Genomic DNA, 144,179 nt, shown 5'->3' with positions numbered 1-144,179 from the left:
ACCAGCCAACTTATCCCACCTTCCTACACCTGCTTTGTTCTAGCTGTGGTGGCAGCCAATTGTATGGTCCCCACCCACATTGAGGGTGGGTCTTCCTTTCCCAGTCCACTGACTCAAATGTCAATCTCCTTCGACAATACCCTCACAAACACACCCCAGAAAGAATACTTCACCAGCCATCTAGTCATCCTTCAACCAAGTTCACACCCAATATTAACCGTCACAGTGCATATAAGTTCCAATCTCTCCACATCATTGTCACCATTTGTTATTTTCTGTTATTTTCTATAGTAACCATCCTATCAGATATGAAGTAATATTTCATTGTGGTTTTCATTTGCATTTTTTAATGAATAGTGATGTTGAGCATCTTTTCATATGTTTGTTATAAATTTGCATATCATCTTTAGGGCAATATATTCAAGTCCTTTGCCCATTTTTAAATTTAGTTATTAGAATTTTGTTGTTGAGTTGTAGAGTGTATTCATTGGGGTTCTCTAGAAGGAAAGAGCGTGTGTATGTATATATATATATACACACACACATACACACATACACACACACACATATATATATATATACACACACACATACACACATATATACACATACATAGCGAGAGAGTTTATTAAGTATTAACTTACATGATTACAAGGTCCCACAATAAGCTGCCTGCAAGCTGAGGGGCAAGGAGAGCTAGTCCAAGTCCCAAAACTGAAAAATTTGAAGCACAATGTTCGAGGGCAAGAAGCATCCATCATGGGAGAAAGATGTAGGCTGGGAGGCTAGGCCAGTGTCTCCTTTTCACATTTTTCTGTCTGCTTTATATTCGCTGGCAGCTGATTAGATTATGCCCACTAGATTCAGGGTGGATCTGCCTTCCCCAGGCCACTGACTCAAATATTAATCTCTTTTGACAACACCCTCGCAGACACACCCAGGATCAATACTTTGCATCCTTCAATCCAATAAAGTTAACACTCAGTATTAACCATCATAACTCCACCCGTTGTCAACTTGAATCCATACACACCTGAGATTATACATAATCTTCAAATAAAGACAATAATAAGGTCATAATTTTGCCTAACATAATACAGTTATCCTTCATACAACCAGAAACACACCAATCCCCAACTCAAATGCTATTACATTAACAATACTTAAATGCTGATATGAAGTCACTAAATCTTATGTCACATGAAGGAGGAAAAGGAAATACAATGAAGATATTTTCTTAGTACAAGTGTATACATGCATAAACATGTTTTTAGCAAAAGAAAGAAGAAATACTAATGACAATTACAACCCACGTTTTTGCAGCTGGTCACGTGATCATAGCTGGTATTGATAACTACCTTCTTCTACTACCCATTCTGTATTCCCTTTGCTTTCCGCAAGCACCTCAGCAGGTTGTGTTTTACTTTTTCCTGGTGGAGTGACCCAAATCTTCATTCCTGAGGGGTCTGGGTCATTTGTAGTCCTGCCTGGATTGGGCTGTTGTAGTTTCCCATTGACCTTAATCATAGGGCATGGTGACACTAAAAGACGCACAAATGTATCTTCTGTATTCCATGCATTTCTTACCTCCATTGTGGAGTGGTAGACTGATTTCATCTTGATAGTCCAGGTCATCACCCTAGCCAACAGTGTAACTCCCTTCGTAGTCTGTTGCCTTAAAGGTAAGAGGAGCCCAGAGTGTCCAGGTGGCAATCCTATCTTCCAGTTTAATGGAATCTTTGTTGTGTCTCTTAATGGAAGCATTCCTCCCTCTGGAACTAAGACCTCTAGACCAGTAGAATGTAATGTCACAGAAACAGGAAGCAAAAATTTTACTAATGGATCACTAGGGGTGATGATGACTGTTGCCACATCCACTTCCACACCTTGATTCCTGGACCTGTAAATTCTGGCTATGAGAGAAAGAATACCAATTATTGGATGCTGATTCAGAGCATACATGGCCTTCTGGAGAACTCTTCCCCAGCCCTGCAAAGTATTGTCGCCTAGTTGGCATTGTAATTGTGACTTCAAAAGGCCATTCTATCAATTCAGCTGCTTCAGGATGATGGGAACATGGTAAGACCAGTGAATTCCATGAGCACGAGTTCACGGCCACACTTCTTTAGCTGTAAAGTGAGTGTTTCGGTCAGAGGCAATGCTGTGTGGAATACTATGATGGTGGATAAGGCATTCCGTGGGTCCACAGATGGTAGTCTTGGCAGAAGCATTGTGTGCAGAATAGGCAAACCCATATCTCCAGTAAGTATCTATTCCAGTGAGGACAAACGTCTGCCCTTTCCATGATGGAAGAGGTCCAATATAATCAACCTGCCATGAGGTAGTTGACTGATCACCCTGAGGAATCATGCCATATCGAGGGCTCAGTGCTGGTCTCTGCTGATGGCAAATTGGGCACTCAGCTGTGGCCATAGCCAGGTCAGCCTTGGTGAGTGGAAGTCCATATTGCTGAGTCCATGCCTAACCTCCATCCCTGACACCATGGCCACTTTGTTCACAGGACCATTGGACAATGATGGGGGTGGCTGGGAAAAGAGGCTGATTCTGCTTCCATGCAGAGTGCACAACCAGGTGTACTGCTCACAACTCCGCCCACTGGGAAGATTTCCCTTCACCACTGTCCTTCAGGAATGTCCTAGAAAGGGGCTGCAGTGATGCAGTTGTCCACTTTTGGGTAGTGCCTGCATATTGTGCAGAACCATCTGTGAACCAAGCCCTAGTCTTCTCCTTCTGTCAAGTGATAATAGGGAACTCCCTGAGGCCATCAGTGCAGGCTGCGGGAGAGAATGCAGGATGGTAGAATTGGAGAGCATGGGAATTCAAGACACTTCTTTATTTAACTTACTTATGCCTTCAGGACCTGCTCGTGCCCGATCACGTATATACCACTTCAACTTGATGACGGAATGCTGCTGTGCATGACCCACTTTATGGCTAGGTGGGTCAGAAAGTACCCAGTTTATAACAGGAAGTTCAGGTTGCATGGTGACTTGATAACCTATAGTCAAACGTTCAGTTTCTACCAAAGCCAAGTAACAGGCCAAGATCTGTCTCTCAAAAGAAGAGTGGTTACCTGCAGAAGATAGCAGGGCCTTGCTCCAAAATCCTAGAGGCCTCCTCTGTGATTTACCAATGGGAGCCTGCCAAACGCTCAAAACTGTATCCCTATCTGCCACTGACACCTCAAGCACCATTGGATCTGCTGGTCCATATGACTCAAGTGGCAGAGCAGCTTGCACAGCAACCTGAACCTGTTGCAGAGCCTTCTCCTGTTATGGACCCCACTCAAAACTGGCAGCCTTTCAGGTTATTCAATAAATAGGCTAAAGTAATACAGCCAAATGAGGAATGTGTTGCCTCCCAAATCCAAATAGGCCCACTAGGCATTGTGCCTCTTACTTGGCTGTAGGAGAGGCCAAATGCAGCAACTTATTCTTCACCTTAGAAGAAATATCTCGACAGGCCAAACACTACTGGGCCCCTAGAAATTTTACCGAGGTAGAAGGTCTTTGAATTTTAGTCGGATTTATTTCCCATCTTCTGGCATGCAAAGGTCTCATCAATAAGTCCAGTGTGTTTTCTACTTTTTGCTTGCTGTATCCAATCAGCATAATGTCATCAATGTAATGGACCAGTGTGATATCTTGCAGAAGTGAAAAGTGATGAAGGTCTCTCCGAATAAGATTATAACACAAAGCTGGTGAGTTGATATACTCCTGAGGTAGGACAGTAAAGGTATATTTCTGGCTTTGACAACTGAAGGCAAAACACTTCTGTTGGGCATTATGGACAGGAATGGAGAAAAAAGGCATTTGCCAAGTCAATGGCTCCATACCAGGTACCAGGAGGTGTGCTAATTTGCTCAAGCAATGAAACCACATCTGGTACAGCAACTGCAATTGGAGTTACCACTCTCTTAAGCTTATGAAAATCCACTGTCATTCTCTAAGGTCTATCTGTCTTCTGCATAGGCCAAATGGGAGAGTTGAATGAGGATGTGGTGGAAATCACCACCCCTGTATCTTTCAAGTCCTTAATGGTGGCACTAATCTCCGCAGTCCCTCCAGGGATGTGATATTGTTTTTGACTTACAATTTTTCTAGGTAGAGACATGTCTAATGGCTTTCATTTGGCCTTTCCCACCATAATAGCACTCACCCTACCAGACGGGGAGCCAACGTGGGGGTTCTTCCAGCTGCTAAGTATGTCTATGCCAATTATGCATTCTGGCACTGGGGAAATGACCACAGGATGAGTCATCTGGGGACCCACTGGACCCACTGTAAGTCTAACCTGAGCTAAAACACCATTAATTACCTGAACTCCGTAAGCCTCTACTGTAACTGGAGGACCACAATGATGTTTTGGGTCCCCTGGAATCAACAACAACTCAGAGGCAGTATCCAGTAGTCCCTAAAATGTCTGATCATTTCCCTTTCCCCAGTGCACAGTTATCCTGGTAAAAGGCCGGAGGTCTCCTTGGGGAAGGATGGGAGAAAGATTCACTGCATAAATTGTTGGTAATGTAGTGGGGTCCTTCCTCAAGGGGACCCAGCCTCCCCTTCATTCAAGGGATTCTGGGTCCGGAAACTGGCTCAATTCTGGAAATTGATTGAGGGGCCATGATTCTCTGTTTTTATAATTCAAATTAGTATTTTGTCCATTCAACCTAGAAGTGTTCTGCTTGTATAAATTAAGAATGCAGTAGGCTTCTTATCAATTTCACTTCACACCGTGATTAATTAGCCAATGCCAGCGATTCTACAAGAGTCTGACTATTCTGATTGTGGCTTTGTCTTTGCTGTCCATTATGGGAGCTATGCTCACATTGCCTTTGATGATTGAGTTCCACCACTTGACCCCTGCCACCTCGGGATCTAATTATTCTCATTGTATTTACATTTTGTCATTGAATGACTACAGTTCCGCCTTTAGATCTGATGTACAGAGGAGAGCAATTATAGGACTCTTCAGAGATGCAGGTACTGCCCTCACAAATCTCTTTTGCAAGACATTGTTTAAGCATATATCTTCTGAACCGTCCCAGATGGGATGTATAGGTCTAAAGTGACTAATCCATTCCACCATCCCCATCTCACTAAGCCTTTAGATCCCTTTGTCTACATTAAACCAAGGGAGATCAGGCGTTTCCAGTTCACTCACAGTGGGCCATCTTTTAATCCGTTTTTCACCTAACCAAGCAAATAAACCATTTTTTAAATTCCCTAGCTGCAACATTAAAAGCAGAGTCCCTATTTAGTGGGACCAAATCAACAAATTCATCCTGATCCAACTGTATGTTCCTTCCACCATTATCCCATACACTTAATATCCATTCCCATGCCTGTTCTCCAGATTTCTGTTTATATAAATTAGAAAACTGTTCTCTTCGAGTGGAGCACACCTCCTCATGGGTCACACTCTCAACCTCAATTCCAGGGGCCCACTAGGACTTTAGTCTAGTTATAGGTCTAGAAGCGAACATGGGTGTTGAAGGTGGTTCCTGAGTAGAATCAACATTACTTAGCCTGGCAACTGCCTCAGGGGAGTGTATGACTGTTGCTTCAGGCAACACACGGTTTACCTCCTCAGACAAAGTTGGAAAGGCTGATGGCAGCATGGATCAGGGAGAGGATGTGGCCACTACTGGGGACGGGGAAGCTACTCCTCTGGCAAAAAATATTCATCAGAGTTTACAAACTCAATGCCCCCAGCTTCATCAGGGTCCTCCCACATGTGTCCATTCCAAGTTGCAGGGTCCCATTCTTTTCCAATCAGTGCCCTTGCTTTAACAGTAGACACCTAGTGAGGCTGTGCATGCATCTTTTGTTGCAGGTCAGCCACTTCCATGATAAGAACTTGTGTCTGTTTTTTCACAGTTTTAGCTTTTTCCCTACAGGAGGTAAGACTCACTCAGGGCAATCTTAGCAGATTTGAGGCTCAGTATCTGTTTCTGATGCCAGGAGACAGAATCCTTGAGTTTATCATTTTCTTTCATCACTTTGTCCACTGAACTTAGGACCAACCAACCAGCTTCATCATGTTCCTTGGTTCTCCACATATGGTCAAAGGTAATGTGTATAATGTCACTAGACTCCTTGTCTCTCACAAGTGGTGACTCAGGAGTGCCAAATGCATTTATTTTGCATAACTCTCTAAATAGTTCACATCAAGGACTATCAGTGTTCTCTATGCTATTAAAAGTAGATTCCTTAGCATTTTTGGGTCTAATCTTATTAAGCAGCCAACTCCAGAAATCCCAAAACCAACAAAAGAACTCTATCCTTAATATTCTGTTCCTCTAAAACCACTCCTGGTACTGAAATAAATATTTGTCAGGGTTCTCTAGAGGGACAGAACTAATAGGAGGTCTATCTATCTATCTATCTATCTATCTATCTATCTATCTATCTATCTATCTATCAAGGGATATAGATATGTGTGTGTGTGTGTGTGTGTGTGTGTGTGTATATATATCTCAAGGGAAATTTATTAAGTACTAACTTACATGATCACAAGGTCCCACGATAAGCTGTCTGCAATTTGAGGAGCAAGGAGAGCCAGTCTGGGTCCCAAAACTGAAGAATTTGGTGTTCAATGTCCAAGGGTGAGAACCATCCATCATGGGAAAAAGATACAGGCCGGGGGGCTAGGCCAGTCTCTCCTTTCCACATTTTTCTGCCTGCTTTATATTCGCTAGCAGCTGATTATATAGTATCCACCAGATTAAGGGTGGATCTGCCTTCCCCAGCTCGCTGACTCAAATGATAATCTCTTTTGGCAACTCCTTCACAGATACAACTAGGATCAATACTTTGTATATTTCAATCCAATCAAGTTGACACTCATTATTAACTACCGCATACATTTTAAAAAACATATTCTGGATGTTATCCCCTGATCAGGTATGTGGTTTCCAAATGTTTTCTCTCATTCCTTCAGTTGCCTTTTCGTTCTGTTGATTATGTCCTTTGATGCACAGCAGATTTTTAAATTTGTTGTAGTCCCACTTACCTAGTTTTCTTTTGTTGCCCGTTCCTTGGTATCGGGAAGATTCAAGAAGTCATTGCCAAATCTAATGTTATAAAGCATTTTCTCCATGTTTTCTTCCAAAAGTTTTACAGTTTCAGGTCTTACATTTAGGTTTTTGATCAATTTTGAGTTATGTTATATATACAATGTAAGGTAAGAATCCAACTTGATTCTTTGGCACATGGATATTTCATTTTCCAGAACCATTTTTTGAAGAGACTGTTCTTGCTCTATTGAATGATCTTGACATCCTCATCAAACATAAAATTATCATATATGTGAGGGTTTATTTGGGGGCTCATCTTCTATTCAATTGGTTTATATGTCTATTTTTAAATCATTACCATACTGTTTTAATAACTCACTTTGTAATAAGTTTCAAAATCAGGAAGTGTGGGACCTCCAAATTTATATTTCTGTTTTGAGATTGTTTTCACTATTTGGGATCCCTTAAGATTCCATGAATTTTCCAATAGATTTTTGTATTTCTGCCAAAAATCCCATTGAAATTTTAATAGGGGTTGCACTGAATCTGTAGATTGCTTTAACCGGTGTTGACATTTTAACAATATTAAGTCTTCCAATCCATGAACACAGGATACCTTTCCATTTATTTGTGTCTCCTTTAATTTTTTCGCAATGTTTAGTATCTTTAAACGTACAAGTGTTTTGCCTGCTTGGCTATGTCTGTTTTTAAGTAGTTCATGTTTTTGGATGCTATTATAAATGAAATTGGTTTTTTTCCCCAACTGTTCATTGTTAATGTATAGAAAAGCAACTGTTTCTTGAATGTTGACTTTGTATCTTGCAACTTTGCCGAGTTCTTTTATTAGTTTAGAAATTTTAAGTGGAATTTGTTAGCTGTGGGCTTTTCATATGTGGCCTTTATTATACTGAAATAATGCTCTTTTATTTGAAGTTGTTAAATTTTTTCATTATGAAAAGGTGTTAAATTGTCTAAAATCTTCTTTTTTGCAACAATAGTATACTTATTTTAATTGCCAACTCATATTTTATTATATGCATATAACATGTTTCATTTAGCTGTTCTCCTCTGGAGGGATACCTGGTTTGTTTCTGGCATTTAGTCTTCATGAATAAGTGAGCATATTTTAAACAAGCCAAATTCAAACCAACTAGCCCCATTTGCTTTTGATTTCCAGTGCAATTCATAATTGTATTTGTTGGGTTTCTTACCTGCTTGTCCATGTCATTTGGCTGACAGTGGCCTACGTTCTCTCTAAATAGCATTTAAAGCTTTCTAAAATTGGAACCTACCTAACTTTGTGTTTTGTTCACCTATATTAACAACATTCTACCTACTCCCTTGTTATCCCTTAAATATGATTAATCCATTTTCTCCCTCCATCTATACTAACAAAAACAATAACGCTTTCTTTCTGTATTTCTTTCAAAAGAGCCATGCTTCCTGGTGAACTTAATGGAAGTTTGTATATGCCTCCCATCTATCTAAAGGGTTATTAATTTATAACTCAGTAGATAACAGGACACAGCACCTATGGGCTCCTTTTGAGTGTCAGTATCTGTTTTTCATTCATTTATTCTTCTCGTTCATCCCCTTACATATACCCATTAAGCAGTTACTATCTGTCTTTGGGCATAAGACGGTGACTACAACAGAACACATGCGCTGAGCTTATATTCTAGTGATAGAGATAGTTATCAAAATAATCGCACAAATACATAATTAAAAACTGGACTAATAACAAGAAAAAAACAGAGAGCTTTTATAATATACATCAAGGGGACATGATGTTTTCTTGGGGCAAATTCAAGAAAAATTTCTCAAAAGAATTGACATTTCAGAAGAAATTTAAGTGCTTAGTAGAAATTAAGCAGGTGAAGCAAGGGAAGTGTGGAAGTGCAATCTATGCAGAAGAAACAGCTCATGCAAAAGTCCTGATATACAGGGGAGTCTAGGGAGTTTGAGAGCTGACAGAAGCCCTGTGTGGCTGGAGCACAGAGAACTATGGGGAGAGTAAGGAGGTTAGGCTGGAGAGAGCTAGGCAGAGTCTTTCAGGGCCTTCATAAGCCAGATTAAGAATTTTGGTCTTCATCCTAAGAACAACTGGAAATCATTAAAACTATTTGTGTTTCTAAAAATCACTCTACTTACAATATGGGATATAGGATGTAATAGACAAATGTGGACGCAGGGAGAAGTTTAGGGAGCTGAGGCTGTGTTGTAGTCTGATGATGGATGGTTATTTGGACTATAGTACTGGAAGTGGACAGAATCAAAATTTAATTGGAAGGTAAAATTGATAGGAATTTGTAGTGAAAGGTAGCTGCGGATCTTAGGGGATTTTAAGGATGATTTATAGGGTTTTGACTTGCATGACTATGTGGTGATAATACCATGTACTTCCACACACAGTAATCCCCACTCACATGGTCTTGTACATACACCCAATCTCTGATGCCAACACACTTTTTCTGAGATATGCTTTTTATCCCTTAAAGTTATGGGTTAAATTGTGCAAAGGTATGGTAAGGTTGTTGTACTTCTGATTATGTGAGTTGGGACACTGCCGTAAGGGAACACCCACTCTGTACTAACTTAACCAAAGACACTTTAGAAAGAATCGGAAAAAGAAGATTGATACCTACCTTATGGAGTTCAGGGGAGTGTCATGGGCATAAAGTTCTACTGTGGCTCTAGAGGGTCTTGAGTAATTCTGTAAAAGAGTACTTCCTTGTGATATCTGAGCAGTTTGGTAGCTGTTCTACGGATCAGCAGGGACTTAGTTATGCATGAGCTGCCTTCTAGTGGCCTCTCTTGGAAATTGCCCGACTGTTCATGGGGAAGGGAATTTTATGAAATGGAAGAGTTCAGTCATTCAAAAATAGCTAGACCAGAGACTGCATTTGGAAGTTGTGAAAGAAGGTGGTGAATCTCAAATCAAAAGGATTGTAGGGAACTACTAGATATGTTATTAGGCGAAGAAAGTCCTTTACTCCCTGTAGGCCTAAGTCTTGCTCTATCACAGCAGGGATTACCTTCAGGGAAAGAAGAGATGTATCAACCAAGGAAAGCAAGTTAGATTGAATTATCAGAGTCCAAATCACGATCTACATTACACAATACATTGTCAATCCATGTACTTGCAGAGACGTTATTGGCAATTCATCAGTTTCATAAAGATACACTATTTCTAACTGGAAATAAGATGTTTTATTTTACTATGACCCTTGCTTTCTTCTGCATGACTTTTTATCCTTTGTCTCAAGGGGAAACTTCATGAGACGAAAGAACGTGAGGTTTCTGAAAAGCCTGTCTGCTTTCTACTTTTTTTTTTTCACTAGACAACCTGGTTGCTTTCAAACTCATATTGAAGCGGGATAGTCATCCAGTTTTACCTAATCCCAGCCAGCTTCACCATTGTTAACGCAAGTCATAAAGTTATGAGTTACAACAGGAAATTTATTCATCTGTTTAAAATTAAACATAGCAGGCTGGGCATGGTGGCTCATGCCTGTAATCCCAGCACTTTGGGAGGCCGGGGTGGGTGGATCACCTGAGGTCAGGAGTTCAAGACCAGCCTGACCAATATGATGAAACCCCGTCTCTATTAAAAATATAAAAATTAGCCAGGCGTGGTGGCATGCACCTGTAATCCCAGCTTTTCAGGAGGCTGAGACAGGAGAATCACTTGAACCAGGGAGGCGGAGGTTGCAGTGAGCCGAGATTGTGCCATTGCACTCCAGCCTGGGCAACAAGAGCAAAGCCCCGTTTCAAAACAACAAAAACAATAACAAAAAACAAAGAATGTACCTAAAATTCATATCAAGGCTAGAAATTCAAGTTTAAGAGCAATATTTGAAATTATTATTATTCAAAATCAGAAGAAGTAATAATAATCAGCTAGATACATTTTGATAGCACCCACAAGGTGTTCAGGTAGTTAAGGTAAAGGCCAATTTAAGGACCTTGTTGTGCTGACTGAATCCAGATAATGACACAGGAATAAAAAATATCTTACAATCATACACTCATTAGTTTACTGAAAGAGTTGCTTCCTTAAGCATGTAACTTGCTACCAGGAAGGGTATAGGGCGTGGGATAGCTCATGGAAATAAAAACTCTTAATGAGAGACATAATCCCACTGCACAATTAATAGTTCCTTCCAGAACTGTTTTCCTTATAAATTCTTGGCAGGAAATGTCCCCATCACCTTGAACAACTCTCAGGAGAATTTGTTTGAGAATTATAATTTTGGACTTGATTGGTGTTTTCCTTTTTTCATTTTAACTTCGTTCTGTATGGGAAAGAGTCACCTTTAAAATTGAATGTTTAATGTTCTTTAAACACAGAAATATATCAGTATATTTAAAAGTTGCTTTCTATGTAAAAATATGGTTAAAAGGCATTTTCAAAGTATTGCAACTTTACTACCTAGTCAGAAAATTTATGTAAGCAGTGGGTGAAAAACATTCCTTGGGGCCCGTTCCAAATGAGGCAGATTCAGCATTCCTGCAAGGGATATTGAGGTTATTTCAGCCAGCAGTGTGCCTCTTCTCACATTGTCCTCAGAACTAGTCTTCCAAGTGCCTCTTGCAAAGACACCTGCATTTTCCCCACACATAGAGCTATAACGAGTTTTAAAGCTCAGGGCGTAAATGTCTATCTCTGTTTTATGAGTCACATTTTGCCCATCTTAATTAGCTAAGTTTTATTTTCACAAGTAAAGACTTCTTAGGATTGAAGGCTCCCTAGTCATATGGATACTCCCTCCACAGGAACCACAGAACAAAGGTGACAAGTGAAATGCACTTAGTTTTATATAGGATTTCTTTTTGTTACTGTTGGATTTTTGCCTGCAGCTTGCCCTGTAAAGTGTTGGGAGTAGGCTGGTAGATATCTGTTTACCTTTAAATCAAATTCTTTTCTTCAAATGGACAGAACCGTTTAAAATAGAAAAAAAAAAAAAAAAAAAAAAAAAACCTTAGGTAATAAATTTGATTTTATGAATCACACTGTTTTCAATGGAAATAGTGTACGTGTAATGTGTGGTGATTGCAGAACTGAAGAAGTGCTTTTGTGTAATATAGATGTAACTTTATTCTCTGCAATCCAGCTCCTTCTCTTCACTGTTTATGATAATTAAAAACGATGGTCCCTGATACTGATGAGATACTATTTACTATGGTCAAAAGCAACAAAATAATTTTGTCACCCACTATCTGTCTTATTTCTCAATTTAAATTTCTTTGCATCCTATGGGAAAATTACTGGGTAATGCACAAGTATCACCTCAATACATTTCATCATTTTCTCTTCTAGAATCTAATCACACATAGTAAACCTTGAGTTACAATGCAGACAGGTTGAGAGTTGCTAGGTGACAGGAGAGATTGAAGTCTTCTTGGCAGAGGAATTTCAAGGCATAAAGCATTGGCATCTATTGCTTGAGAAACAGCATCATTGAGTAATAATAATATATTTTTTTCTTTTTTAAAAGCCTCATAGAAATCCACCAAAATCTTGCAACTAAACAAAGTGAGACTGGACCCACATCATGAAAAGAAAGGATTACCTACTTAGAATACATTGAAAAAAAAGTTTGAGATGGTGACAAATCCATTGGACATTTGAGATGGTTTATATATTTGTCTGTGGTTCTGATGTGCCTTGTTTGATAAACTCAGGGTGCAGTGTCTTCCCATGGGAGATATCGAGGATAGGACAAGTGGTGTTTCTATTGAACAATGGTTTGCCCTTGCCCAGTAGACATTGTGAATCGTGTAACTGTGTATCCCTCTTCATGGTGCATGCCAGAAGGTCAACAGTCCACACTGTAGCCTAGCTTTTCCTGTTCTATAAGGCCTTCATGGAATGTTCTTCTTGGCTAATCCCACTTATTTAGTTCTCCTCTACATTATTGCTTTCATTTCTCCTTTGCCTCATACTCTCACTTATTTTCAATCTATGTTCTCTTATTGTATTGCATGCATCTTTACAGACTGCTAAGCTGCCTTGCCTTATGACATTTTTGGAACAAGGCAAGATAGACAGAGTGAGTGAGAAAAAGAGGAAGAAGAAGGATAGGGAAGGGAGAGAGTCGGGAGAGGGGGTTGAGAGAGAGAGAAAGAAAAAGATTGAGTGAAAGCAGCATGGTTGATAAAATTTGCATTATCTCCGTGGTGAATTCGAATTGCTGACAAGAACACATGATGATAATTACAGTAAAAAAATAAATAAATAAAAAGAACCATATACACACACCACAGCTGAATCAGACCCACTACTGTCCAACCTGGCACCACAGTCAGTTGCATGTTCTTTAAATAAAAACAAAATCTTGGACCGTATTTCATGTAGTATAGTTATATTTACCCCTTCATCTCCCCTGCTATTTCATTGTTGTTTTTGAAACCTTTAATTATTCAGAGCCCTCAATTAACTGGCATTATTCTTCATTTGACTTTTAGTGAAAACGGCAGGTAAGAAAACAAATTAATTATTATGATTTCTTTCTTAAATCTCGTTTCCACCACAACACGATCTTGTGTTTGTCACCTTCAAACAATTGTTCATGCCATCCCTGAGCTCTGCAGTTGCTATTTCCTTTGCTTCTAATGCACTACTGCCTCGCCCAGCAGATTAGCAAACTAATAATCTTTCAAGTCTTAGCTCAAATTATCCTGTTTTAAGAAATCTTTATGGCCGGGTGCGGTGGCTCATGCCTGTAATCCCAGCACTCTGGGAGGCCGAGGCGGGCGATCACAAGGTCAGGAGTTTGAGACCAGCCTGATCAACATGGTGAAACCTCGTCTCTACTAAAAATATAAAAATTAGCTGGGTGTGGTGGCACACACCTGTAATCCCAGCTACTTAGGAGGCTGAGGCAGGAGAATTGCTTGAACCCGGGAGACAGAGATTGCAGTGAGCCGAGATTGCGCCATGGTACTCCAGCCTGGGCAATAGAGTGAGATTCTGTCTCAAAAAAAAAAAAAAAAAAAAAAAAGAAAGAAAGAAATCTTTATGAACCACTCCCAAACTGAATTGGATGTCTCCCTACATATGCACTGCCATAAGATCTTGTACCTCCATCTATTGGCACACACTCTATTGAATCTATCTGTATGTTTTTCATCCTACTAGATTCTAAGCGACTTGGGGAAAGAAGTGTGTATTACTTATTCATTGTTGTGTCCCAAGTTCCTTTCATAGTATCTCTTTGTAAGAGGTAATTGAGTGAATTAATGAAAGAATTGTCTGTATACATTGTTTAGCAGTCTAAATGGTTAGAGCTTCAGATGATCTAAACAAGTTGAGAAAATGATTATCTCTTTGACCATTTTATGATTTGGCTAATTGTAAAATGGAAAACCTCAGAATTTCACCTCAGTAAATATATCTGTCTATATGTCCCATTTAGTGGTTATGCAACTGGAAAAATTCTGTGATAGCCCCTTGTTGTTAAGTAAGCTTAAAAGGGCATTCTTCTGTGGATGATAGGTGTCCCACAGAGCACTTGCCTTTGCCCTATCTTCACGAAGCCCCAAATAACTGGGTAATTTTCCCTTCAGTGTCTATCTATATCTAAAAACACTCAGTAATTGTTTTCAACCCCGTGGAGGCAGTTAAACTCTTCAGTTGGTGAAGACACAACCCAATGATAGAACTACTGAATCCTACAGATAAAATCAGTAACACAGAGACAATCACTGCATGCTTGGATTTTGCACCATACTCAAGATGGATTTCTCATTATTCTCAATATAGTGTTGTCAGATCCATTTCTAAAATGCAAATGTCATGAGATGCCCTGATGTACAAAGTCCTGAAGTATCACTACCTTTTTAATGGAAATCTAAAATTCTAAGTTTCTCATACAAATGAACAAAAAGAACCCCCCATTATTTTCAAGCTAGCTTAAATAGGACAGGTGTCAGAGTTTATCTCCTTGGCAAATTTCAGAAAACACATGTCATTTACCATGGTCACAAAATTGTGCAGCTAGAAAATGTTTTCCCTGAGCATGTGAAAGAGAAAATTATTACACAGGAGGAGGTTAATGAAATTGTCTGTCAGTGAGGTAAATAATGAGGAAAGGAGAGCTGAGTATTACGTTGATTAGAGACTTAGTTCCCTAAACTATGTCTTGTTAGAGGTGGGGAATATATTCAATATGTTTAAGTGAAAACAGATGAATTGGGTTTAAGCAACACTGCACACCTAATATTTTGATGACTGTGAGATAGTTTGTGTTTTTTTCTCTTAAATTTTATGATTAAGGGTGTAGACTGTAGTAACATTAAAACACGTTTTACTGTTTGTGTCATAATCTACCCACTGTGAAATAAATAAAAAATTTTAGAGCCATTTATAAAAGCATGGCATATATTCTGCTGAAATTCATATCTTCCAGTTATATATTCCATAATTTTAAAAATCAGAGTGAAAGAATTGTGTAATTATTCGACTCAGGAAGTAGACAGTTATGTATTCAGAGCTTAAATGAATTTTAGAATTCCTCTAGAATACTTTCCCTCCCCCGACTTTATAAGTAAGAAAATGGAAAGTAAAGGAAATTGTGTTTCGCCATGCCATATAGCTCACTGGTCCCACACAGACACAGAAAAACTTCTCTGTTTTGGAATTTTTAATTTTTCTTAAATGAGAGATTCAGAGTGTAGGTTAGTTACATGGATATGTTGTACAATAGTGAGGTTTGGGTTTCCAGCATACCTGTTCCCTGAATAGTGAATATTTTAAATGATATTCACTAGATAATATTTCAAGCCTCATCTCCTTCCCACCCTCCCCCATTTTGGAGTCCAAGCTGTTTATTATTTTTCTTTCCATGTCCATGTATACCCATTGTTTAGATCGCACTTATGAGTGAGAACACGCAGTATATGATTTTCTGTTTTTGAGTTATTTCACTTGGGTGTATGATCTTGAACTCCATCCATGTTGCTGCAAAACACATTATTTTATTATTTTTTATTGCTGTGTGATATTCCAAGTTGTATACATACCATTTTTACTTTATCCAGTCATCCATTGATGAAACACTCTGGTTGATTCCATGACTTTGCTACTGTGAATAGTGTTGTGATAAACATACAAGTGTAGGTGTCTTTTTGATACAATTATTTCTTTTTCTTTGGGTAAATATCCAGTAGTGGGATTGCTGGGTCAAAAATAGCTCTATTTTTAGTTCACTGAGAAACTACTCTACTGTTTTCCATAGAGGTTGTACTAATTTACATTCCTACCAACAGTGTATAAGCGTTCACTTTTCTCAGTATCCTCAACACCTGACATTTTTGACTTTTTTAGTAATAGCCATTCTGACTAGTGTGAGATGGTATCTCATTACGGTTTTGACTTGCATTTCTCTTATGATTAGTGATGTTGAGCATTTTTTATGCTTGTTGGCTGCTTGTCTGTCTTCTTTTGAAAAATGTCTGCCCATGTCCTCTGCCCAATTTTTAATGAGGCTATTTGCTTTTTTCTTGTTGATTTATTTGAGTTCCTTATAGATCTGTTTGATGTAGGCATTTAACACTATAAACTTTCCTCTTAGCACTGCTTTGGGTGTATCCCAGAGATTTTGTATATTATGGTTCTATTTTAATTTGTCTCAAAATTGTTTTTTATTTCTGCCTTAATTTAGTTGTTTTTCTCAAAGTCTTTTGGGAGCAAGTTGTTTAGTTTTCATGTACTTGTGTGGTTTTGAGAGTTCCTCTTGCTATTAATTTCTAATTGCATCCCACTGTGATGTGAGAAGGTGCTTGATATGATTCCATTTTTTGAATTTATTAATACTTGATCTATGGCCAAACGTGGTCAATTGTGGAGAATATCCCATGTGCAGATGAGAAAAAAATGTATATTCTGCAATTGGTTGATAAGATGTTCTGTAAATGTCTATTAGGTCCATTTTGTCAATATTCCAGTTTAAGTCCAGAGTTTCCTTGTTAATTTTCTGCATTGATGATCTATCTAGTGCTGTCAGTGGGGTTTTGAAATCCCCCAGTATTATTGTACCAAAGTCATTCTCATTTTTCAGGTATAGTAGTGCTTGCTTTATATATCTGGGTGCTCCAGTGTTGGGTGCATACATATTTAGGATAATGAAATCTTCTTGATTAATTGAACTCTTTATAATTATGTAATGTTCTTTTTATCATTTTTTTTACTGTTGTTGGTTTCAAGTCTGTTATATCTGATACAAGAATAGCAACTCCTGCTGTATTTTGTTTTCCATTTGCATAATATATCTTTTTCCACCCTTTTACTTTGAGTCTGTATGTATCTTTTCATGTGAGGTGGCTCTCTTTTAGTCAGCAAATGGTTGGGCTTTGTTTTTAAATCTAATTTGCCAATCTATATCTTTTAATTGGAGCATTTTAGCCATTTGCATTAAAGTTAATATTGATATGTGAGGTTTTGTTCTTTTCATACTGTTGTTAGCTAGTTGCTTTGCAGTTTCAATTATGTAGTTGCCTTATTGGATTTGTGACCTTTGTAGTTACATGTGTTTTTATGGTGGTAAGTATTGTCCTTTCTTTTCCACGTTTAGAACTTCTTTGAGCATTTTTTGTAGGGTTGGTCTAGTGGTGATGAATTCTGGCTTATAAAGTTTCTTCTGAGATGTTCACTGTTAATATGATGGGTTTTCCTTAATGGGTGATATGACATTTCTCTCTAGCTGCTTTTAAGATTTTTTTTGTTTTGTTTTGTATTTCATGTTGACCTTAGATAGTCTGAGGAGTATATGCCCTGGTGATCGTTGTCTAGTGTGGTATCTTATAGTTGCTCTCTGAATTTATTGTGTCTGGATGTTTACCTCTCTTGCAAGATCAAGAAAATTTTCCTGAATTATTCTCTCAAATATGTTTTACAAATTGCTTACTTTTTCTTGTCTCTCAGAATGCCTTTAAGTTGTAGGCTTGGTTACTTTACATAATCTTATGTTTCTCAAAGTCTTTGTCCATTTGTTTAAACCCTTTTTTTCTTTATTTTTTTTTTTTTTCTTACTGGGTTTATTAAAAAGACCGGTCTTCCAGTGCTGAAATTATTTCTTTTGCTTTGTCTAGTCTATTGCTTAAGCTTTCAACTGTATTTTGAAATTCCTTCAGTGAAGTTTTCATTTCCAGTAGTTTTTTTTTTTTGTTTGTTTGTTTGCTTTTATTATATCTATCTTGTCTTTCATATCCTAAATTGTTTTTCCGGTTTCTTTGTATTGGTTTTCAACTAACTCTTAGATCTCCTTAAGTTCCCTTACAATCTGTATTTTGAAATCTTTATCTGTCATTTCTAACTTTTCATTTTGGTTAGGATCCATTTCTAGAGATCTAGTACAATCTTTTGTGAGTGTCAAAGCACTCAGTGTTTTTATACTGTCAGAGTTCTTGTGCTGATTACTTCCCACCTGAAGAAGCTGTCTCTTTTTATTTTTTAATTTACTATTGTTTGAATGGGACGTTTTAATTTTCTATTATTTTTCCCCTTGAGGGTTTGACTGTCGTATATATTGTGTATGATCATTTGGCTTGCTTACTGGGTACTTTCAGGGTGTTAAGGATCTGGGGTTCCTTGGTTATGGATAGCTTTTGTGCAGTGGTTTTCGTAAATGTTGCTTGTTGTAGTGGTGTATTGGGCATAAGGTCCAACAAATTATCTTCTATGGGGCTAGCAGTGCAGAGGTTTCAGGAAGCTTATCTCATACACTAGCAATATGCCTTCTGACAGCAGAATGTTTTAGTTGGTGGTGCAGTTCAGTCATTGGGTGGCAATGAAAAGTAAGAGCTGGCTTATTCTTCAGTAACCTGATGACGAGTGGAAGAACCTGCATGGACTACGGTGATGGAGAGAATTCATTGGGGCACACTGAGGTCTCAGGGAGAGGGGCATGAGGTGCTACACTAGCTTCTTGTCCTGGTCACCAGGAACGTGGTCTGCTTCTCTATCATGCCCCTCTCACAGGGCTTGCTGCCTTCAGCTCATATAGACACTGTCCTTTGTCTCCCAGCAGTCATGTGACTGAGGTCTGCAAAAATACCCCTCTGGTGGCTATCACTGAAATGGTCTCGGAGGAGAGCCTCTTCCCACACTTCAGAGCAGACAGCTCTGTGGCTTGTCTGTACTATGTTGCTGGGACACTGCTGCTCTGGGTCCGCTTTATCATGAAGGGGAGATAAACCCTGCCCTTCATGCAACGTATGTGTTCACATTGTCTATGTTCACCTTATGCCCTGTGTGGCAGGGGCACACTTCCAGCACAGGTCTAGCCACCATAAATAGTCCTGGAAAGGTTGTTTCCAGGTGCACCCACAACAGTACCCAGTGGGGAAGGCCTCTGCTGCATCCACAACAGTAGACAGGGGGAGCGGAAGCTTACCCCTTCTCCGCATCCATTTCTGGCCACTGGTGCTGGTCCCTTTGGAGAACGGCACCTCACCACATTTCCCTTTTTCCAAAGGGCACTTTGGCTAGCTGCACTCTCCCTTCCCATAGGGGCAGCCCATGCTGAGTGCTAGATCTCCAGGGGATCCCACAGCTTTCCAGGGTTCTGCCAGTATCCTGTGGTTGCCAATGTCAGAGCAGTTTCTACTCTATAGGTAGCTACTCTATGTTAACCTTATCTTATGTAAAGTGCCAATTTACTGAGCAGGAGATGAATATATAATTGACTATTCTCCCACCTCCTCCTTTTCTCTTGCAACATGTGAATTACCATACCCTCCCTTTTTCTCCTCCAGCCCATTTTTCCCCCTTAAATATTGAAACCCTCAAATTCATCTTTGGAGAAAGGCACAGACCACAGACTATTTCTGTGATTCTGTGTTTGTTTGTTTGTTTGTTTCCTTCTGGGCATGTCCTAAGCCTTGACAAAATAAACTTTTGAATTGATTGAGACCTGTCTCAGATATCTTTTGGTTTACAAGAGTATAATGTTGAAATCATGATTCCCACACACTGAAAGCACTTCATACTGCCTTTCTCTTCATGCTGTGCTGTTGTGGGAAATGAATCTTTGAAAAATTGAAACTTGTATTTTATTTGCATTTTATAACTTCTAGTCTGGCTATGCCCCTTAGATTGTTCAAAAGAATATGCATGAGAAAACTAGATGTTTTATCCATGTAGCAATCTCTCATCACCACATACATACAGGTAATATTGATTTCAGTATGAGAGAGTAGGAGACAGGTAAAATAAATCAGACCTGTTAAGGGCTTACTCTCAATGTGGCCTTTAAAAGAGTAACTTGGATTTGTGATGTTGTTAGAAAAAGATGGACTATACAAATAGAACTGTAATTTTGAAACTAAAATCCATCACTTTGATGAAAGGATTAGGTATGAGGGACAAAAAGTGTCAGGGGACTGGGTAATATGACTATTTTATATCAACTGAAGTCTTGATTATTAAAGTTGGAGTGTAAGGGTTGAAATGGAGGTCTCATCAATTTTTCCACCCAGTATACTGACCTATTTTTATTTTTAGGTAAAGCTGTTTAAACACTACATAAGAAGATGGGAGAAATCTATTTTCCAACAAAACCTGAAGAAAAAAAATGTAACATAGTCAACAAATAAGGCACTTAGTTAATAAGATAGAGGGAGAGGTGCAATATCTTCAGGAGAGTTTTCAGTTTTGACTGATGGAGCAAATTAGGGAAATTGTACTCTAACATATATTTACTGTATTCTCTATATAAAACTTTTTATGCCTATTATTCTGCAGTCTATTGTTATTAAAATTTTATTTGGCTATCTACTATGAAACACCTGGCCTTTTTATTGAGCTTCACTACAGACTAGAAAAGGACAGGATAAATCTAGTATGACAAAAAGGAAAGCTTTTACAGACGATACACACCTAGGGTAAACCAGAAAGATTATGAGATTCAGCAGTTATAAAACAACAATTAAAACCTTTTAAAGCATTATCACCACTCCTTGAAACCCCCACCCCTTTCCATCAGCTTAGTCCACCTCTGGAATTTATAATGGTTAATATTTATTTCTGCTCTTGGTCATTTCTTAAGACCTTTTAGAATTACCAAATTATTAAACAATAAAGACCTTATATCAAAACATCTCCATCTTCGAGGGAGACCTCGGAGTCCCCCCACCCAACCCACTTTAAATTGTTCCGCCTTTCTGGACCACCTTAGGGCTCTGTCACAAGCCAGGTTCACCCATATTTGGCTCAGAATGAATCTCTTCAAATATTTTACAGAGTTTAATGATTTTTGTCGACATTATGAACAAAAATGCCTTGCTTTATTACAATGATATACAAGTGTATTTGTGCTATATTCACAGTTCTGCAAAAACTACAGTGTATCATGTGGGTTTCTGTTGTTAAAGTTTTAAATATGTAAGAAAAGAAATGGGGAGGTGGAATGATTCCGTTGCTACCTTCTGAAACTTGCATTAAACTTGAACAAAGGACAAACCACAGTTCTTGATTTCAGGCAGAATACACTGACTCCCAGCCCACAACCAAAGGGGCGCTTCGGCATTCTGACTCTACCTAACATCCAAAATTGAGAAAATAAACTTCTGTTGTTGAAGCCACTGAGTCTGTAGCACTTTCTTATGGTAGCCCAGCAAACTAATATAGATTTGACCCTTGGGAGTTTTAATTTTTAGACTAAATAAGGACAGCAAAGCACCTGGCTCACACTAGGCACTCAATGAATGCTTAGTGTTCTGTTCTTTTGTCACTATGTATCACAGACGGGCAGACACTATGCTTTTTCTTTTCTTCTTTTCTGTTCAAAATGGATGGTGTGCTTATTGTTTATAAACTTGTCAGATTGTTCTTTGAAAATCAAAAAGGAAACTACAACTCAAAATCCTTCCGCTGAAGTTGGGTTGTCAGAACCAAATAACTTTTACCTCTTCTGTTGCACCAGAATTCAATGGAGCAAACTCTCAATTGGTATAGAAAACTGTTTCATAAGTTAGCAAATTGTAGTAGAGAAAACAAGCTCTTGAGACTTGAAATGTAGGCGATTAGAACACAAACAGACCAAGAACCAAGAACCATTCCATATCCTTCATTATAATTTGGCACAGTCTGAGGAAATAAGGAAAAAAAAAAAAAAAAAAAAAAAAAAAAAAAAAAAAAAGCTCTCCTTTTTCCACTCTCCATTTAGCCAGAAGTAATCACTACTTTTGCCATCATATTAAGAGAAATGAGCTTTTGGTACTCAGTTAGCTAAGTAGGAGACCAAATATTGAATCGAGTAAACTTCATTAATTTTCTACAGTATAAGAGAAAGTACAGAAACCTTAGCAGGCTAGAACAGATGCTCTGGAAAGAGTCTCATATCAGTTGTACCACAATCCTGAGATATGATATTGCCGGGATATTCAATATGATATAATGCTTTGAAGCTCTCTTAGTCCTAATTGAACTTTATAAAATTGGTCATAAGTAATTTCTTGTGGAAGTTGGTTCATATATCTGATTTATCTTCACTTTAGTTAAATGAAGAGTCCCTAACAGTACCCAGTACAGTGTTCTGTACTAAGTGGACTCTCAATAAACATTTACGTAAAGAAAAAGGAGGAAAAGGGTGAAGGGAGGGAAGGTAATTGGTTGTAGATCCTGTGCTCTTAATTGGAGGGACTCAATTGTTATTACACTTAAAAAATACACCATTGTCAATGCTGGTGTTGCCCCAACAGTGTCTAGTTCTGCATTACAGTTAGTTGTCAGGAAATGTTTGTTGATAGTGTAAAGATTGATTTAGAAAATATTATTACCTTAAAGATCAACATAAATGACAAACGTGCTCCATAATCAATGTTTGGTTGATTTTATAAAATGAAGAAACACAGCTTTCACATCTACACAAACTCTGAATATGTGGAGAAGTATAAATATAGCACATAATTTTTCTGAAAAAAAAAAACATTGTGATTATCTGCTCTGAGTATTTGTGTAGCATTACATTTATGTATTTTTTAAAAATATGGCTAGAGACCTCCCTAATACTAAATATCATGGGCTTTCTACAACACAGGGTAACTGTCCTCCTCTCCTAGATAGTGTGATTGCTCTTTTCTTTTCACATTATTTGGGTAAAAGTAGATTGTATTCAATTGAATTGAAGTACGTGATGCTGACAGGTCCTGATATTTTGAACCAAACTTTTCTATTCTATCATGCTTGGATTTGTTTTAGTTTTAGTTTTTTTAAATTTGCTTTTATGTGGCTACTTTTTTTTCCTTTCACAGTACTTCAAGACTCAGCTACTGCTTTCTTATGTTTAATTCATCTTCTTCTTCTTCTTCTTTTTTTTTTTTTTTTAAATTGAGATGGAGTCTCACTCTAGGGCCTAGGCCGGAGTACAGTGGTGCGACTTCTGTTCACTGTAACCTCCACCTCCCAGGTTCAAGTGATTCTCTTGCCTCAGCCTCCTGGGTAGCTGGGATTACAGGTGCCTGCCACCATGCCCGGCTAATTTTTGTATTTTTAATAGAGACAGAGTTTCACCATGTTGGCCAGGCTGGTCTTGAAACCCTGACCTCAAGTGATCTGCCTGCCTTGGCCTCCCAAAGTGCTGGGTTACAGGCATGAGCCACTGCACCCGGCTTAATTCATATTCTTTATCAATATGATCTCTCCTATATAAAAGAATCAGGTATGTGTCGTGGGCTATAGAATATAAATTATAATTTTCAATCAAGAAAATGCATAAATTCAAATAACTTTGGGGGTTATATTTTTGGTAGGTGTTTTATTGAGGAAAATATAAATATTTTCAATTTATCTCAAAAATAGAAACGTAATATTTCTCCTCCTTTAATGGATAATGCTGTTTTGGAATGGAGGGGATATCTTCTTTCAGCTTGAAATATCTTTATTGTAAAAATAAATTTAAAAGATAATGTTAGTTGGTTTGAAGTATATCTTTGAAACATAGCTTTATTTTTCTCCAAGGTGCTTTTTACATTTTTCCATTTCAGTTTTTAATTTCTACAACCTATAGAAAAGAAAGTATCCTCATGATAATTATTTAACATTGATTTCATAATTTGACATTGTAATTGGTGTTTTTGAAGACATGGATTATAGTGGTGACACATGAGAAGACAAATGACTCAGGTTGTAACTCTATACACAAACAATACCAGTTGAAGGCTAAAGGCAGCCAAACACTCCCATTCAACGAAATTATCATTCCAACTCAGTTTTTTTTTTGTTTTTTTTTTACAAAATTGCCTGATTTCTTTAACCTTATTGAAATCACCAAATCGATCATGCCTTGGCACCATGTAGACACAGTCATAAAATATTTTCCTGGAGAAATAAGACCATTTTAATAGCCTCATCTTTCTTCTTCAGTAAAAAACATTTATTTGGACCATGAAAGAGACATTTTCATCTTACAAATCCTTAAGAATTCAAAAAATTGGAAGGCTCAACTGTCACAATGTCATTTCCATTCACACTTTTTATTACTGTGGTGATTCTCATTGCTAAGGAAAGATTAGCACTAGCTACTATGCAGAATTATTGTCTTTCCTGATATTTTGTGAATGTAAAGAGACATTTTTAAGGGTATTTTTCCAGAAATACATTGAAATAAGACCTAAGAGAAATCTAGTAATTGTCTTCAAGAATTTGGTTTATATTATCACGAAGGGCCAGGCAAAAAGATACTGTTATCATTTTGAGATGGTTGAAACCCAAGACCCATCACCTTAACTCTGAAAATAAACAGTTCTGCATATTAAGTAGAATTGTTAAATGTTAATTATAAATATATAAAGCTATTGAAACACCTTTTAAGATCATTTCATCAGAACAAGAAATTACTTTTAAAATCATAAATAAAAGATTATCAAGACAACTGTTATAAAAGTAGAAGCCTCTAGTGCAGTGAAAGCTTGAAAGAGTGACTCCTTTTTGAAATTTTGGAATAATAAAAAAATCAGTAAAATTATTATTCTTAGTAGGTCCAAAAGCAAATGCTATTTACCTGTAGCAAACCCAAAGTGCTTGTAAATTATAAATACACAACAGAGCCACATAGAGGGCTCAATAAATATTTATTAATTGATCAATTGCCCTGAGCACAAATATACAAACTTCTAATGATGTCTTCGTGGCTTCAGTACATTAAAGTGTTAGGTATGTGAACATCTACCCATATTTGGTTTGGACAGGCTGCAGTATACAGACAGCTCTTGCAGCACTGCTTGTGGAAGGCCAGCAAGATATATAGGTTCCCCATGTCCACTCCAGCACTGTTCTGAATTATTTTCAGATGAATATGATGTTGGATAACTCTAGTTTCTGTTATTTTCTGAATGTAGTTTGGCTCTGTGTTCCCACTCAAATCTCACGTCAAATTGCAATCCTCAGTGTTGGTGAAGAGGTCTGGTAGAAGATTGCATCATAGGGGTGGATCTCCTCCTTGCTCTTCTGCTGTTAGTGACTGAGTTCTCATGAGATCTGGTTGTTTAAAAGTGTGTAGCACTTCCCCCTTCCCTCTCTCTCCCCTGCTCTGCCCTGTGAAGATACGCCTGCTTCCCCTTTGCCTTCTGCCATGAGTGTAAGTTTCCTGAGGCCTCCCAAGCCATGTTTTCTGTACAGCTTGCAGAACTGTGAGTCAATTAAAACTGTTTTCTACATCAATTACCCAGGTAATTCTTTATAGCAATGCAAGAAAGGACTAATACAGAAAATTGGTATTGGAGAAGTAGGGCATTGCTATAAAGATACCTAAAAATGTGAAAGCAACTTTGGAACTGGGTAATGGGCAGAAGTTGGAACAATGTAGAGGATTCAGAAAAAGACATGAAGATGAGGGAAAGTTTGGAACTTCTTAGAGGTTTGTTAAATTGTTGTGACCAAAATGAAATAGTGATATGGACGATGAAGTGCAGGCTGAGGTGGTCTCAGATGGAGATAAGAAACTTATTGGGAACTGGAGTATAGGTCATTCTTGCTATGAATTAGCAAAAAAACTGGGGATGTTGTATCTCCATCTAGAGGCCTGTGGAACTTTGTACTTGAGAGTGATGATTTAGGTTATCTGGCAGGAGAAATTTCAGCATATGGTCATATATGTGAGCAAAGAGATGATCTGAAACTATAACTTATATTCAAAAGGGAAGCAGAGCATAAAAGTTTAGAAAATTTGCAGCCTGATGATTGGTAGAAAATAAAATTTCATTTTCTGGGGAGGAATTCAAGCTGGCTGCAGAAATTTGCGTAAGTAAATAGGAGCTGAATGTTAATAGCTAGGACAATGGGGAAAATGCCTCGAAGGCATTTCAGAGACTTGTGGTAGCCCCTCCATCACAGGCCCAGAGGCTTTGAAAGGAAGAATGGTTTTGTGGGCCAAGAGCCCTGCTGCCCTGTGTAACCTCGGGACATGGTTCCCTGCATCCCAACAGCTCCAGCTCCAGCTGTGGCTAAAAGGGCCTCCAATACATCTCAGACTGCTGTTTCAGAGGAAGTAAGCCACAAACCTTGGTGGCTTCCACATAGTGTTAAGCCTGTGGGTCGACAGAGGGCAAAAGTTGAGGCTTAGGAGCCTTCATCAAGATTTTAGAGGATGTGTGGAAACACCTGGATGTTCAAGTAGAAGTCTGGTGCAGGGGCAGAGCCCTCATGAAGAACCTCTACTAGTGCAATGCAAAGGGTAAATATGGAGTTGGAGTCCCCACACAGAGTCTCCACTGGAGCACTGCCCAATGAAGCTGCAAGAAGAGGGCCACCATCCTTCAGACCCCAAAATGGTAGATCCACCAACAGCTTGCACCATGTGCCTGGACAATCCACAGGCACTCTACTCCAGCCAGTGAAAGCAACCAACGGGGCTGTACCCTGCAGAGCCACAGAAGCAGAGATGCCTAAGGCCTTGGGATTCCACCCCTTGCATTGATGTGCCCTGGATGTGAGACATGGAGTCAAAGGAGATTATTTTGGAACTTTAAGATATAATGACTGCCCTCCTGTTTTGAACCACATGGGGCCTATAGCCCCTTTGTTTCAGCCAATTTCTCTTTTTTGGAACAGGAGCATTTACCCAATACCTATATACCCATTGTGTCTTGGAAGTAAATAGCTTGTTTGTGATTTTACAGGCTCATAGGCAAAAGGGACTTGCCTTGTCTCAGATGAGAGTTTGGACTTGGGCTTTTGAGTGAATGCTAAAATGAATTAAGACTTTGAGAGACTGTTGAGAAGGCATGATTATATTTTGCAATGTGAGAAAGACATGAGATCTGGGAGGGGCCAAAAGTGGAATGATATGGTTTGGGTCTGTGTTCCCATCCAAATCTCATGTGTAATTGTAATCCTCAATGTTGGAGGAGGGGTCTGGTGAGAGGTGATCACATCATAGGGGCGGACTTCCCCCTTGCTGTTCTCAAGATAGTGAGTTCTCACGACATTTGGTTGTTTAAGAGTGTGTAGCACTTCCCACTTCTCTCTGCCTCCTCCTCTTCCATATGAAGATGTGTCTGCCTCCCCTTTACCTTCCACCATGATTGCAAGTTTCCTGAGGCCTCCCAAGTCATGCTTCCTGTACAGCCTGCAGAACTGTGAATCAATTAAACCTCTTTTCTTCATAAATTACCCAGTCTTAGGTAGTCTGTAGCAATGCGAGACAGACAAATACATTTCCCAAGATGAAACCTTGTTTCAGAGATGCCATTCTCCTTTTCTGTTCCCCCAAAACACCATGCTCACTCAAAGTAAAAGACAAGACAAAATCGTTTCTTATATTTATTTCTTCTACCTGGTGAATAAGCATAAGAGTTGTCATGTGTATTGGCATAGCAGAACACTTACGATATAGAATTCTGGAGCCAGAATCCCTGGGGTTTGTATTCTAATTATACCATTTACTAGGCATTTGACATTGGACAAGTTATTTAACCTCACCATGTGTGTTTCTGTGTCTATAAAACAGGGCTGATAATAGAGTCTGACTCATTTTTTTGGTAAGGGTTAAATAAATTAATATGTACAAAAGACTTAGTACTTGGCATGTAGCATTGTATATATTACAACTGTTCACTAATATTGGATTCTTTTCTATTTTGGGGCATACAGAAGGATCACTGTTCTCTGCTGTTGTCCACACCACCAAAACTTCAAAGTTAACCTCCTGACTTTCTCTTCCTGGGAAAGAGAAAGAAATGGGGAAGAGAAACTAGCTGGAAAGAGAAAGTACCCTAAGAAAGTCATTGTCAAATTCTAGCCATCTTATTGAGAACATGTGTTCTGAAGAGATTACTACACATACAATAGGCCTTTGTTAATTTGCATCACAGCATCAACTATCCTATCTAGACTAATACAGGCTGAGTAGCCCTTATCTGTAATGCTTGGGATGAGAAGGGTTTCAGATTTTGGATTTCTCAGATTTGGGGAAATTTCCATATACCTAATGAAGTATATTGGGGATAGTACCCAAGTCTAAACAAATAATTCATTAATGTTTCATATACATCTTTATTTATTTATTTATTATTATTATACTTTAAGTTGTAGGGTACATGTGCATAACGTGCAGGTTTGTTACATGTGTGTACTTGTGCCATGTTGGTGTGCTGCACCCATCAACTTGTCATTTACATCAGGTATAACTCCCAATGCAATCCCTCCCCCCTCCCCCCTCCCCATGACAGGCCCCTGTGTGTGATGTTCCCCTTCCTGAGTCCAAGTGATCTCATTGTTCAGTTCCCACCTATGAGTGAGAACATGCAGTGTTTGGTTTTCTGTTCTTGTGATAGATTGCTAAGAATGATGGTTTCCAGCTGCATCCATGTCCCTACAAAGGACACGAACTCATCCTTTTTGATGGCTGCATAGTATTCCATGGTGTATATGTGCCACATTTTCTTAATCCAATCTGTCACTGATAGACATTTGGGTTGATTCCAAGTCTTTGCTATTGTGAATAGTGCTGCAATAAACATACGAGTGCATGTGTCTTTATAGCAGCATGATTTATAATCCTTTGGGTATATACCCAGTAATGGGATGGCTGGGTCATATGGTACATCTAGTTCTAGATCCTTGAGGAATCGCCATACTGTTTTCCATAATGGTTGAACTAGTTTACAATCCCACCAACAGTGTAAAAGTGTTCCTATTTCTCCACATCCTCTCCAGCACCTGTTGTTTCCTGACTTTTTAATGATCGCCATTCTAACTGGTGTGAGATGGTATCTCATTGTGGTTTTGATTTGCATTTCTCTGATGGCCAGTGATGATGAGCATTTTTTCATGTGTCTGTTGGCTGTATGCATGTCTTCTTTTGAGAAATGTCTGTTCATATCCTTTGCCCACTTTTTGATGGGGTTGTTTGTTTTTTTCTTGTAAATTTATTTGAGTTCTTTGTAGGTTCTGGATATTAGCCCTTTGTCAGATGAGTAGATTGCAAACATTTTCTCCCATTCTGTAGGTTGCCTGTTCACTCTGATGGTAGTTTCTTTTGCTGTGCAGAAGCTCTTTAGTTTAATGAGATCCCATTTGTCAATTTTGGCTTTTGCTGCCGTTGCTTTTGGTGTTTTAGACATGAAGTCTTTGCCCATGCCTATGTCCTGAATGGTACTACCTAGGTTTTCCTCTAGGATTTTTATGGTATTAGGTCTAACATTTAAGTCTCTAATCCATCTTGAATTAATTTTCGTATAAGGAGTAAGGAAAGGATCCAGTTTCAGCTTTCTACTTATGGCTAGCCAATTTTCCCAGCACCATTTATTAAATAGGGAATCCTTTCCCCATTTCTTGTTTCTCTCAGGTTTGTCAAAGATCAGATGGCTGTAGATGTGTGGTATTATTTCTGAGGACTCTGTTCTGTTCCATTGGTCTATATGTCTGTTTTGGTACCAGTACCAAGCTGTTTTGGTTACTGTAGCCTTGTAGTATAGTTTGAAGTCAGGTAGCGTGATGCCTCCAGCTTTGTTCTTTTGACTTAGGATTGTCTTGGAGATGTGGGCTCTTTTTTGGTTCCATATGAACTTTAAAGCAGTTTTTTCCAATTCTGTGAAGAAACTCATTGGTAGCTCGATGGGGATGGCATTGAATCTATAAATTACCTTGGGCAGTATGGCCATTTTCACGATATTGATTCTTCCTATCCATGAGCATGGTATGTTCTTCCATTTGTTTGTGTCCTCTTTGATTTCACTGGGCAGTGGTTTGTAGTTCTCCTTGAAGAGGTCCTTTACATCCCTTGTAAGTTGGATTCCTAGGTATTTTATTCTCTTTGAAGCAATTGTGAATGGAAGTTCATTCCTGATTTGGCTCTCTGTTTGTCTGTTACTGGTGTATAAGAATGCTTGTGATTTTTGCACATTAATTTTGTATCCTGAGACTTTGCTGAAGTTGCTTATCAGCTTAAGGAGATTTTGGGCTGAGACAATGGGGTTTTCTAAATATACAATCATGTCATCTGCAAACAGGGACAGTTTGACTTCTTCTTTTCCTAACTGAATACCCTTGATTTCTTTCTCTTGCCTAATTGCCCTAGCCAGAACTTCCAACCCTATGTTGAATAGGAGTGGTGAGAGAGGGCATCCCTGTCTTGTGCCAGTTTTCAAAGGGAATTTTTCCAGTTTTTGCCCATTCAGTATGATATTGGCTGTGGGTTTGTCATAAATAGCTCTTATTATTTTGAGGTACGTTCCATCAATACCGAATTTATTGAGCGTTTTTAGCATGAAGGGCTGTTGAATTTTGTCAAAAGCCTTTTCTGCATCTATTGAGATAATCATGTGGTTCTTGTCTTTGGTTCTGTTTATATGCTGGATTATGTTTATTGATTTGTGAATGTTGAACCAGCCTTGCATCCCAGGGATGAAGCCCACTTGATCATGGTGGATAAGCTTTTTGATGTGTTGCTGAATCCAGTTTGCCAGTATTTTATTGAGGATTTTTGCATCGATGTTCATCAGGGATATTGGTCTAAAATTCTCTTTTTTTGTTGTGTCTCTGCCAGGCTTTGGTATCAGGATGATGTTGGCCTCATCAAATGAGTTAGGGAGGATTCCCTCTTTTTCTATTGATTGGAATAGTTTCAGAAGGAATGGTACCAACTCCTCCTTGTACCTCTGGTAGAATTCAGCTGTGAATCCATCTGGTCCTGGACTTTTTTTGGTTGGTAGGCTATTAATTATTGCCTCAATTTCAGAGCCTGCTATTGGTCTATTCAGGGATTCAACTTCTTCCTGGTTTAGTCTTGGAAGAGTGAAAGTGTCCAGGAAATTATCCATTTCTTCTAGATTTTCCAGTTTATTTGCGTAGAGGTGTTTATAGTATTCTCTGATGGTAGTTTGTATTTCATATACATCTTAAACACATAGCCTGAGGGTTATTTTATACATTATTTAAAAAAAAAAAACTTTTGTACATGAAACAGAGTTTTGATCGTGATTAATCACATGAGGGCAGGTGTGGAATATCTCACTTAGGACATCATATTGCCACTCAAAGAGTTTTAAATTTTGGATTTTGGGTTTTTGGACTAGGGATGCTCGACTTGTACATGTACTAATGTATTACTATACTATAACATTGTTAGCTGATTTTGCTATATCTTCACCTATTCTGGCAGTCACTTCCGTACTGTCATGTATTTTTAGGTTTGTATGTTTTGTCTTCACCGTTAGAGGGGAGACGCCATAACTTATACTTCTTTTTGTCATCCTTCCCCAGTGCCTAACACCATACTGACACAATGCACCCTGTGAATACTAATCAAATGAAGAAGATATTTCAATATTCTAGCTCTATAGGAGACTTTTGAGTTTTCCCTTGGAATCTTTTAAAAAGGCTAACAATTCATCGGAGGGGATTACCGCAGGCATGTATAAATCCATAAGCTCTAAAATCTTTCTCTCAGTCTCAATTTTTGTATCCACCAGGGGTCTGAGCCAGAAACCTAAAAGTCATACTTGAATCCTCTCTGTTCTTCGCTGACAACATTCAATCTTTAAGTCTTGTCATTTCTATGTCCCAAATACCTCTCAACTTGGTTCCTCTCTCTCCATCTCCTCGGCAACTCTTTTTAGTTCAGGCCATTCTAATTTCTTTCATGGATCATTGAAACAGTCTCCTAACTATTCTTATTTCTAGTCTTGCTTCTGTCCAATGTATTTTGTACTCTTGATCCAGAGTTGATTTGTTTTTTTCAAAAACATAAATCTGATCATGGCACTCCTCTTCTTAAAATGGGTCTTTCAATGCCTCTTGATGAATTTCAAATTCTCTCACTTGTCATGTAAGGTTTTCCATGATCTTCTAATCTTTTCATGATGATTTCTCCTTACTACTCCTTTCGCACAGTATGCTTCGGTCACATTTAATTATTTACAGTTCTTGAAACTTATGCCGCCTTATACTTTTTATTTAGCCTAAAACATTCTTATTTCTGCTTTGCTTGACTAATTTCTGTTTCTCCTTTAGGCTTCATCTTGGATGATCATATCTTCTGGGAAGTCTTGCAGATCTCTCCAAAACTGTTCATCCATAGGACCTTCTGCTTGCCTTTATATGATGAGGTAGTATGGCATATTGACTTGTCAGAATGGCCTAGGTTTTAGTATCTGCTCTGCTACTTATTAGAGGAGTGACCTTGGGCGAGTTACATAAGAATAATAGTACTTTTCCTGTGCTATTAGGATCAAAATCTTTTAGCATAACCCTTAGAATATAGTATGTGCTTAATAAATGCTAGCTACCATTGATACTGCTTCACTTAATAGAGACCACCTCCCAGGGTCTAAAGTAAACCATTCAACTGTAAGGTCTGAGAAACAAGTTTCTTCTCCTTTGTAGCGTACACCATTTAAAAATGAATGAAAGGAATCTTATCTTTTGAGTGACAAATAGAGTTAAATGAGTCTTAATACCACTGGAATTTTCATTTAGGTTATTTTTGAAAATGTTCAGTGAAACTGAGTGAGAATACATTTGAATAACATTTTCTGAAGGTATAATTATTATATTTAACTCATATTTTGAGGGACTCTCATCATCATATCTCCCATTATGGAGACATTTAAATAAGAAGGGAATTCTTTTTTTCTTATGCAGGGGTACTAGAATACTTCACTGAGTTGATTGCCTTGGTGCATTTCCTGGCTTGTCTGTTCCTTAAAACATGATTTTCCTGCCCTTAAGTAAATCCACAGAGGGTCTGTCGACTGAGTCTTTAGAGTCCATTTGGTTGATCAATATTCAGAGAATGCCTGTACCTGAGTCGAGGATGTTTGTCTTACTTTAAGAGATCTAAAACGGAAGGGATTTTTTTTTTTTTAAAGGATGCGCTCTGATTGCTAAAAGTTAAGGACATATTCCCAGTGTGCTAGTTATTTTCAATATCCAGGTAAAAAGTAACTTTAATGGTGACACTGAATTGCTAAAATTATCTTATGCTTTCAGCCTTCTGAAGACCACATCATTATAAGTCTTTTGATTGTTTATCATCCAACATTTCTTTTCTAAGTATAATTATGTGGTTTGATGCTAGAGAATAGGAGGCCTATTGGCACACACACGTAGCATTGTTACCTTTCTAAAGTAATTAATAGATTCTTATTATTTTACAATAGTTCATTATTAATCCATCATCAATAATGGGATTAGTAATATTGGAATAGGACAAACTTGCTAATCAGTGGAATATTCCTAGAGTTCTTGTACTCAGGAATTTCTCCTATATTCATCCTCTTTCCCAGTTTATTTTCAATTTGAACATAATATTTGGCACAGATATGAAGAGTCCTGATGCAGATTTTTTTTTCTCTCTCTGTTGCTCTTTCTCACTGGTTTAGAACAGGCAATTTAGGTTTTATTCACGGTTTTGAAATCAGCAAGGGGCAAGCAGTGAGCCCCTTATCACCATGGTGAGGGTATAGTTCTTTGAAGTTATTCCTATTCAAGCCCATGTCTTACAATCCTAGTGAAGGGGAGCAAACCTCCAGAGATCCGCATTCAAATTATCCAGATGCCAGGGTTCAGGCCCAGTCCTGCACTCAGGTGCAAGGTAAAAGACTTCCCCCTACAGAGATGAGGGTTATAGAGAGTTCTGGAATAAAATCTCTGGAATAACCACCTGATAGCCCCTTCATCCACTTCTTCAGCTTCACCACAGGCTATATATAAAACTTATCAAATGTAGCTCTTTAAAAATATGTGCTAATTTGCTATGTCCTTGAGAAGGACATGGTTGCCTTGTAGAAGCTTTCTTTTCATGCACAAAGAAGAAAGAAGTCTTACCTCATTTCCTAAAACATCAAGCTCTAATATAGAAGCCCAAATCATCCAGTTTTATTTTGACTGTGGCTCGCCAGATCTAGGGAAATGGATTTACTAAATAACTGCTAACAAGATCACCTAGATCAAATATTCTGGAGGAAAGAATAGTGAAAAAGGTTGAATATTGATTTTTCCCTAGGAGCAAATAATTATAAGGGCAAAAGCATGGATTCCGCTCCTCTATCAGAACTTGACTACTGAAGCGAAGTGAGCTTTATTCAGGCACATTTCTACGCTTGTCCATTTTTAAATCTGCACTATCTCTGATATGCCAATAGGTGGCACTATAAGATAAGGAAGATGAATTAGCAGTCAAAGAACAACAAAATTATTATGGAAAATAACCCAAGCAAAGAAAATACAGAAATTTAAAAAAAAGAATGGTGCATTGTAATCTTATTTTTTTAGCAATACAAGGGAAAAATATTTTTTCCAGGGAAAAAGTCCAACATATGAGGGCATGTACGTTTTCCTTCAAAAATTAACGTAGTACTAGTCAGTACTGAAATCCTCTGTACTGTGTCGTTTAACTTTATAACCAGGATTATTGTATTTACAGCTCTGTTTGGAATTTTAGCAACTTGAAACACGTTGAGCTTTCAAGATGTGTAACTATCAAATGAATATACGTGCACATGTGCACGTGCACACACACACACACACACACACACACACACACACACGAGTCAAAGATGACCTTGGCAGCTTTGATATCGAAAGAAATGACTTAGAAGCTAAAAGATACAGGTAGGAAATTGTTTAACTTATTCATCCATTTCAGTAGGATATCTTTACTTTTCTTTATAATTCTCGATATAAGTTTTTCTACAGTCAGATGTGTCCCCATTTGTTAGGTTCATGAAAAAGTGCATGCAGTTTTTGCCATTATTTTCAATATATTTTACATCATCTTTCCTTCTCCATGAATTTCTTATTCACTTGTAATCCTCCTTTAACCAGTCAGCTTTATGGAGGAGATTCAGGCTAATTCACAGAAATATGTAATCAATAAGATGGAATGGGATACATAGTCTTGAAATTTGTTTCTTGCTCATATTCTTAGTAGTAATGCCATTTAATTGAAAAGAATCCGAACAAAACATAGTTCATGCTGCAGATGCATACAACTGGCTATTAACACTAAAAAAACCAAAAAACGAAAAAAACCTCTTTCATAAGGAATACTGATGGAAATGTAGCCTTAGCTTAAAAACCACTTTGCAATTATTTTGGTTCTATAATCTTGAGGCTATAACAGAGTCCCCCTTTTTTGCTATGACTTTTGAAATAGCTCCTGTTCTTTTTTTTCTGCTGTGTCTGGAAAAATTGGCATGAGAGGAAAAAAAGTTAAAACAACTTAAATAATTAACTGTTCAACCTTCTTAAATGTCTAAAGATACACTCATTCTATTTCTTTATATGAAGGCATTGTTAAAAGGGAACATTCCATTCAGTTTTGAAATGACACATCAGAATGTTAAGACTCCCTATGTTTTTATATTCTCTATCTTTTTCTTTTCCTTCTTTTTTTTTTCTTCTTTTTCTTTTTATTTTTTGAGACGGAGTCTCGCTCTATTGCCCAGGCTGGAGTGCTGTGGTGTGATCTTGGCTCACCACAACCTCTGCCTCCCGGGTTCAAGTGATTCTCCTATTCTCCTGCCTCAGTCTCCCGAGTAGCTGGGACTACAGGAGCATGCCACCATGGCTGGCTAATTTTTGTATTTTTAGTAGAGATGGGGTTTCACTATGTTGGCCAGGCTGGTCTCGAACTCCTGACCTCGTGATCCACCCGCCTCGGCCTCCCAAAGTGCTGGGTATATTCCCCATCTTACAGGCCATAAATATTGGGAAATTAAAAGCAGAATTGAGATAGGTTGGAGTAACTATTTTTGTTGGTTTCCTTCATCTTCTGGTACCAATTCCCAGGGATAAGATTCAATTTTGGGAGCCAGAAAGAACAAAAGAAGTATCTAGTGTATAAATGGCTTCCCTTTAACAACTCCTTCCACATATGTGCTAATGCAAGTAGCTCTTTGAGGGCAGGTGCTATTTTTGATTTTGTTTTGTTTTGTGTTTAGTGTTTGGGTTTTTTTTTTTTTTCATTTCTTTCTTTTCTTTTCTAAAGTTCTGTATTCTCAGCATCTAACACAATGCCTGGAGCATAAAAGTAGCTCAGTAAATGCCTGATGAATTAATGGGTAAATACATGAAAAAATAGTCCACTCCGCCATCAAATCTATTTTTCTCTTGAGAAGAGAAAATGTACAAGTGGTCCATTGCTAGTTGAGGCAGAACAAAATAAACTTACTTTGTGCACAATAGACATTTATGGAACACATGTCACCCCCAAACATACTCAAAAATAGAAATGGGGAATTTGGTCAAATTGATCTTTGCCACTCCACCTTTCCTATCAATACTCATTTCTCTTCACCTGGAAAACAAATTAGCATAGTGGGAAGGTGCATGGGCTTTGTGACCAAATGGGCCTTGGTTGGATTCTAATCCTGGATTGGCCACTTACTACCTTATACGCTTGAGTAAGTCACTTATCTCTGACTTTTAGTTTCTTAATTGGTAAAATAGAATTTTGATACTTAGAGCTTTTCCAAAAGGACTCAATGAACCTAAATACCTACTATAGTACCTGGCATACAGACGTTCAATAAATGATGTTTCTTTCCTGCACTTGCTGTTACTTTCCTTTCAAATAGCTTCATGAAGGAAGTATTATTATTATTACATTATATCTGGGGAAGTGGAGGCTCAACCAGGTTAAGTGACTTGGTCAGCTATATAAAGGTAAAAGATGGAAGAAACTGGATTCCAGCCTTGTCAATCCAGACTCTAGGCTTCTAACTACTACACTATATGAACTAGGGATTTTATTTTGCCTTAGCATTAGGGGAAAAAAAGCATGGCTTATTTGTTGCCATGGTATCTTTTAAATTTCACGCACATGTGCACACATGCATGCAATAAAGGAAACAATGGTTAAAGGTGCAAGTGGTAGAGTCTCGTATCACACTATGTTTAAATAGTGGATGTTATTTATTAGCTGTGGACTTAGCTAAGTTACTGCACCTCTATACCCTTAGCTATAAAATAGAGGACATTAACTCTTCTCATATGAAGGGCAGATTTCAGGATTCTATAAAACTTATGCAAGGCGATGTTCCTTGTACATAGTATTTAATAGATGTTTTAAGTATCATGATTATTATTGGGAACAAAAATGTGAATAACAGCAGGTAGATAGCCAGAAAAAAAAAATCTCAGTTATTTTCTAAAGAAAGCATATGTTTTTAAATGAATAATATAACATAATTTAATACATTTAACTTCACAAATTATTCTTAAAAAGCCCTCCAACAGGCCGGGTGCGGTGGCTCACGCCTGTAATCCCAACACTTTGGGAGGCCGAGGTGGGCAGATCACGAGGTCAGGAGATTGAGACCATCCCGGATAACATGGTGAAACCCTGTCTCTACTAAATAAAAATACAAAAAAATTTAGCCGGGCGTGGTGGTGGGCGCCTGTAGTCCCAGCTACTTGGGAGGCTGAGGCAGGAGAATGGCATGAACCCAGGAGGTGGAGTCTGCAGTGAGCCGAGATCGTGCCGCTGCACTCCAGCCTAGGTGACAGAAAGAGTGAAACTCTATCTCAAAAAAAAAAGCCCTCCAACAATTTTCTCCCCACTCTGTTAAGCAACTACCAACCTAGTCTGAGTTATTGGAAATTCAGACTAAGTTAGAATATCATTAATGTTTTCTAGTTTGATTCTATTGCAAACATCTTTTAACCCAGTAACTTAATGCACATTTCTTGCATAAATTTAATGGAGACAGACTTATGTAAACTAAAATTACATCACATTTGTTTACTGGAGTGTAAGGTAGCCATTAGGCAAACCAGTCTAATTTAGAGAAGGTTGAAAAATCCAAAGTTTACAACTAGGAATACATGTGAGTCAGCAAATGTAGAGGCTGCCTACTAAAGGGAAGATGCTTTAGAAATAACTTTCAATATTGATCTTAAACATCATGAAAGATCTGTTTAAGAATACTTAAGCTTCTGGCTGATTATTAGAAAAAAAAGTAACAGAACATTAAAAAATAAACACAATCATTTAGTGAATATCATTTTGGGCTATGAATATTTATATTAATGGTTATCTGAAAGACAACACTAGTAAGCTCCAAAAGAATAAATATATAGGGCAAACTTTTGGGCTGTCCAAATGATTTTATATTGTAATTTCATTATAATATTATACGCTTCCAGAAATTACAGTTCTAGTCAGAAAGCCTAGAGGTAGGCATCTAGAAGCATCTTTATCAATAATAAATTAGTGAGTTAAAAGAACAATTTTTGTACACTTAATAGGGCAATTGTGAGGATTATTATAATATCTAAGTTAAAACAGCATATGTGTAAACTAAGTGGGTTAGAGTTAAATGTTCAAGACAGAGAAGGAGTGTTTGATGGGAGACTCACTTCTCTTGGCCAAGTTCTATATTAAATAACTGACTGTTTTATTTATAAGGCAGAAGGTGAAAGATTTAAAACTCCAAGAAACAGATGTAAGTGAAATGATTTTTTTCAAAGAAGGCACTTGAGCTTTCTACTCAAGATAATAATAAATATTAATCAGGTTATCTCTGTTTGAGTTTCTCAGTTTTCTCCTAGTAATTTATCTTTATTTGAATTGCTTCACAAGTTCAAACACTGAAGATACCCCCACTGTACTCCACCCTCTCATTTTAGGTTGGAATATCATCTGTGGACACAACCTAGCACTGCTTTCCAGAGAGTAAGGTCATCTGCTTTCCTTTTTTTTTTTTTTTTTTTTGCTTGAGTGAATTGGCAATGATATTAGGTACTAATAGCACCCTCTTTCTCACTTGGTGTACAGAACTGTGGGCTTCCTATTGTCTCTAAAGAACATTACAAAGTAGAAAGTAGGCAGAGTTCTCAGAACCTAGAACAAGTTATTAAGATTTTGAATACCATGTTATGTTTATTGCTTTCATGGTTGTAATATTAAATTATCAATTGTGAGTGAAATAGCCTATGTACCAAGCCCCCTTAACTGACATTTTATCAAGTCCATCTACTTTCCCAGATAAAGAAAGGATTACCACATGGCAAATTACCATAAAACCATGGTATATAAGGTAATATTTCCCAAATGTCCCTTGGCACAGAAGGGCTATTGACAGATGTTTGCTGCCTTATGACAGAAGAATAGAGCTGTGAAAAGTTGAACAACTGTTTTGTTTTTTATCTCCCTGCATCTTTATCTTAAATTAGACATTTTACTCACATCAATAAAGCACCAATACTATGAACCAGCTTCAGAAACTGCAAAGCTTTTGTAACATAGAAGCTTTCTTAGTAATGACAGTTGTCAAAAATAAGATTTTTAGCTTGGCATGGAGCCTTGTGCATGTAATCCTAGCTTCTTGGGAGGCTGAGGTGGGAGGATTGCTTGAAGCCAGTAGTTCAAGACCAGACCAGGCAACATGGAAAGACTCTCTCTTTAAAAAATAAAATAAAATAAAATAAAATAAAATAAAATAAACATTTTACCTCTGAAGTAGCATGTTTATGAACCCAATGGAGATATTTATAGTCAACTTATTATATTCCTTTTACTTATATATAGTCAATTTATTATATTCCTTTTATTTACATATACACAATGAGAATTATTTTTACCCATGTAAATAATATGTCTTTTAGCCAAAGTTGGTTTGTTGATGGTATAGCTGTTCTTGTCTAGGAGAATCTCCAATTTTTATTGGCCACATGGTGTAACTAATTTCATGGGAGACAAATAATGACTAGGAAAAAGTCAAGATATTTTTTTACATATGTAAAAATGCTAGAATTGTGTCTGGAGTTGGTTCCTTCCAGCGGGTTCGTGGTCTTGCTGACTTCAAGAATGGGACCACAGAACTTCGTGGTGTTACAGTTCTTAAAGATGGCAACCTAAAGAGTGAGCAGCAGCAAGATTTATTGTGAAGAGCGAAAGAACAAAGCTTCCATAGCATGGAAGGAGACCTGAGCAGGCTGCCGCTGCTGGCTGGGGTGGCCAGCTTTTATTCCCTTACTTGTCCCTACCCACATCCTGCTGATTGGTCCATTTTACAGAGTACTGATTGGTCCATTTTACAGAGCACTAATTGGTCCATTTTACAGAGTGTTGATTGGTCCTCTAGCTAGCCACAGAGTGCTGATTGGTGTGTTTTTACAGAGCACTGATTGCTGCATTTTAAAAACCTCTAGCTAGTCACAGAGTGCTGATTGGTGTGTTTTACAATTCTAGCTACAGAGTGCTGATTGGTGAATTTTACAATCCTCTTGTAAGACAGAAAAGTTCTTCAAGTCCCCACCTGACCCAGAAGTCCAGCTGGCTTCCCCTCTCAGAATTAGAGAACGTTAGTGCTACTATCAGGACTTACCCATGTGTCCTAGCTCCCACTGGATGTACCTCTTTCTGTCCCTCACTAAAATATATTTCTTACCATGAATATGTATTTGTACCATGAACTTCTCCATCCAATTCTATGACTGTTTTTGTTAAAGAATGGGGAGCCAGCTTCTATCAATTCATCTATTCGAGAACTCCATTATGCCATCCATCATGTTATACACCTGAACCAGAAAAAGGCCAATCCCTATTTGCCTTAGTGGTAAATGGCTAGGGAACATGGGTGTATTAGTCCGTATTCACACTGCTGATAAAGACATACCAGAGACTGGGAAGATAAAGAGATTTAGTTGGACTTACAGTTGCACATGTCTGGGGAGGCCTCAGAATCATGGCAGAGGGTGAAAGGCACTTATTACATGGTGACAGCAAGAGAGAATGAGGAAAGGGCAAAAACAGAAACCCCTGATATACCCATCTGAACTTGTGAGACTTATTCACTATCATGAGAATAGCACAGAAAGATCGGCCCCCATGATTCAATAACCTTCCCCTGGGTCCCTCCCACAACACGTGGAAATTCTGGGAGATATAATTCAAGTTGAGATTTGAATGGGGACACAGCCAAACCATATCAATAGGGGAAGTGGTAAAAGAGCAGAAGAAAGTGATGACAGTGTGACATGTAGAGGGAGACAAAGAATTGTTAATAAGACTTGGGTCAAATTTTACATAGTTTATGTTAAAGGGGAATGATACATTTTCTAAACTTCTATGGATTCCATGAGGAGAGAATGTTTCCAGCACATCCCTGGAAGCTCTACACTCTTTTAATCACTCTGTCCCAGGAAAGGTGGAATTACTTATGTGATTGATAAACAACTGACAGGCTTGGCTCAGCCCCATTTTTGTCCATTTTGAGAATAGGGCTGCCTATAGGGAGACATATTGTTCTCTGCCTCCAACAGGGAAGGAGGCCTGTCTTGGTTCAGTGCTTCTATGAATCAGTGAGTTATAGTGTCTGATTCCAGAATTTGGTTTTAACAAGTTCACCTGATTAACAGAAATAAAGCTACTCCCTTCAGCTTATACTTCATCAATAATGAAGGTTATATTTTTGGTTCTCTACCTCCCGCTCCTTTGTTTTATTTTTTAATCATTCAGAACCTGGGTAGGGAACCCACCCAGAGACCTCAAGACTATGCTAGAAAATAGGATGAAAAATTTGAGTGAGGAACAAATTTTATAGTTGCCTTTACAATCACTACTCAAAAATGATCTATTTATATATTTCAAAATAGCTTGAAGAGAGGATTTTAAATATTCTTGCCATAAAGAAACAATGAATGTTTTAGATGATGGAAGTACTAAATATACTGATTTGACCACTACACATTGTATATATGTATCAAAACATGGAGAAAGTAAAACTATTATGCACTGCTGAGGGACATATAAAATGCTACAATCACTTGAGAAACAGTTTGGTAGTTTCTTGAAAAGTTAAACATGTACTTAAAATATGACATGGCCCTTCCATCCTGAAATAGTTACCCAGAAGGAATTGAAGCACATGCCCAAACCAATAATTGTACACAAATGTTAATGAGAGCTTTATTCTGAAACATCCCACTGAGACAAAGAGGCATGAAGAAACCCAGAAGGGTGTTGACAATGTCCAATATCTTGTCTATGGGGTGGTGAAAACAAGGGTGGACATCTATCAAAACTCATCAGATCACACACACTTACATATATGCAGTTTCTGGTAGATAAAATATGTTACAATGAAATTGTTAAAGTAGATATTTCAGCATAAAATTTTCTATGATAAAAATTATCTATTGAGTGCAATGTCCACTATTAGGGTGATAGGTACCCAAAAAGCCCAGAATTCACCACTATACAATTTATCCTTATAACAAAACACCAGTTGTACCCCTAAATCTATTGAAATAAAAATTCTAAAAGAACAAATTCCAAATTTAGCCTTACTATTTAGAAAAATATCTGAAAAATACAGTCTCCTATAGATAAAATACTCAGACCATTCAAATAAATGTTGATACTGGAATTCTGGTCACTATGAAATTATAATTTGAACTTTGACTTGTGTAGAAATTTTACATATTTTCACAGGTAAATAACATACAATAAGGATACATTTGGTTGAAAAACATCATGCCATTGATCACTGATATTCTCAGGCTTCGTTATGTAAAAGATTAAATCATTCTAATATTGAAGGGATATTTAATGTTTAATGGAGATAATTTTGAATAATAATGTTTGCAACACTGCAGTTTATAAACAAATACAGTCTTCCAAATTCTGTAAAAATAAACATATGTTATAGAATATATTTGAGGGAGTGATATTTAGAAATGAAATAATTTCATAGATGTACTTAAATTTCTGAAGGATTGAAACTCATTTTTAATTGTGATAATAATTGAGAAAACATTTTTCTTCTATGTGACAAGATGTGAGCAACACAATTTGATACTCTTAGAAACTGTCAACAAAGTGATGTTAAGTCATTCAGTGGTGACCATTGTAGAAATGGACTGATAGGCAGAGAAATCAGATAAAGAGAAATTTTACCACATTAATCATCAACTAAAATGGGGAAATGTTTTCATTAAAACTTAAGTCAATATCCATTTCTACCCATTCATCAGTTACCCCTGTTAAGGCTCTTCAAATTAATAGATGATTCAAGAAAATAGTCTCATGCCTAAAATGTTACCTACAGTGGCTCACATAGGGATTTAAAAATCCTTGTGAAATACTTTACAAATATCCATATTTGTAGTATAAGAATACACTACAAATAATATAGTGCTAGGCTTAGTTGCCTTTTGGGTGGTGCCTGATGAACAATGGCAATATTCTAATGGTACTATCCAAGGAATAGCTTTGACACACAGCATGTCTATTTCACCATCTCATCTCTATAATTATCTTCTCAAACTTAGCTGACATATATTAATTCATGATATAGAGAGCAGTGAACAAGAAATCAAGAGAACTTGATTTTAGTCTTGGTTATGTTATTATTGAGTTCTATAATCTCAGGCCAACTACTTAAGATCTTTGAAATTGTTTCCATATATATATATAAAATATGGGAGCTGAGTTCTTTAAGATTCTTTTCCATTTTGAGCATGCTAATCTATGATTTTGCTCACTGTGAGACACAGTGAATATAAACATGGAGACAAAATTATACGATTTAATTATTGATAAAAGTGGCCCATGGGAATTTGGAGACACATATCTTCTACTTGTGTCAGATTAATTTCATGTCATTAAAACTGGGTCTGCACAAAAGATGCAATATCTCTATATGGCTGTATTTCTATCCAGGCCATTTTACAAGCATAGCATTTGGGGAATGCCCAGTAACTCCTAAAATGAGTCATTATTTATTTTAAATTTTATCCATAGCATTTCACTTATATCTTGTTCAAATGGCAATTAAAATACCCTGTTGGTGGCAGCAATAGTTTAATTTTCCCTTTCAGAAAAAGAAAGTAAGCAAAATATTTATAGGTAATTAGTTGGAAAAACCTATTAACCACATAGTAAAAAAGTTTTCCTTCTCCAACATGTTGAAACACATTTTAAACTGTGAGCTTTAGCAAGTAATAAAATAAATTCCATTTTGTACATGCTGCAAACAATAGTATAACCATTTACATATCTCTTCTAGCTCCAGAGTGTAAACATACTGGTGAACCTTTCAAAGATGCAGAGTTGCTAAAGTTCTTTCTTTCCTGGTTAGCTCTTTTGTTCTGGTCTCTAAATAGTTGGGTACTTTTAAATAAGGTAGGTTTAAAAATGGAGACCACATACTGCTTTGAACAGTACTGGGAAGCCAGCTTAAGGGGCAAATGTTTGAATTCAGCAACTCTCACATTTCCTTTGATCTTTTCCTCTTGCGTTTGTTTACACTGACTATGGTTCTTTAGCTCTTGAGTAGCCTAAATATCCTTACTTATGGACAGAGCTACCTGATGATAACCTGCATCCCTTTTGGCAATGCACACATAGTTTACATATTCTTCTATGTATGTAATTCTGGTTTATGTCTTATCTTTAGGTATTGGATATTGGTAATGAAATTGTGGGTCTGAGGCAAAGACATGCAATGAATGTGCCACTGGTGTTTAGGAAAATGGGTCACAGATGAGCCAGGACATCATTTCCCTTGATCCTGGTCATGGGGTAAGTGGGTAGTGCCTGAGGCAGTCAGAGCCATAGAAGTCCGCGGAACAACCAGAGCCCCTGTTCCTTGTTAAGAGCAGTCTTATATACAGACTTAAGTGTGCTTTACTAATATTATCACTTTCTATAAATGGAAAAGCAATGATCTTGGCTCTTGCTACCCAAAGTGTAGCACTCAACAACCAGCATCATCATCATTTGGGGGCATGTGAAAAATGCAGAACTTAATTTCCCATATAATGAATCAGAATCTGTATTTTCACAGTTTTCCCCAGTTGATTCATATGCACATTACAGTTTGAGAATCTCTGGATTAAGCAATATCCTTGGTGCCCAGATGGTTTCCAACCTTATCTGCACTTCAGAAACAACTAGAGTGATTTAAAAAAATCTTGATGTCCAGAATACACCATAAACTAGAATCTCTAAGACTCGGTCTGAGACACGGTGCTTGTAAGACTTCACCCAGTGATTCCCATGTACAACCAATGTTGAACACCGCTGATCTAGCAGCTTGTCCATTTCTAATAGGTAGGTACTGCATGTCACAAGATACCAAGAATCCGAAAAGAGGTATAAAATTATAATCAGCTGCTCAAGGTTGCTTGTACAATTCTAATACGCGTGGGTCAGTGTTTGATGAGGCCGATGAATTTGGAAGAAATTGTGTACTGTGGAGATAGACATAACTCATATAAGCCTTTGTAAATGTTTACAACTTTTACTTGGGTTTTAAGTGTCATTGTCAATAAAATAATTCAAGGTTCTAACCCTAGACAAGAAACTGTGTCTCTTTTTTCTAATTATATCACCCTTGGGACCATGGCTACTGGTGCCCTGGTGTGAGTTCCAGAGTAACATCCTTAACCAATGTTAGGTCTAAATACTTTATGTTTCTCTCAATCAACTTAGGTTACCCCTTGCTTTTTTGCTTTACTTTGTGTCTACCATTAAATTTTTAAAAGCTGTAACCCATTTTTTTCTTGGAAAACTGTCACAAAAAAAATGTTATTTTTATAGCCACAACTGAGAGATTTTATTAAACTATTTATGTATGTAAAAGACTGTCAGAAAGAAAAACCATAACAAAGTAAAATAAAAAATACTGAAAGCCATGGAAATGGGAAGAATAGGGATATTTTTTTTCATTCTGGTTTTAGGATGCTTTTATGAAAATTTTATAATAACTCTTGGGAACTATACCAAAAGTTCGTGGCATCCTGGTTTCTTCTGTTACCACCACCAGAGATTTAAGGAGGTGTTGTTTTAGAGTTATGACTTTAGGGACTCAGCTTTGGCTCCTTTTTGTTTGTATCTCACAGTAGTGACTTAGCACTCATACCAGCTGCTGATCATGTAAAGTATTTGTATAAAGTTTCCAGTGCTGCTGTAACAAATTATCACAAACTCCATGGCTTAAAATAAAGGGAATTTATTCTCTCATAGTTCTGGAGACCAAAAGTCCAAACTCAGTATCACTGGGCCGAAAGTAAGGTGTGAGCAGGTGAGGGCCACACTCTTTCTACAGGATCTAGAGGGGTTATATGTTCCTTGCCCCTTCTAGCTTCTGGTGGCTCCTGGTATTCCTTGGTTTGTGGCTGTATCACTCCAATCTCTGCCTCTGTCTTCATGTTACTCTCTCCTGTGTGTGTGTTTCTTATCTCCTCTGTCTCTTTCTTATGAGTACACATGTGATTGTATTTAGAACCCATTCAGATAATCTGGGATACTGTCTTCTTCTTAAGATCTTTAACTTAATCACATCTGCAAAAACCCTTTTTCCATGTAAGGCAACATTTATAGGTTGAGTGATTTATTTAAGTAGTGCAAAGGACCTCTGAATGAGTGATAAATCACAGGTATATATTATATTACAGTGCATACATAAGAAGGTTTCTTACAGAAATTGTGTTTCTGGACACCTTTGTTTATCATCCATGGCTATCCTTTCCAGCCCAAATTTTTTTGTCTGGATCCTCATCATATCAAATTTCATTTGCTAATTTCACCCTGGCTGTATCAGTATTCCAAGTCAGTATCTTTTCCTTCTCAATGTTCCCTGTCCATTTCATAAAGTGGTCTTTCATAAAGTGGTCTTATGTAATGTGGGTGTCACTGAAATAGAGTTGACCTAGCAGAAGTTTGCAGCTAGTGGATTAGCTTGCACATTCAAGTAGATACTTCTAGACAGGACCTATGGATCTAATGTCTACAAATGAAGAGTTTAATGCCTCATATATGAAATAATTTTTAATACACAATTTCATTAAGAGGTAAACAAAACATAATGCAAAATGTACATAAATCACATTATAAGGCACAGAATTCTAGGTACAGCTCGTGACTTTAAAAAAATGAACATCACATGAAACTACTTTTTAACTCTAGAAACTATCTGGTATTTTCCTTGTTTCAGCTGATTTCTTTACTCTATTAACACTCTTAGGAATCAAATGAATATGGTAGCCATGTTTCTTTAACTGGAATGAGCCTTTGAACACCCAGGTTATGTTTCTCAGATGCCTCTTCTCTTCTGCTTTGTTCATGACTGTGATCCCAGTGCTTAGCCAAATGTCAGTCACATAATAGATGCTTAAACGTTACTTGACAAATTAATGAAAATAAAGACTATCTTCTGATTTTAGGGCAATACCCCAAACTGGATGATTTCTGATTAAAGCAAACTGGTAGCATCTAGTAATAATCATAAACAGTGTCTGTGCCTAAATTATTAATGGAAATACCACTTAAAGGTTCTGCACTTTCTTTGAGAACATTCCAAATATTTTTGACATAGTAAGTTTTAAGAATGTTTGTAGTGTATTTTCTACATTCATTATCTAGTCTTGGCTCTATGGAGTGGCCAATACTTATTTAAAATAGTGTCATAGAAGCTGTGGAGCAAACCATTCTTCTCATTCTGACTCAGTGCTTATTTTTTCAATTTTCTCACTGGTTTTTTCACAAATGTGTGTATCTATATGTTTTTGTCTGTTATTGAATGACCACTAGAAATTGACATAAGTAGAAAAGTTCATTTACACAGTCTTACTTAAGATCTGTACCTGAAAACATAGATTACATACATATGTATGCATTAGAAAATATTAATCATATACCCAACATGGAGAAAATGTACTTATTGGAATGACAAACTAGTGGCAAGTGTCATAGAATAATATTTTAAAAATTGTAGCTATGGTAAATAAAAATGTGTTTCAATTACTATAAAGTCAGTTTGCATTTCCTAGCATAAGTCCAGACTCACTAGTTAGTTAATGGTCTGAAACTTGTAATCATGGCACAAAATTAAATTTAAAAAGTTATGGTAATAAGAAAAGACCAAGAATAGCCAAAGCTATCCTGAACAAAAAGATTAAAACTAGAGAAATCACATTACCTGACTTCAAATTATACTACAGAGCTATATTAAACAAAAAAGCGTGATATTGGCATAAAAACAGACACATAGACCAGTGGAAGAGAACAGAGAACCCAGAAACAAATCCACACACTTACAGTAAACTCATTTTTGAGAAGGTATCAAGAACATACACTGAGGAAAAGGCAATCTCTTCAATAAATGGTGCTAGGAAAACTGGATATTGATATGTAGAAGAAGAAAGCTAGCCCATCATCTCTCACCATATACAAAAATCAAATCAAAATGGATTAACGACTTAAATCTAAGACTTCAAACTATGAAACTACTATGAAAACATTGCGGAATTTCTACAAGACATTTGCCTGGGTAAGCATTTCTTGAGTAATACCCCACAAGTACCGGAAACCAAAGCAAAAATGGACCAAGGGATCACATCAAGTTAAAAACTTCTGCACAGCAAAGGATACCAAGTGAAGAGACAACCCACACAATGGGAAAAAGTATTTGCAAACTACCCGTCTCACAAGGGATTAATAACCAGAATACATAAAGAGTTCAAACAGTTCTGTAGGAACAAATGTAATAGCTCAATCACAAATGGGTAAAATATTTGAAAAAAATTACTCAAAAACATACAAGTGGCAAACAGACATATGAAAAGGTACACAACATCATTGATTATCAGAGAAATGCAAATCAAAACTACAATGAAATATTATTTCACCCCAGTTAAAATAGCTTTTATCCCAAAATCAGGCAGTATCATATGTTGGCAAGGATGTACGGAAAAGGGAACTCTTGTACACTGTTGGTGAGAATGTAAATTAGTATAACCCCTATGGAGAACGGTTTGGAAGCTCCTCACAAAACTAAATATTGAGCTACCATATGATCCAGCAATATCACTGGTGGTTATATTCCAAAAGAAAGACATACTGAGGGTGTATGCTGGTTCTATTTCCAGTATATCAAAAAGATAGATGCACTCCTGTGTTGGTTGCAGCACTTTTTACAATAGCTAAGATTTAGAAGCAACCTAAGTGTTCATCAACAGATGAATGGATAAAGAAAATGTGGTGCATATGCACAATGGAATATAATTCAGCCTGTCAAAGAATGAGACTGTCATTTGCAACAACGTGGATGGAACTGAACGTCATTATATTGAGTGAAATATTCAGGCACAGAAAGACAAACATCACATGCTCTCAATTATTTGTGGGATCCAAAAATTAAAATAATTGAACACATGGAGCCAGAGTAGAAGGATGGTTACCAGAGGCTGGGAAGGGTAGTTGAGGGGGTGGTGGGTGGGGAGGTGGCGATGGTTAATGGGTATAAAAAAAATAGAAAGAATGAATAAGATCTAGTATTTGATAGCACAACAGGGCAACTATAGGCAAAATAACTTATTTGCACATTGGAAAATATCTAAAAAAGTGTAACTGGAATATTTATAACACAAAGGATAAATGCTTGAGGGGATGTATACCCCATTTTCTCTGTTGTGATTGTTATGCATTGCATACCTGTGTCAAAATATCTCGTGTACTCCATAAATATATACACCTAGCATGTACCCACAAAGCTTAAAAATGAGAAAAGCTGCAGTAATAGAAATCTAATTATTGCAAACTTGTTCTTTGTTCTTGTGACAATTCCCAGATGCAGTTATACAGATCTCAAACATGTGGGGAGAATGTTAATATCTTTATATGCTGCTTAACTCTTTAGTATATTAATGAGTTTAAAGAATTGGTTTCTTAGGACACATTAATGTAGCCAAATTCAGCAGAGAGAATGATTGCTTGGTAATAGGAAGGACAGTTAATCTCAGTATGTTCTCATCACACAGTTTGTGGAATTTTTACCCACAGAACTAAGGACAAGGCATTTTGCATAGCATAGGTATCCCTGTAGCAGTAGTTCTCTGGCTCAATGCCAGAACTTATTTAACTGATTTCATTTTGTAGAAGTTCCCTAAAATGTGATATGTTCTTTTCCCACTTTATAAAGTATGTTATCCTGTCATCTAATCTTTCATTAATGGCTCAGAATCACTGTTTCAGACCTGAAAATGTAGTTTTGGTTAAAATTTAGGTGTTATAATGACCCAGCGATTCTGTAGGACTCCTTTTTTTTTTTTTTTTTTTTTTTTTTTTTTTTTTTTTTTGAGGACTCTGATGTGAGTTTTTAGGTACAACAAACGAATGTCTTGAGCAATATGATATGGCTATCTTTATGCACAATTAATGGATTGAATGCTAAAACCAAGAAGTATTTTTTTATTCTCTATAAAATCATCTTCACTGTTTCTATCATTTCTTTTTGACTTGCAGGATTCAGAACACTGTATCTTACTTCTCTATCCTTTACAGCACAGATCATGGACTTCATCAGCTCATGTGTAATTCTCTTACTTGCATTATTTACTATCAGCATGTTAGGAAAATAGCCATTATCATTTCATGAAATTGTTCTTTGATAGAGGGTATAAGGTATATCTCAAGGGTGACAAATTCTTTGTCATTATAACCAGGTGACAGCAGTCCTGCTGATGAAATGCTGTGCTTCAATGTTTTCCAAGCCTTCCATAATATTTGACTTCTAATAGAATTCTAAGCAAAGTAATATTCAAGTGTCTCACTTCTCTGTGAAGATCAGAATGAAAGCCTTGCATTATCCTTACATAATGGATCAACTTTCCCAAGACATTTAATCTGTCATAATATATCACATTATGAAGAGGACTTAGTTTCATAGGATCAATGAGGTAACATCCTGGAAACAGAGATGTGATAAATATATATATATGCCCTGGAGAACTAACCTTGCCTTTTCATAGTGAACTGTGCAAATATCCAAAAAAGTGGTTTTCAGTGAGCAAATCTATTCCTTGAAAACTTGCTAAAAATGTTCCACCCTCAAAATCCTGATTTAGTAAGTGTGGGTTTGGATCCAGGATTTTGCATTTTTAATAAATACTCCAGATGATTCTGATAGAGGTGGTCCAGAGACAACATATTGAGAAGCAATGTCTAGCCTGGCAGTTTTCAGCCTTGAATGCACATTAGATCACCTGAGGAGATTAAGAAAATCATGTTTGGTCCCTATCCCAGACCGATGATATAGAATCTATAGGAGTGAGGCACAGGCATTATTATTTTATAAAGCCTTCCAGGTGATTTCATAGTTTAGCTCTGATTGAGAACCATGGGTATAAATATAGATAGTTTCTTTACCTTCTGGTTCTGAAGAACATGAAAGATAATGAAGCAAAAGAAAAATAAAATGTTTCTGTCTACCCATACACTGACTTATGCTTTGTTAGCAAGAGGCAAAGTGTGATGATTTTTAAACCTCTGCAATGATTACATTTTCCAAATTTTCTTTCTTGGAGGGTTACAGAAATAAGCTTAAAGGTTTATGTCCCAACTGGTCCTAGTTTATTCAGACTGTTGTGTTGTGCGGCTGCATAATACTTCCCCCTAATCTACTGTAATAACGAGCTTGTTTCCCAGCCCATGCAGCCTTCTTAGCTTTACAGGGCCACTTCTGAACATATACGTTCAGCATCTTAGATGGTAAACCTGTCAGTAGGCAGGAGGACTATACAAAATCTTATACTAGTGGTATTACCTGCTCAGCACTGAATTAACTATGCTGCTGGTTCTTTTTTGACTTTACACTATGGGTTTGTCAACTGAGTTCTTAGCTTATGCCTTGCCGAGTAGTCTTTATTTTATACCCTGTTGCCAAAAACTTGGTTTCTTTATTATCCACTGCATGCCTCAGCCCCTACCTAAATTCTAGATTCAATGTCTTCATACACTGGATACTGAAAACTATTCAAACCCCCAAGACGGAATCCCAAGGATCTTTCATGAGGTATTTTTTTTGCTTGTTTTAAACATTTGTTTTGTTGGAAATTAATCTTTACAGAAAACTTGCAAGCATGGTATAAGAAACTCTCATATATCCTTTACCCAGATTCACCAATTATTTATATTATGCTTCTTTCTCTCTCTCCACAGCCACACACACGCGCGCGCGCGCACACACACACACACACACACACACACACACACACACTTGGCCGTTTATATCCATGGTTTCCCCATCTGTGGATTCAACCAGCTGCAGATAAAACAAAAATATTCAAAAAAAGAAAGGATGGTTGCGTCTGTACTGAACGTGTAGACTTTTCCTTCTCATTCTTCCCTAAACAATACAGTATAACAACTATTCACATAACATTTACATAGCATCGTATTAGGTATTATAACTAATCTGGAGATTATTTAAAGTGTATGGGGTGATGCGCATAGGTTATATGCAAATACTATGCCATTTTATTTATTTATTTATTTATTTTGAGACGGAGTCTCGCTCTGTCGCCCAGGCTGGAGTTCAGTGGTGCGATCTCCACTCGCTGCAAGCTCCGCCTCCCGGGTTTACGCCATTCAGCCTCCGGTGTAGCTGGGACTACAGGCACCCGCCACCACGCCCGGCTTATGCCACTTTATATCAGACACTAGGACATACATGGATTTTGGTGTCTGAAACCCATGTTCTGTGGTTACCGAGGCATGATATGTCAGAAGTGTTCGAACCAGAGGAACTCCATTTTGAGTGAGGGCTAGAAAAATGAGGCCGAGACTTGCTGGACTGCATTCCCAGAACATTAGGCATTCCTCACCTCTAGATGTTTATGATTAAGGGAAAAAATTAATGATGTTTACTGAAACAGACCCAGACTTGGGAGTGTTCAGATATCCCAAAATCTGGAAAACAAGGACATTCCTAATTTTGCTTTAAAGATAATAATATCGATTCTTGCAAAATATGGTAATTAATTAAAAAATTAATCCTTTATCACCAACCCTTATAGCAGAGCACATCTCACCAAGATCTATTTTTATCCTATATATATACAAGCATTTTACCTAGGGTGGACACCTTTCTCCTCTTACTGTCCGGAACGTCCTACTCTGTCTATGGAGGAGCTGTTCTTTCACCACTTTACTTTCTTAATAAACTTGCTTTTTCTTTGCACTGCTGTCTCGCCCTGAACTCTTTCTTGCTCGAGATTCAAGAACCCTCTCTTGGGGCCTGAATCAGGGCGCCTTTTCTGTAGCAAATACACACACACACACACACACACACACACACACACACACACACACACAGACATTATATATAACTTCTAAATCTACCCCATATTAATTCATACTTATACTCCCAATTCTAATTCAGCTCCACAGGGTATATTTTTGTATCCACTGTTTCTATATTTGTAAGTTCCCCAATAGTGAGAAATTTAGCTCCCATCATCCTCAATATATTTATTTATTTTCACAAGCCTGGAATATACAGAAGATAGTTTCAAAATTGCTCACCCAAGCCATTGTAAAAACCTTGCCTGGGTTTCAAGTTGATGTTTTAAGCCTCTAAAAGTGGGATCCTGGGGAACAACACCCCAGCTTGCTCTCTTAGAATCCTTCCTGAGATTGGAAGCTTTGTCTTAAGTGCACTTTTCAAATCCTAACCCCTATCAGTTGTTTATAGACTTGTCTGACTGAAGTTAAAGGTTTGTTTTGTTGAATCTTTGACTATTGCCTATTTTAATAGTACTTTATTTCCCCTAGGATTATATTACAGATTATTTTTGCTAGGACCTCTCCGTGTTTTCAATAAGACTGTGTTATCCCTGACTCAGTTCACTTCCAGCCAAGCTCTGGTTTAGACCCGTACAGGAAGAATTGCCTGTCCATCCTTATGTGACTAAAAGTTAAATTGTGTGTGTGCATCTCCCTCTCTCTCTGTGTGTGTGTGTGTGGGGGGGGGGTGGGTATTTCTGCGTGTAACTGGGATCGTGAGCATTTGTGTAGATTATTTATTGAGAGGTACTTACAAAATTTAGAGTTAGCAACTATTGTCATATCTGTTCATTTTTCTCAGCATTTCAAATATGTAATCTATTCAGGTGATTTTCAGAGAATGAGGCTTTTCTTCCTGGGAAAAAAAATTCTGTTCTTTTGCAGCATCATAAATTGCTTTCTTTTTTTACAGCAAATATATGTAGCCTTCTAATGCTCCATCTCACTTTGAAATGTCAAAGTCATCCTTCTGAAAAGTCACACAGTTAGGTCAAATATATTGCCTAATAAAAATCTTTCACCTTCTCAATAAGCACTGGGACAAAAATAAGAGGCCCTTATTAGAACCACTCTCACAGGATATGGCCTGGGTCTTCTAATTTAAATATTCAGAGTTTTAATGATTCAAAATCTATTTTAAAAATCAAACATTACTCCTGGGGATGACACTGAGAAGCGACTACGTAATATTTAAGATTGTAAACTCTAGAGTCAGGCAGAGCTAGGCGTAAGTTACTTAACTTCACTAAAATTCAGTTTCTTCTTCTTTAAAATGTGCATAATAATATTAATATGATTTCACTTTCAGGATTGCTGCATCAAAAAATATTTTGTAATAAAACATTTAATGGTGTGTTTAGCACCTAGGAAATAATACATGTTGGCTCTTCTTATGAATATTATTCAGGTCCATAATTATTTTATGTGCTTTCTTAGTTGCTTTTCCTTTCTCCTCAGAACCTTTTCATAGTTCTGCCCCTTGACTTTCATTGAAGAGATATTGTTTGGCGATTTCTGTGCTGCACCTTTTTTTGTTGTGTTGCTTGTGCAGAAGATATTGGTTAAAGTTTATTCTTTATTCTAATTTAGCTCAGTGGTGCCCACAGAGATGCGAAGTTTTCTGAGGCATTGTATTTAGGCCCTACTATGCATTTACCTGCTTCTCATAGCTATGGTGATATTAATGAGGTGCAGAAGGTCCAACGATTGCTCCACCCCTAACCAGTGCCAAGCAGATTTGTCCTTATCTCTATTGTTGGCTATCTTCTTTTTGATATTTGCTGCTTCTGCTATTACGAGTTTCCAACAGTGATACACTGTTTTCCCACCTCATAAAGCATGCTATCCTGTCATCTAATATTTTATTAATGGCTCATAATCATTGTTTTAGACCTGAAAATATAGTTTTGGTTACAGTCTAGATGGTGTAATGACCCCAGTAATGCTGTATGACTTATTTTTTTTATTTAAAAAAAGACTGTGATGTGAGCTCTTATTTTAATTTATCTATCCATAGGGAGGTACAACAAATGAATGCCACTATAATTTCCATTTGCTTCTTTACTTGATTCTCTAATATTTCCTTCTTTCTTTACTTTGCATGTAAAAGTCTTAGGCAGATGTTTTATATAAATCAGCAGCCAATAGAATACTATTTATACAGTGTAGTACATTGATTAATCATGTATTAGTTGGTATCTTTGAGTCTCTGGCACTTCTTGCTTTTGTCCATTTGATGATGATTATTCAGAGGCTACTCCTTTGATCTTAAATATGATTTTGTTCTATTTGCATAACTTTAAATATGCGTGCTTATTACAGTAGAGCAAGGCTTACATACAACTCGTCTTTGGAGAACTGAGATCTTACCACCCTTTGAAAACAGAAAATTCTTTCCTATAACATATTTTAAAAATCAGGAGCTATTCTTTCTGGAAATAAACCAGGAAACGACAATATGGCATTTAGGAGTGTGGCCTCTGGAGTCGGACAGAGCCATCCTTGGTAAGACACAGATACCAACTTTTAAAATGTTTCTCCTTTTCCTAAATTTTATCTCTGAAGACATTACCCATGTGGAGCCAAAGACCTCTGAAATCATGTAGAGCCACAATATGTTTACTTTCATTTTCCTGAAAGAGCATAAAAAAGTTCTGGAGAAGGGACATCGTATTGCCTACAGGCACTGGATTCTGCACCACTTCAGAGCTGGACTATTTACCTGGGTTTGCACAAGGCATCAGGCATGTGCTTGAGTAATGGATGGGGGGGCATGAGAACCTACAGAGGGCATATTCTAAAATAATGTTTTGATGATGATGTGGTGACAAAAATTAATACATATTCCTATGAAAGCAGCATTTATTGAGAGTTGACCAGGTACCAGACATTCAGAAGCACTTTTAGGTTTGCAAAAATGTTGAGTTAATATTATTATCCTTATTTTAACAAATAAGGGAACTGAAGCCAAGACGAGTTTGTCCTAATTCAAAAGGGTAGAAAGTTGCAGAGCAGGATTGAAATTTGGCTCTGTCTTCCTCTAAAGCCCATGCTCTTCATCACACCAGCTACTTCCCTCTGCATCTTATGTGAATGTTGCAAACTTTGTCCTACACATGGAGAAGAAATCAGACTGAGTCTCACTTGAAGAAGAAAGGTTCCAGATGTCTAGCTGAAACAAAAAAAAACACATATTATTCACCAATTAAATAATAAACATCATGGTCAGAATATCAAGTCATGACATTTATCACTAAGTTATACTTGAGGCAGTGGCTTACTTTTCTCCACTCCCCCACAATCTTGGAACTGTGCACCCGAGGGTAAATTTGAGTCTTCACAGCATACAAGTTACCCAGAGTTGCTGCCTCACACTAGTTCAATGTGAAGAAGGAAGGAGAATGCTTACTGATTTAGATTATTTTCCCACGAACATAATTTTAGTCCAATGGCTAAAACCCATCCACCCGGTAACTCACTGTACCCAATGGGAGAGGAGTAAGTGATGGGGCAAGAGGCCTAGAGATATAATCCCTCCTCAGGGAAATTAAAAAATTGTGGAATAATATTCTTCCTAATATCTCTGATATTTTGTGATTTTACCCAATAACTGATGCATTTAAAATGACAAATTGAAGCTATAGTCAATCCGTAGCTTTGTTTGAAAAGAAAAATAATGGCTATGTGAAAAGAGGCCAAATAATTTATTCTTGTTAGAAATATAATACTTTCTGTGGCCCATGCAGACATGGCTTTGGGATCCATTTTCTATTCAAATCAATGAAACTTACATACATGAGTCTCAGCTGTATCTTTTACATGTTGATATTTCACGATTAATCCATTTCCTCAGAGAGTTACAGGAACGCATTCTGCTGTTTTCCCCAAAGCATATATGTTCAGGCCCAAGAAAGCAAACAGGGCAAATAATAGCAAAATAATCATGTGAATATGTATAAAGCTTTTATATTCATCATCACAGAAGCAAAAGGATATATCTGTACAAATGAATGGCAATTGGACTTAATGAGTTTCCATGAATGGCGGTTTATATAAAGTAGAAAAGGAATGGCTATTTTAATCTCATCTGTACAGTTTTTGAAAGGAATTTCATGACTTTGGCACCTGTATCCTAAATCATATGTTGGCACTACAAATCAATAGTAATAATGATAATATTGAATAATAATGCCAACAGTTTCTGTATCAGGCACTATGCCGAGAAGTTTACATATAGTATCTTACTTAATCCTGTCAGTAACCTGGTAATGCATATACTCCTGTTATTCCCACTGTATGTAGAAAACAAAGGGTCAGAGAGTTGAAGTGGCTTCCCTAAGGTTACTAGTTTAAGTGACTTGCTGTAACATCGTTCAAGTCTTTTCTACTTCAAAGCCTGCACTCTGAACCACTATGCTCTAAGTCTTCCTATGTTAAGATACACAATTCTAACGTTTCTGTGCTTTAAAAACCTGGGGAGTTTAGGTATAATTTCTTCTTGTATTTATTTTTCTGAAGCTTTATTCCAATTATCTAGAACTTGCAATGCTAGGCTCTAGCAAAATCGGCAAAATTAGTACAGTTTCTTCCTTCATGTACCTTATAGTCTAGAGCACTGCAATACTCATCTGATTTTGCTTGGACAGTTTTGTTATCCTGGTCTGGTTTTAGGCTATGGGGATGAAGAGGCTTTGTAAAATACTATAAACAAACTAATTTTTAAGCGATATATTTTCCCTATTGTTTGCCCAAATTTATATAAATTAGCCAGATTTTGCGACTTGAAAGCAAGTGATTCTTCACAGAAACATCATACCTAGGTGATGTCACAGGTGGGAGTTGGATGGATAATGCAGAGAGAAATGTCTGCCGATTCTGGTTTAGCAATGGACCTAGGAGCACAGTGCGTGGTGACTTGGTGGTGAGTTTCGCCAGGGGTACAGCGAAATGACGGCCATCATCCCCAAGAATTTCCTTAGGAGCAGGCTGGCAGCAGTCACACAGTCATGGCACTCCTCAGTGCTGTCTTGGCAAAACATCTGGGACAGTCTCAATCACTGAAGAGAGTGGTGGACCAAGGGAGATTTTGGCCATTGGGTGCAGGATTTCAGTCTCAGAAGTGCGGAGGGCAAAGGCAACATAATAGATAGATAAGGAGGTCATGTATTAACATAGCCCAACTTTCATTTAAGTGGACTGTAGCTTCCATTTTACCTTTGTACTTTACTGTGTCAAAATTACACTGATATTTCTGCTTTCTACCCTCTGCTTTTCCTTATTATAAACATTATCTTATGGCTGGTACTACTGATCTTCTTTTCAACACTGTAATTTCAAAATGAGATCTAAAATTTTAATTTTGGATGATACTTGGAGAGTAATGTAGGCTCAAGTGATTGTCTGTTACTGCATAGACTTTAAGATTAAATAATTTAATCTTTTGGTAGATATTAATAGATCTGTTACCATGGAACATTTATTCCTTTAATTTCCTGTAAATTTAATTTTTATGATGTTTGCTTCTCCAGGATTATATAATCCTTCTTTGTTATTGAAAAGAATCAAGTTATGCAAATGATTATATCCAAAGAGACAAGTAGCAATTAACTGTGAGAGACAGGATGTTACTGTAAGACTTGTATTCATATGGAATGGAATTTGACTTTTTCTTAAAATAAAATTTAGTAGGAAAATTCAGTTGGTACAGATTTTAAAGGCAAGCGGTTCATAGAGAAAAGTTTGTACTGTTGCCATAATAGTTTTGCATTTTAATATTTATAGTTTTCGTTTAGTATGCTTTTAGCTACTGCCTTATAAAATTTGACTGCTTCAGCAAGTAAGAAATGTGTACAGAAAAAATCTTATTCAGGTTTAAATAACTTTAATCTCACTACTCGGTCTCATTATTAAGAAAACTGGGCAATAATAACCATTTTAAAGATTTTTAAAAACCTCACTGTGGTTCAATTTTATTTATAGATATTCAAAATTAAAACTAGTTTTTATTATGATTTTTCAATGTGTATTAAGTGGGAATTTCCCTTAGGCCTACTTTTTGGTAGTAAATTGGGCATAGAGGAAAGAGCGTTTATGGCTTTAAGTGGTAATTTTCCATTAACTGTATTTCTTTGATCCTGTCGCTGTTCACAAAAGTCCACCAAGACTTTAAAGTGGTGTAGCATACTGCTTAAAAGTACAGATTACTATTTTAGAAGCTGACAAACCTGGGTGCAAATCTTGATACTTCCACTTATTAATTACGTGGCCTTGGGCAACGTTCTTAATTTTGGGGGGTCTCAATGTCCCCATTTCCATAGAGGTTTTAATAGTAGAACCTTCTTTATGGAAATTAACTGAGTTAATCCAGGTTTAACACAGTGTCAGGCACATGGTAAGTACTCCTTGTGATAACTGCTATTATTATTATGACCTACCTTACTGAATAGTGTGTATTCTGGAGAACTGATCCTCAAAAGGCACATTCTAGGAGCTTTCCTTGGTGAAAAGAAGAGATTGGATGAAGAGCCAAAGTTTGCATTCAGACTGAATTTCTTAATTGATCTATTTGCTTACAATCAGACAGTTATTTCTCAGATTTGCAATGGAGGGAAAGAGAAAGGAAAAGGCATGATAAATGCATCTGTCATCCCAAGTATCAAGTCACTTGTAGCAAGTCACCCCAAGAAAAGCAAGGTGACTGTGTATGTTTATGTTGATTAGGACAAGCACATCATACAGCATGGATGAGCATACTTGAACTGGCATTTAAGTTCTCATTGGGTCTTGGTAGTTTAACAGAAAGGAATTGCAGAGGTAGACACATATGTTGCTAACTTGTCCTAGAGGCCTTATTTAAAACTGAGAGCTCTCAGATTTTTACGGACACATAGACTGGAAGGAACCAGTTAAGAAAATTCAACCTTACTTATTAGCCTGGGATCCGTGGGTTTGGATTCTATTTTGAAACATCAGAAAGAAATAGATTTGAGGACCAAGTGATTTAAAAGGCAGCATCAACAATTTCAAACTGCCAGTACCACTGCCACCACCAACACAGTCAATTCCTAGTTATGCATACTGAATTCTAGTAAACACCACAGATCTTGGGGACAGAGCAAATAATGGGGCAGAGGCAGAGGCATGATCACTGTAGGGGCCAGCAAAAGACTTTTGAATGAAGTACATCAGGAGAAAAGCCACTGTATGTTCTTTTCTTTCTTACTCCTCATATTCATACCTTGCTACCTGGATTCTAGGCCTGGCTCTGCCACTAACTAACTCTGTGCCCATGGGCAAGTCCCTCATGACCCTGCTCTCTTGGTTTCCTCTTCTATAAACTGAGAGAGTCAGATCTCTAAGGTACTTTCTAATCCTGACAGCTTATGATTTCTGGATTAAGAAGCAAAAAAGGAACATGAGTCCAGAAAACAGGAGTGAGTCCAGAAAGCAAGAGTGAGTAGGTGACTATGAGAGCATGAATAGCTCTCTGAGTTAGTTTCCAGAGGAACGATGGTGGGCGACTCTTCTTCTCCCAAGAGGGTTATACCCACTTGCCAACTCTGATCAGTAGTGGTAATGGTAGTAGCGGTAGCCATGGTTGTGTGTGTGTGTGTGTGTGTGTGTGTGTGTGTGTGTCAAGAGAAAAAGATACAGAGATAGTCAGAGAGACAGAAACAAATGAGTGAACAGAATGAGAATACAAGAGAAGAGAGAGAGAGAGAGCATGTAAGTGCGCATATTAGAGGGAAAGTGGGGCTGGGGAAATTCAGGCTCAGGATCTTTTGAAGTGTTTCCACTTGTACTTATATTCCATCAGGTCCCTGTAGCTGTGCTAACTTTAGAATTATACACAAATTTAATTAGACTTTTCCCAAATTATTAATAAATTATTCAAATCAAACCAGATCGTCAAGCCTAGTGAACTTCCCCAGACAACTGCAACTGCAAAAAGCATCCTCCAGCCTGATCAAAGAGAAATAACAGAAGTACTCCTGACTTCTGACCTTCATTCACAAACAGACCTAGCTATGTGCCTTTTAACAAGACCAACTTATTAATAGAGAAACTGTTAATAACACTGGATCATAGCTGAGAGACCATCTGTACCTCTTATACTGAGGCAACTGAGAATGACTGGATTTGGAGGGCCTGTATCCTTTTTATACAGGTCAGAATGAGGACCTGAGGGAGTTCAATATTTGAGACTGCTCTTCCTCTTAGTATTTACTTAAGATTACCTTTTGTGTCTCTCAAGTCAGCCGTCTTAAAGTCACATGCTCTTTCAGAGTATTTGTTTTCAGAGCTGTGGACTGGACTCTCATAAATTGTGACATGGCTATAAGAGATGGTATGTTTATTTGCAGGAATGTCTTAGAATAGTCATCACAATAGGAGATAATTACTAGAGACATCCCAGTGAATTGCTGCTTACTGTATTAATTTATTCACAAGGGTAATTACAGTAAGATTATATTATGCTTTAGGTGACTCCAACTTTCTTTGCTATCAGGTCTCAGAAGCCTATAATATCAAACTCACCTTCATTCTATGTTGGGAAGTACTTTAGTATACTGGCTATATACAGTACTTGAAGTGTTTAAGCCTTGGAATCATACAGACTTGGGTTCAAATATATCTTAGCCACTAAATCTATAGCCTGTTATCTGTAAAATATGATAGTAATAGTATCAATCTCACTGGCATTAAGATGTAAGAATTCAATTCAATAACATGATATTCATAAAGTGCTTAACAATGTTTTAGTCATAATAACAATAAATCTTAGCTTTTGTTATTGATGCCTTAAATTACCTGTAGTAAAACTATGATTTCAAAAATATGTTGGAAGGTTTTAAACCAAAAACATAAGGTTGTTGAATATAAAATGGCAGCTCCTTCAAATGAGCTTTTAAAATATTTTATTTTCTAAATGCACAACCTCACTAATGATTAGAGAAATGCAACTCAAAAACACAGTGATGTACCATCTCACACAAGTCAGAAAGACTATTATAAAAAATTCACAAAATAACAGATGCTGGCGAGATTGTGGAGAAAAGGGGATGCTTGTGTGCTGCTTGTGGGAATGTGAATGAGTTAAGCCACTGTGGAAAGCAGTTTGGCGATTTCTCAAAGAACTTAAAAAAGAATTATGATTCGACCCAACAATCCCATTATTGGGTGTATACCCAAAGGAATACAAATCATTCTACCCTAAAGACACATGCATGCAAATGTTCATTACAGCACTATTCATAATAGCAAAGATGTGGAATCAACCTAAATGCCCATCAGTGGTGGACTGAATGAAAAAAAAAAATGTGGTACACATACACCATTGCATACTACATAGCCAGAAAAAAAGAATAAGATCATGTTCTTTGCTGCAACATAGACAGGTCTGGAGGCCATTATCCTAAACAAACTAATGCAGGAATAGAAAAACAAATACCACGTGTTCTCACTTGTAAGTGGAAGCTAATCATTGAGTACATATGGACACAAGGAAGGGAAAAACAGAAACCAAGGCCTACTTGAGGATGGAGGGTGGGAGGAAGGTTAGGATCAAAATACTACCTATTGAGTACTATGCCTATAAGCTAGGTGATAAAATTATCTGTATACCAGGCCCCTGTGACTCACAATTTACCTATATAACAAACTTGCACGTGTACCCCTGACCCTAAAAGTTAAAAAATAAATACTTTACTTTATTGTTTACAAACTTTTGCTTTTTAAATTAAGATTTTAATTTTCAGATAATTGGAGATTTACATCCACTGGTAAAAAACAATCCAGGGAGATCCTGTGTTAGCCTATACCTGGTACCCTTCAGTGGCAAAATCCTATTAAACCATATTACAATATCCTAACCAATATACGGACATGATGCCATTCACAAGATACAATTACTCAGATTTTTCAGTTTTATTTCTACTTATTTGTGTATATATGCATACTTGATCCAATGCAACTTATCATATCTTTAGGTTTATGCACCTATAACCATAGTCAAGATATGGAACACTTTCATTCCCATAAGGATCCCTCATGTTGGCCTTTTATAGCCTTGCCAATATCCCTATATATTCTATGTCCTTAACCTCTCACAACCAAAAATCTGTTCACCATTTCTATAATTTCGTCAATTTGAAAATTCTATGCAAATTAAATCACACAGTAGGGTAACCTTTCAGCATTTGATTTTACGCTTAACACAATTCCCTAAAGATCATCCAATTGTTGAATGTATCAAATTTGTTCTTTTGTGTTGCTCAGTGGTATTTCATGATATAGATATACAACAATTGTTTAACCATTCCCCATTTGAAGGACACCTGAGCTGTTCTAGTTTTTGCCTATTATAAATAATTAATTTGCCTATTATTTAATTGATTAAATAAATAATTTGCCCATTATAAATAAGTTGCTTGAACTTTTTTTTTTTTTTTTTTGAGACAGAGTTTCAGTCTTGTTGCCCAGACTGGAGTGCAATGCCATGATCTCGGCTCACCATAACCTCCACCTCCCGGTTTCAAGCTGTTCTCCTGCCTCAGCCTCCCGAGTAGCTGGGATTACAGGTGAGTGCTACCATGCCCGGCTAATTTTGTATTTTTAGTGGAGATGGGGTTTTGACATGTTGGTCAGGCTGGTCTCGAACTCCAGACCTCAGGTGATCTGCCCACCTTGGCCTCCCAAAGTCCTAGGATTATAGGTGTGAGCCTCCACACCCAGCCACATATGTAGTTTTATAAGAAATTGCCAAATTATTTTCCAGAGTGGCTGTACCATGTTACTTCCCCACCAACAATGTATCACTGAACCAGTATACCTGCATGCTAGTTAGCATTTGTTGTTTTCATTATTTTTAATTTTAGCTATTCTGATAGATGTTTAATGATTTCTCATTGTGGTTTTAATTTGCATTTCCCTAATGGCTATTGATGTTGAACGTCTTGTTCTGTGTTTATTTGCCATCTGTATATCTTCTTTGGTGAACTCTCTATGCATATCTTTAGCCCATTTTCAAATTACATTGCTTTCTTGTTGAATTTTTAAAATTCTTTATATATTCTAGATACAAATCCTGTTGTTGGATATGTAAATGTTTCTCCCACTCTGTACAGTGTCTTTGCATTCTATAAAGAGGATCTTTCACAGAGCGAGAGTTTTAAGTTAAAGTCCAATTTATAATTATTTTATGAATATTGTTTTTGTTTATGGTGTCAACATAAGAGCTCTTTGCCTAATTGTAAGTAATGACAGTTTATCCTATTTATTTCCTAAATGTTTTATAGTTTAATGCTTTACATTTAAGCTCGTGATCTATTTTAAGTTAATTTGTTCATTTCTGTATAAGATATGAGGTTTAGGGGAATCTTCTTCTGCTCCTTCTTCTCCCTTCTCCTTCCTCCTCCTTGTTCCTCCTATTACTCCGCAATGATTCTCCTCTCTCCTACTCCATTCACCTTCTCCTCTCTATTTACTCTTTCACCTGCCTCTTCCTTCCTCCTCCTCTTTCTTCTTTTTCTTGTCCAATTACTCCAGAAACATATGTTGAAAAGGCTATATCTTTCCTGCATTAAATTTCTTTTGTCTCTTTTTCAAAACTCAGTTCGGCATATTTGTGTGGGTCTATTTCTGGGTCCTCTATTCGATTCAGTCGATCTATGTGTCAATTTCTCTGCCAATATCACACTGCTTTTAATATTACTGATATATAATAGGCCTTAATATCCCACTTGATTCTTCTTTTTTAATACTGTTATAACTATTCTAGGGCCTGTGAATTTTTATATACATTTAAGAAAAACCTTGTTTATATCTCCAAAATCCTTGCTGGGATTTGGAAAGGGATTACATTAAAATCTTATCGGTCAATTTTGGGGGAATTGACAATGGTGTTGAGCCTTCCAATCGATGAATATAGTAAGCCTCTTTATTTCTTTAGATATTCAAATTATTTCATCAGCATTTTGCAATTTGTAGCATACAGATCATATGCAGTTTCTTAAGTTTATACCTAAGTATGCTATTTTATTTGGATTGATTACAAAGGGTGTTATATTTTAATTTTAGTTTTAATATGTTTATGTTAGTACATAGTTCTTCAAATGAGTTTTTTCGTGCATCAATATTTTATACTGTGATATATAGCTGAACTCACTTTTTGGTTTTCAGAAGGGGTGTGTGCGTGTGTGTGCATATGTGTGTGTTTAGATTCCTTAAGATTTTCTTGTCATCGTCAAATAGGGAAAGGTTTATTTAATCCTTTCCAATTTCTATATTTTTTGATGACATAGGATCTCTCGCTATGTTGCCCAGGCTGGGCATGAGCTCCTGGGCTTAAGGGATCCTCCTGCCCTAGTCTCACAAGAAGTTGGGATTACATGCTCATGCCACCATGTTCAGTTCTGATCTGTGTACCTGTTATTTCACTTTCTTACTTTATTTCAAGGACAAAACTTTCAATAGTCTGATGAATAAGAAGGACATCCTTGTCTTGATTCTGATCTCAGAGGAAAAGCAGCCGGTATTTAACTATTAAGTATGATGTTGTTGCCTATAGGGATTTGGTAAATACTCTTTATCAGGTTGAGGAAGTTCCCCTCTATTTCTAGTTTGATGAGGACTTTTTATCATGAAAGGGTAATGGATTTTGATAAAAGTATTTTTTCTGAATCTATTGAAATGATCATGTAGTTTTTGCTTTATATTCTATTGATATGATGCATTACATTAATTGATTTTCTGAAGTTGACCTATCCTTGCAAAACTGGAATAAATGGCACTTGGTTATGGTGTATCATCATTTTTATATGATGCAGCATTCAGTTTGCTAGTATTTTGTTGAAGGAATTTTACATCTAAGTTCATGAGAAATATTGCTCTTTAGTTTTCTTCTCCTGTGCCATCTTTGTGCGGTTTTGGTATCAGGGTAACACTGGTCTTGTAGAAAGAGTTGAGAAGTGTTCCTGTCTCATCTGTTTCCTTGAAGAGACTTTGTACAATTGGTGTCAATGTTTATTTAAATGTTTAGTAGAATTCTTCAGTGAAGCTATCTGGGCCTTGAGATTTCTTTTTGGAGGATCTTCTAATTATGAGTTTAATTTTTTTTAAGGTATAGGACTATTCAGATTGTCTATTTCATCTTAATCACCTTGGGGTAGTTTGTGGTTTTCAAAGAATTTGTCCTTCCATTTTGTTTATTAATTTTTTAATTTTTTCAATTATAAAACTAATATATATAGCTCATATAATAGTCATAGATTGGATTTGAATGTGTTAAATATCAATGTGACAACCTTTAATAGTATCATGCATCTATTCACTTGCTAGCTCTAGGTTTTCATTTATGGACCTGGTACAAGGAAGAGAAACCATCTGGTGGAATACAGGACTAGGTTAAACCTTTTATTTCTTATTGAATTTTACAGTTGATAACCATACTTCATTGGATATGGGAAGGAGAAAATATCCAACATTTACAAAGGAGCTTTAAAGACAGGTTCACATGAGAAGCCCCAAAGAGTCTTTATTATCCCAGTTTAGAATCCCAATTCTATCACTTACTCTGTGTGACTCTGGGTAAATTACTTAACCTCTCTCAGCCTCTTTTTCCTCCTCTGTAAAATAGGAATGATAATAGTGCCTATCTTATAATGTTGTGAGGAGTAAATTAATCAGACATATAGATTCTCTCGATATATAGTGTATACATATGTTAATTGTCACTTTAAGTGAGTATGCCTGAATAATAACACTAAAATGGCTTACTTTTTTACTTAAAATTCTCCCCTACCACATTATAACAGGAATAACTATGGCGTCTGCCTTACAGTCCCAATGTCTTGTGAGTAAACAAATCAACATAATCTTCAAGGAATGAAGGTATGCTGAAGGCTACCCATATTCTCTTGGCCATAATTTTTTCTTTCTTTAGTAATTCTTATTTCAAAGTCTACCCTTTTCAGGATTTTTTTCTGGAATGAATTCCCATCATTCTCAGGCCATCTGCAGAATCCATAATCCTCTCTCTTTTTATGTATCTGGTAGTCATTTTTTGAGCATGTATTACATATGAGACATGTTTTCCCTCAAAGATTCTTTACCTCCTCAAATTCAGTAACCTTCCCCTCTATTCTACTTTGGCTGATGACTATCTGTAAAGTCTTTACATTTCAATATCTGGTAGGTATCTAGGGACCCAGGCATACCACTGTGACAATGAGCAGAATGGCAGAAGTGCAATGATCCCTCTCTCAGCAGAATGGAGACCAAATTCTCTAAGGTTTCAAGGGTTCCTGCTACTAAGAATAGTTCTTAGATCACAAATGTTTTTCTTTCTCACTCAAATATTGTTAAACCTTTATTGTGAGTCAGGACATATGCTTGGTATTGGGGATACTAAGAGGTAAATGACAATAGTCTTAACCTCAAATCATCTTTCAGTATGGCTTTCCTCAATACCTTGATGCTACCTGTGTTTCTCCATTTGTACAGTGATTAAAATGGAAATAAAATATTGACATAATTCTAAATTGATTAATTCTATGAGATGAGAAGAACAGATGTGTTTTAGACAAAAATAGCTGGGTGGTATAATTGATATTCTTTTAATTTTTATAGGTATAATTCTTCATTGTTCATATATCCAAGAAGTAGTGTGGTACAATGAAAAGTCCCTGAGGTTTACAGTTAGATAGACTTGGGTTTGAATGATTCTTTGGTACTTGCTGGATCTGTAATATTGGGTCAGAAACCTCTATGAACTTTATTTTTTAAACTCCAAAATGTGAATGATATCTGTCTCTAGGGCACTTTTGAAGGGTAAATGAGATGATACATATAAAGTGCTTGGGACATAATAAAGACTCAATATTTGTTAGTCCCTAAACCCAAAGTTCACCAAGCTTATTACCACTCTCTCCAAGCAGTTCAGTTCTATAACAAGATTATTTTCTTAAAGCCTAAAATGCTTCAGTAAAATATCACAGGCCTGGGTTGATCTTTGCAGCAAACCACCATGGCAAATGTTTACCTATGTAGCAAACTTGCATATCCTGCACATGTACCCCAGAACTTAAAATAAAAGTTGAAGAAAAAAAAAATAACAGGTCTAGGAAAAAAAATAACTTAAAAATAGCAAGCCTTAAAAATGGAAAACATCAACCTTTCTGTGAGAAAGCAAAACCTTTTTGCAAGCACAAATCCGGGCAGGGGTGGTACATGCCCCACCCTCACATGTCATCGTTAAGTGACTGAATGTGCGATAACTGTGCCAGGAAGTTCCACTGTGTGCTTGCGGCTCAGGGAGAGAAGGCTGTCAATAAGAACTCATTGATGGCTATTTACTTTGGCTTAAGAAAAGATATCACCTGTGTAAACATATTCAGTATACTTTCCCCCAACTATATATGTCCATTTCAAAGATGGAAGGCAGCACGCTTGTCAGTCTTGACAGTTTATAAGCCTCAGAAGAGAAAAGTGAAGCTATTTAGCTGACAGTTTTATGAAAACACATTTTGAAACCTTCAACTCTCAGGCTTTAACATCTGTATTGTCTGCTCAGTTGAAATAGATTCACAAATGAAAAGATGACACCTTGTGAGATGGTAGCCCATCTAGAGGCTCAGTCAATCAGGGCAGGCTGGTGGCCATGGCCTGGTGGGACAGAGGCCTAGCTTGTATTGTATCTGGCTTCTACTGCCCCATTTGTCACCTTTTCCTCCTCCTCTCAGTCACCTATGTTTCTGGTGCACTCTCCTCACCCATTCAAATGTATTTTCAGGAGAGAATAAATGCCAGTTATTCAGATCTTTGTGTCAACTTAAATGAAGTTGTTTATGCCTTCTAGGAGTATTTTTAAATTAAGTCTTACATCTACATTCATATATTTATTCAATATTGAATAACAGAATTGCATCAGGCACTCTGCTAGGAGTTGGGAATATGGAAACAGTTTCTGCCATTATGGAGTTCATCGTTCGAAGGGGAAAACAGACAGACAGACATGAACCTTACAAAATATACATCCTGTGGTTTCAATGTATCTCCCAAAGTTCATGTGTTGGAAATTTAATCCCCAATGTAATGACATTGAGCAGTGGGACATTTAACAGATGATTAGGTAATGAGGACTTTGCCCTCATAAATGGATTGATTGTCCTATTGCGAAAGGGGGTTGGTTATCATTGAAGTAGGTTTCTAATAAAGGATGAGACTGCCCTCCCCAACCCTATTCTCATATGTGCACCTTTAACTTTGTGGCTTCCAACAAGGGATGATGGATCAAGAAGGCCCTTGCTAGATTCAGGTCCCTCAACCTTAAACTTCCCAGCATCCAAGACTGTATGAAATAAATTTCTGTTCTTTATGATTACTCAATTTCAGGTTTTCTGACATAGAGGCACAAAATGAAATAAAACAATACATAATAATATACTTTGATAAATTCAATGAAGAAAAACACACAAACTACTATGAGAGAATTCAATAGAATGAACATTATGTTATGTGAAAGAAGCAAGATGGAGAAAGACAGATACTGTATGATCTCGCTTATATGTGGAATCTAAACAAGTCAAACTCATAGCAGCAGAGAATAGAATGATGTTCACCAGGGGATGAGGAGAGGAGGAAATGAGATGTTGGCCAAAGGGGTAGAAGCTTGAAAAAAAAAAAAAAAACCCAAAAACGATTATTTTAGGTTCCGGGGTACATGTGGAGGTTTGCTATATAGATAAACTCATGTCATTGGTCTGTGTTGCACAGATTAAGTTATCACCCAGGTGCTAAGCCAAATATAAATAGTTATTTCTTATGATCCTCTTCCTCTTCCCACCCTCCACTCTCAAGTAGGCCCCAATGTCTGTTTTTCCCTTCTTTGTGTCCTTGAGTTCTCATCATTTCACTTATAAGTTTCCACTTATAAGTGAGAACATGTGGTATTTGGTTTTCTGTTCCTGTGTTAGTTTGCTAAGGATAATGGCCTCCAGCTCCATCCATGTTCCCACACAATTCATGTTCTTGTTCTTTTTGCATGCCTGCACAGTATTCCAATCTGTCATTAATGGGCATTTAGGTGGATTTCACATCTTTGCTATTGTGAAGAGTGCTGCAATGAACATTTGTGTGCATGGGGTTTTATGGTAGAATGGTTTCTATTCCTATTCTTGATCTATATTAATATGCTTCTTGGCTATGTGTATGACTTATTTTGAGACGTGACTGTTTATGCCCTTTTCTTTTTTAAATAAATTTGTTTAAGTTCATTATACATGCTAGATCTTAGACCTTTGTCGGACATATTGTTTGCAAATATTTTCTCCCATTCCAAAGGTTGTCTGTTTACTCTGTTGATACTTTCTTTTGTTGTGCAGAAGTTCTTTAGTATAATTAGATGCCATTTGTCATTTTTGCTTTCGTTGCAATTGTTTTTGACATTTTTGTCATGAAATCTTTGCCCATTCCTATGTCCAGAATGGTATTGCCTATATTGTCTTCCAGGATTTTTATAGTTTGGGGATTTACATTTCAGTCTTTAATCTATCTTTAGTTGATTTTCATATATGATGTAAGAAAGGGGTCCAGTTTCAATATTCTGCATTTGGCTAACCAGTTATCCGAGCCCCATTTATTGAATAGGGAGTCCTTCCCTGTTGTTCATTTTTGTCAGCTTTGTTGATTATCAGATGACTGTAGGTGTGCAGGCTTATTTCTGGGCTGTTTTGTTTCACTCGTCTATGTGTCTGTTTTTGTACAAGTACCATGCTGTTTGGGTTACGGAAGCTGTGTAATATAGTTTGAAATTGGGTAATGTGAAGTCTTGAGCTTTGTTCTTTTTGCTTAAGATTGTCTTAGCTATTCAGGCTCTTTTTTGGTTCCATATGAATTTTAAAATATTTTTTCTAGTTCTGTGAAGAATGCCATTTGTAGTTTGATAGAAATAACATTGAATCTGTAAATTGTTTGGGACAGTATGGCCATTTGAATAATATTGATTCTTCTTATCCATGAGCATGGAATTTCTTTTTCATTTATTTGCGTCATGTCTAATTTATTTGAGCAGTGTTTTGTAATTCTCATTTTAGAGCTCTTTTACCTCCCTGGATAGCTGTATTTCTAAGTATTTTATTCATTTTGTGGCAATTGTGAGTGGGACTGCATTCCTGATTTTGCTTTCAGCTTGGTTGTTGTTATTGTATAGAAATGTTAGTGATTTCTGTATGTTGACTTTGTATCCTAACATTTTGCTGAAGTTTATCAGCTGAAGGAGCATTTTTACTAAGACTATGGGGTTTTCTAGATATAGAATTAAGTTATCTGCAAACAGGGATAGTCTGACCTCCTCTCTTCACATTCGGATGCATTTTATTTCTTTCTCTTGCCTGACTCCTCTCGCTAAGACTTCCAATGCTATGTCAAATAGAAGTGTTAAGAGAGGGCATCCTTTTCTTGTGATTCTTTTCAAGGGTAATAATTCCAGCTTTTGTCCATTCAGTATGATGTTGGCTATGGGTTTGTGATAGATGGCTCTTATGGTTTTGAGGAATGTTCCTTCAGCACCTAGTTTTTTGAGAGTTTTTAACATGAAAGGATGTTGAATTGTGTTGAAATCATGATGTTCTGCATCTATTGAGATAATCATGTGGTTTCTGTCTTTAGTTTTGTTTATGTGATGAATCACATTCATTGATTTGTGCATGATGAACCAATCTTGCATCCTAGGAATGAAGCCTATTTGATTTTGGTGGATTAGCTTTTTGATGTGCTGCTGGGTTCAGTTTACAATAATTTTGTTGAGGATTTTTGCACCAATGTTCATCAAGCATGTAGGCCTGGAGGTTTTCATTGTTATTGTTGTATCTTGGCTAAGTTTTGGTATCAGGATGATGCTGGCCTCATAGAATGAGTTGGGGAGAAGTCCCTACTCCTAATTTTTTTGTGAATAGTTTTAGTAAGAATGGTATCAGCTCTTCTTTGTACATCTGGTTGAATTCTGCTGTGAATCCATTTGGTCCTGGGCTTTATTTATTTATTTATTTAGGTTGGTAGGTTATTTATTACTGATTCAGTTTTGGAGCTCATTTTGGTCTGTTCAAGGATTCAATTTCTTCCTGCTTCAGTCTTTGAGGATATACACGTCCAGGAATTTGTCTATCCTAAGTTTTCTAGTTTGCTTGTATAGAGGTGTTCATGGTAGTTTCTGATGTTTGCTTTTATTTTTTAATTAATTTTTATTTTTATTTTAAGTTCTGAGGTACATGTGCAGGGTGTACATGTTATATAGGTAAATATGTGTCATTGTGGTTTGTTGCACCTATCAATCTGCCACCTAGCTAGTAAGCCCAGCATGCATTAGCTATTTTTCCTAATGCTCTCCCTCCTCCCACCCCACCCCCAAGAGGCCCCAGTGTGAGTTGTTTCCCTTCCTGTGTCCATGTGACCTCATTGTTCAGCTCCCACTTATAAGCAAGAATATGTGGTGTTTGGTTTTCTGTTTCTGTGTTAGTTTACTAAGGATAATGTTTTCCAGCTCCATCCATGTCCCTGCAAAGGACATGATCTCGTTCCTTTTTATGGCTGCATAGTATTCCATGGTGTATATGTACCATGTTTTCTTTACCCAGTCTATCATTGATGGGCATTTGGGTTGATTTCAAGTCTTTGCTATTGTAAATAGTGCTATAATGAATGTATTTGTGCATGTATCTTTATAATAGAATGATTTATATTTCTTTGGGTATATACCCAGTAATAGGATTGTTGGGTCAAGTGGTATTTCTGACTCTAGATCTTTGAGAAATCACTGCACTGTCTTCTACAATGGTTGAACTAATTATATTTCTGCCAACAGTGTAAAGTGTTCATATTTATCTGCAACCTCACAAGCATCTGTTGTTTCTTGACTTTTTAATAATCACCATTCTGACTGGCATGCAATGGTATCTTATTGTGGTTTTGATTTGCATTTATCTAATGATCAGTGATGTTGAGCTTTTTTTTTTCATACATTTGTTGGCTGTGTGAATGTCTTCTTTTGAAAATTGTCATGTCGTTGTCTTTTTTCTTATAAATTTGTTTAAGTTCCTTGTAGATTCTGGATATTAGACCTTTATCAGATGGGTAGATTGCAAACATTTTCTCCCATTCTGTAGGTTGCCTGTTTACTCTGATGATAGTTTATTTTGCTGTGCAGAAGCTCTTTAGTTTAACTAGATCCCATTTGTCAATTTTTACTTTTGTTGCAATTGCTTTTGACAATTTCATTATGAAATCTTTGCTCATGCCTATGTCCTGAACGGTATTACTTAGATTTTCTTCTAGGGTTTTTATAGTTTGGAATTTTATATTTGGGTTTTTAATCCATCTTGAGTTTATTTTTGTATAAGGTGTAAGGAAGGGGTCCAGTTTCAATTTTCTGCCTATTTCTAGCCAGTTCTCCCAGCACCACATTTTTAAAATAGAGAATGCTTTCCCCATTGCTTGTTTTTGTCAGGTTTGTTGAAGATTGGATGGTTGTAGATGTGCAGTCTTATTTCTGAGGTCTCTATTCTGTTCCATTGGTTTATGTATCAGTATTTATACCAGTACCATGCTGTTTTGGTTACCGTAGCCTTGTAGTATAGTTCGAAATTGGATAGCATGATGCCGCCAGCTTTTCTCTTTTTGCTTACAATTGTGTTGGGTATACAAGCTTTTATTTTATTTTTTATTTATTTATTTATTTATTTTTTGATCCATATGAGATTTAAAGTATTTTTTTTTTTTTTTAATTCTGCAAAGAATGGCAATGGTAATTTAATGAGAATAGTATTGAATCTATAAATTATTTTGGGCAGTGTGGCCATTTTCATAATATTGATTCTTCCTATCAATGAGCATGGAATATTTTTCAATTTGTTTGTGTCTTCTCTGATTTCTTTGAGCAGTGGTTTGTAGTCCTTCTTGAAGAGGTCCTTCGTATCCCTTGTTAGCTGTATTCCTAGGTATTTGATTCTCTTTGTAACAGTTTTGAATGGAAGTTTATTCATGATTTGGCTCTCTCCTTGTCTGTTTTTGGTGTATAGGAATGCTTGTGACTGTTGCACATTGATTTTTTTATCCTGATACATTGTCAAAGTTGCTTATCAACTTAAGAAGCTTTTGGGCTGAGGTGATGGGGTTTTCTAGATATAGGATCATATTATCTGCAAAGAAAGACAATTTGACTTCCTCTCTTCCTATTTGAATACCTTTATTTATTTCTTTTGCTTGATTGCCCTGGCCAGAACTTCCAATATTATGCTGAATAGGAGTCCTTGTCTTCTGCCAGTTTTCTAGGGGAATGCTTACAGCTTTTGCCCATTCAGCATGATACTGGCTGTGGGTTTGCCATAAATGGCTCTTATTATTTTGAGGTATGTTCCTTTAATACCTAGTTTATTGAGAGTTTTTAAGATGAAGGGGTGTTGAATTTTATTGAAGGTCTTTTCTGCATCTGTTGATATAATCATGTGTTTTTTGTCTTTACTTCTCTTTTTGTGATGAATTACGTTTATTGATTTGTGTATGTTGAACCAGCATTGCATCCTGGAGATAAAGCCAACATGATCATGGTGGATAAACTTTTTCATGTGTTGCTGGATTCAGTTTGACAGTATTTTATTGAGATGTTTTGCATTGATATTCATTGGGGATATTGGCCTGCAGTTATTTGTTTGTTTGTTTGTTTTTTGTTTTTCATTTCATTGCATCTCTGCCAGGTTTTCATATCAGGATAATACTGGCCTCATAAAATGAGTTAGGGAGGAGTCCTTCCTTTTCAATTGCTTGAAGTAGTTTCAGAAGAAAGGGTATCACCTCATTTTTGTACCACTGGTATAATTCAGCTGTGAATCCATCTGAACCTGGACTTTTTTGGGCTGGTAGGCTATTCATTGCTACCTCAATTTCAGAACTTGTTATTGGTATACTCAGAGATTCAACTTTTTCCTGGTTCAGTCTTGAGAAGGTGTATGGGTCCAGGAATATGTCATTTTCTTGTGGATTTTCTAGCTTACTTGCATAGAGGTGTTTATAGTATTCTCTGATGGTTATTTGTATTTCTGTGGGGTCAGTGGTGATATCCCCTTTATCACTTTTTATTTTGCCTATTTGATTCTTCTCTTTTTTTCTTCTTTATTAGTCTAGCTAGTGGTCTATTTATTTCATTAATTTTTTCAAAAACCAGCTTCTGGATTCATTGATTTATTTTATTTTATTTTATTTATTTATTTATTTTTTTTTTTGAGGAAATTTTCTTGTGTCTAACTCCTTCAGTTCCACCCTGAGCTTGGTTATTTCTTGTCTTCTGCTGCTTTGGGTTTTTTACTTTTTTTCTCTTGGTTCTCTTGCTCCTTTAATTGTGATGTTATGATGTTGATTTGAGATGTTTCTAGGTTTTTGATATGGGTATTTAGTGCTATAAATTTCCCTCTTAACACTGTTTTAGCTGTGTCCAAGAGATTCTGGTTGGTCATTTCTTTGTTCTCACTAGTTTAAAAGAACTTATTGATTTCTGCCTTAATGTCATTATTTACCCAGAAGTCATTCAAGAGCAGTTTGTTCAATTTTCATGTAGCTGTGTCATTTTGAGCTGGGTGCAGTGGCTCACACCTGCAATCCCAACACTTTGGGAGGCTGAAGGGGATGGATCACCTGAGTTCAAGAGTTTGAGACCACCCTGGTCAATATGGTGAAACTCCAGTCTCTACTAAAAATACAAAGCATTAGCTTGGTGTGGTGGCGGGCACCTGTTGTCCCAGCTACTCGGGAGTCTGATGCAGGAGAATTGCCTGAACCCAGGAGGTAGAGGTTGCAATGAGTCGAGATTGCACCATTGCACTCCAGCCTGGGTGACAAGAGCGAAACTCGGTCTCAACAACAACAATAATAATCATCATCATCATCATCATCATCATCTTGAGTTCTAATTTGGTTGTGCTGTGGTCTGAGAGACTGTTATGATTTCAGTTCTTTTGCATTTTCTGAGGAGTGATTTAATTCCAAATATGTGATCAATTTTAGAGTTAGTTTCATGTGACACCAAGAAGAATGTATATTCTGTTGCTTGGGGGTAGAGAGTTCTGTAGATTTCTATCAGGCCCACTTGATCCAGAGCTGAATTCAAGTCCTGAACGTCTTTGTTAATTTTCTGTCTCAGTGATCTGTCTAATGTTGACAGTGTGGTGTTAAATTCTCCCACTTTTATTGTGTTGGAGTCTAAGTCTCTTTGTAGGTCTGTAAGAACTTGTTTTATGAATCTGGGTGCTCCTGCATTGGGTGCATATATGTTTAGGACAATTAGTTCTTCTTGTTAAATTGACCCCATTACCATTATGTAATGCCCTTCTTTTTTTTTTTTTTTTTTTACTTTGTTGTTTTAAAGTCTGTTTTGTCAGAAACTATGATTGCAACCCCTGCTTTTTGTATTTTCCATTTGTTTGGTAAATTATTTTCCATCACTTTATTTTGAGTCTATGAGTGTCTTTGTATGTGAGATGGGCCTCTTGCGTACAGCACACCAACAGACTTTTACTCTTTATCCAGACTGCCATTCTGTGTCTTTTAATTGGGGCATTTAGCTCATTTACATTTAAGGTTAATGTTGTTATGTGTGAATTTGATCCTGTCATCATGATGCCAGCTGGTTATTTTGCAGACTTGTTTATGTGGTTGCTTCATAGTGTCACTGGTCTGTGTAGTTTAGTGTGTTTTTGTAGTGGCTGGTAACCATTTTTACTTCCCATATTCAGTGCTTCCTTCAGGAGTTCTTGCAAGGCAGGCCTGGTGGCAACAAATTCTCTCAGCATTTGCTGGTCTTAAAAATATTTTATTTCTCCTTCACTTACGAAACTTAGTTTGGCCAGAAATAAAATTATAGGTTGGAAACTTTTTTCTTTATGAATGTTAATATTGGCCCCAAATCTCTTCTAGATTGTAGAGTTTCCACTGACATGTCTGCTGTAATTCTGATAGGCTTCCTTTTATAGGTGACCTCGTCTTTCTCTCTGACTGCTCTTAATTTTTTTTTACTTCATTTCTACCTTGGAGAGTTTGATAATTATGTGACTTGGGGTTGATCTTCTCATGGAGTATCTTACTGGAGTTCTCTGGATTTCCTGAATTTGAATGTTGGCTTGTCTTGCTAGGTTGGGGAACTTCTCCTGGATGATATCCTAAAATGTGTTTTCCAACTTGGTTCTGTTCTCCACATTTCTTTCAGGTACCCCTATCAGTCATAGGTTCAGTCTTTTTACATAACCCCATAGTTCTTTTAGATTTTGTTTGTTCATTTTCATTCCTTTTTCTCTAATCTTGTCTGCCTGCCTTATTTCAGCAAGATTGTCTTCAAGCTCTGACATCCTTTCTTCTGCTTAGTGTATTTGGCTATTGATACTTGTGTTTGCATTGTGAAGTTCTCATGTTGCATTTTTGAGCTCCATAAGGTCATTTATGTTCCTCTCCAAGCTGGTTATTCTGGTTAACAAATCCTGCAATGTTTTATCATGGTTCTTAGCTACTTAGCAATGCATTAGAACATTGTGAACTCCTTTAGCTCAGTGAAGCTTGTTATTACCCATCTTCTGAAGCCTAATTCTGTCAATTCATCCATCTCAGCCTCAGCCCAGTTTTGTGCCCTTGCTGGAGACATGTTGCGATAATTTGGAGTAGAAGAGGCACTCTGGCTTTTTGAGTTTTGGGTGTTTTTGCATTGATTCTTTCTCATCTTTATGGGTTTGTCTACCTTTGATCTTTGAGGCTGCTGACCTTGGGATGGGGTTTTTGTTGGGTCTTTTTCATCGATGATGTTGTTGTTACTTTCTGTTTATTTTTCTTTTAGCCGTCAGGCCTCTCTTCCATAGGGCTGATGCGGTTTGCTTGGGGTCCACTCCAGATCCTATTCATCTGGGTTCCTCACACACCTGGAGGTATCATCAGTGGAGGCTGCAGAACAGCAAATATGGCAGCCTGTTCCCCTCTCTGGGAGCTCTGTCCCAGAGGGATACCAACCTGATGCTGGCTGAAACGCTCCTCCACAAGGTGTCTGGAGACCCCTGTTGGGAGGTCTCACCCAGTTAGAAGGAAAGGGATCAGGGACCTGCTTAAATAAGCAGTCTGGATGCCCCTTGGTAGAGTGGATTTGCTGTGCTGGGGTGAATCCCCCTCATCTGGGCTGCCCTGACTCTCCAGAGCCAGCAGGCAGAAATGACTAAGATCGTTTATTCATGATATCATGGCTGCCCCTCCTCATAGGGGCTCCTTTCTGAGAGATCAGAGTTCTATCCATAAACCCCTGGTTGGGGATGCTGAAAATCCCACAGGGAGGCCCCATCCAGTGAGGAGGAATTGGTTGGGGTACCGATTAAAGAAGCAGTCTGACCTCGGACTGTTCCAGCCGCTGTGCTGCACTGTGGGGGAATTGCTCCAAGGCTCTTTTCCTTGCTTCAGACAGGTGATCAGGTCTGGCTTAGAGATAGCAATACCATTTCCTGGCTTCCAGGAGGTCCTTGCATCCTTGCTGTGGATCTCCCAATACCTGCAGGTCACAAGGTCACAAAAGCTCTGCCTCTAGAAGCAGAGGATGAACAGCAATGAAGACAAGACCTGGAGCTCTTGCGGTGGGGAGACACCAGTTTAAGCATTCGTGTATGCCACCTAGATGCTACTGAAGTTTCTTTGCCTATGGGTGGCCATTAACTGTGCTGTCATGTGGGGAACTCCCATCTGAACTGGGGCTTTACGTGTCCCTGCCTGGCATCTGGTTTTGCATTGGCTGGGCCTGCCCTGAAGGATGCTTATTTAGCACCCCTCTGAGCTGCTGGGATCTCACAACTCTGCAGACAGACAGCTTTTTTTATTTTTGTGGGCTCAGTAATAACATTCTTTTTGTCATTTTTTATTGTGTTTATTTGGATCTTATCTCTTTCTTCTTTATTAGTCTAAATAGCAGCCTATCTCTCTCACTAATTTTTCAAGAAACCAACTCTTGGATTTGTTGATGTTTTGAATTTTTTTGTGTGTCTTGATTTCTTTCAGTTCAGCTCTAATTTTGGTTATTTCTTGGTTTTTGCTAGCTTTGGAGTTGGTTTGCTCTTGCTTCTTTAGTTCTTTTGATGTTGATATTAGGTTGTTAATTTGAAATCTGTGTAATTTTTTTAGGTGGAAACTTCATGCTATAAATTTTGCTCTTAACACGGACTTACTTTTGTCCCAGAGATTCTAGTATGTTGTATCTTTGTTCTCATTAGTTTCAATTTTTTTTTTTTTAATTTCTGGCTTAATTTCATTATTTACTCAAAAGTCATTCAGGAGTAGATTTTATAATTTGTGTGTAATTGAATGGATTTGAGTGATTAAAAGGATACAAACTTTAAGTTGTAAGATAAACAATTTCTAGGTATCAAAGGTATAGCATCGGTGGTGATATGATTTGAATGTGTCCTCCAGATTTTATTTATTGGAAACATAATCCTCATTGTGTCAGTTTTAAAAAGTAGGGTGTTGAAGACATGATTGGATCCTAAGGGCTCTGCTCTCATTAATTGGTTAGCCCATTAATTCATTAATGGATTAATGAGTTAATGGATTAATGGGTTATCATGGGAGAGGGACCTGTGGCTTTATAAAAAGAGGAATAGAGACCTGAACAAGCATGTTAATATGCTTGGCCCTCTCATTATGTGATACAGTGTATCAACTTGAGATTCTGTACAAAGTCCTCAACAGCAAGAAATTTCTCACCAGATGCAGCCCCTCAACCTTGGACTTCTCAGCCTCCATAACGGTAACAAATAAATTCTTTTTTTAAAAAAAATAAACTGCCTGGTTTCAAGTATTCTATTAAAAGGCAACAATAAACTGACTCAGGCAGGTGGTGATGGATGTGTTCATTTGATTTTGGTAATTATTACACAATGTTTCTGTACATCAATTTGTTGTGCTCTGTACTTTGAATATATAAAATCTTCATCAATTTAATATTTAAAAATTTTATGTTAATTACCTCCCAATAATTATGCTTTACTTTTATGCAGATTCTTTATAAATGACCTTCAGACCCAGATTTAGTTTGTTTGCTTACCCATTCATTCACAGATTATATATTACATTGTCTTGAAGAATCAGAAAGTTTGGCAGAATGGGACCTATATTCTCAAAAAGCATTGATTGTTGGAGCTCAGTAGTGGCTGCCATCATTAAATCCAGCTGGGGCTCTTCAGTTTACCTCAATTCCTACCACTCCCTACTGTTTCCCTGATTCTAATGCAGAAAGTCAGCTGCCATAACCTCCTGCTTGGACAATTGCTTTTCTCTCAATTGACACATTTAAATAATCTGATTTACATAGCCTGCCTGGATTTTTCATACATCTGAGTTTGTGACCACATGGTTTAGGCCAAAGCCTCTATTTTAGAGATACTTAAGTCCAGGGAGGTCAAGCAATTTGTTCATGGTCTTACCGCTTATAAACATTAAAATTTAGACTAAAATCTGAATCGTAGCTCATTGTACTTGTTTGTACTTTATTCCATTGTGCAGTTAGGCATATGCAGCACATTGTGATTTTTTGACTAGAAGATATTACATCCTCCCTTGTCAGTGATTTCTCTTTTTTTTCCTCTTCCTCCTCTAGACAGAGAATAAAACCTCTTCTCAGTTGTTGATTATTATAGTCTGGAAGAATCTTATTTCCTTATGCATGTTCTATTATCCATGAATATACCATAGATTCTGTCAAAAAAAATGCTGGTTCTTTATGACAAAATGAGCTATATAACAAGCCTTTTGGGAGAGATTGAGTTGTTGGAGTCTCTATTATCTTCTATATTGGATTTGTGCTTCTGAGCCCTTCCATAATCTGAGACCCAGATCCCACCAGCTATGATTATGACTGGCATCTTCATCCTTGCTCCTCATGAAAACACAAGGCAAATATCCCTGCCCATTTGTTCTAATAATACTTCTAAATATAAAGGTTCCCAATTTAAAATTTTTTAAGGTCTATTATCATGCACTAAGATTGGTCCTGCGTATCTTTTCAATATAAATAGAAATAACTTATACAATTTACATTTCATATGGATTTTGCTTGTTTACCCATTAGTTGTTAATATTTTCTAATTTCACAAGTTGGTTCAATGAAGCAGAGTTGAAGAGACATTTTTATTTGTTCCAAATTATCATATTCAGATGTCTACTCAGAATACGTTTACCAGTAAGGGTCAATATTTCAATTTAAATAGATTTGGATTTTGAGGTCCAATTAAGTGTCCATTAGTTTTGGATCAATAATGAAACAAATGTATAACTTAAATTGTCAGAATTCCTTCGCAGCTTGGGAATCTATAACGGCTTGGGATCTGTACCTTCATTTCCAAGTGTTGTAGTGTTATTCTGAGAAATTCGGTTACTAGAAGCAGAGATTGAGTAAAATATCCTTAGTAGGCACTGGGGTAACAAGAATCTGCTAACATTTAGTCTACATAATTATCTTGTTTCATTTCTGTAAATACCAAGGATTGTACTGCCAAAAGTGTGTATGTATTTTAGATAGCTGTTAACCACAGAAAGAGACTATCAAATTGTCATATGTCTGGAATGCTACAGGTTCTTCCAGAAATTTTCTAAATGGGAAACAGAAACTCTCATCTTATTTGACTTAAATACAATAACCTACATAAACATAACAGTGCCTGGGCTTACAAAGTAGATGCTAATCAATGAGCCAGTCAATTCAAAATGTATTAGTCAATTCATATAGGATTCAATATATTGAATATTGACATTAAATGTTGCTATTTTAAATTGTTCACTACTAAGCCAAATTATAAATTAGCCATAGACTCAGAATCGTAGGATTTGTGTTGCTAGAAATATAATTTCTTAACTCCCGAGGGAAGAGTTTATATTGTCAGAAAGAGAGTTTGAAATATAACAAAAGGGTAAGGAAAATAACAAATATCATTTTTCCAACAGAGAGCTGATTAAGGTTGAACTCTGTATACCTGAAATACAGGGATTAAGAAAATTGGGCTTAAAAATGGTTACGACAATTTTCTTCATTGTTTTTCTTCAAAGGATTAATGTATAGTTTTTATTGCTAAAATTATTCAAGAAGAGAAGTATCAGTGTCTACAACTACGTTTAATCACTTACCTGAGGGCGAGACACAAGATCAGATGACTTGAAAAACTGAGGCAAAATAATTGTCCCGTCATGGTCCTCACACATCTTCTTTCTTTGGAAAAGAAAATTATTTGTTAAATTGGAAGACCATGATGAGGTATGATATCCTGACATCACAAATACTAAAAGCAACAACTTTCAAGTAATAATTTCTTCTACATTTCAATTGTTAATCTGTGACAACATACCCGCAAATCATGATTTTCCATGTATGTTTTTATGAGTTGCTAACTGCAAGTTGATACATTCTAAAAATAATTTTTAAAATTGTAAGCAGGAATATTTTAAAAACATAAAGAATGAGTTCATGTCCTTTGTAGGGACATGGATGAAGCTGGAAACCATCATCCTCAGCAAACTAACACAGGGACAGAAAACCAAACACTGCATGTTCTCACTCATAAGTGGGAGTTGAACAATGAGAACACATGGACACAGGGAGGGGGACATCACACACTGGGCCTGTTGGGGGTTGGGGGAAAGGCGAGGGAGAGCACTAGGAAAAATACCTAATGCCTGTGGGGCTTAAAACCTAGCTGATGGGTTGATAGGTGCAGCAAACCACCATGGCACATGTAAACCTATGTAGCAAACCTGCACGTTCAGCACCTGTATCCCAGAACTTAAGATACAAATAAATAAAATTAAAATTAAAATTAAAAAATATATATAAAGATCATCTCACTATTCATCATGTGATAACTGTAAAAGCCTTGGTTTACTTCTTTCCATATTTTTTTCTATGCATATGTTGTATGTGCACATGAACATATATTACAGTTTAACAAAAAATGGAATCATAGTCTAGGTAGGTTTCCATCCTAGTATTTTCATTTAAGAATATATCATAAAGATTTTTCCATGGCACAGGCAAACATATTTTTCACAGCTGCATAATATTTCTTCACCATACTTTATGCACTCTTTTATTATTGGAGATTTAGGCATTTATTTTAATTTTTTTTATTTTTTATGTTTTTAGATGGAGTCTCACTCTCTCGCCAGGCTGGAGTGCAGTGGTGTGATCTCGGCTCACTGCAACTTCCACTTCCGGGGTTCAAGTGATTCTCCTCCTTCAGCCTCTGGAGTAGCTGGAACTACAGGCGCGCACCACCATGTCCAGCTAATTTTTGTATTTTTAGTAGCGATGGGGTTTCACCATGTTGGCCGGGATGATCTTTATCTCCTGACCTGGTGATCCGCCTGCCTCCGCGTGCCAAAGTGCTGAGATTACAGGCGTGAGCCACTGCGCCGGGCCGATTTAGGTTGTTTTTAATTTATCAGCATTATAAATAGTACTACAGTGAAGTTCCATGTTATACACATTTTTATCCACAAATGCTTAGTTCCTGAGGATACATTTTTAGAAGAAAAATTACTAGGTTACAGTTATAGGCAATTTTAAGGTTTTGATATATAAAACCACATTGCCCTTCAGTAACATTTTGATTTAAGTCTAGTACCAGCAATGTATTTTCTCTGCACCTTATTCAGAGCTAGAATATGTGCGTGTATATATATATATGTGTGTGTGTGTGTGTGTGTGTATATATATATGTGTGTATATATATATATATATATGCACAGATATATATACTTTTCGCTGTTGGAATGTGTGATAGACAAAAGTAAAGTTTTATTTTGTTTAGTGCCTTGTTAATCATTGTTATAACCCACTAGGACTTTAAACTTTGGGTAAATTCTCCAACCTAGTTGTACTGCACAGATCCTGAAACAAAATGCTAGAAATGTCAGGGTGATGTTCTTAGATGGTGGTCTTAGGCTCTGGATTCAAAAATTATAGATTCTTAGAATGAGAAGAGACTTTAGAGGTTACATAGTCCAATTTATAACCCACTGTGGGGAAGTTCTCCACAATATTCCTGACAGGTAGTTAATCCAGCTTGAATTCAGAATCTCACTACTTCATGCAGCAGCACATTTATCGAAATGTAGTATGTAGACTAGAAAGGACCTTGGAGATTGTATAGTCTCCCACCTTCTGTTGCCTAAAGCTACACAATTATTATATTTAGGGGAAAAATCAGAACTAGAAGTCACCTCTCTGGATTTCTAGCAGGGCTGCCGTGTAAAGTTGCTCAGGCTACAATGCAAATGGTGCCACCCTGGCATTATGCAACATAGTATACCCGATTCCCAGTCTCCACTACATTATGCTTTAGTTTAAGCCCCTCTTATAACATTGGCTGTCCTTTTTCGGGTATTGCTTTCTCACACATTTCCCCTTAAAATGCGTGAGACTGAATTTAGTATAACATTCAAGAAGTGGCTCACCAGAGTAAAGGGACATTACCACGTTGTTGTTGTGATTGTACTGGTAGTGGAATCTACACTGTTGTTACTGCAGCCTAACTCAACATTTCACTTCTTGACAGCAGCTTTACACTATAATACAAGTCACTCAGTCTTTTAGTAAACTAAAACACCTAGATCATTTTGGTTTTGACAACAGAAATTTATTTTCTCACAGTTTTGAAGGATAGAAGTCCAAGGTCAAGGTACCAGCACAGTTGGTTTCTGGTAAGGGCTCTCTTTCTGACATATAAATGGCTGCCTTCTCACTGTGCTCTCACATGGCAGAGAGAGAGAGACCTCAAGCTTTCTGGCATCTCTTCATACAAGAGGAAGACACCATGATCCCATAATGAGGGCGCCATGCTCATGACCTCATCAAAACCTAATTACCTCCCAAAGGCCATCACAATGAGGGTTAGGGTTTCAACATATGAATTATTTTGGGGGAGACACAATTCAGTCCATAGCAATATCCTATACTATTAAGTAGTTCTGTTTGCCTAGGTACTGATTTTATATATATTTCTGTTAGTTAAACCTTGGTAATTTCATCTCCTACTTTCTTGAACAGAACACAAATTACTTCAGCTTAGGGAGTTAAACTTAGGTAGGATGAACTCAGCGCTCTATTACAATAACCTCCTTGATAATTTGATTTCAATTTCCTCTTCTCAATTTTTGTTCTACCTTTTCCAGTTGGAAAAGCAGTTTACTTACTTGTTAGTCCACCTGGCTGATTCTGATTTACTTCTAGGAATGCTATTCAATTAATTCTTTCTACCTAATGACTATAATTCTCATTGATCTCATTGACCAGAGGAAAAGTTATGGACCAGAGTTAACAGTTCAAAAAATGATAAAAAATATTTTTGTTACAAGAAATATATTTGAACACTTTTTTTTTTTTGCCACTGAAGGTCGAGATAGACCCAAGTCTTTTAGACTACTGAAGGTCCCAGTCCAAAATTGGAGTCGTTGACATTTGGCAGAGCCAGGAACAGTCATACAGGTGTTAAGGCACACTTTATTTATTTATTTATTTATTTTTTTCTGTAGATTGTCCTAGCATTTTCTTCAAGCCTGTAATAGATGAAATTATATTGTTCATTTATAAGCCTCCTTAGTTTTTAGCTTGGTTCCAAAGACTGTCTTATTTTAAAATCTTGGTGCCAATTATTAGTACTTATATGCTGCATTATTTTCAGTGTAGAACATTTTTAAATACATGGAAAACCATACATTCATACACGTATTCACACACGCAGGCCTATGTGCAGACACAAACACATAAACACACACACCGTTTCCATTTTTTTTTTTTTTTCACTTTCATGTTGTTGTTTCCTATTGTGTAGGCCAAAGCTGAATCCAAGCTAAGTTTTGAGGGCTATCTTTGGTTCGTTTCTCGCTCCTATTTACATAAATATCACTGTTTACTTTTACTTGTCTTATCTAGGCAACTGTGTCCTCATATTACCCAGAGACTCTCACAGATTTCAATATGAATCTACTTTCCTTGCTCAGTAAAATCTTTGTTTCTTTTCTCTCATCAAAATGTATCTGTTCTCCTTATTCCAAGCTTTTCTGTTTTTCATTGCTATTCCTAGATAAACTGTATAGATGTTTAACTGTTCATAGTTTTATTCTTTGTATGCAATATATTTTTACTTAAATTGGGACTTCCTTAAGCTACCACCTTAACTAAAAAGAATTTCTCTGATGGCAGGGAGGTCAGGCTCTATAGTGGAGAAGGCAGGCATTTCTTTGGTGCCTAAGTTTGACTCACTAACTAAAGTCTTTTTCCAAATCTAGCACATTCACCTTTACTACAGTAAAACAAACAAACAAACAAAACAAAACAAAACAAAAACACTCAATGGTAAGAAGTTAGAAATGGAAAGATAGACTTAGTATGATTGATAAGAGAGGATGATAGCATACTTGTAGAAGGAAAATGCTCTTACATATAAATTTTATAGATGTGTAACCCATGTCAGCTATTAGTTATCTGCCTGATTCCGAAAGACATTTGCAAGAGAGCAGGGATTAGGAAAACATCACTTTTTAGATACGCTGGCTGGTTTGAATCTCTCTGAGTCCTAGAAGAAACAATGACTCTTGGTTTGAACTTTTTTTTTTTTTTCCCAATAAAGCAGAAGAGATGTGGTAGCATCTAAGGAAACAGAAAGGAGAACATTAGGATATATTCACTATTTGCTGATGACTTGCAGGTAAGAGATCTTTATGCCCTTCACTCAGATTTTACCTCTAGATTTAAAAGCTGAAATGTGAAGTTAAAAGTGACTTAAATTGGCCAAGGAAATATTTAATGGCTAATTAAAATAATACCAAGGAACCTTATTTTTACTTGATGTTTTTACTATTAAAATAATGTGAAGTATCACTGATTGAAGAAAAACAACTCCAAATCATATGTTACTGCTTTGGTTGCCAACAAATTATGTCACGTCTACGAAAAGCCTGATTCTTAACTAAGGCTTTAGCTGTTGATAGATTTATGAAAATAAACACTGGGACAGATGTGTGTATCAAATGGGAATTAGGCAGTGAGATTGGGCCTTGCACAAGCTGTTGCTCTTTCCTAGTCTACCCTGCCTTTCTATTTAGAGCAATGCATGCAGGCCGATGTAGAGAAAGTAAAATGAAAGTATTTCCTTGCTTCAGAGTAGACATATGCTTGATACATGTTTATGAAAGGAGAAAATGAAGGAAGAATGGATGGAAATATGGAGCAAAAGAAGGAAGGAAGGAATGACAGCAAGTAGGTAGCAATGCAATAGAGTCTAAATGAGAACTAGACGTTGATTATTTCCCCTTTAACATTTGTTTCAATAATGTGCTGTAGAATATCTCAATGTTTTCTCAATGAGATGCTTGTGCTCTTTTAACCTAATGAAATAGAAATACTTTTGTCAGTCTCATTTATTTTTTAAATGTTACATAATAATTATTTTAATTATTATAATTATTTAGATTTAGTATACCAATTCAGACTATTCACCCATCAAATCTTTCAATAACCTCACCCAGCAGAGGTCCATGATATGCCTTATTAAGGGAGAGAATGGACCAAGCACAGTCATAACTGGGGGTTCATATTGAAAAAATTAGAATGCAATTAACCAAATATAACACATTTATCAATAGGATGGGGAAATTCCTTTTTGACCTTAAAGCTAATTCACAGGTTTCTTAAAATAGAAGTATTTCTTACAGTTATTTACACGATATTACATAAAGTATAACTTAACTTAAAAACAAGATTGTCTGTACAAAGATGCCATTACATAATATTTGGTGAAATCTCTTAATAATAAATTTCATAGGATATCTACTTGCTTAGAAAACAAAGCTATTGTTTTTTAAATAAAATATACTTCTCTTTACTTTTCTAGTAATTCTTCTTGCCCTTGAGGAATGCATAATGTTGTTTCACTATAAACAATGCTTGAGGTTAAATAGCCAGATGCTATTTTAATTGATACAACACATTAGTGTCAGAACATCTTTGTTTTCATTTGATTTTATATAATTGAGAATCAGTCATTAAAAATGAATAAACATGTCCTCAAATAAACTTATCAGAGTCAAAAGAAATTTAGAAATAATCCCTGCCCACAAGGAGTTTGTAGTACACATTTGTGCTTTGTGTCAGTCTTGTACAACCAGCTTGCAGATTTAAGAGGGCTATTTTTTGTAGTGGTTAAAAATTTAATTATAGGTGTCAATTATTTTATTGTTTTATAGGTTGCCATTTTGAATTATCTGTGGCCATAAATGTCTCCTCCTTTTAGGCATGTCCTTTGGAATTCTGAGTTTACCAAATAAGTTTTTCTCTGTGTGCATCTTTCATTTTATGTATTCAGAACTACCATTATTTCCTTTTGAAACTAATTATTGAGATACAATTTATAAACAATAAAATATAACCTTTATAATATACAATTTGGTGTTTTATAGTATATTTAAAGAGTTGTGCAATCCAGTACATTTTCATAGCCCCCAAAACAAATGTCATACCCATTAGCTGTCACTCTCCATTCTCTGCTTCTGCCAGACCATAGAAACCACTATCTACTTTCTGTCTATATGGGATATGTACCTATCCTGGACATTTTATATAAATACAATCATACAACATGGGACCTTGTATGACCGACATCTTTCACTAAGTATAATATTTTCAAGGTTCATCCATGTCGTGGCACATGTCAGTATATCTTTCCTTCTTTCTGCTAATATTCTATTGTTTGGATTTTTAAAACCTGTACATCAGTTGATGGACATTTGGGTTGCTCACACCTCTGGCTATTATGAATAATGGTGGTATGACCATTCATGTACAAGTTTTTGTTTGCAGATATGTTTTCAAAACTTTTGGGAATTGCTGGGTCCTATGGTAATTCTATATTTAACTTTCCACAGTGGCTGAAGCATTTTGCATCCCCACCAGAAATGTATAAATGTATGAGGGCTCGACTTTCTACACGTTCTCACTAATTCATGTTAATATCTGTCTTTTTGTGTGTGTGTGTGATAGCCAACTAGTGGATGTAAAGTGGTCTCTCATTGTGGTTTTGATTTGCATTTCCGTGATGGCTAGTGATGAACATATTTTTGAGCAATACACAAATTGCTCATTTGTGTATCTTAAATGTCTATCCAAGTCCACTGCCTATTTTAAAAACTGAGTTATTTGTGTTTTGTTGTTGTTGTTGTTGTTGTTGTTGTATGCTATAAGAGTTCTATATATTCTGGATACTAACCTTTATCAAATATATGATTTCCAATTTTATTTTTCATTCTATACGTTGTCTTTTCACTTTCTTGATGTATCCTTTGGCACACAGAAATTTGCATTTGGATCAAGTGCAAGTTATCTATTATTTCTTCTATCACTTGTGCTTTTGTCATCCTATCTCAGAAACTGTTCCCTAATCCAAGGTTATGAAGATTTACACTTACTTTTTTTTCTAATAGTTTTTGCTGTTATAGTTAGATCTACGACACATTTTGTGTTGATTTTTGTATATGGTGTGACATAGGAGTCCAGTTTCATTTTGAAATTGACAGGTGCAAGTCCTTCAACTTTATTATTCTTTTTCAAGTTTAAATGATCTTGACTGTTCTGTGTTACTTGCATTTCCATATGAATTTTAGGATCAGGTTGTCAATTTTTGCAAAATATATTATGTCGGAAGTCTCTCTGGAATGGCATTGAGTTTGTAGATTGTTTTGGGTAATATTGCCATTTTAACAATACCGACTTCTGTTATATGCACATATGGAATGTCTTATTAATTTGTGTATTCTTTCATTTCTTTCAACATATTTTATAGTTCTCAAAATATATGTTTTGTATTTGTATTGTTAAATTTGTTCCCAAATATTTTATTTTTTTATGCTACTGTATATAGAATTTTTAAAGTTTCATTTTTGGGACATTCATTGTTAGTGTATAGAAACAATTCATTTCTATACATTTATCTTTTTTCCTGAAATCTGTCTGAACTCACTTACCACCTCTGATTTTTTTTAACAGATTACTTATGACTTTCTATATACAAAATTGTGTCATTCAAATAAAAGAGATAGTTTTACATCTTCCTTTACAGTCAGGATGCCTTTTATTTATTTTCCTTGCTGAATTTCTCTGGATAATACCACCAGTAAACTACTGACTAGAAATGGTGAAAGCAGACATCCTTTCCTTCTTTCTGATCTTAGGGGAAAGCCATCAGTCTTTCACATTAAATAAAATGTTGTCTGTTCATGTTTCATAAGTGCCCTTTATCAAGTTGAAGAACATTTTGTTCTAACTTGTTGAGTGTTTTACACATAAAAGCCTGTTGAATTTTGTCAGTTTCTTCTGAGTCTATTAAGATAATAATACATTTTTAATATACTATTTTAAGAGTATTTTTAGATTACAGGACATTTGTAAGAAAGTACAATGCATTCCCATATATTCCTCTTCCCTCCATACATAGTTTTACCTATTATTAACATCGTGCATTAAGTTGATACATTTGTTACAATTGATAAACCACTACTGATATACAATTATTAAATAAAGTTCATAGTTTACATTAGGTCTCATTTTGTGTTGTACATTTCCATGGGTTATGACAAATGCATAAAGTCATGTGTTTATCATTATAGTATCATACAGAGTACTTTCACTACCATAAACATTTCATGTGCTCCACCTATTTATTCATCCATACCCTCCTCTCCTTCTGTTCTCAACCATGATTTTTTTTTTTACTGTCTCTATAGTTTTGCATTTTCTAAAATGACATATTGTTGGAATCATACAGTATGTACCTTTTTTAGACTGACTTCTCTCAGTTAGCAATATGCTTTTACCTTTCCTTCGTGTATTTTCATGACTTGCTAGCACATTTCCTTTAATTAATGAATAATAGCTTATTTTACTGATGAAGCACAGTTTATCTGATCCCCTATTGGAGGACATCTTGGTTGCTCCAAGTTTTAGCAATAATAAAGCTGACATGAACACAGTATGTGGAAATTTGTGGGCATATTTTTTCAACTTATTTGGTTATATACCAAGAAATATTATTGCTGGGTCCTATGATAAGCCTATATTTAGCTTTACAAGAAACTGTCAAACTGTCTTCCGAAGTGGTTATATTATTTGTGTTGCCCCAGAAATGAATGAAAGTTTCTATTTGCTTCACATCTTTTCCAGCATTTGTTGTTGCCTGTGTTTTGGATTTTACTCATTGTAATAGTAAGTGTGCAACGCAAACGTTATGAGATATGTGTTTTGTAAATATTTTCTCCCAATCTGTGGCATTTCTTTTCACTCTATTAGTGTCTTTTCTAGAGGGGAAGTTTTTTGTTTTAATGAAGTCTAACTTATTATCTTTTCTCTTTCATTTTTAGTGTTTTTAGTGCCGTATTTAAAAAGTAATTGCCAGACCTGAAAGTCATTGCTGAACCCAAGTCGTTGATTTTTCTCTTATGTTTTCCTTCAGTGTTTTACATTTTCCATTTAGGCCTATGAATACTGCTTTTTATAGTATTCTATTATAGTTCTGTTCTTTCTATAAGTCAATAGTAATGTCCCACCTTTCTGTCCTGATTCTGGTAGTTTGAGTCCTCTTACTCTGTCTTTTTCTGAGGAACACTCTAGGTAAAGGTTTGTCAATTTTTTAAATCTTGTTACAACACCAGTTTTTGACTTCATTGATTTTCTTTATTGTTTTCCTTTCTCTATTTTATTAATTTCCACCATAATCTGTATTATTTTCTTCCTTCTGTTTACCTTGGATTTAGTTAGCTTTTCTATTTCTAGTTTACTAAGATGGAAGATTACATTATTGATTTTAGATCCTCCTTTTTTTTTTCTTTGAGATGAAGTTTCCCTCTTGTCCCCCAGGCCGGAGTGCGATGGTGCAATCTCGGCTCACTACAACCTCTGTCTTCCGGGTTCAAGCGATTCTCCTGCCTCGGCCCCCCGAAGTAGCTGGGATAACGCCTGCTACCATGGCCGGCTAATTTTTGTATTTTTAGTTGAGATGGGGTTTCACCATGTTGGCCAGGCGGATCTCGAACTCCTGACCTCAGGTGATCCACCTGTCTTGGCTTCCCAAAGTGTTGGCATTACAGGCGTGAGCCACCGTGCCCAGTCCCTTCTTATTTTTTAATGTAGGCATTTGCACCTATAAATTTCTGTGTATGCATGACTTTAGCTCGATTCTATAATTTTATTTATGTATTTATTTATTCATTTATTTATTTATTTTACTTTAAGTTCTGGAATGCATGTGCAGGATGTGCATGTTTGTTACATAGGTATAGTGTGCTATGGTGGTTTGCTGCACCTATTGACCCATACTCTAAGTTCCCTCCACTTGCCCCCCAACTCCCAACAGGTCCTGGTGTGTGTTGTTCCCCTCCTTGTGTCCATGTGTTCTCATTGTTCAACTCCCACTTATGAGTAAGAACATGTGGTGTTTGGTTTCCTATTCGTGTGTTAGTTTGTTGAGGATGATGGTTTCCAGATTCATCCATGTCCCTGCAAAGAACATGATCTCATTCCTTTACATGACTGTGTGGTATTCCATGGTGTATATGTATCACATTTTCTTTATCCAGTCTATCATTGATGGGCGTTTGATTTGGTTTCTTGACTTTGCTATTGTAAATAGTATGGCAATAAACATACGTGTTCATATGTCTTTGTAGTAGAATAATTTATATTATTTTGGGTATATACTGAGTAATGGGATTGCTGGGTCAAATAGTATTTCTGGTTTTAGATCCTTGAGGAATCACCATACTGTCTTCCACAATGGTTGAACTAATTTACATTCCCACAAACAACGTAAAAGTGTTCCTGTTTCTCCACAGCCTCACCAACATCTATTATTTCTTGAATTTTTAATAATTCCTATTCTGACTGCCATGAGATGGTATCTCATTGTGGGTTTGATTTGCATTTCTCTGATGGCCAGTGATGTTGAGCTTTTTTCATGTTTGTTGGCCACGTAAATGTCTTCCTTTGAAAAGTGTCTGTTCATATCCTTTGCCCACTTTTTGATGGGGTCATTTGTTTTCTTTTCTTGTAAATTTGCTTAAGTTCCTTGTAGATTTTGGATATTAGACCTTTGTCAGATGGGTAGATTGCAAAAATTTTCTTCCATTCTGTAGGTTGCCTGTTCACTCTGATCATAGTTTCTTTTGCTGTGCAGAAGCTCTTTATTTTAATTAGATCCCATTTGTCAACTGTGGCTTTTGTTGCAATTGCTTTTGGTGTTTTAGTCATGAAGTCTTTCTCATGCCTATGTTCTTAATGGTATTGCCTAGGTTTTCTTCTGGTATTTTTATCTGTTGGGTTTTACATTTAAGTTGTTAATCCATCTTGAGTTAATTTTTTGTATCAGGTGTAAGGAAGGGGTCCAGTTTCAGTTTTCTGCATATGACTAGCCAGTTTCCCCAGCACCACTGATTGAATAGGAGATCCTTTCCTCATTGCTTGTTTTTGTCAGGCTTATCGAAGATCAGATGGTTATAGATGTGTGGTGTTATTTCTGAGGCATCTGTTCTGTTCCATGGGTCTATTTGTCTGTTTTCGTACCAGTACCCTGCTGTTTTGGTTACTGTAGCCTTGTAGTATAGTTTGAAGTCAGGTAGCATGATGCCTCCAGCTTTGTTCTTTTTGCTTAGGATTGTCTTGGTTATATAGGGTCTTCTTTGATTCCACATGAAACTTAAAGTAGCTTTTTCTAATTCTATGAAGAATGTCAATGGTAGTTGGATGGGAATAGCAATGAATCTATAAATATCTTTGTGCAATATGTCCATTTTCACAATATTGATGGTTCCTGTCCATGAGGATGGAATGTTTTTTCATTTGTTCATGTTCTCTCTTACTTCCTTGATATGTGGTTTGTAGTTTTCCTTGAAGAAATCCTTCACATCCCTTGTTAGCTGTATTCCTAGGTATTTGTTTCTCTTTATAGTGATTGTGAATGGGAGTTCATTCATGATTTGGCTGTCTATTTGTTTAATGTTGGTGTATAGGAATGCTTGTGTGTTTTGCACATTGATTTTGTATCCTGAGATTTTGCTGAAGTGGCTTATTGGCTTAAGGACTTTTAGGACTCAGAGGATGGGGTTTTCTAAATATGAAATCATGTCATCTGCAAATAGAGACAATTTGACTTTTTCTCTTCTTATTTGAATACCCTTTATTTCTTTCTCTTGCCTGAAACGCTCAATAAACTAGGTATTGATGGAATATATTTCAAAATAATAAGAGCTATTCATGATAGACCCACAGCCAATATCATATTGAATGGGCGAAAGCTAGAAGCATTCACTTTGAAAACCAGTACAAGACAGGATGCCCTCTCTCACCACTCCTATTCAACATAGTATTGGAAAGTCTGGCCGGGGTAATTAGGCAAGAGAAAGAAATAAACGCTATTCAAATTTGCTTTTATTTTTATACATCTCAAAATATTTTCCAATATCCCTTATGATTTAACTATTAGATATTTAGGAGTACCTTGGTTAACTTACATGTATTTATGAGTATATTAAATTTCTTTCAATAATTGATTTCAAATTTAATTGCATATGGATATACTTTTTAATGTATATTCTTTAAAAATTAAACGTTAAGGAATATATTTTTTATGAATTTTTTTTTTTTAATTTATGGAAGACTATTTTACACCCAAAATACTTACAGAATATTCCATGTACTTAAGAATTTGTGTCGTATTGTTGGGTGGAACTACAGGTTTCTGCTAAGTCTATATGGTTTATAGTTTTCTTCAAGCCTTATATTTCATGTTTGATCTCCTGTGTAGTTCTATCCATTTCTGAAAGTGGGATATTGAAGTCTACAATGATTATTGTTGAATATATTTCCCACTTCAATTCTGTCAAGTTGTGCAAGTCTAATTGTTTTTCAAGAAAAAAGCATGTAAAGTATCTATGTAATGCATTTAAAAGGTAAATAAGTGAATGAAGGAATGAGTGAATGAATAAATAAAAAACATAACAGTGGCTGAAATTTATTTTTCAGTTACACCTGATTTGTTACTTACCCTTCTATTTCTAAAATTATATTGACTTCTTGTGCCCGAAGATTTAATCACAATCAATGAAGAGTGGATTTTTAAAAAATTAAACTCATGTTTTAGATACAGGGGTACATAAGCAGATTTGTTACATGGGAACTTTTCACCCAGGAGGGTGACATAGTACCCAACAGGTAGGTTTTCAACCTATGTCTCCCTTCCTATCTTCACCTGCTTCACCTTCACTGTAGTCATCTACAGTGTCTGTTGTTCCCATGTTTATGTCCATGTGTGCTCAATGGTGAGCTCCTAATTAAAAGTGAGAAGATGAGTTATTTGGTTTTCAGTTACTGTGTTATTTTACTTTGAATAATAGTTGCTAGCTAAATCTATGCTGCTGTAAGATAATAAGATTTCATTCTTTTTAGGACTTGTAGTGATGCATGTTGTATATGTACCATCTTTTTTTTTTTTTTTTTTTTTATCCAATCAGCTGTTGATAGGCACCTCTGGGTTGATTCCTTGTTTTGTTATTGTGAATAGCTGTGATGAGCATATGAGTGCATGTGTCATTTTGACAGATTGATTTATCTTCATTTGGGCATATACCCACTAGTTAGAATGCTGGGTAAAACCCTAGTTCAACTTTTAGTTCTTTGAGAAGTCTCCAAACTGTTTTCCACAGTGACTGAACTAATTTAAATTCCCACAACAGTGTATAAGCATCCTCTTTGCTCTAACAGCCTTATCAACATGTCTATTTTGACTTTTACATAACAGTTATTCTTACTGCTGTGAGGTGGTATCACACTGTGGTTTTGATTTGCATTTCTCTGATGATTAATGATGTTAGGCATTTTTTTTTTCCATGTATTTGTTGGCTGCTTATATGTCTTATTTAGAGAAGTGTCTGCTCATTTTCTTTGCCAACTATTTTATGGATTTAGTTTTGTTATTGTTTATTTAGTTAAGTTTGTAGAGGACTACGTGCTTGCAAACGAGATGTTCCCGATAAGTCCTGCTCTTGCAAACGAAGCAGGGCGTTCCCGATAAGTCCTGCTCTTACAAAGGAAGCAGGGCGTTGGGGGCTTGTTTATGTGTAAACATCTTGAAAATCCAGAAAGTCAGAGAAAGGTCAGAAAAACAACAATGAGTCTTGTGACTTGGCAACATTCCACAAACGACTGTATAAAATAAAGCAGAGCACGCCATTCGAGGCGGCCGCCATGTTTGTCTCGTCTTATGTTGTCTTGTGTGTTCATTCCTTTGTTTAGGAAACACGCGGACCCCAACGTAAGTTCTTTATAGATTTGGAGTATTAGTCCTTTGTTGGATACATACTTTGTGAATATGTCCTACCACTCTGTAGTTTTTTTTTTTTTTTTTTTTAACTCTGTTGACAGTTTCTTTTGCTGTACAGAAGCGCTTTAGTTTAAATAAGTCCCACTTGTCAATTTTTGTTGTCATTGCAATTGCTTTTGAGGACATAGTCATAATAATTTCTTTGCAAAGGTCAGTGTCCAAAAGGGTATTTGCAAGGTTTTCTTTTCTAGGATTTTTATTGTTTGAGGTCTTAAATTTAAATTCTTAGTCTACGTTGAGTTAATTTTTGTATATAGTGATAGGTAGGGTTCCAGTTTTATTCTTTTGCGTATGGTTAGCCAGTTTTCCCAGCACCATTTATTGAACAGAAATTTCTTTACCATTGCTTATGTTTGTCAACTTTGTCAAATATCTGCTGGTTATAGATGTGGCTTTATTTCTGAGTTTTCTATTCTGTTTTCTTGGTGTGTTGTCTGTTTTTGTACCAGTACTATTTCGGTTACTGTAGCCTTGCAGTATAGTTTGAAGTTGGGTAATGAGATGCCGCTGGTCTTCTTTATGCTTAGAAATGCTTTGGCTATTTAGAGTCTGTTTTTGTTCCCCGTGACTTTTAAAATACTTTTTCTTTTTTCTAATTCTGTGAAAAATGACATTGGTAATTTGATAGGGACAGCACTGGATCTGTAGGATGCTTTTGGTAGTATGGTCATTTTAATGACAATTTTTTCAATCCATGAACATGGAAATTATTTTTGTTTATGTCATCTATGATTTATTTCAGCAGTGCTATTAGTTCTATTTGTAGGGATAGTTCACGTTCCTGGTTATATGTATTCACAGATATTTTATTTTATTTTTTGTGTGGCTTTTGTAGATGGGATGGTATTGCTTATTTTGTTCTCAGTTAAAACATTATTGGTGTATAGAATGCTACTGATTTTTGCATATTGATTTTATACCCTGAAATATTATGGAGGTCATTTATCAGGTCTAGGGGTCTTTCAGTAGGATCTATAGGTACAGAATCATATCCTCAGTGAAGAGAAATAATATGATTTTCTCTCTTTCTCTTTCTTTCTTCCTTCCTTTCTTCTTTTTTTCCTTTCTCTTGCCTGCTTTCTCTGGCTAGGACTTCCATTACTATATTGAATAAAAGTGATTAGAGGGGGCATCCTTGTCTTGCTCCAGTTTTCAAGGAGAATGCCTCCAACTTGTGCCTGTGCAGTATGATACGTTGGCTGTGGCTTTTTCATAGATGGCTCTTAAAACTTTCAGTTATGTTTCTTCAATGCCAAGCCTGTTAAGGGTTTCTATTATTAAAAGATGTTGGAATTCAACAAAAGCTTTTTCTGTGCCTGTTGAGATAATCATATTGGTTTTAGTTTTAATTCTTTTATGTCTTGAATCACATTTATTGATTTGCAGATGTTGAACAAGGCTTGCATCCCAGGAATAAAGCCTATGTGATTGTATTACATTAACTTTTTGATGTCCTGCTTGATTCGGTTTGCTAGTATTTTGTTGAGGACTTTTGCCTCTGTGTTCATCAGGGATATTTGGCCTGAAGTTTTCTCTTTTCACTCTGTATCTGCCAGATTTTGATGTTAGGCTGATACTGGTTTCATGGAATGAATTAGAGAGAATCCCTTCCTTCTCAAATTATTGGAATAGTTTTGGTATGACTGGTACCAGTTCTTCTTTGTATGTCTGGTAGAATTCAGCTTGGAATCCATGTGTTCCAGGGCCTTTTTGATTAGTAATTTTTCAAAATTATCTTTTCAATTTTAAAACTTTATATCTGTCTGTTCAGGGTTTCATGCTCTTCTTGATTCAATCTTGGGAGATTGTCAGTGGGAATGTATCAATTTCGTCTATATTTTATAACTTTTGTGCATAAAGTTCTTTGTAGTGTTCTCTGAGGATCTTGTGTATTACTATGGGATTAGTTTTTATTTCACCTTTGTCATTTCTTATTATACTTATTTGGATCTTCTATATTTTTTTCTTTGTTAATCTATCTAGCAATCTATCAATCTAGGTTTTTATTTTGAAGAACCAACTCTTGGTTTCATTGATCTTTGTATGTATTTTTGCATCTCAATTTTGTTAAGTTCTTCTCTCATTTTATTTACTGCTTTTCTTCTGCTATATTTGGGGTTGCTTCATTCTTTTTTTCGAGTTCCTTTAGGTGCATAGTTAGATTGTTAATATGAGAAATATCTAACTTTTTGATGAAGGTGTTTAGCACTGTAAACTTTGCTGTAAACGCTTCTTTAGCTGCATCCCAGAGATGTTGGTACATTTTGTCCCTATTTTCATTATTTTCAAAGAATTTTTATTTCTCCCTTGATTCCAATGTTCACACAGGAGTTATTCAGAAGGAAATTATTTAATTTCCATACATCTGTGTAGTTTTAGAATATTTTCATGATATTGATTTTTATTTGTATTCCACTGTGGTCCAAGAGTGTATTTGGTATGATTTGAATTTGTTTTGATTTATAGAGCCTGACCTTATGGCTGAGCATGTGGTTGATCTTAGAATATATTCCATATGCAAATGAGAAGAATGTATATTCTGAGGTGGTTAGGTAGAGTTTTTGGTAGGTGTCTATTAGGTGCAGTTGATCACGTGTTAAGGTTAAATCCAGTTTCTTTGTTAGTTTTCTGCCTCGCTGATCTAACACTCTCAGTGGGATGTTGATATCTCCTAATATTAATTTGTCACTGTGCATATCTTTTTCTAGAATCTAGAATACTTTTATAATCTCCATGCTCCAGTGTTTGGTGCATATATATTTAGGATAGTAAAGTCTTCCTGTTGGGATGCACCATGCATTATTATGTAATGTCCTTCTTTGTCCTTCTGAATTTTTATTGGTTTAAAATCTGTTTTATCTGATATAAGAAGAGCAACTTTTTCTCTATTTTTGTTTTTCATTTGCATGGTAGGTCTTACTGTATCTCTTTACTTTGTGCCTGTCAGTGTCATTACATGTGAGATGGGTCTCTTGAAGACAGCAGATGGTTGAGTCTTATCCCCCTATTCAGATTTCCATGCTGTGCCTTTTAAATGTTGCCTTTAGTCTATTTTCATTCAGGGTTACTATTGATATGTGAGATTCTGATCGTGTCATCATGTCATCAGCTGGTTGTTATGTAGACTTGATTGTGTGATTGTTTTATAGCATCTGTGGGCTATGTGCTTAAGTGTGTTTTTGTGGTAGCAGGTGTCATTATTTCAGTTCCATGATTAGCACTCATTAAGAACCTGTTGTAAGGCTGGTCTTGTTAAAATAAATTTCCTCTGTGTTTGCTTGTCTGAAAAATATTTTACTTTGTTCTGACTTATGAAGTTTAGTTCAGTGCAATGCAGTTCTTGGTTAGAATTTTTTTTTTCTTAACAATGCTGAAAATACACTCCCAATCTCCTCTGGCTTGTATGTTTTCTGCTGAGAAACTTGCTGCTGGCCTGAATGGGGTTCCCTCTACGTGATTTCACACTGTTCTCTAGTTGCCTTTAATAATGTTGCTTTTGTGTTGATCATGATGAATCTGATGACTCTTTTGGGGATAGTCATCTTGTATCTAGTATCTAGCTGGGGTTTTCTGTATTTCTTAGATTTGTGTGTGAACCTCTCTCTAGCAAGATTAGGAAAATTTTCCCAGACTATATCCTGACATACATTTTCCAAGGTATTTATTCTCTCTCAGGAATGACAATGTATTGTAGATTTGGTCTCTTTGCATAATTCCAAATTACTCAGAGGTTCTGTTCATATTTTAAAATTTATGTATCTTTATTTTTGTCTAAGTTGATTTGAAGAACTGATCTTCAAGCTCAGAGTTTCTTTCCTCAGCTTGGTCTACTCCGTTGTTAATACTTCAGATTGTATTATAAAATTATTGTAGTACATTTTTCAGTTCTGGGCATTATGTTTGGTTCTTTCTTAAAATGGCTATTTTGTATTTCAGTTCTTGGGTTGTTTTACTGGATTCCTTGGATTGGGTTTCAACTTTCTCATGAATCGCACTGAGATTTCTTGCCATCAATGTCAGTCATTGTAGTCTTTTCTGACTGGTTAAAAACTATTGCTGCAGAGCTATTGGACTCATTTGGAGGTATAGAGACATCTGGCTTTTTGAATTGCCAGAGTTCTTGGGCTGATTCTCTTCTGGGAGGATTGGTGCTCCTTTAATTGTGGTATAAGTTGAGTATAATCAGTTGGGCTCATTTCTGGATGTTTTAAAAGGTCCAGGGCTCTGTGTAAGGCCTTTATTTGTGGCTTAATTTTTTTCTCTTGGTCTCACAGAGGTGTATGTTAGCAAAGCATTTTTGAGGTCCTAATTTGTGCTGTGATCTGGTAGATGGTGCTTACGAGTAATGACTGGTAGACAGGCTATTTCTCAGCTGCATGGCTCCTTTGATATTCCTCAGTTTTGTAGCTATGCTCTGTGGTGTACTGAGGAGAGAGGTGACCCCTTCACCAGGTCCACACCTGGGCCTTAAGGTAGCCCCCTCCAATCACTGGCACTGCACCTACATTTATTTGGTTAACTGTTCCAGTCTGTGGAGCTCCCTTGGGCACAGACTGTGGCTAGGAGATAAGCCACACCTTTTCCCTGATGGCCCTGTTGAGGGAGGCATGCCGTACTCCTGTGGCAGCCCGTGAGCCCATAAACTCATCCCTCTTAGTGTCCTGAGAGTGCGGGTTGCATTTCTGCTCAAATTCTTGCCACAGATCTGGCTTGGTACACCCAAACTGTTCACCATAGTCCTGGAGTGAACTCAGGCTTTTTTTTTTTCCTCCCCAGCTTTTAGGCAGCAGAAGCAAGGACCTTGGCAGCAATGGCAGAGTACCTGTTACTTGACTGTGGGATTTTGTCCTAGAGAAACACAAAGCCATGGCCAATTGGAGTGATCAGCTAGCGTTGGCGCAGTTGCACTGTTTGCTGAAGCTAGGTGCCTTGCCTGATGAAGAGCGGAGTGGTGGGGGCTCATGGGGAAGACAGTCTGGCCTCTTCTCCATAGGGTAGCTTCAGGATGCTAGAGGTATGAGCAAAGTAATTAGTCTCTTTGTTTCTTTCGAAGACCCAGGGCAGCAAGAATGGTTACTACAGTGGCAGCAGGTGGCAGAGGGCTTGTCGATTTCCACCCCAGAGAAACAGTGCCACAGCTTATCAGAGTGATTAGCCAAAGGTGGGGTGACTATGCTGCAGGTCAAAGCCAGGAGGCCCTGCCTAGCAAATAACAAGGGCATCAGGGTCTCGCTGGGAATGCAGTTTGGCCTCCTATCTGTTGGACAGCTGTTAGGTTCTATAGGCATGCAAAAACAAACAGGCTCTTTGTTTCCCCCATAGCCTTGGGGGAACAAGGGCAGGTACTACTGCAGTCCCAATGGCAGAGACCCCGTGGGTTGTCTCTGGGAGCCCTACCTCAGCAAAACACGGGGCTGTCACTGACTAGAGCGATCACGTGGGGGTGAGGTGGCTATGCTGGTAACCACAGCATGACCACACCATGAGGCCCTGCGCTGTGAAGAGTAGCACAAGCCAGGACCTGCCTGGAAAACAGTCTGGCTGATTTTCCATGTGGAAGCAGCAGCATGCTGCACGCCCATGGCAGTTCTTGTGCTTGAGGCCTACGAGGACAGTTCTTGTGCTCTTCCCTCCTTCCCCAGCCTGAGGGCAGCAGGGGTGGGGACTGCAGCAATGGCAATAGCAGCAGGCCTGTCAACCATCTCTGGGAGCTCTGTCCCAGAGAAATGGAGGGCTGGGATCAGCAGGAGTACTTAGGTGGGGGTGGGGGTGGCCAGGCCATTGGACCTTGCCTGGCAACGTGCAGTGGAGGCAAGGACTACAGACAGTCTGCCCCTCAGCACTGTGGATGTGGCTTCTATCCTAGAGACGCACAAAAGAGCTTGACCTCCCTTGTTGGCAGGGCTGTGGCAGCTGGCCCAGGGGTTCTCAGGGATCCAAGGCCCATGCGGCCCTTCATGGGCTTAAGCAGTGGTTTTATCTAGACTAGAGATAGCTCTCTGTGTCAGTATGGTGACTGTGGGGTCAGAAGGGATTCCCCGTGCCCAGGATTGCAAAGGTCCATGGCAGAACTGTGGGTCTCTGGGGGCTCTCACTCACCCTTTCCCCGCCCTAGGCCAATCCTGAATGGGTGACTGTCTTGCCTCACTCCTCTCTGTTCTCCATGGGTTACCATGGCTTCCTTTATGAATCCCGGGTTACCATGGTTTCCTTTATGAATCCCAATGTGGCCTCCTAGAAGAGTCACTTAAAGAGCCAGTGTTTACACCCTACTCTGTTTCTTCTCTGTGAGAGCAGCACACACTAGATGCTTTAGTCAGCCATCTTGGTGTTTCTGAAAGGTAGATTTTGGATGGTTGTGTGTACTGTGACTGACATCTTTCATCAAATAATAGCATTATAAATCATTCTCACGTCTTGTGGTGATCTAGGGAAAAGGTTCTCTATATGAGTAGGAAATAATTTTAAAAGTATATGCTTCATTTCCATTACATAGGGCTATAGAGAGGGTGTGGGTTGGAGACTTATAGATTTATAAACTATTCAAGTATGGTTGCTTTTTTTGAGTTTATCATATGATATTTTATTTTATTTATGTATTTGTTTATTTTGGAGACAGGGTCTCTTTCTGTTTCCCAGGCTGGACGAAGTGTAGTGGCATGATCATAATTCAATGTAAACTCAAACCCCAGAGTTCAAGAGTCTTTCTGCCCCAACCTAAGTAGCTAAGGACTGCAGGCATGTGCCATCAGATGCTGCTACTTATTTTATTTTATTTTATTTTATTTTATTTTATTTTTTGTGGAGATGAGGTATTGTTGTGTCTCCCAGACTAGACCGGAGCTTGTGGCCTGAAATGAACTTTCTGCCTTGGTCTCCCAAAGTGCTGAGAATACAGGCATGAACCACTGCACTTGGTCAAGTCCAAAGGATTTTAGAATTAAAGATAATTAAGTCTAACAACCAGCTCAGAAAATATTACTAGATAAGACTAATTAAAATAAAGTTAATTAAACATAGGTGCATTGAGTAAAGTAAAAAATATATATATTTAAAGCTACACTTTAAATATATTTATAATGTTTGGTATCTAATTTCAAAATTTCAACATTATATGTCCTATCTTTTTATGTAATCCGTATTCCTGGTCTTACAATAATAAAATGTAATTACTTGTTATTTTTAATGCTTCTAAATCCCATAAAGTTTTTATCTTAGAAGTCATCTTAGAAGTGGAGTGTTATCCTTACTCATGGAGCATTGGTTCTAGGAACTCCCTTGGATGTGAAAACCCATGGATGCTCGAGTCTCTAATATAAAATGGTATAATATTTGCATATAACCTATGTGTAGCCATCCATATACTTTAAATAATCTCTAGATTAGTTGTAATACCTAATATAATATAAACACTATGTAAATAGTTGTTATTCTATAGTATTTAGAAAATAATGATAAGAAAAATAAGCCTGTAAATATTCAGTAGATGCAATTATTTTTTCAAATACTTTCAATCCAAGGTTGATTGAATCCATGAATGCAGAACCCATGGATGTGAACGGTTGACTGTAGTTCTATTAGAATACAAACAATAAAATACAGAATGTATCATTTCAGATATATCCAAATGAACAACTAAGGCAGTTAACATCCATCGATTCATGTATTTTTCAAATCAGCAATCACATGTAGTTATGGATATCTACATCACATGTAGTTATGGATATCATCATCATGTTGTAATCTTTGTGGAGTTATGAAAATACAGCATGATTTGTCCTCAAGGAGAAATCCCTTAAGAAGAAATCACTCTAGTTTGGCATGAACTGACTAATCAAATCTTTGGGATATAATTGCTAACAGTAGAATTTGTGTTTTTATATGAAAGACAAGTGAAGTGCTCAGAAAAGACTTATTAGGAGAGGAGAGTTTTGGCTGGGTCTTAAATGTGGGAGACAGGTGAGAGCAGGGAAATATTTGGGGCTTCCTAAAACCTTTAGCTATGAGGCCGCAAATGTATCAGGAAAAAGGATACATTAGGGAGTTTGAATTCAAAGCCAGGAAATATTTCTACCTCAAATTACAAGGGTAAATTATTTCAGCCTTAAATTACATAGAATTATACAAAAGACTCTGAAGTGTGATGAATGAAAAAGAGCCACTTTCAAATTTCTTAAATATATAAAGCAAATGGAATCATCTTATCATTAAAGCTGGAAAATACATGAATTCTGGAAAGAAAGATGAAGTAGTGAGATAATCCTCAACGAATTGTAGAACTCAATTAGCCTCATTTGATACAGGGCACAGTACCATTGAGGGGCCACTTGCAAGACTAACTTGGTTCTCTCATGTCTGTGTCAATTTGTCAGTGGTTTCCCTTTAGAGTGTTGTTTAAACAGCCTTGTTCAAAGGTTAGAAACTATTTTTTATCTAAGGTGAAGTAAAAGTCTTATTTATTGTGTACCCTTCTTGGTCAGAGCAATTGCTAGCTTCAAGGATACAAAGGAAGACAGATAGACCTTTGGCCTTGAGCAAAATATTTTTAAAAATATAGCTGCAATAGTGGCTGTTTGCAGACTATGAAACATTTTGTGTACTGTAATAAGTAGCCTATAATATTCAATGATTTTCAGCTGGACAGGAGGCCCGTCCAAAAGCTCAGGCAAGAGGTATTTGAATCTAGGGCAAGTTCAGGAGTAGAAAAGAGAGAGAGAGAAAAAAGAGAGAACTTCTGAGACACTCTACTGCTGAAAGTTTTAAGTTAAGTCTCCTGTGAAAGAATCAAGCAGCTGTTTCCTAGAGCTGAAACTTCCCCTGTCTTCAGGGAGGGATCTTGGTGTAGCTTTCCTTACCATAGTGAATTAGGATTGAATGGAGTAGGGCATGAGGGCCTTTTTTCCCATGAGAGTGGTTCACAAACCCCCCAAAATGAGCATTTCTGCTGTAGATATGACATCTAAATATATCTACTTTTCTATTTTCATAGAAGTTTTTGCACTCTACGAATTTGTCCTAAGATAATGTCTTGCCCATTATTTTTAATAGTATATTGAGATATATTATACAAATAATAAAATCTGCCTAATTTAATGTACATTTTAATAATTTGAGAATATTTACAGTGTTGTGCACCCATAATCAATATCTAACATGAGAAGATTTCCATCATCCCCAAAATAAATATTGTACACGTTTTTAATCACACTCCATCTTCTTTGTGAATGCTTCTTAATGCTCTATCAGAAACTTGGATTATATATTAGGCACACAAGCCAGGCATGAACCAGGTTTTTCTCATTCCTTTTTATTACAAATCAGTTCTCCAAGTCTCTTTCTTGAGATATTGGAAGGCAGAAGCTGCATGGACAGTAATTATGTACCTGAATACACAACATAAAAGCAGAGGAAGCTGTGGACGAGAGGCAGGAAAGAATTAGAGAGACAGTACCATTGCAGTGAATCAGGGAATTGTATTGTTTTATTTTCCATCTAGTTATTCTGTGTATCCCCTAATAAGTCAGGCTTTTCTTCTCATGAGTTTTACCACGATACAGTATAGATAACATACACATTTATTGATACAGACAGGAAGAACTGAAGACAGAAGTATGTTAGTCCCCAACATATAAATACAAGTTTTTTAGGTTCTTCTGTAGATTAATGATTAACAAAATGCTCAAAGTCTCCATCTCTGCCCTGTATCCAACCCACTGACCCAATCGAGATATCCCCTCTTTTATCTGGGCTATTGATAAGCAGTCAAATTATTTTGCAGTTTAGTTTTCTGGGTCTGATTTTCCTCAGAGAATGTTTGCGTCAGCTGAAATATTTTCTTTTTTTTTTTCTATAGCATCTGTAGAATATTAATTAGCCTTTTTTGACGTGGTTTCAGGAAACCATGAGCTTATCCAAAAGTCAGTCTTTGAGATGGATACATATACTGACCTTCAGTTAGGCTGCAGGTTAAGACAACATAAGAAAATCAATAACTCAATTTTTCCTCCCTCTTTCTCATTTTTGACTCACATTTTGATGTTTGCTGAAATAAAGAGACAACACTAAAGGCACACATTTCCACTGAATATCCAATTAGGTTATCATGAGCTTAAGGGGTCATGTTTTGGCTTAATCACTATAAATCTACCAAAGCAGATCTGTCAATATACTTCTATTTTTATTCTATACAGCAATGTCTACTCCCTTGTTGGGATCAAAGATCATTTCCCATTGCATATCTCGCCACATTCTCCACCTTTCATTCCTACACTCTTTAAGCATTACAAGGAAGGTGTTAGGTAATTGGAACTCTGATCATAGAGGAATAAACCTATGACATTGAAGTATGTTGTTCAATTTCATCACTTTTTGAAGGTGTCCAAACATACACATATGCTTTTCACAGAGGAAGGAAAAAATTTTGATCCCCTGTCAAAAATGTCCAAGGAAAAGCTTATTGAAATCTATCTGTAGACCAGAAATACTTATGATTATGAAATACCTATCAGCTTTCAAGAAAGAAAGAAATCAAGCCTTTTAGTTTTCCCTCTTCTATTATGATTTTTTTCCTGGATGCTTTAAATGCAGTTTGTTAACTCATTTCCTATATACAAGCTAATCAGCAACAGCATTTATAACAGACATATACAATGAATGTCTAGAATTGTCAGTAAATTCTGCATGGATATTTCTAATCAGCCGTTTTCTGATCACTAATGATGTAGCCAAGATTTTATTTACCCTGACAACACATAGGGTATTTAACACTGTTCCTAGTTCTGACACAAAGCGAATTGGATATTTTTTAAAGGCAAGCAGTCATTATGGGTAAAGATTTTATGTTCACTCTTCTTATTAACACAAAGACAACCCACTCACTTAGTAGGAAAATAATATGATAATCATAGTTCTTGATGTAAAATCTCTATACAATCTTAAAGCTGCCATTTATTGACTTCTGCATGCTCCAGGCAATATTCTAAGAGCTTTACATTTGCATATATTAACTCACCTAGTGATATGGTTTGGATTTGCATCCCTGCCCAAATCTTATGTCTCATTGCATTCCCCAAATTTGGAGGAGGGGCGTGGTGGGAGGTGATTGGATCATGGGGGAGGATTTTTCCCTTGCTGTCCTCGTGATAATGAGTTCTCATGAGATCTGGTTGTTTAAAAGTGTGTGGCACCTCTCTCTTCACCTTCTTTCTCCATCTCTGGTCAAGTAAGCCATGCCTGCTTCCCTTCCGCCTTCCGCCATGCTTGTAAGTTTCCTGAGACCTCTCCAGTCATGTTTCCTGTACAGCCTGTGAAATTTTGAGACAGCCAGTTAGGAGTGGGTCCCTGGGGAAACTACCAGCAGCCTGGACTCTGGGGTTGAACCTCGGGAAGTTTGCGCCATTTGCAGCAGGGAGGAGTCTGGCCCCTCCTCTTCTTGTGTGGAACGAGGGATTCAAGCTGCCCATGGGAAGCGCTCTACCATGAACTCTGGCCTTGCAGAGTCCCTGTTCACCCCCCCGCCCCCAGCCTTTTTTTTCCTTTTCATCCAATAAAACCCTGCTTCACTCACCATTCAAATTGTTTGTGAGCTTAAATTTTCATGGCTGTATAACAAGGACCCTGCCTTTATCTAAACTAAGGAAAAGTCCAACAACATTTTTGGCGTGCAAAGTGGGGTCTTCAGAAGTGATGAGTGAAGTGGGGACTCAAAACCTCTCACTGTCGTTTTTCATCCTCAGACTTCTGAGCTTATGTGAAACCACACCCCCACCCCCTGTTGCTCCCCGGGGTTGGGAACCAACCCAGCCTTTCAATGGCCTTTTCTTTCCTTTTTCGGAGGAAATGGATGAGCATGGGATCCGCTTCACCCTGCCCTGTTTGCCAGGGCTGGGACTGGGATACGTGGCCCAAAGAGCCATAGGTGGTTGGCTGGCATTTTCTGCCAGGCACCCAGAGTCTCCTTCTCCCCAGGCCAGGGAGGCCAGCTTTTACTCACAGCAATTAAACTTGTCTCCATGGTGGAGGAACCACTTGCATAAGAATAAGAGGTTCTTCCCTAGGCATTTTAAAACTGTTTCTTTTCTTCCCCTTCTCTACCCCATCAGCAATTAACTTTTCATCTTTTTTTCCCCTTTTTGAAGATGTTTTTACTAGGCCAGGCCCAACAACTATCACTATTTATTTATATTCTCTGCAAACTTTTGGTTGTGATACCAAGCCTCCATCTTATTTTACATTCTGCAGGCATGGCTTGTAACTCTGGTGGCAAGGCTTTGTTTAGCAATCCTGCCTTAGGGAGTAAGTTTCTTTCTGGTTTGGTATCGGTGTGTATTCCTAGCCCTGTCTGTTAAATGGCCCACCCAGCGATTGGGTTTTCTTCTGCCTGTCTGTGTGTGTACTGTGCATGATGTCTGTAAAAACAGCTCTAATTAATTTGGCCTAATTAATTTGCCAGCTTCGCAATTGGTAAGGTCTTGGGACATATGGAACTAACCACACCCTTAATTATGCTGGGAATCAAACATTGGCTGTACCTAGCACACAAAAAAATGACTTACCAGGTTTTACATTAAAGTTAAAAATTGCTAGGGGTTGCCATTATAACATGTCATTGAAATTACTGGAAATAGATTTACATACAAGGTGTGTAAGAATAGTAAAATATGTGTTTTTTGTTTGTCTGTTTGCTTCGTAAAAGTTTATAAGAAGGCATGGGAATGTACATTTTTGCCTAGGGCTAAAGGATTGTTTTAAATTAGGAAAAAGCTGAAGGTTCAAACAAATGCTTTAAACATATTAAAAAGGCTTCCCAAAAGCAAACTTCAGTTTCAAAGTTGTCTTTCCCAACACCTGGCTTTTCTGATATTCCAGAGGGCCCCTGGAATATCCAGAAAAGAGAGATAAACAGGATTATTTGACATGTTTAGGTACGTGGGATTGCCAACATGACATTCAATCTTCTTTATGTTACATCTTAGTAAATAATACTAATATATAATTCCAAAATTGTATGGGATTTCTAAAATGTCTAAGTATATGCTATCAATCATAATTAAGGTTGTTAAGTTATTCTAAACCATGGAGAGAACCAAACTTCTTTGTCAATTGTGTTTCTAATTATAGCTACTCTGGACATTTTGTTATTCATAGACAATTGCTGTCTTGTTTTAATTCCTTTCAAAAGATGGTTTACAATAAGCTGTAGAACTGGAACAGGTGCTCCCAAATACAGGATTCTGATAACTTTAGAGATTGTACCATTGGAATAAAGCAAAATGTTCAGAACTCATGAAGAGCTATAATGTTCACAAATATCAAGAAAAACCAGAGTTAACTAAATGGACTGAACTCAGAAAACTGCAGCAATCTTCTTGACTTTTGCTTGGAATACTGCTGATCCATGTTTTGTTTTTCAGAGTCAAGGAAATTTATTTTGAGCTATTTATAGTCTTTAATAATTGAGTAAGGTATACTCCTGGGAACAAAATTTAGAGCATGTTTGTTTCTCTCTGCCTGTTTCCTCTAGAATTTAGAACCTATCTGTGAGTATTCTTAAGTTATGGCAATATAGTTGTTTGCATCAGTACAGTAAGAATCCAATTTTTTTATTTGTTTTTGGCAACAGAATGCAATTGGAAAAACTGGTCATTCTACCAAGGCTTTGACTGGAAAATTATGCTTCATTTTAAAGAATCAATCTCAACTTGCAGAGCTGATAAAAGCTCAATGGGGAGACTGGCCTCATACTCTCATCTTTGCAGTCTCTGTACAGGGTTTCTGTCCTATGGTCAGTAAAGAATGTTACTTTTTAATAAGTCCAGGAGCTCCAAGTTTATCTTGGAAACTTAGGAGAGGATCACCCAACTCACAGGTATTTGAGGATAAACTCATGGTTGGGCTCTGCTTTGAAAGGTGTTTTCCGAAATTCCTTGGAGAACAGAGTTCCACCAAAGCCAATCCAAAAGGACTATGTAGAAATAATTATTCTTGCTGTACTTTATGCAAATAATCAGGCCAAGTATAAGACTAAAGTCTACTTTGCAAACCACTCAGTCCTATGATGATTTATTTCTTAACAAACATGAGGACTGGAGAGAGAGAAATCATGTTTCAAAACTTATCATGTATTTGTAATTAAATTCTAAAACTCACTGGTTGTTTTTAAGTTTTCAACTATATTTTTGGAGTAATTCTTCTTGTTCCTGTGAACCAACCAGCAATCTCCAGCTGCAGCTCAGAAAGAATAAGAGGGATGGGTAATGTAAAAACCTGGATCAGTGTTCTAGTTCTGAGAAATTATCCTGCAAATCCTGCCAGGTGATGAGCATAAATAGGATGCCCATCACTCGAAGGTTTCATTTTGAGAAAGTAAGACCAAGGGAGATAAGCGAAGCCGGGCACGATGCACCCAAATTCCAACAAGCATAATTATAGCTGCCAGTTATCTGGCTGTGTCACAATACATCCTTTTCTCTCCCTTATTGGAGGAGGATTCAATTCCACAGCTTCACTTTAGCATTGGGCTTATTATAAGGAGTCCATACAACCCGCTCTACCTCAAGACATATTTTTGTCTCAAACTCAATTCCAAGCTTTGGGTCAAAGCCCTAAGAAGAATAATTGGATCTGAGGGATGCAAAGGCAACTGATAATGAAAATTAGAAGGCACAGTGCAGGTGAGCCTGGCTGATTCTTGCTGATTAGGCAACCTCAAGCTTCCTATTTCATGGATAAAGGCTGCATTAGTATCCATGGCATAAATGGGGTGTAGGGAATTCAAGGCTACTGACAGAGGGGAGAGAGGACATACGTGGATAAGAGCACATGAGTCCCACTCCATAGAACCCCCTGCCTCATGGGTACAAGCTGCTTTTGGACTCATGGCTGCATCTGCCAAAGTCGCTGCAACTCGAGGATGCAAGACAGAAGAGGGAAAAAGGATACTATTCATTCTCTCTCTCACGCACCCCGGGTGTCTGGTAGGAAGAAAAGGGAACCAGGGATGTCTGCTCCCCTCTTTCTAGATGGGTAGCCATTCATCTTCAGTCTGTACCCTTTTTGAAGACGTCCTGAATCCGTGGGACTGTTTTGTTTTGTTTTGTTTTTTCAGACGGAGTCTCGCTCTGTTGTCCAGGCTGGAGTGCAGTGGCACCATCTTGGCTCACTGCAAGCTCCGCCTCCCGGGTTCATGCCATTCTCCTGCCTCAGCCTCCCGAGTAGCTGGGACTACAGGTGCCTGCCGCCACGCCCGGCTAATTTTTTGTATTTTTAGTAGAAACACGGTTTCACCATGTTAGCCAGGATGGTCTTGATCTCCCGACCTCGTGATCTGTCCGCCTCGGCCTCCCAAAGTGCTGGAATTACAGGCGTGAGCCACCTTGCCTGGCCCGTCTGGGACTGCTTTAAAAGGCATCTTATTTTTTCCTTTCTCCTCCTCAGTCCTCTCTTCACAGTTAGGTAATTGTGTCTCTGTACAATGGGACACTCCCCTCAGATGCATCATCCAACCTGGGAAAGGTAATTTCCCAAACCTTAAACTGGTTGGCTTAGGATTGGACTCAGGGGAAGGAAACCAAGAATCCCAATATGCCAGCAAAAGGGTTAAGTTTTACCAGTTGGCCTTCTGGACTCCCTCTCCCTGTGCAAACTAGTAAAAGGACTCAGAATTTTTTAGCAGTCCTTACCTCTTCCCTTGTTGCATTTTGATACGTTTTCTAATAGCCCGGTTTGTCTGTTCTTGCCTTCAGGCCATCAAACTCCAAACAGTCATGCAACCAGAGCTTTGGACCACGGCTGCTTCTGCTGGGAACCTTTAGACAGGCCTCTGAGGGTGTTCTGACTGCCATTTCTCCAAAACAGCCCTCTCTGTCAGCAGAAAGCAGTTAAGATTGGTCTTCATCCTTATCTTTATTCTTAGGACAGTTAGATGTACTTCTTTAGAGGGAGGAATGACACAGCCAGGTAGAAGGGGGTCCCTGGAGAAACTACAAGCAGCCTGCTCACTGGGGTGGAACCTAGGGAAGTTCCCGCCATTTGCAGCAGGGAGGAGCCTGGCCTCTCCTCTTCCTGTGTGGAACCTGGGATTCAAGCTGTGTGCAGGAAGCACTCTAGCATGAACCCCGGCCTCTCCGAGTCCTTATTTCCACCTTTTGTTCCTTTTCACGCAATAAAACCCTGCTTTACACACCATTCAAATTGTTTGTGAGCCTAAATTTTTGTGGTTGTGTAACAAGGACCCTGCCATTAGCTGAGCTGAGAAAAAGTCCTGCAACACTTTGAGTCAATTAAACGTCCTTTCTTCATAAATTACTGAGTCTCAGGTAGTTCTTTATGGCAATGGGAGAATAAACTCATACACCTAGTTTTCGCTAACTGAAATAGGTGATGTTATCGCTTTTATTTTACAAATGGTAACACTGAGGCGCAGGGTTGTTAAGTAACTTGATCAAAGTCAACCCAATTAGTGACGGAAGTGAAATTTGAATCCAAGTAGTGTTGTCCAAAAACTGCACGTTGAACCACTACATTATACTCCCTCTTGGAATCTAAGAACACAATGAATTCCTTCTTTCATCTACACAGTATTTTTCCATGGCAGTAACTTGCACTTCACGTTTGACATTCAGTACTCTTAGGAAATTAACAACTAATTGAGCCAGATATTTTCCATATTTAAGTCATTTTCTTATAGGAAATTAGACTTTTGGAGATAAATAAATAGCTTTGACCATTCAGATATATTTAATTTATGCTAAGGGGATGTGGTAATGTATTAAAAAGTGTCCTTGAAGACAGTGTGGGAAATATAAACCTATAAAATAATGCATATAGTCCTCAAGCAAAAGTCATCACGATACGGGCTGCTTTGTCAAATCTTCACAGTGTTAACTTTTTGACATGCACAAGACACTTTCCTAAGCATTATTTTAATTACGATTAGTCATTTTGGTCATGACATGAGAAAACCTTCCTGGTATCTTTTTGTTGGGAAAATTTAGAAACAGTTACACTATACATGATATTATGGTTAGGGAGTTTAATTGGGCTGTGGGCTTTGAAGTGTTTCATTCCTATTAGTACGGTCCATTCTCACACCAAAATTCGAGTGTATCATTCATTGTCTCTGTCTCCACTTACCTAAGGCAGCGCCTCTAATAGAAGAGACATCAAGTATTTTCATTGCCTTCCCTTCTCGTCCCTCTTGCCTGGATGCCTTTATCTCCAAATATATTCTTCACAGTGTTGTTACCCTTTTATTCCCAAAGTGGGTTGCATTATGTCACTCGCCTCCACAAAAGCCATTATTTCTCCTTAATCTGATTCCAATCATTAATTTTTAATGAACTAAAATTTTCTTAGAATGAGTTTTAAAGGTTTTGATTATTGACTATTATCTTAGTTGCTTTTTCCATTATTTACAATTAATTGTATCACATACTGAGCCCCATCAGCTCTAGAATACTTAACATGCTCCAAACACATTGCTATATTTTTCTGTTTCTGCCAAAAAATATACTTTACTTGTATAAGAAGAGAGAACAGTTAAGGTTATGGGCTTCGTGGTTAGATTGTTTTAGTTTGAATCTTAACTCTAATACTTGCGAGTTGTGTGGCCTTGGGCAGGTTATTTCATCTTTCTGATTTTTCCGTAAATCATTTTCCACAAATATAAGGTAGCTAATGGTAATACCTGTTACACAGGTTGCTATAAAAATTAAATGAGCTAAACATATGAAGTGTTTTTAAAAGTTCCTGACAAATAATGAGCTCTCAAGAAGCAACACATTTTATTCTTCTTTTCACAGCTCAGAATATTTTTCTTGCTAATTTCAATTATTGATATTTCATGTTCCTTTTAAAGAACAGCTAAAATGCCACCTCCATCATTAAGCCTTTGGAAATTTCTCCATATATTATTAAACGCTGCCTCAGGATTTTTTTTTTTTTTTGAAACAGGATCTTTCTGTGTTGCCCATGCTGGAGTGCAGTGGTATGTTCATGGCTCACTGAATCCTCAGACTCCTGGGTCCAAACATTCCTCCTGCCTGGGCCTCCCAAAAAGCTTGGATTTCAGGCATGTGCCAGCACACCCAGCTAATTTTTGTATTTATTTTTTTTAGAGATGGTATCTTGCTATGTTGCTCAGGCTGGTCTTGAACTCCTGGCCTGTGGCAGACTGCCACAATTACTACTTGAGACTGTCACTACGACAGTTACTACTGTTACTTGGGACCGTCATTATGACAGTTACTACTGTTACTACTTGAGACCATCATTATGAGATTGAACAAAGGAGGATGAATGCAGAAATGAAAACTTAAACCGTTTTAAAGAAGGGGCCAGGGGAAGAAGAAGAGTGCTCCCTGCTTCTAGTGAGCAAAGGCAGCAGCTGCCCTGAGCTTCCACAGCCCTTCGTAGTTATTGGGTAGAAAGAGCAGGGAGGAGGAGGTAACGATTGGTCAGCTGCTTGATTGATCACAGGTTCACATTATTGCTGACAGGCTTCAGATTTGCCTAATCACAAGAAACACTTGTGCTTGGGTCGTGACTGCCCTCAACATTCCTTCTGGGCAGCAGACGCAGTTTGTCAGTTTGCCAATATCCTGCTTTCATGAGAACAGTTTACTGTTTACTCATATAGCCTCCAGTGGTATACTGAGTTGATCACAACCCTCACTCTTTCGGCCTGGAACACTGGCCTCACCTGGGCCACCCCAAATGCTGGATTTACAGTCATGAGCCCCCATGTCTGGCTGCCTCAGTATTTTAGGTTAATTATGTACTAATTTCTTCCCTTTTACTATATTGCAATCTAGTTTTAGGTCTTTTATGAGAAAGAACACAGTGTCTAGCATGTAGTAGTTGATCAATAAGTATATGTTAAATTGGGCAGAAAAATCTTGCAAGATTCCATGCTCAAGAATTGTTTTTCATGGTTATGTAGTAGAGAGCCATAATACTAAAATTAATTTTTGCCTAGAGTTCGCCTACACTATTGTAGAAAAGCACAGTGGAAGGGATTTCATGTCATTTAACGTAGATGCTTTGTCCACATTTTGTTTCAATCATCTGCCTAGCATGCTACAAACTGGCTGCCAATTCAAATATATGCCATGTGGGCATACTTTTGTCATTATCCAAATTGGATCAGATATTCACATATGCAATATGACAATTTGTTCTGAGTCTGGCTTTCTAATAGTAGTGCCTATACAACCTTAATGAATTTTGTTTGTTGTGTACTAACTCAGAGATGGTAATGGCTGGTTTCTTTGAAATACTTCGGGTATAGGGTTTCAAACTGCTTCTACATATCCTACCAAACAGCTAAGGTACCAACATTTTATTCAAGATACTAAATAATCCTCATTCTCTACTTTCCTTGAATCCAAGGGACAGTTGAAAGTAGACAGGCTTTAGATGTTAAATATTTTTCTCACCATTGAAGAAATGTAGGAATGAAACGTACTCCCAAAGCATAATTCAGCTATCTTTAGGACACTCTTCAGTGGATCACTGAGGCTAGAGACCCACTCCTTGGCATGGAACAGGTAAGTTTAAACAATGCGCTCAGCTAAACAGTTTTTCATAGTACTTTTACAGAACTACTTGTAATTCTGCAAATGTTCTGTACTCTCTCCACTCTCCAGGTTGCTATGCATCATGCTCCCTCTGCCTATACGGCCAGTTTTTCTACTATACCCACCTCCTTTTTTAAATCTAACTCTTTCCATCTAAAGTCTCACTTCGACTTTGGAGATGCCTTCTCTGAACCCACCAAACTCAGTTCAGTGCTCCTCCTCTCTGCCCCTATAGCACCCTGTGCTTATACTTCATAGCTCATCCCCCTCTTTATCTGCTTTCCCCCAGCTAAACTGCAAAGAACTGAGACTCACACCATATCGCAGATATCTTTCTATGTCTCATGCTTTGGCATATAATGCCTAATGCTTGATTGTGATAAATAGAAGCTCAATAAATGTGGGATAAATTAGTTTTGCTGTAAAGAAAACAACATTCACATCTGGTCATATTTCTGGTCCTGCCTAACCCAATAGTATATGCATGAAGATACAGCATTCAGTGTACTGGTCCCAAACTGATGAAATTGGTTAGTGGTTAGTTCAGTCTTTGGAGTCACACAAATATATAAATTCAAATTCCAGCTGTGCCACTTACTAGACTTTTGACCTCAGGCAGATTATGTACCCTTTCTGAGCCTCTGTTTTTACATCTGTGAAGTGTATGCCATTCACTGTACTCATATCATAGAGTGGTTATAAGGATTTAATGAGATGCTACATGCAAAAGGTTTCACATAATTCCTGGTGTACAATAAGCACTCCATCAATATTAATTATTATCATTAAGTTTAATTATAGAAAACAGTAGATAAAAAACTTTTAACATGAGAAATTTGAAGAGAATGTCTTTATATGAATTTTTCTAGCTATTAAAGAAATTTGTGGTGCAAAACCTATTGAAACGTATGAAACTAGTTGGTACCTGACAACAGCATCTTTAATGAGCCTAACTTTGTCAGTACTTTTATAGCATTTAGTATAATTACTTATTTTATTTCTAGTAGATTTCCCCTAAGTTTCTCTATTTCCTTCGCTGTAACCCCTAAATTTTGTCATGAGGAAAAAATCACAAAAATGTTAGTGCCAGTGGTTAATTATCCTGTCTGTTCCTTTAGTAGTAACCAAAGTTACCATTAAAAAAATGTATTTTAAGGCCCAGTTACCATATCTGTTTTTCCAGGAAAAGTGTGGGCAGCTTTTGTACTGATTTTTCTTATGACCACAAATATACATGTGTTTATCTCAACACTGTAATATCCATTTGGGGGACCCTGTAGTTACAATTAATTCTTACTCTAAACATGTCACCTCTTAATTTTTCACTGGTCTGTTTTTCTTACTCATCTGCCCTAAAAAAAGGCCAAGGTTTGTGAAAACAATGAGGTAATACCATTTCACACATAGCCGTGGAGATGAGGCGCTTTGTGCATGAGGCATTTGGCAGAAACTTATAATAATCTAAAACTAAATGTACTAAATACATCTATGTAAGATCCATAAGGATGTAATAAACCAGCCTGCTGGTAAACATGCCCAAATATATTTAGCCTCTTTACAAATTATCAAGATTAGTTATTGTGATATCACATGAGCAGAATTGACTACTATCTTTCCCTTATTTAAATTTGCTCTGCTTCGTCGCTTTTCAACTAAATAGTTATTTTCTTAAACTCTGAGCATCTGTCATACTTATTTGTTTCATTTATATCTGTATTAGTTTGTCCTTGCATTGCTTTAAAGAAACGCCTGAGAACAGGTAATTTATAAGAAAATAAGTCGAACTTCCTCAGTTTCTGCAGACTGTACAGGAAGCATAGTAGCATCTGCTTCTGGGGAGGTCTCAAGAAAGCTCCCGTTCATAGCAGAAGGCAAATGGGGAGCAGTCATGTTACATGGTGAAAGCAGGAGCAAGAGAGAGAGGAGGGAGATGCCACAAACTTTTAAAAGATAAAATTTTGCGAGAACTCATTCACTATTGCAAGGGCAGGACCAAGGGGAAGGTACTAGATCATTCATGAGAAATCCACCCCCGTGATTCCATCATCTCCCACCAGGCCCCACCTCTAACATTGTGGATTACAATCAAACATGAGATTTGAGTGGGGGGAACACAGATCCAAACCATATCAATATATAATGCAGATAACTTAAAATTGCAACTTTCTATAGGCTCAATTCAAAGAGTATTGACATTTTAGTTTGGGTCAGTAACTGTAATTGTTTTATACTTCTTTAAAAAGAGGTGTAAGCATGACAATCTGTTAATACCTAGTTTCCAAAGAAGCTGCATTGCATATACACAATCCATTATAACTATAGAGAGTCAAAGAAGTCTTTGCATGTCTTCAGTAGATTGCAGTATAGAAAGCAGTGGTAGAGAAAAGCAAACAAGAACCTTTTTTTTTTTTTCTTTCTAGATTTTAAACCAGCAATACTTTAAAAAAAAAAAAAAAAAAAAGGAGAAAGAATGTAATTGCATAACGACAAAGGGTTCAATTAAACAAGAAGACTTAAATATCCTAAATTTATATGCACCCAATACTGGAGCACCCAAAATTTATAAAACAAATACTTATTGATATAGGAAAAGACTTTCACACCCTCACAATAATATGGGGGCTTTCAACACCCCACTGAAGGTGTTAGATCAGTGAGGCAGTAAACTGGTAAAGATATTCTGGACTTAAATTTGACATGACCAATTGGACCTAATAGACATTTAGAGAATATGCCACCCAACAACCATAGAATATATATTCTTCTCATCTACACAAGACACATACTTAAGATCAACCACATGCTCACCAATAAGGCAAGTCTTAATAAATTTTTTTAAAAATGGAATTATACCAAAAATACTTTTGGACCACAATGGAATAAAAATATAAATAAATACCATGAGGAACTCCTCAAACCACACAATTACATGAAAACTAAACAACTTACTTCTTCATGGCTTTAGAATAAACAACAAAATGAAGGCAGAAATCAAAACATTATTGGAAACAAGTGAAAACAGAAACACAACATACCAACATTTCTGGAATGTGGCAAAAGCAGTGTTAAGAGGAAAGCTAATAGCACTAAACACCTATATCAAGAAGACAGAGATCTCAAATTAACAATTTAATACTGTACTTAAAGAAACTAGAGAAACAAGAATAAACTAGCCCCAAGGTAGCAGAAAAAAAGAAATAACTGAAATCAGATCAACTCTAAATGAAATTGAGACTTGAAAACCCATACAAAGGATCCAAAACAAAAAAATTGGTTCTTTTAGAGGATAAATTAGACCAATTGCCTGCTAACTAGAAAAACAATGAAAAAACAAGGGAGAAGATCCAAACAAGCACAATCAGAAATGGCAAAGATGACGTTACAACTGATCCTACAGAAATACAAAATATCTTCAAAGACTATAATGAACACCTCTGTGCTCACAAACTAGAAAAACTAGAGGAAATCAATAAATTCATAGAAATGCACAATTTCCAGGGATTGATTCAGGAAGAAATTGAGACACTGCAGAGACCAATAATGAGTTCTGAAATTGAGTAAGTAATAAAAACTTACCAAAAAAAAAAAAAAAAAAAAAAAAAACAAGAGCCCCAGATAAAAATGACTCACAGATTCTACCAGATGTACAAAGTAGAGCTAGTAGCAATCTTACTGAAGCTATTGAAAAAAATTGAAGAGAAGGGATTTTACCTCAATTAATTCTATTAAACCAGTATCAACCTGGTACAAATATCTGGCAAAGACACAGGGAAAAAGAAAACTACAGGCCAATATTACTGATGCATGTAGAGGCAAAATCCTCAACTAAATACTAGCAAACTGAATCCAGCAGCACACGAAAAAATTAATTCACCACAATCAAGTAGACTTTATTCCTAGGCTGCAAGGTTGGTTCAACATATGCAAATAAATAAATGTGATTCAACACATGAATAGAATTAAAATTTTAAAAATCATATGATCATCTTGATTGGTGCAGAAAAACTTTTGATAAATAGCAACATTCTTTCATGATAAAAACCCTCAACAAATTAGGCATTGAAGAAACATATTTCAAATTAGGAAGTGACATCTATGACAAATCCATAGCCAATATCATATTGAATAGGCAAGAGCTGGGAGCAGTCCCCTTGAAAACCAGAATAAGACAAGTATGTCCACGCTCACCACTCCTATTCAACGTATTACTGGAAGTCCTACCCAAAGGAATCAGGCAAGAGAAATAAATAAAACGCATCCAAATAGGAAAAGAGAAAGTCATGTTATTTCTCTTCACTGAGGATATAATTCTATACATATAAAATCTTAAGGACTCTGATGAAAGGATCCTAGACCAGATAAATAATTTCATTAAAGTTTCAGGATACAAAAGCCAACATGCAAAAATCAGTAGCATTTCTACACACCAATAATGTTCAGCCTGAAAGCCAACTCAAGAATGCAATTTCATTTACAATAGACACACACAGAAACCTTAGGAATTCATCTAACCAAGAAAGTGAACTAGCCCTACAAGGACAACTACAAAACACTACCAAATGAAATCATACATGGCATGAACAAGTGGAAAAACATTCCATGCTCATGGATTGGAAGAATCTGCTATAATTTAAATGACCATATGACCTGAAGCATTCTACAGATTAAATACTATTCCTATCAAATTACCAATGCCATTTTTTCACATGATTAGGAAAAAAAACCACTATTTTAAAATTTATATGAAACCAAACAAGACCCCTGATATCTAAAGCAATCCTAAGTAAAAATAAAACTGGAGACATCACATTACCTAACTTGAAATTATAGTACAAAGTTACAGTAACCAAAACAGCATGGTATTGGTACAAAAATAGACATATAGACCAAGAAAACGGAATAGAAACTCCTAAATACAGCCACACACATACAACCAAATGATCTTTTATAAAGTCAACAAACATAAGCAATGGATAAAGGAACCTATGTTCAATAAATGGTGCTGGGAAAACTGGCTAACCACGTGCAAAATAATGAAACTGGAATGCTTCCTATCTCCATATAAAAAAGTTAACTCAAGGTGGATTAAAAACTTAAATGTAAGTTCTCAAACTATAAAATTCCTAAAAGAAAACTTTGGAAATACCCTTCAGGACATAGACTTTGGCAAATCATTTATGACTAAGTCCTCAAAAGCAAGTGCAAAAAAAAAAAAAATTGATAAATGGGACCAAATAAAACTAAAGAGCTTCTGCACAGCAAAAGATACTATCAATAGAGTAACAAAGAGTGTACAGAGTGGTAAAAAATATTCACAAGGTATGCATCTAGCAAACAACTCAGATCCAGAATCTGTAAGGAACTTAAATAAATCAACAAGAAAAACAACCCCATATAGAAATCTGGCAAACAACATAAAGAGGTACTTCTCAAAAGAAGATATGCAGACATCCAACAGACATATGAAGAAGTGCTTAATATCACTAATCATCAGTGAGATGCAAAACACAACCACAGTGAGATATCATCTCAGTCCTGTCAGAACAGTTATCATTTAAAAGTCAAAATATAACTAATGTTGGTGAGGCTGCAGAGAAAAGGAGATGCTTATATACTGTAAGAATGTAAGTTATTGCAGCCACTGTGGAAAACAGATTGGCGATTTCTCAAAGAACTAAAAATAGAACTACCATTCAACTGCACAATCCCACAAGTGGGTGTATACCCAAAGGAAAATAAATCATTCTACCAGAAAGACACATGCACTCTTATGTTCATTGCAGCACTATTCACAATAAAAAAGACATGGAATCAACCCAAATTCCCATCAACAGTGGACTGCATAAATAAAATGTGGTACATTTCACAGAATACTACACAGCCATAAACAAGAATGAAATCATATCCCTGCAGCAGCATGGATGTAGCTGGAGTCCATTATCCTAAGCAAATTAACATAGAAACCAAAAACCAAATATTGCATGTTCTCATTTATAAGTGGGAGCTAAACATTAGTCGCACACAGACATAAAGATAAGAACATGAGACACTAGGGACTCCAAAAGGAGTTGGGGGCAAGGAAGGGCTAAAAAACCTCCTACTGGGTATTACCTTCACTCTCTGAGTGACGGGATTGATAGAAGCACAAACCTCAGGATCACAAAATATACCCTTGTAATAAACCTGCACATGTACCCCCTAAATCTAAACTAAAACCTGAAATTAAACAAATAACATGTTTTCTAAGAAGGTTGTATTATTTGGAGAAGACTTCATTTCAAAGTGCCCTCAGGTATGAGAAAAAATATAAAATGCCCTTTAATGCATTATGAACAAATGGAGATGCATTATACAATGTGGTATTCTGGCAGACCTGGATCAAAAAAGATAAATCAATACTTCATGTATATATAACTTTTTCCTTTCAAGAAGCTCAAAGCCTTGTTTTCTTCTTCATCTGAACAAAGTTAAAACAACTCAACAATTCTTACTGAAAACTTCATTTTCTTTTAGTAAGTTTGTATAAATATCAGATACTCTTTTCTTCAAAGCCCTAGTAATCAGCTCTGTACATTTAACTGTAGTTCTGTGTACAGAATGTCCAGGATGTTAATTAGTCTTAAGATTTTGAATGTGTAACAATATTTCAGCATGCAGACTGGAGAAAAGGTACTTTGTTTGAATGCTTCCTTCCTTCCTCTCTGCTGTGTATGTGTACTGTATATTAGACTTCTGAGGAATGTAAGGAACAGTAACACTCTACTTATCTTCCTGTCAGACTTCTAACGGAAACAGCAACCGAGAGCGTAAGTGAAAGCCAGAATTAAATGAATCACTTGAAAATAGAGATGGCGAAGAAACTAGCTGTTTTAGTGTCTGGGTTTATATTCTTAGATGAGCAGAACTGAATAGAAAATTAAAGTTATCCTGGTTACTTAGTTTGGCTACTTGTTTTCCTCTGAAAACTTTATACCTACCTTACCTTCGAGTACACAGCTATGTTAGTGGTATCAGTGGATGTTGTCCAAAACAGACACATCTATAGCTATGAAAATTGATAGTTAACTGCATAGAAGAGAGAGGAAGGAAACTAAATTTTAGAAAGAACATCAAACTGCAGTCATTAGTTGACCATGATGATTCATTCAATCAATAAATGCATATATATTGAAAGAATATTTTATGCACATGGAATGCATGCATAAATATATGGATAATTGAGAGCATTGCTTGTATGGGGAATAGCAAGGCACTAGGTGTGGCTAAGCGAAGGGCACATGAGGACAGGAAACTAGACAAGAATGCAGAAAGTCATAGATTGAAGCCAGAGCTTGGAGGACCTTCAAAGCTGGGAATTTGAATTTTATTCGGGGATAATAAGAAGCCACCTGAACCTTTTGAGCTTCACATAATCAGATTAATGTTCTACAAACTTCAATCCGCAAAAATGCAAGGTGTGATGGGCATATTCTATTTTTATTTTTGTAACATGGTATATTCATACATATGTATACATATACCGTTATATAATATTTATGTATATGATTATATGCTATCTGTAGAGGGGCACACACAAACTGCTAATAGTGGATAACTCTGTGGAAGGAAAATGAGGATCCAGGGAACAACTTTTGGTTTTGGGGTGGAAAGTTACTTTTTACTGTTTAATATTTGTACTGCTTGAGTTTATTTTTACCTATGTGTTAGCCACGGTTCTGTGTAAGCAGAGCCTGAGGCCAGATTACTGTGTTGACACTTTATGTTGGAGGGCAAGTCCAGGGATTTGAGGGTGAAGAATAAAAGGGGGACAAAGGCAAAGCAATGTAAGAAGCAGTGTGAGGCAATGAATTTCTGAGCTGGCTTCTGCTTCACCACTTCTTGTGAGGAGGCACAGCAGGTTGCTCTCAGCAGGTGTGTTTTTATGGCACTGCTGTTGCTGGATTTCTCTGGAAAGCTTAAAAAGGCAGCTTGCTTCTCTGAGTAGTCCTCAGAAGGGAAGGGGAGAGGGGAGGAAGTGTTACTCTTTCTTACTCTGTTATTTGTCGAGTTCACCTCATGCGGAAATAACACCCCATACTTCCAGATTGCATCATCCGGTCACTCAGAGGCCACCCAGGAAGCCAGATCATGCAGTATGGTATCACATTTCATTCATACTCATTAATGGAAGAATGGATTACTGCAATTACACTTGGAGTGAGGGATGTGATAGGTACACAAGACTGGAGCTTTAACTTGGATTGTGGCTAGCTCAGTGCACTCTAAAAAAGGGATGTCCGTGCAGGCTAGGAGTTGGGTGAACAGGTTTGGAAAGAAAGGTGATGATGCAATTTGAGAAGGCACACACGTTTATGTCCTAAAATCTTTGTGAAAGTATCATAAAGAATACCATCAGAAAAAAAATCAGAATGCTTTTAGTAGCAGTAGAAAAGATGATTTGAAAAGGGAAAGAATAATGGCAGAGTGTAGTTAGGAGGCAGTATCATGGCTATTACAGCGAGAGTAGATTAAACCAGTAGAAGGAAAGAAGTAAACCATATTCAGAAAGTAGTATCAATAGGATGAGAGTACTGATTGAGTGTATGGAATAGGACAGAAGACGTTAGGAATGTAAGTCTTCTAGATTGGAGTATGGGTAGAGAAAACTGGAGGAAGGACAACTGGACTTGGTTTGGAAGGGGAAACAGAAGATAGAGATAGTCTAGTCTGATAAAGATGCCTTGTTTATGTATATGACTCAAAAAAAAGGCTGAAGAGTTGTCTTGCATCATAAGAATATGGTAGATAAATTTGAGTTATTTAAATTTGAGGAAATGCAAAGGATCATCAAAGGCTATTTTCATTATCCTGTTTAAAAGGTAGAGCTATATGGACATTTTAGAAATGTATCCATCCAAAATGATTTGAGTCTTAATGCTTAATAAGTGTGTCAGTTTTATTAATCAAAACTAGAGAAGCCATGCCACCAGTAGTTAGCCAACATATATTTGATCCCTGTCATGTACAGATCACCATCTTACTTGCTCTTTATAATAAAGGAAGTGGTAGACAAGATACCATGCACAGATTCTGACAAATACAAGGTAAACCTAAAACATGGAATATTAACCACCCCATTAAAGATACTAAGGATATAATTAATCAAACCGATATATCCCCAAAGCAGCAAAAACATACATGTATAGTTACTATGCATATGTTAAAAATACTTTTTTTTTTTTTTACTAATGTGAACAGAGTTGTTCTGCAACAAGTTTTTTTTGCTATGTTTAACATATAACAATAGTTATGCCAATAGTAGTAGTATTTTGATTGATCATAAATTCTCTTTTCTCAGGTCTAGAAGGTCCAGATAGAAACCATTATAAAAACCAATATTTTCAGGCCAAATATACAGTGATGGGAATATTTGGCTTAAAGATAGTGAATCTTGTCTGTATAGATAATAAACCTGGGTAATTCAAGACTAAATGATAAGAGCTGACTTTTTTTCCTCTGAACTAAAATGACTATGATTAATTGAATAATTACTATGTGTGGGACTCTCTGTCCAATTCTTTAAAGATTTATCTCATTTCATACTTACAAATTACTACAAGATAAAAATTATTATACCCATTTTACAATGAGGAATCTGAGGCTCCACAGGATTTAGTAATGTTCCCAAGGATGTACAGCCGGAAGTGGTAGTCATGATGAAAATTGTGGGAGCCAATATTAGCACCCACCAATGTATTCAGTCCTCTTTTTCTTCCAGGTACATGAAGAATTACACTTTCACACCTTCTTGAGGTTAGAAGAGAACGTATGGCTAGTTTTGCCTAAGGTAAAAAGATCAAAAGTGATATATCTCTTTCAGGACAAAGCATGGAAGTGTTCATGCTCAACTTCCCAGCCCTGTCTTCCAATGTTGCAATGGAGTCTGGAATTTTGTATTAAGCTGAAAGCATTTTGACTTGACGGAGCTTTCATAAGGCTGAGTGATGATTGTGTGGAGCAGACAGAGTTCCTCAACTTTTGGTTTCTCAACGTATCTGTGGTTAACCTACAGTAAATAAGTAACAGTAGTAAGAAATAAGCCTTTGCTATTTTATTTAAGCCACTGAGATTTTGGAGTTTGTTCTTCTTACGTAACAACTTAGCCTGTTTGAATTGACATAGAGTCTACATGTTTTTGCTCTATATTCTGTATTATTTCCACCACCTTTCTGAATTTGCTTTTAAATAGCCAAAATGCACCACATAATTGTTTCTTCTTTTCCACTTTTTGCCACAAACACTGGCTTCTTATTAATTTCATTTCTTAAGTAGAATGGTGAGAGGCAGGGAAGTCTCTGCCTGGATTTCTTCAATTAAGCTGAGGGAAATCACAGTGCCACGAAGGAAATCAACTTCCTTATACAGAATCTATTGCAAATGCATGCACACAAAATCATTTTTTTTATTCGCACAAATTTATGGGAGTACATGAAAAATTTAATTACATGTATATAACACATAGTGATTAAGGCAGGGTACTTGGTGTGTCCATCACCTGAGTGCGGTACATTTTTGTTCAATATAATCACCCTACTCTGCTATCAAACACTAAATTTATTCAATGTTTTATTCAGTTGTACCTATTAACCAACTTCTTTTCATCCACCCTATTCCCCAACTCACCCTTCCCAGTGTTTATCTGTCTGTCTTTCCACTCTCTACCTCTGTGTGATAAAATACATTAGCTCCCACATATATATGAGAACATGTGATATTTGTCTTTTTGTGCTTGTGTTATTTCACTTAAGATAATGACCTCCAGTTCCATCCATACTGCTGAAAATGACAGAATTTCATTCTTTCTAATGACTAAACCATATTCCACTATGTATGTATACCACATTCTTTTTCTCATCCACCCTTTGATAGATACTTAGGTCAGTTCCATATCTTTGCTATTGTGAATAGTGCTGTAATAAACATGTAACTTCAGGTATGTCTTTAATATATTAATTTCTATATCTTTGGGTAGATACCCAGTAGTGAGATTGCTAGATCAAATGGTAATTCTATTTTTAGTATTTGGGGAAATCTCCATACTTCTCTCCATAATGGTTTTACTAGTTTACATTTCCATGAACAGTGGAAAAGAGTGCCCATTTTTCCTGCATCCTTGACAACATCATTTCCTTTTTGTCTTTTTAACAATAGCCATTCTGACTTGAGTAAGATTCTCTCTCATTGTAGTTTTAATTTTAGTTTATCTGATGATTAGTGATGTTTGCCATTTTTTAATATGTTTGTTGGCCACTTGTATGTCTTCTTTGGGGAAGTATTTCTTCATGTTCTTTGCCCACTTTTTAATAGAGTTTACTTACTTCTTTCTTGTTGGGTTCATTGAGTTTCTTGTCGATTCTGGATATTAGCCATTTGTCAGAGCCATAGTTTGCAAGTGTTTCTTTCCATTCAACACCTACTTCTTCAGTCTGTTGATTTATTTATTTTGCTATTCAGAAACTTTATAGTTAAGTCCCATATGGATGGATGGAGATACATATATATATATATATTTATTTATTTATTTTTTGCTTGTGCTTTTGAGGTCGTAGTCATAAACTATTTCCCTAGACCGATGTCCAGAAGAGTTTTCCCTAGGATTTCTTCTAGTATTTTTATAGTTTCAGGTCTTACAGTTAAGTCTTTAATTCATTTTGAGTTAATTTTTGTACATTGTGAAAGGTAGAGGTCTGGTTTCATTCTTTCACATGTGTCTATCCAATTTTCCCCACACCATTTATTGAAGAGGGTTTCTTTATCTGATGTGAATTATTGTCCCCTTTGTTGAAGATCAGTTGATGGTAAACATGTGGTTTCATTTCTGGGTCCTCTATTCTGTTACATTAGCCTATGTGTCTATTTTTCATATCAATACTATGCTGTTTTGGTTACTATAGCATTGTAACATATTTCGAAGTCAGATAAAATGGTGCCTCCACTTTTGTCTTTTTTCTCAGGATTACCTTGTCTATTTGTGCCCTTTTTTGGTTCTATGTAAATTTTAGAACTGTTTGTTTCTAATTATGTGAAAGAATGCCTTGGTATTTTGATAGGAATTACATTGACTCTGTAGAGTGCTTTGGGCAACATGGCCACTTTCATGATATTAATTCTTCCAATCCATGAACATGGGCTGTTTGTCCATTTGTGTGTGCCATCTTCAATTACTTTCATCAGTTTTTTGTATTTTTCTTTGTAGAGATCTTTCACTTCCTTTGCTATTTTTTTCCTAGGTATTTTACTTTTATAGCTATTGGAAATGGTATTGAATTCTTGATTTCTTTCTCTGCTAGATCATTTGGTGTGTAGAAATGCTACTGATTTCGTATTTTGATTTTGCTTCCTGCAACTTTACTGAATTCTTTATTAAATCTAAGTTATTTAGTATTAAGTTTTTAGCTTTTTCTAGATATAAGATCATATCATCACCAAAGAGAGACAATTTGACTTACTCCTTTTCAATTTGGATGACTTTTATTTATTTCTCTTACCTAATTGCTGTGTCTAGGACTTCTAGAACTATTTTGAATAAGAGTGGTAAAAGTTGGCATCCTTACCTTGTTCCAGTTTTTAAAGGAAAAGATTTCAATTTTCTCCCATTCAGTGTGATGTTAACGGGGGGTTTGTCACATAGGACTGTCTTAGTCCATTTTTGCATAGCTATAGATAAATACCCAGGGATGGATAATTTATAAAGAAAAAAGGTTTATTTGGCTTATTGTTCTGCAGGTTGTATACGAAGCATGACAACAGCATCTGCTTCTGGTGAGGACCTTAAGTAGTTTCCAATCATGGTGGAAGAGGAAGAGGAGCAGACATCACATGGCAAGAGGGTAAGAAACAGATAAAGAGGGAAGGGGTGCCACGCTCATTTAACCAACCAGTTGTGGTGGTGTAAACTAATAGGTCAAGAACCCACTCATTACCTTGGTGATGGCACCAAGTCATTCATGAGGGATAAAATCTCATGACCCAAACACTTGCCATCAAATTCCTCCTCCAACATTAGGGAACAAATTTCAACATGAGATTTTAGGGACACAGATATCCAAACTACACCAATGGTCTTTATTAATTTGAGGTATGTTCCTTCTATGCCTCGTTTGTTGGGGTTTTCTATGAAGAAATATCGAATTTTATCTAATGTTTTTTCTGCATCTACTGAGAGGATCTTATGGTTTTTGTCATTCATTCTCTTAATGTGATATATTATATGTATTTATTTGCATATGTTGAACCACTTTTGCATCCTTGATGTAAGTTCCACTTGGTGATGGTGTATTATCTTCCTAATGTGCTGTTGGATTCAGTTTGCTGGTATTTTGCTGAGGATTTTTGTGTCTGTGTTCATTTGGGATATTGGCCTGTAGTTTTCATTTTTTTCATTGTGCCCTTGTCGGTTTTGGGGTCGGGGAAACGCCGGCTGGATAGAATGAGTTACAGATAATTTCTTTTTTTTTTTTTTTTTTTTTTTTTTTGAGACAGAGTCTTGCTCTGTCTCCCAGGCTGGAGCACACTGGCGTGATCTCGGCTCACTGCAAGCTTCACCTCCCGGGTTCGCGCCATTCTCCTGCCTCAGCCTCCCAAGTGGCTGGGATTACAGGCGCCCGCCACCATGCCCGGCTAATTTTTTATGTATTTTCAGTAGAGAAGGGGTTTCACCATCTTAGACAGGATGGTCTCGATCTCCTGACCTCGTGATCCGCCCGCCTCAGCCTCCCAAAGTGCTGGGATTACAGGCGTGAGCCACGGCGCCCGGCCAGATAATTTCTTCCTCCTCAATTTTTTTTGGAATAGTTCTCGGGAAGATTAGTATTAGTTCTTCTTTGTAGGTTTGGTAGAATTTGGCTGTGAATCTATTTGGTCCCTGGCTTTCCTTTATTGGGAGACTTTTTGTTGCTGATTCAGTCTTGCTACTCATTATTGGTCTGTTTAGGTTTTCTACTTCTTCCTGATTCAACCTTGGTAGGTTGTTCATTTCTGGGAACTTATCAATTTCCTTTAGGTTTTCTAGTTTGTTAGTGTATAGTTGTTCATAATAGTCTTTGATAATCTTTTAAAATTTCTGTGGTATTAGTTGTAATGTCTACTTTTGCATTCCTGATTTTGCTTATTTGGGTCTTCCCCCTTCTTCATTTGGTTAGTCTAGCTAGAGTTTATCAACTTGGTGTATCTTTTCAAAGAACCAACTTTTTATTTTATTAATCCTTTGTATTTTTTTAGTCACTATTCATTTATTTCTGCTCCGATCATTATGATTTCTTTTCTGCTGCTAATTTGGGGTTTGGTTTGTTCTCGCTTTTCTAATTCCTTGAGGTGTATTGTGAGATTGTTCATTCATAATTTTTTAACTTATTTTATGTATGCATATATTTCAATAAACTTTCCTCTTAGCATTGCTTTGCTGTATCACATGGTGGCCAGTTCTTGGGCCTCCAGGTGGTTTGCTTGGATGCTGGTAATGACAGCAGTAGGCTAGGTATGTGTGAAGGTTCCCAGGCCCCTGGGAAGCTGGTGTGATGTGGGTGATGGCAGTAGCAGTGGTGGAGCCATCCACTGGAACCCCAGCGGTCTGTGCTGGTGTTGGCAGTGGCTGTGACGGTTGATTGGGCCAGTCCCCTGGCCTGCTTGTGGCACATGTGGGTGTGTGATAGCTATGGTGTTATCAGCAGGTTTGGTTGGCCCAACATCAGATTCCAAGAGGAGTGTTTAGGTACCAGTGGTGTAAACTAGACTGTTCAGTTTCCAGGCCCCTGAATGGCATGTTTGAGTACTTGGGGAAGCTGTCCTCAGTTTTCCTGTTAGTGTGTTTAGGCTCTGGCTGTAATAGACATGGGCAGAATGGCCCCAGCCTGCTGGTGAAATGCTCACGTGTGGGCAGTATCAGTTGCCTTGTGGGCCTGCTACCAGGGAATGTGGAACCCCTTTCAGTTAGAACGACAGAGGCAGGTAGCTAGGGGGAGTGTGCTTTGCTCACATCTTCGTCCCACAGCAGCACCCACAGGAGCAGTGGGATTTATCCTCGGAGCACATGAAAGTACCCAGGCTCCCCTCTCCCTCCTTGACCTGGCTGAGACAGCATCAGCCCCAGCCCCAGGCAGGACACAGACATTTGGAGGCGAGGCTTTCAGAATACTGCTGACCCTGGGCTTGGCACTAGGGAGACAGGGTAACTCTCAGCTGGAGCAGCATAGGCAAGTAACTGTGGAGAGTGCAGTTCGTGCCTTTTTCCCACAGCAACCAACTGCAACAGTGGCGGGATTTGTCGTCAAAGCAGGTGAAAGTGTCCACTTCCACTCTCCCTCCTTGGTCTGGTGGTGGCCGTGGCAGCATGGCAAGGCAGTACACAGTCCTTTAGGGGCTTGGCTTTCAGAATGGTGCCAACCTGCAATTGCTCAGGACATAGATGACTGTGAGACTCTGTGTGAGTTCCCTGTTTGAAGCAATGCCTCAGTGCAGTTTCTAGACAGCTCCCTGTGTTCGTCTCAAGGTCCATGTGGGTTAAGGAGTTCTCCCATAACTGAGATTGTAAAAGATCATGGCAGGAATTTGAAGTCCTGGAGGTTTCTCTCTTACCGTTTTGCCATCTGGGAGGCTTCTCCTGGCTCCCAGCCTATCCTGGCCTGGCAGACTGCCTCACTTTCCTCTCCTTACTTGCTTTCGGGAATTCTCTTCACTCCACTGTTGAATCCCAGTGTTCTTTTTTAGGCAATCTATTCAAAATGTTAACATCTACTTGTAATTGTGGTTCTTTTCCATGGAAGGAGGTGTGTACTAGCTGCATCTAGTCAGCCAACTTTCTGCCATTTTCTAGAAAATCGTTTTATGTCATTAACTTGATCTGAGAGCTGCCAGGAGAGAGAAATACATATTTGTCTGGGAATCCAACTTCCCACTCAACCTGCAAGCTCAATGGCACTCACAGGGTACATGTATTTTGCCACATTCCTGGGGTCCGGATGTGTCAGTATGCAGCTTACGATGGAAGTTGATCTTCAGCGAATTGACAACTCACTAGTAAGTTCTGATGTAAAAGTAGTCACAGTCTACATGAACACTTGTGTCTTCCTTGAAGTATAATATGACATTTTGATATTCAGCCGAAGTACATGCTCTTCCCTCATAGCTTGGATGTACCCTAAAGGACATGCTGAGAAGTAAAATGAAAATTAAGGTTGTGCTCCTGGAATTGGTTTAGGATCAACATTTAAAAATAAAGTTTATGTCAACAGACTAGAGTTACATGAGAAAAGCGACGTGATTGTAACTCATCTAGATCTGACTCTAATGAATAAATGAATTAGAGAGCACAGCCATTCTGATCATGACCTCTGGTAGCAATGCTCGGGCTAAGTTTCTCTATTAGTCATTATGATGTGATTAAATTCATTATTTCTATCAATGTTTGGCATGACAGGCATAAGGTTTCTATGGGCAACCTTATCTAGAGATAGAAGAATCAAGTCATCTTCCTTGTGGATTCGCCTTTAAATGTTAGCAAGACTAACTTTATTTTGCAAGTCCACTGGAATGTCTAAATGTTGTTTTGAGATACAATGTAATTATTATGCTAAACATAAATATTTCCAGATAAAATCTAATTTCAATTAAATACCTACAAATAGACTAATCCTCAAAAAAGTTGTGTCATTTTTGTTAGGAGAGCAGCATGTCCTAATTTTTTTTTTTTCCTAGATGGAGTCTAGCTCTTGTCACCAAGGCTGGAGTGCAATGGCACAACCTTGGCTCACTGCAACCTTTGCCTCCCGGTTCAAGAGATTCTCCTGCCTCAGCCTCCCGAGTAGCTGGGATTACAGGTGCCCAGCACCACGCCTGGCTAATTTTTGTACTTTTAGTAGAGATGGGGTTTCACCATAAGGCAAGGCTTCTCTCGAACTCCTGACCTCAGGTGATCCGCCGACCTTGGCCTCCCAAAATGCTGGGATTACAGGCATAAGCCACCATGTCCAGCCCCTAATCTTTAAATTCTATTTTGTTTTACATATAGTTTGTTTTCACAATTTTTCTCCCTTAAAATATAAAATATAATTTAATTGTCTATCATCTTACAATTCAATCTTGAGACTTTGCTAATGTCAAAACACCAGAGTAAATTGTGATTTGGAGACAGCTATGGCATTCAGATATCAAATTGTAGCCAAAGTATTATTTTAGAGTTCAATGATGATATCTAAAGCATATTATTCAAGACATATTTTGAAGTGATTAGTCATTTTACTATTTGCATGGAAAATCTCTGATGCACTACTTCAAATCTCTTCACCTTACCTCTTATTTCAGCCATCTTTGCAGTAACCAGTTCCCCATGGACTTTGACAAACTTCGTGTAGGTGATACCTGACAGCATCTCACCACAAGCCTGTGCTAAATGCCTGTTGCTTCCTGCCTTGCACTTCTCTGACACCACAGCACAGGCCACGATGAGAACTTGCTCACTACTCAGACAAGTGCAAACTGAAAGTGCAGGGGAATTTAATGCTTCACAGATTAGGCCTTGACTGATAAGAAATGAAATTCTATGGATAAATGCTTTCTTGTATCTTTCCCTGAATAGACCATTCTGAGAAGCATTCCCTAAGCCTCCTCACAAAGTTAAGCAACAGCGAGCAACCAATGACCTCTAGGAGTGGCCACTTTTCGTAAGGTATTCTTGGATTGGCTTTTCCTCCTTCCCTGTTTCACAAACTCCATCCCTCAATCCTGCTCCCTGGATCATAGTTTAAAATAAGCTATTGCCTCTGGCTTTTATTTTTGGGAAACTGAGGCCAAGACATTATATATATTTATTAATTATGTTCAGACAAACTCTAAATGTTTATCACAGCTTAGTGATTACAATATAATAAGAAATATTTAAGCAATGCCCACTAAAAGAAATTTCTAATTCATCTACTTCTTTTTTTAAAAGAAAAGTTACTGTATCAGGGAGAGAACAAATTTATTCAAGATAGATAACAATAGGGATTATATACAAATGACACATAAGGCTGATAAGCACATAACAAAGGAAGTCTTTGTTTGCTTATTCACTCATTCATCCATTCAGAGAATATTTATTGAGTGTATATCAGATGCCAGGCACTGTGCTGGGTATTAAGAATATAAATGTAAATATAGTGGATACGGTCCCTGTCCTCATGGAGATTATAATTTTTAGATTTTATAGTGGTCAATCAGAGACAGATCTAAGAAATTTAATCAGCAGAGAAAAAATGAAATCGTTTTTCAGCACAACTTCCACCCTCACTCCCAAATAATTTCAGAGGTAAATATATAGGTAAAAGTAGAGGCTACAGAAAAAAAAAAAAAAAAAGAAAGAAAAAGAAAAAGAATAAGAGTACTTAGTAGAGTTAAGAGCCCATGCCAGCAATAAAGAAAAGTTCTTGATTATAGCCATCGGAGCAGTGCCCTATGCATTGTTGCTTTAATTCTTCTCTGGTGTTGAATCTGTAAATGGTCCTGCTCATGGACTCTCTTGCTACAACAACACTCAGCATTCCCTCCCAATGAAGTTCTTGCCAGGCTATTGTCAACTTTGACTCCCAGAACTTAAGCGCAATAGGATGTTTGTCACCTATACCAGATTTGCAGTTGTACAACCAAGAAGGCAATTACTCAAGAAACTCTTTGAAGGAAGGAAAAAAAAGACTGAGGACTTTCCACGGTACTCTAGCTATCCAGATTAATTTGGGTCTGGGTTTAAAATACCATCTAAATTATGCATTATGCTCTGGGGTTGACTAACACTTTTCTCAAGCTTGCAGGACTGCCATCTCACTCTAACCTTATGTGACTAGTTGTGAGTAACAATGCTTCGTGTCTCAGTATGTTAGGGCATTGACATCTCCTTCTAAGTGTTTAATCTCAGGGCCCCTAAAGAGTTCACAAAGCAAGGGGTAGTAAAACGGGGTGAGGAAATTATGTTAAGAAAGCTCATATATTAAAATAAAGTTTATTTAAATAAAGACTAACCAAACTGCTTAGAAAATGAGACTTTCTTGTTGATTGCTCTTTCTATTTATTGGAAGGTTAAAGAAAGTATTTTGTGTTGAGATATTTTTCACAATGACAGGTCTTTAACCTCCCCTAATAATAAATGTAATAGAGTAAATATCCAATTATCTCAATTTTGTGTTTGAAGTCTTGGATAATAATCGCTAATACAAATATCAGCTATTGGCCACGGTGCTAAGTGGTTATGGAATTATGTCATTCAAACCTCACAATGAAACAATAAGGCAGATACTATTATTAGCTACATTTTACAAGTGGCTCAGAGGGGGTATGAAACAGGTCTAAGGCCATATAGCTAGTCAGTGGCAGAACTGGAACTTGAATCTAGATACAAAAGAAGATGATTTATATAGCAGATAGATGATAGAGATCTAACATGTAATAACTGATATTTTTGAAATATGGAGCAGAAATTACCCATAAAAATTGAAAGACATAACAAAAGCAAACTTTTCAGAAATAAAGGAAACTTAACCTTGTAGATCAAAAGGGTACTTGGAAAAATTGTTAGAAAATGCTTAAGAACAAGATATATTCTTTAAAAAAAAAATTACACTTTTGGGATATGTGTGCAGAACGTGCAGGTTTGTTACATAGGTATATATGTGCCATGATGGTTTGCTGCATCCATTAACCCATCATCTACATTAGGTATTTCTCCTAATGCTATCCCTTCCCTGGCCCTCCACCCCCGACAGGCCCCGGTATGTGATGTTCCCCTCCCTGTGTCCACGTGTTTCATTAAGAACAAGATATATTCTTATAAAATCTTTGAACTTCAAGGACAAAGAAAGAAACAATTATTTCAACAAAGGAAATAGATGACTTACCAAATGAAGCCCCATGGCTGGTCTCAAAAATCTCATTGAGAATGGATTTAAGATAACAGTAGAACAAATCAGTATAAAATGCTGTAGCCCAATAATTCTGTATCCATCTAGAATGATGTTTATTTTAAAGGTCAAGAAAACATTCTCAAATGTGTAACAGCTCAAGGGTTTTAGCATCTATACATGCTTCTTGAAAAATCTTGAAAAAAGTGGTCTTTGTTAATATCAAGTTTTGCTTTACAAGAGAAACAACATTTGAGGTACTTTCCTGGAGACTTAGTTTGTAGTACACCAGAAAAATTGTCCTTGACAAATAGATTTTTGTAGCAATTCTAGTATTAGAGATTTCTCTAAATTAAAATGAAATTCTTTTAAAATGCAAATACTTATGGGAAAGCTAACATATTAAAGCATTTCAGTCATTGACCACACCTTAATGAATACATTTAATTGACCACTTTCTTCCTCCTAACAGGTAAGCTGAGGTCAGGTGAACCTGCTGCTTAAGAAATTTGATGTGATGGGAAGAACATTTTGGAAGGAAGGTAGGTGAAGAAGCCTGAGCGGGATACAAAGCAAAGCCAGAAAGCATTTGTGTGCCCTTAAGACAAAATGACTACTTTAAAGTTTTGTTTAAGATATGTTTAGCACAAGTTAAATGTAGAAAATTGAACAATGTCTGGAATGAGTCCAAAACATACACTGAAAATATGTTAAACATGAATCATTGATATTGTTATCCTCTCATTTTCTTTTATATATTTCTTCAAAACATACTATTCAGAAACAAAGTCATGTTGACTAAGTGTTCCAGTTTTAAAGTTTTATTTAAAATTATCCTTCTTAATTCAGCAAATGAGATCTATACTCAGGTTGAACTATAATAATGGATATTAAGTATCATCAACAAAGAAAACATATCTAGTGTATATTTCATCCCAACAGTAACAGATTATTCCTGGCTAGCTAAGGCACAAAATAATTTTATTATGGCTTTTTAGCTCTTTAAGAAATTAACTACAACAGTATGTGGGCATTCATGTCTGTCACACACTTAATATTGCAACAAATATATAAAAGGGTGACCCTGACTCATAATATTTAAACTTTAGTACTTAAACAATTGAGTGCATTCTAATGAATATGTAAAATAGAATTTTCACTTTGAGTGCTATGGAGTTGTATGACTTCCAACAGCTTAGAAAGGGCAAAAAAAGAACATAGGTTAAGGAACCCAGAATTTAAATGATACCATGCTACATACTCAGCACTAGGTCACATAATAATGTTCAGAAGGCTCAGAATTATGTATTGATAATATCAGAGTCAGCTCTAGCAGGAAACGTAGTTACACCACATTGCAAGAAAACACATTCTCTGTAGGAAAAAAATAAAAGCCACTGTAATATTTGTGAAGGGGCAAAAACAAAATCCTAACTAGCATTCTACCACTATTCCAACAGCTTTCTTTTCCAGGTACTTTTATACAAGACGTGATACAATATAGTGGTTAATAGCATGGATTCTAGAATCTGATTGTCTGGGTTCAAATTCCACCTCTGCCAATTAGTAGCTGCTTGACATAGGGCAAATTGCTTAACTTCCCTTTGCCTCAGTGTTCTTATCTGTGAAAGTGAGAATAATTTGAATACCAATGTCTTGTTGCTATTACAACGATTAAATAAGTAAAAATGTATAAAGCTGTTAGAACAGTGTTTGCCACGTAGTAAATACTATGCGATACTATATGATAGCCATTTATCTATAGAATTAACCTTGAGGTTTCTTAGAAATCATTATTCTCTTGAAGCTTAAGTACCAATGATTTTATCTTGCAGTCCACATTTTTTAAAGCTGCCATTAATCCACCAACAACATCTATGCTTTCTAGGTAATATGAGACTTATCATGACTTCCGAAATCACAAAATTAATCATTATACAATTAACTAAATTATCCATGAAAAGTGGATAATGACACCAAACCTTCATTAACGACACCATTTGACTTTAGTAACAAAGGATACCAAAGCTTCATCAGTGAGGTTGATTTGGGTGTCAAATGATATCAAAGCTTCATTAATGATAGTTATAAAGAAAAGGTAGAAGTGAGGATATCATTTTGAACATCCTGAAAAAGACAACCTAAAATCATGTTTGCTGATAGATATTTTACTTCTAAGGACAAATTTTCTTGGGAGTAAAATAAAAAGGAGAAATGCAGATGGTCATATACCACACTTTGGACAAATATCTGCAACAGATTTTTTCAGTCATGTGGGGAAAAATCCAGATGTAGAATGTTAAATGTGATTTGTATTGGACATTAAGGCCATGAAATCTTTTGGGGGGGAGAGAATTCTATTTAACTATTTAGAGACATACAATACATTTCCTTAATTAAATTTTGCTCTAAAAAAGGATTATTTCTGATTCATCTACTGATCTAAAAAATACTCATTTTTATCCCACCTACAACCTGTGATAAAAATTGTCCTTATGGTGTCATCTTTGGTGTGTCAGATAGGAAGAAATGGCATTTTAGTAACCTTAAAGCTGTAGGATGTTTTCAATATCTTACTGTTAGATAATCTAATTAATTCGTTATTTACTGAAGCACTGTGTTTATCTCTACCAGCTTTAGGGCATTCCTGTAAGACACAAATGGCTTAGTATCACAGGATAAGCATTTGTTGTATTATTCCTTAGTTTCATAATACATGGGAAAGACATAAAAACATGGTTCATTACCAGAAAGAATTCTAATAACCAGCTATGTACAAATATGGAATCAATGGGTGTTGGAACATATTTATTTTTCACTTATCCACCTATACAGTCTTCTTTGATCATCTTTCATCTTCCTAAGATTCCTCTACCATCTTTCTCTCTCTTCTTTTACTCTTCCCCACAACTGCTCCTCTTTGTCTGTCTGCCCTCCACCTCCCCACATTATTCTGTCTCTATCCTGGAGGGTCCTGTCTCTATCTTGTTTTTCTCTCATCCAGTCCACTCTGTGTGCCTCTTTCATGTTCATCTCCTCAAAATCCTGCTTCCAGCAAGTTACTCTCCAGCAAAAGATCTCCACTCCTAAAGAACATTATGTGGGGCCTACCATTCAAAATCCCCCATCCTCTACCACAGGAATGTAATTCAAGCAGGCTGTGGAATCAGACTCCTTGGATATAACTAAGAAAATATTTATTTTTAAAAGAATACAGAAGAACAAAAGAGAGATATTCCAAGAATCTCTCTAATGTTACGGATCTTGCTTGCTGGGCATAGCACTCCAGGATAATGTGCTTTCTCCAAGGCCGTTCACAGTCAATTGAATGGGAAAGGAAAGGATAGTTCCCAACTCTATCCACAAGGGGGCAGAAAATACCGACGTAGGGGTTACGTAGCAGCTAGCCAGTCTGCAGGAGGGAGAACATGTTTTCCCATTGAGGAGGGTATCCAACTGTCTCTTGGGTAAAGGTCAAACTCCAGAATGATCTTCGGAGTTTGGTAGAAATGCAGATGTCTGTTTTCTACCCGCAGGGGATTTTGATGCAGTAGTCCTTCAGATTTACTCTGAGAAATAATGATAAAATATAAAAACATACAGCATTGTGCTCTTCACTTCAATAGCTTCATACCTTTTCTCTGGCTGTTGCCAATTTTTATAAGGCTCTTTTCTTCTATATCTGCACCTGTGAAAATCTTTTTCATCCTTCCAGGCTACTCCAAATGTCATCTTCTCTTTGATGTCTTCCCAGAGACACATTCTCCACTAACAAATTATTGCTCTTGATGCAAGGAATGGAATATGGAGAATTCTCAGTACCAGGGCAGGGGCATGTCAGGGACACTGTGATGGGACTGCTGAGATTCTGTTGAAAGGTGGGCTGTAGTTTTTTATTTTTTTTATTTTATTTTTATTTTTTAACTGAAGTTCTTAAGTTTTCCAGCTGCTTGTTGACTCAAATTAAAATTAGCTCAAGGACTAGTAGCTGACTGAAACACTTGGAAAATAACCCACGTCAGGCCCCCAGTCAGGGCAGTTGTTTCCAATTGTTGTGTAAATTGGAGTTACCTAGGGGTATTTTACAACTCCTGCTACCTGGACATCCACCACCAGGCATTCTAATTTAGTTGATGTAGAGTGTAACCTGGGAGTCAATAATTCTATAACACCCTCAGGAGATTCTAATGTGTATCAAAGTTTGGAAACTACTAAATTAGAGAAATATCAATATGTCTAAAGCAATTAGCAGAAAGATTGTCAGCCATATCAGAGCAGCAGACTTGGGATGGGGAGAAGGGAAAATGAACTGGTTCTCAATAGTCATCTCCACAAAGACAGCTGTAGGGGAGTGGGATTAGTAACACTAAGGGGGTATGGATATCTGATTGACCATGGGCAATTGAACGTAAATTGCATAAAAGCAGGTCATTGGCAATGATACCCAGGATGGACTGAAAGGTACTCTACAGATTTTAAGTGGGTAGATTTAAACTTAGGGATCCCAGATGCATCTGATTCCAAGTCCATGTTCCTAAGTTTTCTACCAGTTATCCAATTTACTATTCATCAGAATCCCTGGAAAAATCATTAAAAGCATCATTTCTTGCATTCTCATCCCCTAACAAATGTTTGTGCAGGTTGGTATTTAGTAGCAGAAACTGTTAGTACTTTTGTCTTCCAGAATAATGTACTTTGAACTCCAATATATAAAACTGTTACAGGTAGTTAGGCATGAATTGGGCAGGAGCAGGCTCTTCCCCTCAGCCACTAAATATGTTATTTAGTGGTTATCACTAATGCAATTATCGCATTGCCTGTCTAAAAGTGATAAATTGGCAGCTGGCACTGGGGAGAGACCATTTCCTGATGGTCCATACCTGTTAACATTAAAGTGTCAAATAGGGCAGACCCCAGGGAGAAGAAACTTCCTGAGCATGCACATTAAGAGACAAGAATGGCAAAGCATAATCTGCTGAGTACACTCCACCGGAAAAGGGAAGAAAGCCTCAGATGGGCACGCATGCAACTTCATAAACACACTGCACGTGCTCACTTCCCAAGGGTAAGATGGGCTCTGTGCATGCGGGCAGCTCACCCCATGGGAAAGAGGCAAGCCAATAAAAGTCCTAGGATCATGATTAAATGGAGCACTTGACGCTCTCTCTCTTCAATGTTCGTGCACTCTCTTGGATCTCTTCCAAATGAACTTTCTTTTCTGTTCTAAGGCCTTTTAAATAAACTTTCACTCCCGCTCTAAACCTTGTGTCAGTCTCTTTTTCTGCTTTATTCTCCTCAGTCGAATTCTTTCCTCTAAGGAGGCAAGAATTGAAATTGCTGCAGACGTGTACAAATTTCCAGTGGTAACTGTGGGTAACTTGGATCTCTGCCACTGCTAACATATTTGGTGCACGTGACTTGGATACCTTCCTAGTGGTAAGAGATTTCTATCCCTCATCTTATTTGGCTGGAGACATCTGACCCCCATGAATGTTTTCTCTCTCTCTCTGTCTCTTGCTTTCTCTATGTGTGTTCTGAAATGGCTTTGCACACTGGTTGCCAGACCTTCTACCTCGAGGGCAAATCTGCCTCTCTGTTTTCACTTTGCATGCCACTAGACTTCTTAAACACACATTCCATGTTATTTGCTCACCACAGTTCTATGTGTTTGTGTGGCAGTAAATGTGTGGGCTCCCTTGTAGATATTCCCTGAGGTTTATATTTATTTCTACTAGCTCCAGTGAACTTTAATTCTTCTCTGCTTTTTCTTTCAACTAAAATCACCTCTTTTCCAGGACAGAACCAAATTGGAACTCTGGCCCTGCCAGTTTTTACAACTCACCATGTGCTTTTCATTGCTGTTATGCCCCAGTGCTAAGTTTTCTGATAGTTTTTGAAAAGCAGGTTGTCCGCCTGCATAAGCCTTCAATCTGGCCCTTTAAGGACTCCACCCCCTTGCTTTTTAAGCTAGTAGGGCTTTGGAAAGAGGAGAAATTCCAAACCCAAGCCCTAAGACTTTGAGGGTTACTGCTTTGCGTGACTTTTTGTTCCTGAGGGCAAACAAACATTGATCTCTTGAATCCAAGGGCTGCTGTTTTTGCAAGCATATGAAGGCTTTTCATGAGCATTCATCTTGCTTCCTTCCATTTGCTCCTATAGCCTCAATTTCTCTAATTAGTTCCATACCCATTTCAACATGCAGCAAGGCCTTCAAAGTCATATTCTAAGGGAGGGAATTCCAGCCCCTGTGGCAGTTAACAGAGAAACAAGCTTCTAGGAAAAGTGATGATCATTTTATTACTAAAATACTGCAAGTGAGGGTTACTATAAGGTCTTGGAGACAAGGCTTGTCCAAGGTCACATATGCAAGAGATCCATAGAACAGAGACAAAAGGCTAGGATGGTGCATGGTAAAGGCTGGTTAAGTATGGAGCCCAGGAACTGTTGTCCCAAGCTGACAGATTACCATGGGAACAGGGATAAAAGGATCTCCTCTATTCTCAATGGGTAATTGTGGTGAGATGAGAACAAAGGTACACGGTAAGACTGGTTGAGCTTGGAATTCAGGATGATGAGGAATACCCCATCAACAATAATAGGAAGAAAGAGGGGATACCTTCTTTTTCCTTTTCCCTCTTTTGTCTCCTATGTTCTCTCTTCACAGTGGGAGATGTCCTTCATACTGCAGGACATGGCCCTCAAGTGCATTTCCTAAAACTGGGAAAAGTTTAATTTCCCTAAATCTTAAACTGCTTGACTTAAAAATAAACTTGGAGGAAATTGCAAGAGTCTGTCTTAGAATCCAGTACCCCTGTGCAGGAGGTCCTCAGATTAGCCTCTTATGTCTTTTGTAACCAAGAGTAGAATAAGCACTACAGAGATAAGCCTGTTGGGTGGGGCAAATGACATCCCCTCCCTCCAAAATAAAAGATTAAAATTTCTACCAGTCTGATTTCTGGCTTTCCACTCTGTACAAACCAGTTGTAGAAATGGTAAAAATTCCTGTATTCCCTGCCCCTCAATGAACAACTTCCGATCTCCCTTCTCGCATTTTCCTTTCTCAGAGGTACCTTTGTAGACCCTGAGTCTTGTAAAAATTGCTCACCACCTCTTTGAACATACCTCATACACTTGTGGTTATGTCATAACCTTAGTTAAGGCTTATAGAGACAGTAAAAGCCCCTTTGAAAAACTAGCCTCATAACTTGTCTACACAGTCTCTGTACAGAGTTGCTAACCTGTGGTAAGTAAAGAATGTCACTTTCTAACAGGCCTGGGTGCCCCAAGTTATCTTGGCACCTCAAGAGGAGAGGAATTTAAACTCATAGGCATTTGAGGGTACAAACCTATGGATGAGCTCAGCTTTTAAAAAGTCTTACCTGAGATTCCTTATGGAACAAAGTTCCATCAAAACAAATTTTAAAAACCTATGTGAAAAATAATGATTCCTGTTGTGCTTCGTGGAAATACCCAGGCCAAGTATAATAAGACTAAAGTTTATTTTATAAACAAACCAGTCTTATCATTATTTTTCTTTTTTTTTTTTAACAAAAATAAAGACTGGAGGAGACCAATTATGTTTCAAAAGTTATGGTACACCTGTCGTTAAATTCTAGTCTCATCAGGTGTTTTTAAATTTTTGTCTGCATTTTAGCCTAACCCCACTTATT

The sequence above is a fragment of the Macaca fascicularis genome, chromosome X (assembly GCF_037993035.2).
Source record: "Macaca fascicularis isolate 582-1 chromosome X, T2T-MFA8v1.1".
NCBI classification, from domain to species: domain Eukaryota; kingdom Metazoa; phylum Chordata; class Mammalia; order Primates; family Cercopithecidae; genus Macaca; species Macaca fascicularis.
This window is presented reverse-complemented; position numbering follows the sequence as displayed.